At 47.6% G+C, this 121,580-nt stretch overlaps 2 protein-coding genes across 6 annotated transcripts in view; both read left to right on the top strand.

Annotated features, from left to right (window-relative positions):
* The window catches only part of LOC119450339 (fatty acyl-CoA reductase 1), a 46,637-nt gene extending 36,552 nt beyond the window's left edge, over positions 1-10,085 (top strand). For 2 of the 5 annotated variants that reach the window (XM_049665804.1, XM_049665803.1), the window contains exon 13: positions 9,068-10,084. In XM_049665804.1, the coding sequence (XP_049521761.1) occupies positions 9,068-9,218 (151 nt within the window). In that variant the 3' untranslated portion in view covers positions 9,219-10,084. Of the gene's footprint in view, positions 1-9,067 lie in introns of all 5 variants that reach the window. The other 3 variants (XM_049665806.1, XM_049665805.1, XM_037713769.2) reach the window with 2 other exon arrangements.
* Positions 10,086-25,893: 15,808 nt separating this feature from the next.
* On the top strand, positions 25,894-96,361 carry LOC119448735 (fatty acyl-CoA reductase 1). Its single transcript, XM_049666481.1, has 13 exons — positions 25,894-26,145; positions 29,870-30,016; positions 42,012-42,128; positions 47,976-48,155; positions 49,779-49,919; positions 50,099-50,205; positions 50,488-50,662; positions 55,811-55,855; positions 55,972-56,090; positions 64,520-64,759; positions 77,035-77,230; positions 79,648-79,775; positions 94,567-96,361. Exons 1-13 carry the CDS (start codon positions 25,909-25,911, stop codon positions 94,715-94,717), a joined length of 1,983 nt encoding a protein of 660 aa, XP_049522438.1. The 5' UTR covers positions 25,894-25,908; the 3' UTR covers positions 94,718-96,361.
* The last annotated feature ends 25,219 nt before the right edge of the window (positions 96,362-121,580 follow it).

The raw sequence follows: 121,580 nt of genomic DNA, 5'->3' as shown, positions 1-121,580 counted from the left end.
TACAAACGCACACCGAATTCTCACCAAACTCAAAGAATAATGCCAAAGAGAATTTATCCAAACGATTACATGGGTACCGGGATACGAAAGGATCACAGGGAATCTACATACGGATAGAGCAGCCCGAGGATACGCTCACTACCGGGCTCTCAACACATCCGCTGCAGAGGACCTAACGCCCATCGATCCCGATTACTTGACTATATTAAACTACGATAGAGGGAATCGTATGCTGTACCCACCACCCCACAGAAAAAGAAAACCCTGTACCACATAACATGGGAATGTACATCACACCACATAGAACCTCACATACCAAATCCAAATCGAGATGAGTGGGAGGCACTGCTGGCCAGCTCAGACCTAACAGAAGAGCTAACAGACTTGCGGAAGCCAGCGGAGCCCTGAAATAGGGGCCCCGACCATAGATAAGCCTCGCGTGAGGCCAGCTGAATAATTCATTTTACAATAAAGTTTATTCGCTCACTCACTCATTCACTCGCTGAGTCATTATCTGTTTTGCTCAGTCACGGTCATTACTATGACTTCGAGCAACCAATTCAGCCTTTTCCTTCACCTAGTACCCCATCCGAACCCATTTCAGTGTTTTTGAGTGCTAATGTTTTTTCGCTGAGTCATTGTCAGTTTTGCTGAGTCATGCTAATGACTATGATTTCAACGATCATCATTGAGTGCTTCCTTCACTTAGTGTGCGCATCCGAACCCATTCCAGTGGTTTTTGAGTGTTAATCTTTTTTCGCTGAGTCATTATCATTTTTGCTGAGTCATGATGATGACTATGACTTCTACCAGCATCCTGTAACGTTTCCTTCACTTAGTACCCATGTCAGAACCCATTTCATTGGGTTTTGAGTGTTAATATTTTTCCGCTGAGTACTTGGCATTTTTGCTGAGTCATGCTCATAACTATGATTTCTACCATCATCATCGAGTGTTTCCTTCACTTAGTACCCATGTGCGAACCCATTTCAGTGTCTTTGAGTATTAATGTTTTTTCGCTGACTCATTATGTTTTTTTTTTTGCTCAGTCACGGTCATGACTATGACTTCGACCAACAACTTCAGCCTTTTCCTTCAGCTAGTACCCCATCCGAACCCATTCCAGTGGTTTTTGAGTGTTAATCTTTTTTCGCTGAGTCATTGTCACATTTGCTAAGTCATGCTCATGACTATGATTTCTACCATCATCCTTTAGTGTTTCCCACGTCACATCCTTAGTGCCACGTCACAACCCATTTAAGTGGTATTTCAGTGTTAATCTTTTTTCGCTGAGTCACTGTCATTTTTGCTGAGTCATGCTCATGACTATGACTTCTACCAGCATCCTGTTGTGTTTCCTTTACTTAGTACCCATGTCCGAACCCATTTCAGTGGTTTTTGAGTGTTATTCTTTTTCGCTGGGTCATTGTCATGACCTATATGACACGCATGTCAAGACATTTATGTCAACACCTACCACTTATGTTCGTCGTACACTCCTGTCACACAATTTTGGTACCTACCAAGTCAACGAATTGATCATGAGAGCACCAAGACGTAGGCAGCTGTTTCATGACCTACATGACACAGATGTCATGATATTCATGTCATGACCTATCATTTATGTTCGTCATACAGTCTTGTCATAGTATGCCAATTTTGATAAATACCAAGTTAACGATACGACCATGAGAGCACCTAGACGTAGGCGGCTAGATAGATAGATAGGTAGATAGATAGATAGATAGACAGATAGATAGATAGATAGATAGATAGATAGATAGATAGATAGATAGATAGATAGATAGATAGATAGATAGATAGATACTGTCAAAGTAGCAAATGTTCGCCAAGAAATGCTTCACATTTGCAAGCTCACCTTCGTGCATAGCATTCGCCACCAGCGTTTCCCGGTAAACATTACGGTTGCATGAGCTGCAGTAGCTGGGAAGCATGAGAAGCCGTCAGGGATCTTTGAAAGGCGAAGCTTAAGCATCCTCCACATTTTATTTTTACATGCAAGCGTCTGTCAAATCTGCGAAATTACATTTGTCGCCGCGACGGCAGAAAGAGAGAGTGTGGTGGTGAAGAGGCGCTATTTTTTGCAGCCCTTTTAAGTACCGCAAGTGAAGCGAGCGCCGGAGGAGGACGGCGCCTGGAGGTGGAGAAGAGAATCGCCGCTTCCGCGCGCGCTTTCCGTTTGTACTTCGACGCCGCGGTGCTGGCTGTGCATGTTCTTGGCGTTTCTTTTTTGCATGTGTAGCAATATGCGCTTTCCCTGTGGCACACCAGGCGTCGCACCGTCGAGATCAATGTAGCGTCCGCGATGACATTCGTGCCCTTTCCGTTTGTGCATCGACGCCGCGGTGCTCACTGTGCATGTTCGTGGCGTCGGCAAACTTGCGCGTGACACGCGTTCACGACGTGAAACGTCGTTGTAATTTTTTACGCACATTCCCCTTTCTCTAGTTCCGATAAGCGAAATGCAGTAGCATGAAACACGCTGCTTCCAGCCTCTGTAGTTCAGGACCACTTATCTCTACACCACTTACATGTATGTGTTATTCCAGACTCTACAGCCTTCGCGCTGCAAAGCCTTCGCGACCAGATCCAAAGTCAAGGCACCGTCATCGACAAGCTCACGCAACTATGCCAAAAACGAGAAGTTATACACAAGCAGAATGACAACATCGAGAAGCTCACTCAATTATGTCAAGACCAGCTACTAGCTAAAAAACAAGCCAAGAACCTCACGAAACAAAAAGTTGAAACTGTCGTGGAGGAGAAGATTGTCCACGTCATCGAAACGAAACTCGAGGCTCTAATTGAATCGAAGCTCACGGCGATAGTTGAGTCCAAGCTCGAAGCAATCGTACAAGAGAAATTGCAACCAATCCATACCTAAATCGGCAGCAAGTTCATGACACTCAGCCACACCATGGACACACATACAGCCCAAATCAATGAGATGAAATCCCAGCTTACTAACTTCATAGCCCATGTCAAGAACAACTACATGAGTCACGCGGAACTTGAGGAAGGGCACGGAAGGAAGAAACGACGGCCACACAGCAAGACGCCTTCCCGCTCGAACTCTCTTGAACGGGAGCACGTTAACGCACCTGCGACTCCTGCGGATGGCAAACTCTAACTGCAAAACTCCCATTTCGCAATCGACTTTCCGCATCTGGCACTGGAACTGTAGATCCTACAGACCCCGCTTAGCAAATCTACAAGAATATCTAAAGACAAATCAACCAGACATCATCGCCCTCCAAGAGACCAACACCAAAAAAGTTAGCCTTCCAGGATACAACACCCTCACCATAACCACAAGAACCGCCATACTTCTCAAGAAGACAATTACGGCCCAAGAACACAGGATAGAAGACACCACGATTGAGAACACTATAGTGGAAATCATACCCGACCGCAAGTCGCACCAAAGCCTCTACGTGGCTAACGTATACAGCCCACCGCGAGACCAGCTGGCGGACTACTATCACGTCATCCGCGAACTCCGAAAACGCACAAGAGGCCACCGGCTCGTAGTCATAGGCGACTTTAACGCCCCGCACACCGCCTGGGGCTATATGCCACCACCACGAAGAAAGGTGCGAGAGTCCACGACGCCGCTCAGCAACACGGCCTCACATTCTGGAACGATTCACTCCAGCCTACGAGAGTGGGAAACAGCGTCTCAAGAGACACCAACCCCGACCTTACCTTTACGCTGGACGTGAAGAACGCGATCTCGACTTGTCTCCCCGACACTCTTGGTAGTGAGCGCCACATCGTTCAACTCGACATCAAGCACGCACGTCGACCGGCCAGGACTGGTACGGCAAGACTAACGGAATGGAATGCCTTCAGAACCGAGATCGACGATCAAACCACCGTATCGGGCATCGAAGCCTGGCTCAAACAGATCCTGGATACCGCCGAACGGTTCACAAAAATCATCCAACTTGATGACGACCACCCCGCCATAGACACCCACCTACTTCACCTCTGTGAGGCCAGAAGGGTCCTACTCAAGAGATGGAAGAAGCAGAAACTCAACTAGCAACTCAGAAAAAGAATCGCCCTATTGACAGAACAGTAGCAAGAATATGCTGAACAGCTAGCGAGACACAACTGGCGTTCCTTCTGCGATAAGTTTCAGGGCACGCTGAGTACCAAGAAAACGTGGCACCTGCTGCGCGCTCTCCTCGACGAAGGCCCCACCAAGACGCAGCAACGGCAACACATCCGTCGATTAGCCCACAACTACGACGGCTCGGAGGAAGACCTACTCCGCGAACTATGCAACAAGCTCCGCGGTCCCTCCCAACCAGCGACAACCCCACCACTCAAAGAATATGAAGGCAGGCCCAACGCTGACTTGAACCAGCCTTTCACACCAGCAGAGCTCCAAGCAGCCATCTCCAAGCTCACGAGAAACACGAACCCAGGCAAGGACAGGATAGTGAACAAGCACCTACGACAGCTGCCCCAACAGGCCTTGACGGCTCTCCTCCGGTGTTACAACGAGTGCTGGGACAAAGGAGAGCTGCCGGCCGCGTGGAAGCACTCGGAAGTGCTCATGATACCAAAGCCCAACAAGCCCCACAGCACTCGAGAACCTGAGACCAATCTCTCTCACTTCGTGCTTTGGTAAGCTGTTTGAGCATATGGCCCACGACTGGCTCACATCGCACCTCGAAGACAATGGGCACTATTGAGACACCATGTTCGGCTTCCGCCAGCTTCTTTCTACGCAAGACGTCTTTATTCTCCTAAAGGATGGCCTCATTGACCACCTCAGCAAGACTAACAAGTCATGCGTCCTTCCCACGGACGTGAAGGGCGCATTTGACAATGTAAGCCACAAAGCAATACTACAAAACCTCGAGGAGACCGCCTGCGGTTCCAAAACCTACGGCTATGGCCGTAACTTCCCCACCGGCCGGATGGCCACGGTGGGGATATACAGCTTACGCAGTAAAGAATTCAAGCTGCCGAACAGGTTAACGCCGCAAGGCTCCGTTGTATCGCCCCTCCTATTCAACGTGGTACTCCTCAAGCTCCCCCGGCTTATAGAAAACATCCCAGGCCTGCGTCACGCCTTCTACGTGGACGACATCACGCTATGGACGCGAGGCACGAGCACCGGAGAGCAAGAACGTTGCCTTCAAGAAGTGGTTGATGTTATCGAGCACTACCTTGATAGCTGCGGCCTCCACTGCGCACCTGAAAAATCGGAGCTACTCGTACTCAAGGCACACACGAGGGGAAGACCTCCCACCTGCGAAGCTCCAGACCCATGCGTCACGCTCAAAAAATCCAAATACTGAAGGTCGCCTCGCTTCGAGTACTCGGCTTGCACCTGCCCCGAGACGGATCAGGGGTCGCCACGCTCCCACGGCTCCAATGCACAATCTCCCAACTCACACACCTCGTAAGGAGGGTAGCCAATCGACGCAGTGGCCTCAAGGAGCAAGACACCCTCAGAGTCGTTCAAGCTCTACTGACCAGCAGAATAACGTACGCAACCCCGTACCTGGCTCTCAAGAATAGCGAAGTCGACAAGCTCAATGTCATCATCCGCAAAGCTACGAAGCTCGCCATGGGTCTACCACACGTGGCATCTACCACCCGACTTCTCAATATGGTTGCTCATAACACCTGGCTAGAGCTGGTGGAAGCCCAGGAGACCAACCAACTCGAGAGGCTGAAGCTCATGCCGACGGGCAGATCGGTCCTTGCGCGCCTCGGCTAGAGAGAACGCTACATCTCCGACGCGGACCGCAAGGTCAAGATACCGCCATGCATAAGAGAATCCCTGAGCATCGACAAACTACCGCGCGACATGCATCCCGACTATCATCGGAGATGCCGGCTCGCTCGAGTCGACGCCATCCGAAGACGGCACAAGCACGATCCAGATGCTCGCTACGTAGATGCGTCGAAATACCCGGGCAAAACCGCTTACGCCCTGAGTGTGGTTGACTCGAGAGGCAAAGAACTGGCATCCACCACCGTCAGGGTGCGGAACTCGGAGACCGCGGAAGAATCGGCGATCGCCCTCGCCAGCACCACAAGCACGAACGCGGTCGCAGTCTTCACGGACTCCCAATCCGCAGTACGGAATTACACGAGAGGCCGAATATGTGTGGAAGCAGTCAAAATTCTGAATAAAAGAAGCACTCGGATCCGCTCCCTTACACCTGCGTCACGTGGGTACCAGGGCACGAGGGGCTCGAGGGAAACGAAGCGGCACACGCCGCGGCCCGCGATCACGTCAACCAGGCCTCTCTCGCACCCTCGCGAGACCCCCGACCGCCTGGTGACGCAGCGGAAGCGGAAACAATATCCCCCACGTATAACGCCATCCTCCAACACCATCGACTGGGACGCTGGGTGTACCCGCCACCTCACCCGAAACTGACCAAAGAGGAAAGAACCGCATTCCGAAGACTTCAGTGCAACACGTACACCCATGGGATCCTCATGCACCGCATCCATCCGACACTACACACCTACAACTGCAGGATCTGCGTCGTGCCAGACACTCTGGCTCATTTACAACTCGAGTGCCCGTGAAGCCCCGAAGACACCGTTACCAATCATACAACGACCGCAGACGTGAACCTCCTCGCCGAGACGTATGAGGCCAAGATCTGCACCCCAGCCCTGGACGACCAACGACGTCTTGTCGCCAGAGCCTGGGATGCTATCGCGGCCAGAGGATTCCTGGAATGAGGGACCCTCCCACCTAGAGTGATCCACAGCTCAAACGCTCGGGAACACTGTCTCAAAAGTTAAAGTTTATTTCATCATCATCATTTTCCACTTTTTTTACCGAAGCGAACAGTCGCTTAACACAAAGGCTTTCCTTGCCATCTACTCGAACGCAGCTTCACAATGATCGCAATCAGCAGTGCTAGTTATACCATCCGCGCCTACCGGTATACCTTTACGCTGTAGCACTTCTAAGCTGTGCTATGTTTATGACCCAAAAAGACGAAATAAAACAAGCACTCTGCTACCTTTCATGAGAAAGTGAATAGCAACGGAAGTCACGTTTACAAATGCATCCTTAAAAAAAGCTGTCAGCCCTTCAACAGGGCTGGAGATGGAAGACCAGCGAAGCTGTACTATCATGGTAATTATGTATTTCCAATTATGTCTATTAACATGTGATGGTGTAATTTGTTATTTGAACTATTAAAGAATGAGAAATATATATGATCCGGGGGCGTTCATTTATTTAGTGACCACAGGGACCATCGCCTTATGGTCGCTACGGTACACCGCCATAGGGTGTACGGCAAAGGTTGGCACGTTCTTCATAAACACGTCACCAACGCCGCGCGCGTTCGGTGCGAATGCGGGCAAAACACCGCCGCCGTTGATAACAGTTGTGCGCGTTGTTTGTGTGACCGCACACAACCGCTGTCAAAACGCTGGCTACGTGACGAACGGCTAAACGCCGTTGTCGAGAGGCGGGCGAGAGCCCAGAGAGAGTCGGCGGCAGAGACCGCCAGGGCTGCGCGCATGCGTCGCAGTGGGAGAGCGGGCACGCACACGCACAGTCTAGGCCCTAGGGTGCCTCAATGCCCTCCTCGCCCACCACTCCCCTTCTACTGGGAAGTCGTGTTTGCTCGCCGCCGTGCGTTCGCTCCCCATGAAAACTGCGTGTCCCTCGCCCGCGCTCGCTTTCACTCGCACATACAGCACACGGCCAATGAGAGTTTTTTTTTATTGCGATAGCAATTATATGGACACTTCAACCGGATTTCTGCCGTCGGCGTCGCCGTCATCGTCGCCACCGCCGTGAGTTTCCGTATAGATACCAAGGGCGATAAAATCGTCGCCGCGCGCCGTATGCGCGAGCGAAAGCGCACGGGGTACGCGCGCTATCACGGAGGTCGAAGTCCCCCGCGCGCTATCACGGAGAGCGAACGCTCGGTGGAAAGCAAACGCGACCGTCGCGTGGGGGTATGGGAGGTAGGGAGGTGGGGCGGCGCTGTGCTCCGGCACCAAAGGCGTATCTTGCTACTCAATCTCCCACGCGAAAGCAACAAAGCAGGAAGAGGGGGGAGGGGGGGGCAGCTTCTCCTCTGCCAACTTCTCCTTTGCAGTTTGCCCGGTGGTGCCCGTCGCCCGCACCAGTCTCTTATCTCCACACGGCTCTGACCTTTGTATGCGCTGAGCATTCGCCGCTCAGTTTCCGTTGAAACGATAGACCGCGCGAACCTGCATTTGCTGCCAACGTTTTGACAGTCGTTGGCTACGGTCATTCAGTGTGATCTATTCATGTTTGCTTGTTCACGCTGACACCATGATTGTTAATTCAGTTAGTAAGCCAATGTGTCCAAGTTTATGCAGCCGATAAAACTACTATCCCTACTCCGAATAGCTCTCTACTAATTTGCTATCGCAATCGATGCTTCGCCATTCGGGCGAAACTGCGACATTTTTTTTTCTATTGCCGGACACGAAGATCGAAAGGTGAGCCCTTAACAGCTTCGCTGTAAAAACAAGATTCAAAGTACACCACATTGTTCGCTGTTGATAAATGTTTTCGCTAAGTATCGGCATGTAGTGTCATTCCAGGCATCGTGACCTCACTTCCTCTTCATAAATCACTTGGTAGCAGCGGCCTGCAGACGGCATCACACCGCCTACGAAGGCATTATGGGATTACGTTTAGCGCAGAGCGGTGAAATATGAAGCAAAGAAATGAGCGAAAATGCAGGAAGTGTGTGTATGCGTGCGTGTGTGAGTGCGTGCATGCGTTCGTGCGTATGCGTGTGTCTGTGTGTGTGATTTGAGAAAGCTTATCTATAGGGACTTCAGCATAACACACTTGAGGAAGCATCAAACATGGTTCGTCAATGGGTTTACCATTAGAGAGACAAAGTTAGGCGTCACTAATATTGTCGGAACAACTAAGCTACGCACCTCTCAAGAGGAAAGAGGTGGAAACAAGGTATGACAGGTCACAGGCAGAAAGTTGAAGCTTATATACGAATGATATGCGTGCTTTTTTGTTGCTGGAGTTCTTTTTTTTTTTTTTCAGGCTCGACGCCGTGCGCTGGTTCTGGTACTTGGCCCTCGCCGTTCTTGCGTGGCGACTTGCGCTAACACCAATGGCTTGGAACATCTACAGCTCAGCCGGTGCCTTCGCCACGGGACTCGGCGCCATTATTGGCTCCCCGTGGTCGCTGTAATTCTCGCCATCACAAAAAAAAGAAAAGAAAGAAACATGGACAGGCGTGCATTATGGGCAAAGCTGAGCGCACATAATCTACAGGCGAAGGTTTCGAAGTATATAGCGCGACGTTGGTTTGCTATGGTCGTGAATTCGCTAGCGTAGTTGCGCTTCCGCGCACCTCCTGCCAGACATTTCGCAACCACTGAGTGAGCCTCAGTGTCTCACACCAGCCACTGAGGCCCGAGCCCCTTATGACCTCGGCCGCTCTAAATTTCCCGAATTAAGGTAGACTTCGTCTCTAATTTCAAAACGGTCGCATGCGAAACTACCGCAACGCAAGGGAAACCACCTCATTATCGTAACAATGGCTTTAATATCAGAGTAGCAGTTCTGCTTAATACAAGCAGGCTTTGCCTTGTCCGTTTCTGAAAGTATATGAAAATTACTTTTGTAAAACATATGTTTGGCTTACCAGTGCTCAATGCTATGCTCATTACCATAAGCAAGGTAACTTGATAAAGATTCCGGCGCTCATGGGTCACTTTTCAAGATCAAACTTCCTGGTCGTCTGAGCCTCAGCAGTCATTAGGATCTGTAGGTCTGATTGGGAAGGAATAGAAACCCACAACGGCTATCGAAATAATGTTTAGCGCAAGTTGTAAGCAACGATATCTATCAGTGTGCTGCATTTTTTTGTCTCGCAAGGCTTCTAACAAACTCTGCCCTGTTACAACGGCTGCATCAAATCGTAATGTACAAAATGTTTTTTTATTAATTCAATCAAAACATAGAATAAAATAACTTCTTCTAGTGGAGTAGTCCATTTGCTTGTTGCTTTTTTCCCTTTTTCTTCTCCTGCGACGCCGTGACGTTTGTTTACATTTGTTTACGTTTGTTTTCAGAGTTACGAGTATGTTGGGATAAATTTATCTAGCAATCTGGTATCAACTTTTGGCAAACGGAGCATCATTTACCGAATGTGAAGCGTTATCATTGCCGCGTGATGTGATGCGAGGAACGATAACGGCCCAACGACCGATCCCTGTGGTGTACCGGACATGAAAGAAACTATTTTCGACGCCTCATGCTCGAAGAGAACAAAGTGCTTTCGATTTAACCGAAACTCTTTGATCCAGCAGGAGAGTAGTCGGCTTCCTGAGACGCCTTAGACTTTCGCAATTAACTTGTTGTGGCATACACAATCGAATGCTCTAGACAGATCTAGTAAAAGGATACCGTTTTGACAACGGAGAAGAACTGAAAGTTGGGCGAGTTGCTACCTATTTGTATTCCAACTTTGGGTTGCGCACGAAACACAGGGACGAAGGAAAGCACTTGACGAAACGAGCGCACTCTCCCAACTGATATTTTCATTGACGTACGGAACATTATTTATACATAACTTGCAGGCGCCACTTGGTGGTGAAACTAACATCATGAAAACAAGGTGTCGTCTAAACATTGCGATCATGCATCGGCTGGACTCTGCTATCAGTCGATGCCATGACACGTGCTTCAAAGATACGCGAATGCTCCTTTTGTTAACAAAATAAATGGCAGACTGGCGCAAGCCTCTCCCTTCTCTTAATGCATTAGCATTTTCGGGTACTTCACTCACGTTCCGGGGTCTATGTATGTTTGTATGTTTGTATCTGTGTTTGTATGCAACCATTTTGCCGCCTACCTTAATCGCTGGGCAGTCAGTGGTTGAATGGATAGCGCATCAGGCTGCTGTGATGAGGTAACATGACTCGAAACCAATCATCGGGCCACCTTGAGCCACTGTGGATGTGGCGATGTCAACATATGTGCCGCTCTTCAACAAACCTTACACACCGACATGGGTCACTGTACAAGCGGGACTGTCTACGCGGGAAGTCAGAGAAGTACAGATCAAAATTAGTTTTGAAGAAAGACTCAGGAACATGGATGAAGATAAATGGGCGGCTCAAGCGCACAAGTATCGGTACCCGAAAAGCGTGGACACAGAATGGAGGCAAAGGTCAAGAAAGTTGGCAACCAAGTACAGGGTAATTGACAGTGTAAATAGACAACCAGGAGTCATCACAAAGAAATTGAGCGAAACAGAGACAGTGAATTGGATGCAAAGAATGGAAACAAAAAGGACAATGGAGATTTACAAGAATGAGAAGAGAGAAATTAGAAGGGAAAATCTATACAATAACACAAAGGGCAGTGCCGTACAAGCTGTTTGAGGCTCGAGCCGGCTGCATAAGGACAAAACCATACCGGAGCAAATATTCGGAACTAGATGAGGCATGTGTATGCTGCAGTAAAGATCCAGAGACCACTCAGCACATCCTAATGGAATGCGACGGGATCCACCCAGCGAGAACCATAGGCAACGTGCAACTCCCAGAAGCGCTTGGGTTTAAAGTGGAAGGAAACATCAACAGATCAGCCGTAGAGATAAGCAAGATACGATTAGAGTACTGGTTGAAAAAAAAAGCAGGGAAAAGATAGATACGACCTGATCTCTTAAAATCGTAGGTAGCGGTACAAGGAAAATTTTGGAAAAAGAAAAAGAATAATGAGAGGTATACAAAAATTCTAGATAAAGAACATGTATAGTATACTTGATTAAATAAAGCAGGCTAGGTGACTATTTGTCGCCGCCCCGTTTCAAAGGGGATGCCAATAAATCATCATCATCATCATCATCATCATCATCATCAAGATTCGCTTACACCAATTCTGACAGCGCATACAATCTGCAACTAGGGCATCCCTTCACTAAACACTTCTCCTCGACTCAATGATGATGATGATGACGATTTATTGGCATCCCCATGGAAACGGAGTGGGCACAAATTGTCACCTAGCCTGCTATGAATGCTTTTCCTTCTAACATTCTTGTATGCATCTGTTTAATGTTCTCTATCTACCTTGTACCGCTGCCTATGCCTGTAATGGATCCGGTCGTATCAGTCTCTTCTCTGCTTTTTTTTTCCCGCCAATACTGTAAAAGTCTCTTGCTTATCTCGTCTGTTGACCGATTAATACTTTCCGTATACTTTAAATCCAAGTGCTTCTGGAAGTTGTACGTTACGTACTGGTCTTGCTGGTTGAATCCCTTCGCATTCCATTAGGATGTGCTGAGTGGTCTCCGGATATTTGCTTCAGCATACGCATGCCTCATCTAAGTCCGAATATTTGCTCCGCTATGTTCTTGTCCGTAGGCAACCAGCTCGAGTCTCAAATAGCAAGGCACTTCCCTTCGTGTTATCGTACAGATTTTCCCTTCTAATTTTTTTTCTCTCATTCTTGTCCATGGTCCTCTTCGTTTTCATTCTTTGTATCCAATTCACTGTCTCTGTTTCTCTTTTCCTTCTGATTACTCCTGGTTGTCGAACTATACTTTCAATTACCCTGTATTTGGTTGCCAACTTTCTTGACATCTTCCTCCATTCTTTGACCACGCTTTTTAGGTACAGATACTTGTGCACTTTAGCCGCCCATTTATTTTGATCCATGTTCCTGAGTCTTTTTTTGAAAACTATTTTTTCTCGGCGCTTCTCTGACTTCAAACAAGGCCCAACCCATGTGCCCTTACATTGCCTCAGTTGTGGTTTTGCTGTGGGCTCCCAAAGCCAACCGGCCCAACGACCTTTGGTTTAACTTCCAAGCTCGACAACATATGCGATTTTAGGCACAGAATGGCATTTGCAAATGTCAGAGCTGGCACCATGACTCCTTTCCAGAAGAAAGCTGATCGCAGCGCCACCCCTCGAGAGTAGTAGTCACTGCCATTCATTTACCATGGCTTCCAAGCTGCGCGCGCTGGACCGTCAACTGATCTCGGAGCGCATGCATTGGCACTCCACGGCAATTCTTGAGAAACGTAGCGCGTTCTTCAGTCGAATGGTGGCGCTTTTCTCATCTCGGTAGAGTGGAGGGAAAGGTTTGAGTCGAGGATCGCTTGAAAATACGCGGTAAGTTAGTCAGCAGTGGAAACTAGCGTCGTGTTAACTTTACAAGCAAAAGCCACAGCATGTGCACCCAACCTGCTTATCTGTTGGAGACAGTTCGTTCATCAGTTGCACGACGTTGTCTGATCGGAACAGCCAGCTGTTATTGGTGAAAAAGTGCACGGCATCCATGCCATTCACAACCTGACGATATTTGGCAACAATACTGAAATGAAGAACCAAAAAACGGAAAGGTATGTTGTGTTACTATCTTCGCAAATTTACTTCGTAGCCCACGTATTCTTAGGCTTTTTAGACAGTCATGACGTCATGTTTATCGTGTATTCCAAAATTATAGTTGGCTCATTTTAACGTTAACTCTGTGACTGCCACACAAAAAAATGCTATTCACTTCTCGCTTGCTTGCCGACACATTTTCATGACATGCCGCATGTAAAATACAAACAAATTATGGGAGCAGTACATCAGGGACAGTCTTCTGAAAATCCTTTTTGGTAGAATAAAACTTTTTTGTCTTTTTTAAACACAGAATCTTGCTTTTCGGGATGTCCACTGATTCACAGGCGCTGTTTCGGAGCAAATGCTTTATGTATGCTTTTCATAGCATCTCCGAGTCAAAATAAACACTGCCCTAAATATGCCCAGTTCTCCAAAAATGAAATGCGAGCGGTGAAGCTTGCGGTCGATTGCAGAACAGGCGTCACGAAGCGGGTAGTATCTGCAACAAAATATGAAATTTTACAAACTCACTATACCAAAATCGCAGTTAATAGAAAATTATCAGTCGAAAACAAAATAAGGAAAGCGATAACTATTCGCCACAAGTACACCTGCTTGAGAAGGTTTTTGCAGCGCTCAATCTGCAAAAAAGAACTTGATTTCTTCCTAACTGCTACATGAACTTCGAGACCCAGAAAACCTCAGACTGCAGTACTCGGCACGATTGACCTCGCAAAGCTATCAAAACCTGGTTTTCTTTTTTCGTTTTATTGCGATAGCAATTATATGGACACTTCAACGGGATTTCTGCCGTCGGCGTCGCCGTCGCCGTCGTCGTCGCCGTCGCCGTGAGGTTCCATATAGATAAAATCTTCGCCGCGCGCCGTATGCCCGAGCGGAAGCGTGCGGGGACGCACGCTATCATGGAGAGCGAACGCACTCATCTCCCACGCGCAAGCAAGGAAGCAGGAAGCCAGCGCCGGAGGGAGCGGAGGGGGGGGGGGGGCGCACTTCCTCTCTGCCAACAACCGCGCTCGTCGCTCGCTCGCACCGTCTCTTATCTCCACACGGCTCTGACCTTTATGCGCTGTGCATTCGCTGCTCAGTTTCCGTTGAAGTGATAGACCGCACGTACCTTCGCCTGCTGCGGCGTATATGCGCTTGCTGCCAGCGTTTTCACAGTCGTTGTCTGCAGTCATTCAGTGTGATCTATCCATGTTTGTTTGTGCACGCTCACACCACAGTTAGTAATAGTCGGGCCACATTTTCCAACGCACGCTACACATGCAATGCTGCCCGGATCGGCAGTGCAGCACTACAGGTGTCTCCCTTCGCACGCGCTGCCCACGGGAAGCGCTTCTCATCAACACCACCGTTTCACACGCGCCTTCTCGTGGTCATCGAGTCTCTCTTCACTGTCGGTCTACTTACGCCGCAGCACACCTGCTTACTTAATCAGCTCATGTTTACTACAATTCATATTGCTACCAAAGCCGCTCACCTTACTTCGTATGACATTGCTGTGTTGCTATCGCATTCATTGCTTCGCCCTTAGGGCGAAACTGTGACATCTTTTTTTTTGCCGCCTTGTGTGCCTCAAACACTGTCGCATGGTCAGTTGAGGCACATGTTTGACCCCCTGCATATTGGAACTACAGTGACGTAGGTGGGTAGAGCAGGTGGGGGAATGCACGGCGTGGTAGCTCTGACGTCAGGTCACGTGCAAAATTTACTATCCCATCTGACCTTCCTGAGTAGCCCATGAACTAGCTCCACACTCTCACGAATAAAGTTCTCTCTCTCTCTCTCTCTCTCTCGCTACCCCTGAAAGGTTATAAGCCCCACTAAAAGGTCAATTCGAAACTCTCCTTCCCCCCCCCCCACCCCCATACTCACCCGCCCCCCTTCCAACCGAAATTAAAGGACAACCGCAACGAATTTTTGTACCGCATAGAAAGCCTAGCTTAAGATAATGTAAGTATAGGGAAGCCTCCCTGCAAAATTTTACGTTTAAGATACAAGTGTGAGGCGTCACGAAAAGTTAGCAAAAGTAGCCAATACTTATACAACATTGAAAAAAACAAGAAAAAAAACATCGCCATTACCACTCAGAGGAAGTGACGCATGACCCAGAACGCGCTTCTCCAAGAACGACCTAGGCGGCGCCTGCGGCTCTCCGTGGCACACTCCAAAAATCTCGGAGACGACGCACTGGGATTTAATTCATAGCGCCTAGCCACCCTTCGTCTGATTAGGTGATGTTTAGAGGCATCTAACAAGAAAATTATACAATCGCAGCCCTGCGGCTTTGCGAAGGTTGCTTCAGTGTATGTACTACACCTTACACATTTTGCACCTTACCTTATATATACATTATATAATTTATTACATTAGAGCTTGCCTCATACAGTTTACCGATACAGTATGCATTTTATAACCAACTTAGCCAAAATAAAATGTTGCAGTTGGCCTTTAGGGCCAGGGTAGCACGATATGTCACTGCCTCAAGTAGGCCAAACATCAGGAAAGATTTAGAAAATGCCCAATTGATGCGACTGCTCACGTCCAAATTTGATCGCGAATCAATTATGACCTCTTAATCATAAACAGCATGTTTAACTTGCCCGTAATTTTCGGCGAAAGTAGAACGGTGTGACGAGAAGGATAACCGTAGCTAGCTGCAGGCGAAATAAAGCCTTTCAAAAAGCGCAAGTAATTACTCCCCCCGAGTGCCATTTATCGTGTGCGGCAGAGACTGATGTCCCTCGCCACGCATGCAGGGAGGAGTAACTGCGGCCACGGGATTGAACTGGGCGCGAGAAGATGCACGGGAAGTGTCGCACTTCACCCTGCTATATATTGCTCACACGGCCCACCAAATTTGCGAGGGAGCCTAAACAGCTGTCCCCTGCATCCACTCTCCTTACTGGAACAGAATGTCGCTTGCAGTTGTGTGTGGGGACATTCCGCGCTTGAATACACCTATTAACAATTTATCTTATTCTATATCAATGCCATGTTGAGGTCAACAACAAATATATATTGATGACACTAAGAACACATTGAAGTTTTCCCGAATGTCTGATAGAACCCATTCAGCCACCTCGAGGGTGTGCAGAACTAACCTAGCCTTTTTTCCAGTTAACCGCAAGGCGAGGTCTCCAAGGAATGCAGGCACGTAACACAGAAAGAACAGGTTCAGGCGATACAACACTTTGCTGGTGGTCGCCGTGGCGCTGGGTGGGCGAACTGCCTTCGGCAAAGGGAATTGTACCGTAATCCTGTTTACTTGCGCAAGCACCTCACCCCATGTGTGCGTTTGTAAGGCGCTGCTGGTACAGTTGTGCACCTTCAGCTGCGTTGGCCTGTGAAAAGAAATTGTTTATGCTCACGTGAACTTCTACAGGCACAGGAAATAAAAGCGCACACAAAAATACGCGGTTCGTGGTAGTGTATGCGATTGAAGAACGCCGGCGTGAGCCCGAGGAAGATGCGGAAAAGGTTGCTGCAGTTCACAACCGTTGGGAATGTTCCTATTTCTAAGGGTCCGTTCAACTTGGAGGACTACACACTATACTTTTCGCACCTGTACATGACTCCATACAACAGCGCGAATGGGGTTCACGAATAAATGCACTGCCATAGCTGGCAGTAACGTGTTTTATTATATCGTTTATTGAAGTACAACACACTAGCCTTTGTGATCCGTCACATTAAAAGTACAGAGGGCACATTCTTTGTAAAATAGTGGTCGCTTTAGATACAGGATGGGCAATGAGCGCTATGTAGTGCCCGCTGCAGGAGTTCGTGTTACTGCACGCGAGTTTTTATTTCAACGCTAGCGCAGGCGCGCATAATCCCTTAACTGCAGTCTCTTTGTACTCAGGAAAAACTACAAACTAGGACCATTTTAAAGATTCCTTTACAGTGAAGCTGTCTATGGCCAGGATCCCGGGATTCTGTCGTGGCGTAAAATCAACAGAAAACTATCATCATCTAAGGCTCAGATTTAATGCAATGGCTCATAGCCCCGTAAGGCAGAGGCTACAAGCACTCGGCATGCAAAGTGAAGCGAACAATGCATATATTCTTCGGAATCACCCATACAGCATACAGAACAGCATACGTCTCAATAAAGAACAAACTCAAAACAAGCATCCCAACCACATAATTGATGATAAGGCGCTCCTGCGCCTTCATGCAAAGCGAAAAACGTAGCGCTCCCCGCGTACGCTTCCCGGTAAAGATTACTGTTGCGCAACCTGCCGTGGCGACGGCCGCTTGCGACGTGGTGAGTGATTTGCCTAGCCTTTCGTATACAAGATAACCAGCCTATCAACTGATTTCAATGTTGTTGCAGCAGCGCTACGGAATCAGGCATACAACATACAGAAGAGTATACGTTTCAAAAACGAGAGACAGAAGAAAGAGGAAAGGCAGGAGGGTAAACCAGAGGCGAATGTCCGGTTTGCTACCCCACGGGGGGGGGGGGGGGGGGGGGGGGAGAAGTAAAGTGACAGAAAAGTAAAGCGAATAAAAGAATGGAGGCACAGATACATAATCATAGCCGCTCACTGTCACTGCATACTGCCACCGCACAGCACAGTACCACATGTAGCGTTATAAGCATCAGCTCAGGCTACAGCCGCTTGTCCAAGTCTGTTGTCCTTAAAAATTGCAACAGTGTCCTCGTCACCTCTCCTGTTGTGATGTCGAGATTCTAAAATTATTTCCTCAGTTTCAATAAAGAACAAGCTCAAAGCAAGCATCCAAACCACATAATTGAAGATAAGGTGCTCCTGCACCTACATGCAATGCGAAGCACCTAGCCCTACCGGCACACGTTTCCCGCTAAAGATTACAGTTGCGCAAGGTGCCGCGGCGACGGCAGCTTGCGACGTGGTGAGTGACGTCCCTAGACTTTCGAATATAAGATAACCCGCTTATCAACTGATCTATATGTTGTTGCAGCACCGCTATGGGTGGTGGAGTGCTGTAAAAATTACTATTACTTCCATTAATACCACTATTCTAAAATAGCATTACTACCAATACTCTAAACCCATAAAGCAACCCATACCCCCATCAGCAGTTTTAGTGGTAGTTTTCGACAGCTTCGCTGGACATCCACTTTCGCTGGGCTAGTACGGCTAGTCAATTTTCCCTTCACTAATACCATTCATATATTATCATCTGACCCACAGAGTGATCGATACCAGCGATAGCGGGGGCGGGAAATCATTTGAGTCTATGGAGAAAGCAAAGAAACTAAAAAATTAAAAATATCGCGGCAGATTACGGCCTCCCATTCCATCGCCTGAGCAGGAGAAACGTCCGAACTTCTTTCTCAATTGCTTAGCAAGGTTGTCACACACCCCGTGAACGAGGGGCCAACGCCGGGCCAAATTCCAAGGCCGACTTACCTGCTTCCGAAAACAACCCCACGAAAGCAAAGGCAATTAATAAAGGGCCCTCTGGTGAGCCAGCGAACGCCGTTATGGTCCAAAGACAGAGTCAGAGCCCAGAGTTGTCATAACACAACAAAATATATTCTTCAAATAAGGCAGTCACATACACACACACACACACTTCGGCTAGGCACATCACAATACACTGCAGATGGGTGTTAACAAAACTCCGGAAAATAACGACAAGTACGTACAGTACATAATGAATAGGAACACAATGTGTCCACTCGTATTCACCCGTGCTGGTCTTGAGCCGGATGATCTTGGCATAGCTGCAGGCAAATCTCGAAGAAGGAACTTCTTCCGGAACTGCAGACGCTTGAGGAACTCGTCGACTTGCTTGCCGGGGAATCCCCTTCTTCCGCAGACGGTCAGTCTTCACGTCACATCTCTTCGCCGGAGTGGTCTGAACCCCCTACTGATTCCCGCACGGCGCTCTTATTGCCTTCGCCGGTGCTTCTCGAACCTTCTGAGCGAGTCGTGATTCCGTAGCATGAACAAAGCCTGGAATCTTCTAGAAATTTTCACATTTTTGACCGCGGCTCCGAAGACTCCTCAAGAAGGGTGGTGACTCATCCGTTGGTGCGCGCTCGGGCTGCCACACTCCCCCCCTCTCTCTCTCTCTCTCGTCGGAGCCAACTTTACTGAGCGTTTTTCCAGTACGTAAATATGACAAAAATGCTAGCAAAGTTATTTAGGTTAATAGTTGTGCTTGCATTTGCGTCACTTGCCCAAGTCAGTTAAATAAATTAGAAATTGGCTATAGCAGGACTACGATTTTCAGTGCGGATTGTTAACAGTGCCATTAAGCATGCCCTGACTACTGCTATTTCGCTATGGGGCACGTCAAACTCGACGGTGGCTGCCTGAGTTAGCATTTTGGGCCTCACTAAGCTAATGATGTTTTATATTTGTTCTCTTATTCGCATTACTTGTCCGAGTCAGATAACCAAAACAAACAATGCAACCACATGAATATTCTTTGGCATGCAAGCTGCTAACAGTGGCTGTCAATGTTGTGTTCACTACTGCTATTTCACCATGGGGCCCGTCAAACTCGATGGTGGCTGCCAGAATGAGGATTTTGAGCCCGGCAACGATAATCATGGTTAACAATTGTCTTTTCATTCAGATTTGCCAGCATTTAAGCATGTGAGAGATTGGTGGGGCAGAGAAGGGTGGGGCAATCCTCTTGTCACTGTGTCGATGAATCGCTGAAAAGTTTGTGCAGCATTGCCGAGGCCGAAGGGCATGCGCACGTACTCGAAGAGTCCAAATGGCATGATGATCGCCGTCTTGGGAATATCCGCTGGTTCCACAGGGTAAGCCTTCCCCAGGTCGATCTTGGAGAATATCGAAGTGCAGGGGGACGTAGAAAAGCAAAAACATTTAATGTCGACGTTTTGGTCGAAGTAGATTTTTGGAACCGCTGTTTAATAAACTTAAAGAAGTGCAGGCAGATGTAGAAAAGCAAAAACATTTATTTCGACGTTTCGGCCGGGGTTCGACCTTCATCAAGAGTGCGATTGCAAGCACACCAAGCTCTATTGATACATTTTCTCTGTAAGAGAAAAACAAACGAAGAAAAAAAAAAACGGTACCTAGCCTTAACGACGAGCACGTGTGCATTTAGTGACATCATGAATACCAACACGTGCATTCACTCATGTCTAACTCAACGAAAAAAAAGTAAAGAGAGAGAGAGAGAAATCAACGCGACTACAAACTTGCGGCGCACCTACAGTTGCGATATAACGCGACTGCGCGTACATACGGCGGCCTGCTAGGTAAAGCAGATACCCGCCGGGGTGGCTCAGTCAGCTAAGGCGTTGCGCTGCTGAGCACGAGGTCGCGGGATCGAATCCCGGCCCCGGCGGCCGCATTTCGATGGAGGCGAAATGCAAAAACGCCCGTGTGCTTGCGTTGTAGTGCACGTTAAAGAACCCAGGTGGTCGAAATTAATCCGGAGCCCTCCACTACGCCGTGCCTCATAATCAGAACTGGTTTTGGCACGTAAAACCCCAGAAAGAAGTAGGTAAAACAGATAGGTAATTTGTGAATAACCACATGTGAACAGGTGCACATTCAGTCATGTCCACAAGGTAGGAAAGACGCACCGCCACTGGAATTTACGGGAGAGGGGTCACATGTTAACAAAGTGTATGCGAGGAATCCGCGCTGTATAGGGACCGCCGCTGCCAGGAGATTGTTTTTTTTTTGTTTGTTTGTTTGAAGTTGCTGCAACTTTTGTGTGATCACTAAGACGGTAATTACACCCACACCTGGTTATACGACACCTGTACTATGACCTCTACTGACTTCTGAGTTCCATAAACTGCGTTCCATCGGGTGCTTTGCACTAGAGGTATTATTTGTGTTTGCGGGCATGCTGTTTCTTATAAAAAGTCTATGCGTGTATGAAACATAAAAGGAAAAGATAAATGAAAAATTATATCACATGAAGAAGTAATATGCATCCCTATAACAAAAGCGCCAGATGAATGTTTAATTAATGATGCGGAAATATACATATCGCTTCATAAACATGCCATATAATGTATGCATTTATGATCGTTAGAAAATGCATAAGGCAACCAGAAAAAAAAATATTCATTGGTGCACCAAACAAGTGGTATTCTTTGTGCTTGCGGGCAAGCTGTTTTTTTATACAAAGTGTATGCGTATATGAAAAATAAAGGAAACGATAAATGAAAAATTATATGACAAGGTGAAACAATAAACATCAACATAACATAAGAGTGAGAAGAATTTCTAATTAATGATGCGGAAATATACATATCACGTTATAAACATGCCATATAACATATGCCATTTATAATCGTTAGCAAAAGGCATAAAGCAACCAGGAAAACTTCATTGGTGCACCAAACATGTCAAAAAATGCCTCTTATTAATTAGGCATACATGTAAGCCTAGCTATGCTTTAATTTGTTCCCCTTGAAAGTGAGCTGAACTTGTGTAGTAAAAAATGATTCGCAAGCTTCTCTGTCGTAGTGAGTGATATATGTGTTCCTTTCTGAGTAAAGAATTCAGTCGTCAGTCAGCGCTGGTGTGTGTCTCCCTTTTTGTCTTCTTGTCGTGTTTTTTTGCGCAGTTTCCCTCTCAAGTGGATAATCCTGGTTTCAAAATAGTAGCCTTCAATTTTTCGAAAGTATGGCCTAATGTGTTCGCATGTTTAGAGAGAAGGAGCTGCGGTATAGATTTTACACGTGATTTGTGATTATTAAAGCATAGCCTAAAAGGGGTTTCCATTTGTCCAATGTATTGTGCGTGGCAAATGGAGGAAAAGGAGGAATTCGGAACTTGGAATTCGGAAGCTGGAAACGGCCACTGGCCAGGCAAAAATTCAAACTTTTTGAAAGGGCGCTAAGCTGAGCTGCGGGAAATTGAATAGTAGACAGGTTCACAACGTTGTCATTCATTGAGTTATTATGTTGTAAGGATGCTCGCTTTGGAGGCGTATTATCTTTCGATACCAGCAAATTATCGTGAGGACCAACGTGGTCTACAGAAAATTTCGTTTCCTATTTTTTTTTTTTTTTACTGTACTGACACTTTTTCGGATTCACAGAGAACCTCATTCTAATTACTCTTCCGAAGTGAGGTTCTGTTTGAGTAATTTCTGCTGCCTGCGTATAGAACTCCGCGTTTGTTTTTTAGTCATCTATTATGATTGAAATTAGCACTAGCGACGCAATTTAAGAGTTTTCTCCCATTTGATGCTTCGCCTTTCGGGCAAAATTGCGACTTTTCTCTTAATGCTAAAGCATTATAGGCCCAATTACGCGAAAATCCGGCGTTGTAGTCAGCGGCGTGACCGAAGGTTGGTACCAAAAATACCCGACGGCAAATAGCAAAACCACATCAAAAAATACTCCAGTTGATGTCAAGTTTTCAATGAGGTTCTTGTGAACAAAGTAAATTAGTGACTTTGAAAAGAACATTAGCTAAATTTCGGTCTTGTTCAGAATCAAACCCGGGCTTCCGGAGTGCGAGACGAGCACGCTTCCCAGCCGCCACGGCGGCTTCGCGGTTCTTGTTGACTAAATGTGTGTCTCGTGCGTGTCTCTAAACGTGTCAGCCAGATGACTGCGATGACGTGGCATTGCGTGCTTCGCTGGGCACGTGACGGCGCAGCCAATGGGTGGGGGCGCCACGTGATGAGTGTATAAAATGAGTATAAAAGAAAAAAAAATGGGAGGACGCTTAAAGGGCAACTGAATCACTTTTCAAAAAAAGTGAGCTTTCAAGGAATTGTTATAGTTTTTCACCCCCTGGATACGAAAATCATAGTTTAACAGGCCAGAAGTCACCGCTAGTCGCTTTAATTTAGCAAAAACCAGCCGCAACGTCTGCGGGAGACGCCGCGGGTCGGTTAACGGGCTCTGATGGCGAATACGAGCGTGACGTCATAGGTATCGGCGAGGTGCGTGATTCGAATAGAGCGCTCAAGTGACCCCTGTATTGACGTCATCCTCGCGACCGGACTTACGCCGCTACTCCCGGCGCGTGAGCGGGGTGGAGGTTCAATGTAAATTTAAACGGCGATTACAACGCTGCTACGCTCATAATCGAGAAAATAACTGCAGGAGTTGCATTGTACTGTGTCATCCTTCCAAACCCCCGTAAATCCCCCATTTCTAAAACCTCTTCAGTTTCCCTTTAAGATTCGCTCTTAAGAGTGGAACGCGATAGCATTCAAAGATCCCTGACTGCTACTCATGGTTCCCGACGACTGCAGCTTATGCAACCGTAATGGTTACTGGCGGCGAACGCTATGCACGTAGGCGAGCTTTCTGGAGGAAACGCGGCCTCTTGCGTGGGCCGATCCCGGAGATCGTGCACAACCGCGCCAAAGAAATTGCATCATTTTCAGGTTGCCGTATTAAATGCGAAGCATTTCTTGGCGAACATTTGCCACTTTGACAGTATCTATCTATCTATCTATCTATCTATCTATCTATCTATCTATCTATCTATCTATCTATCTATATCTATCTATCTATCTATCTATCTATCTATCTATCTATCTATCTATCTATCTATCTATCTATCTATCTATCTAGCCGCCTAGGTCTAGGTGCTCTCATGGTCGTATCGTTAACTTGGTATTCACAAAAATTGGCATACTATGACAACACTGTATGACGAACATAAATGATAGGTCATGACATGAATATCATGCATGTGTGTCATGTAGGTCATGAAACAGCTGCCTACGTCTTGGTGCTCTCATGATCGTTTCGTTGACTTGTTAGGTACCAAAATTGGCATAGTATGACAACAGTGTATGACAAACATAAATGATAGGTCATGACATGAATATTATGACATGCGTGTCATGTAGGTCATAAAACAGCCGCCTAAAATGAGAATGACCCAGCGAAAAAACATTAACACTCAAAAACCACTGAAATGGGTACGGACGTGAGTACTAAGTGAAGGAAACACTAAAAGATAATGTACAAGTCATAGTCGTGAGCATGACTCACCAAAAATGACAATGACTCAGCGAAAAAAAGATTAACGCTCAAAACCACTCAAATGGGTTCTGACGTGGGTACAAAGCGAAGGAAACACTAAAAGATAGTGGTAGAAGTCATAGTCATGAGCATGATCAGCAAAAATGACAATGACTCAACAAAAAAAGATTAACATTTAAAAACACTGAAATGGGTTCTGACGTGGATACTAAGTGAAGGAAACACTAAAGGATAATGGTAGAACTAATAGTCATGAGCATGACTCAGCAAAAAAGATTAACACTCAAAAACCACCGAAATCGGTTCGGACGGGGGTACTAAGTGAAGGAAACACTAACGGATACTGGTAGAAGTCACAGTCATGGGCATGACTCAGCGAAACTGACAACGACTCAGCAGAAAAAGATAACACTCAAAAACCACTGAAATTGGTTTGGACGTGGGCACTAAGTAAGTGAAAGAAACACTAAAGGATAATGGTAGAAGTTATAGTCATGAGCATGACTCAGCAAAACTGACAATGACTCAGCAAAAAAAGATTAACGCTCAAAAACCACAGAAATGGGTTCTGACGTGGGTACTAAAGGAAGGAAGCACTAAAGGATGGTGGTAGAGGCCATAGTCATTACAATGACTGAACAAAAAAAGATTAACATTTAAAAACCAATGGAATGGGTTCGGATGTGGTTCTAAGTGAAGGAAAAGGCTAAATATTAATGGTCGAAATAGTCATGAGCACGGCTAAGGCTATCGCCTTAAGGTCTACTAGGCGTTTCGAAAGGGACTCCTGAGGACTCATGACGTGAAAGTCATGAAACCTACACCTACGTCTTGGTGCTCTCATGGTCGTTTTAACTTGGTAGGCACACTGCTTCGCACACTGCTTCGCACAACATCGGTTCCCAGAAGGAGGTGGGATCTGCCGGCTTTTTTGTTTCGGACTTTTAATATTTCAGTCTGAGAAGATTTAACATAAAAGACATACGCTGTGGGTGTTTTGTTTCATGGCATTTGTTTGTGGATTGTCATTCTCAAAATTCCGAGGAATAGCTTTGCCAAGAATGCAAGACAAGGTATGAGCAACATTAACGATAGAATGGTGTGGCAATATAATACGCATATACGGCATGTGATATAAGAAGGCGTGGCATATACATGTACTTAAATATATTCGGAGGGCCTGCGTGGTTGGGGATGATTTTCTCCGCCACCGACGCCGGTCGCCGACGCCGGAAAAAATTTAATCGACCATCCCTACTCGCTAAGACGCATGATAAGTGATTCCGGATCACACGGCGCGAGGTGAATTTCATTACTAACAATGGCGACAAACTGCCACGCCACCTTGAATGCCACGTGCAATAAGCAAGACATATCGTGTTGAATTCTCCGAACTCCGCCTCATTACCATGCACGTCACGGTAGCGGTTTGTCGTGGGCTGCTAGGAAAACAGCGCGAAACTTATTTAACAGCACTTTTTTCTATTCTATCGCAGCTTGTGACTTTAAGCAGACGCGCGCTTTAACTATAAGAAGACGAACGCTTAACCAATATAGAAACCCAGATGATTGTGCAAGAGTGCCGAGTGCTTGGCGCCTTGATAATGCATCGCGTGAAAACCAATTTTCCGCAAGCGAAGGCATTCGATTTGCGTCAGCGGCACAACCCCGGAGTCACTGCTCGGTGCAAGGACACTCACTGTCTGGCGCTCTCTCAAGAAGACGCTGTGCGTATTTGTGAACGTCAGACCTCATCAAGTGAGCAAGGCTTCGACACTTCGCTAAGACTTTGTCGCCTAACGGTGGGTTGCTTCACTTGTTGATTAGTTGTAGCATCTTAAAATTTCCCTTTCATTTTCAAAAATATGGAAGCGATATGGTAACTGTATGGCTCAGATTTCATTTTGCCGGAATCTATTAGCTCTCCGATGAGCGATTCGTCTTCAACAGCGAAGCTTTCTTTGTCGGAGGAGGAGGAGGAGGAGGAGAGAAAGAGAAGGCAGGGATGTTAACCAGAAATGCGTCGGAGTTTCTTTTGTAGCTTCGTGCTACGAGTAGTGCTCCAAAGGGGGCAATTTTCTCTTTCATGAATCCTACTCCACCTTACGGGCTTCCGCAGAATTGTTTGCCTTATTCAGTGTCCCTCCGCTTCGAACTGGCGATTGATTGGGCCTCGCGGTTTGGGATCTGCTAGCCTCCCGTCTCTCTCAGATGGTTGTGCGACCACCCCGAAAAGACGTTTGTCCCGGGTTCAATGGCGCGGGGCACGACGAATTTTTCACTACGCAGCTTCCTTTCTGAGAAACTCGAATGGGTTTTCTTCATGTGTAGTTTGGTGCTATCGTCAGCAGGATGAGAAGCTTTTTCTTCCATGACTCCCCCTAGTGTATTCCGGCAGAGCTTGTTTGCCTTACACCGGCAATATTAAGCCAATTTGCGCCAAATTTTAACATGTCTGGCGACGCACACAATATATCATATTTTAAAAACTAAGATTTAGCATCCTCGCCACTACAGCTTAATACCGCTAGTTAGGAAGCTGGAAAAATGAGCGTATACATAGGCGAGGGTGATAATTTTGATTCATGCTTGTGTTTAACCATGGATGGCATTTTTGAGCTCTGATATGCCACTTGTTTCTAAAGATTAAGTGACCGTTCTTGCAGTGTTTGTCGTGACGTAGCACAAATGAAGCCGCAATTGCACAGGACCAGAATCGTGAAAGCACGTCGTGTCCCGGTGGCCCGAGAACGTATGCCAGCTCTAGGCGATGGCACTTTGGTTCGAACACGAAGTTTGGTTCTCTACGACAACAGTGAAAGACGTGAAAATAGATAAAATAAATGCGCTATTCTGTACGAGGGCAGGGGAAAAAAGAGGGAAAGGGGGCATGAGGAGCGATGATGAGGATAAGCAGTAGGATGGGACTATGTGAGTATACACGTTTGTGTCCGAATGGCCCGTTCACAGCCTTGAATCCAGGCCTGCGGTAATAAAAAAAATTTGCAAAATTCAACGACGGTCATTGGCAATGTAAGCGAAAAGCCCGAACGAACGAACGAACCAACGAAGGAAAGCTCACGGTCGTGGCAGTTCCCCCCTCTCCCCGCAACTGGGTTGCTCGAGAGTACTCCACCCTTGCCCTCACCGCCGATGTATCGTAAGTTTGACCACCCAGCGCCAACCACTGACCGCCTATATCAACGACCTTCGCCAGCGTACGCAATTGGGCGAAAGACCAAAATAAAGCTATTCATTTTAAAATTCTAAGAAAGCTTTGATTGCTCGCTTTCTTAGTATTATGTCGAGGAAAGGGCCCTGTAACACATTCATTCATGCATCTGATAGGTTGCACTTGCAGGCAGGGCTGGGAAGTATCGAAGAAACATGTATCTCAGCCACTGTCACGTTCGGTTTTCTAAATGACACTGTCGACAACTCATTACGATGCAGAAAGTAGCAGACTGAGATCTTTGGATGTGTACAACCCGCTATGATTGACTGAATCGCTTCAAGTATTGCATAAGAATCAATCGTTTTAACTCTTTGCTGGGAATGCTGTCTTCGCATACGGCCAGTAGCCGTTGCCCGTAGATGCCGAAGTGGCCGGTGCCGATGCGCGCGAAAGTGACTGGGAATATTACTCTCGGCATTTCAGAAAGGTTCCATGTGGTCTATGTTTGGCCAGCATGCTTCTCTTTTCCAGATTTTGCTAACCTCCAAACTCCGCTTATGCCGAAATTTTACCAGGTTCTGGCATCTTCGATTTAACGCTAACGTTAATGTGTTTGCAAATATAACGTTCATGCAAGGCCTACGATACAAAGTTTCTTGTTGGCGCGGAAGTACTGTGACAACTGTAGTGCTGTAATAACGATAGAGAATATGCTGTCAGAATACCCAGCCTACAGCAATAAAAGACATTTTTTACGAAAACGACATGGACAAGATTATCCAGGCGCCAATAACACTGTGAAGTGCATCGGTTCCTATACCGTGTCTTTCTAAGCAGCGGGAGGGTTTAAGCTTGTTGTTTGCGTGTCTTCAGAATATGGGCTTGCTTGGCAGACTTTAAAAGATGCTGTATATAACCATTAGAATGACCAAATTTAATTTTCACGTAGCTTCTATTTGGAATACAACATAGCGAACATCAATCTTACATATAAATACCAAGTCCATTTTTCTGACATCCTGTTTTTTAAATGCTTACCCAACGAGGAAAACCGTCCGTCCGTAAGGTAAGACGATCGCTATCAAGATACTGCCAACAGCAGCGAGCGAATTCACCTCCTTCCGGCCTGTCACTTCGCCACAAGCTATGCGGCGAGAACACAGCGAGCGAAGCTATATATATATATATATATATATAGATAGATAGATCGAGCGGCCAGTCACGCGGCAATTCTGTATTCGAGGGCTTCTTTCACGCTCGGCAAAACACATTTATGTAGCAGGTATTGAGCAACAGCAAGCTGTATCGGGAGTTTTTCATGTTGCTCTACAATCTTCTCATTGACACTTTGATAATTAGGACAGTACTTCTCGAGTTAGATAATTCATTACAATTACCTTATTAAATCTCAGTAACCAAGAAATTACTAGCGGCTACTCAACTGTACTCGAAACAATACGCACTAGGTTTGCTTCGCGTAACGCCGTTGCTCTTTTTTTAAATCGTTCTGCGTGATAGCTGGGACATCCTGTATCAGCATACGGCGCTCCCTGCTACCATCGCAGATCGCTTTCAGGATAGGGCCCGCGCGACCGCACCATTTACGCAGCCGCCGCCGAAGTACGGTTTATCACGGTTAGCAATGGTTCGGCGCGGATGGATAAGGCGCTAAAGAGCGATAACGGCTTATAATAATCGGATCACCATCAGCGCACCTGGAGACACACCTGCAGTAGTTTTCTTGGGTCATCGATCCGCCTTACGCCGCCGTCCGCAGCAGTTTATGTTGCCACAGAACTGTCATTTATACTCGTCGGATCAAGTTTCATAACATTGATAATGACACCAGGCTGCGTGGAGACGAGCAAGTGGCACAAAGCTTACGCATAATTAGACAACTCCTAGAGGAGTTCCTGCGTGAATTTTTTTTCCATCCGCCTTGTCTCTCTCCGCCCTTTGAAAACCTCATCATCTCCTCCACGCAGAGTAGGATGTAGGCGACTTGACACAAGCCAGTAGAACTCTCTGCGTTTCAATAAAGAGCTTTCTCTCTCTTCCCTCTGTAGAGGTCACTAGAGAGTTTTGGTGTTATGATGGCGCATCAGGCTATGCTCATTGGGCCAATGCTTACACCTCGACAGGAAATAGCAAGTGAATGTCGGCCGTAAACGTGCAACCGTTTGTCATTTAGCCTCGTGCACGTTTTTATTCACTCATAATTTCTTTCATCTTTCACCAGTTTCGTCACTCTTTGAAGCACGGAGAAACCAGTATTACTGCAAATCCACAGCGTGTGGGTGTTTATATGTGTCTTCATGCTTTGCGCTTCTCTTATCGTTGACCTCTGGCAGGTTCCCGCTAAGACGGTCAAAGTACTCAAGCCGCAGCAAAGCCTAACATCAACAATGGTTGACGAGTGGAAAGATGGCTCCCAGGTTGCGGGCTTCTATCAAGGTCGAGTTGTGTTCATCACCGGTGGGACGGGCTTCATTGGAAAGGTGAGTAACCATCACTTGATTTGTATGCCACAGTTGTAACTTGTGTATACTTACGGGGAGTTTGTCGATGGTCAGAAAATAAATTGGTTATCGTCATTTAAACACTAACTAACTCTCTGCAGTTTGCATCCACGTGTACATAAAACATCCGGCGGGTATTGGGGGCTGATGGTACCACAAGCCGATGTATCTGAGGCCAGTTACAGCCTGAAATAAATACTACCTTCTGAAACTTGCAGCGGTGGCAATAAACCCAGTCATTTGGACAAAAAGGGGCTCTTCGCCTCTTTGACTAAGTCAATGTGTGCGCATTGACCTTCAATACATGCATTACGCGATGCACTTGAAAATTTTCGAAATAAGAAAACCGGGATCCTACCGCGAGCCGGCACCTCGACGAGGAAAGAAAACTGTACGAGTTGGTGTTGGTTCATGGCTAATAACAACAATGCACTGAAAACTAAGAAGAAGGCGCTTGTGTTGTGTCTAGGCCTCATATCGTCTTTGTTTTCAGTGCGCTGTTCATAGCCACGAATCTTTCCGCAGCTATTTTTTTCTGAATAGCCCGAGAATGGAATGACCTTGAGAGACACAATACGCCGATCGCGCTTCAGACCTGTCACTGAATATTCTAACTCAGCGTTTCATCATTGTCTTCATCAATCGCGCCCGTGATAGGGCCACTGAGGACGTTATTCTAGGACCAATGGGGACGTTATGTCCCTTAGAACAGAAATGAGCCAATAGTATACTGAGCTGGCTTTGCCAAAAAGCTCTATCTAAAAACAACTTGCAAGCCTAGTTGCTTCAGGCGTCACCAATGCGATGCTTCGCAATCTCAGTGACGCGGCCATTAAACAGCTTGTGCATTTGTTCAACGATCAGGTCTGGAGGAAGGGAAGTCGGGTACGAGCGTCATGGAAATCGGCCAACATCATCATGATCCCAAAACCTGGTAAGCCGCGAGAGATCGGACAGCTGCGGCCCATCTCATTAACATTGTGCATGGGCAAGCTCTTTGAAAGAGTCGTGTACACCCGGCTGGAGAATCACCTCGAGTGTAACAGCCTTTTTCCGGACTCGATGTTCAGCTTTCGCAAGGGAGTCTCTGCACAGGACGTCTTTCTCATGCTGAAAGACGAGGTCCTCCGCCCTCCCCCGGGCACCCTAGATAGAATCATGCTCGCCCTTGACGTTCAAAAGGCCTTCGACATCGTATTTCACTAGGCCATACTAGAGGGCCTTGAGGATGTCGGATGCGGAGAAAGAACATTCCATTACATTCAGGACTTTGTGCGTGATCGCACCGCAACAATTGTGCTCGGAGCGTCACGGTCACTCCTATATGAACTGCCGGGCCGCGGCACGCCTCAGGGTGCAATATTGTCTCCGCTCCTATTCAATATTGGAATACGCAAGCTCGCCCTACAGTTACAGGAAGACGAAGACCTCGGCGTGGCAATTTACGCTGACGACATTACGCTCTGGGTGACCAAAGGCTCATACGGGGACAGACAAAGCACAGTTCAGCAAGCCCTAGACACGGTCGAATCATACACAAAACATGCAGGCATGAAATACCCACATAGCAAATCAGAATACATACATATTCGACCACCAAGAACCCAAGCCAACAGAGCTGCGCCACTACAACTACTTCTAGACGGAGAACCCATCAAAAAAGTCCAGCAGCTACGAGTGCTCGGAATACATATACAGGAAACGGGCCGTGCCGGCATCGCCCTGTCCAAACTCAAGCGCACGGTTCAAAGTGTTACTAGCCTCATTAACATAATAGCACGTAGCAGAGAGGAAATGATGGAGACAGACACTGTGAAATTAGTACAGGCCTTCGTCATAAGCATAATCACTTTCGCTCTTTCTTTCCAAGCCACCCGACAAACTGACATTGACCAAGCAAATCGACTGCTCCGGATTGCCTGCAAGGCGGCACTCGGCTTGCCCGAAAACACGAGCACTGACCGTCTCAGCGAGCTGGGCATGATGAACACATACGAAGAATTCGCCGCGGCCACACTCATAGCCCAGCGCGAAAGACTAAACGCAGCACCCCAGGGGCGCTCCGTGCTAACACGACTACGATACCCCCTAACGCCACAATTCTGCGGAGACGAGACCACACTTATGCCACCTGAGCAAGAATCCATGTGAACCCCATCCCACGTCACATGAACCCTCACTACCACGTGAAACGGCGACAAGCCCGAGCAGCCATCCTGCGCAAAAGACAGGAGGACGCAGACACATACTTTACTGACGCGGGCTTGTACCCCAGAGGTGAGACAGCGACTCCTACTTATGTGGCTGTCGCGACAAACCGGGGAGACCGATCGTAGCAGCGTCTGTACGCACGACTTCAAGCGCCACGGCGGAATCCGCGGCCATAGCCCTACCCATCCGAGACGCTGAGGCCAAGAGCCAGTCGGCACAGACTCGCAAGACGCCTGCCGGCTCTTCCTTCGCGGAGTTCTACCAGCCGGGGTCCTTCGCATACTGGGACCAAGCCTCCAAATGGACCACGGGATAACCTGGTGTTCCGCGCACAATGGAGTGGATGGCAACGATCGGGCGGATCACCTGGCTCGAGGTATAACAGGCCGAACCGTGATACATACCGCTCGAACGGACGCCTCCCCGACACCCGGGAGCACACCGAAAGACACCGAAAGAACAACGAGTAGGAAGACGAACCAAAGCTGCACCTCACTCCAAACTTAACAGGCGACAGGCGAGCGACTGGCGCCGAATACAGACAAACACCTACCCAGACTTGCATAGACTGCACAAAATATTTCCCAACAAACACAGCGACAGATGTCCATGGTGCGACTCCACCCTGACACTGGAACACATCACTTAGCAATGCACGCATTGTCCGGCAGACGCCGTCTCGCCGCTACTTAACGATACACTTAGCAATTGGTCGTGGGAGGCGCGACTCTCCGAACTGGACTTGGGAAGCCAATTGGCGACCCTCGACCAGGCCCGGCGCGCCGCAATAGCCCGTGGGGCCCTGGAAGAGGGGCTCCACCCACCATAACCAAGCACGTACTTTATTCAAATAAAGTTGTTTCTCTCTCTCTCTCTCTCTCTCTCTCAGGGGTTGTATGCACATTAGTGCATGCCAATTATAGTTCATGAAGAGCTGAACGCGGACAGAAAGAATGATATTTACAATGTGTCAAAAACATTTTAACAAACTTCTGATTGGATCTGTGAAGAAACTTTGAATATTATGTGCGTAGTGTTCTTGTAGAAAAGCTGAGAGGTAGACTTATACAACTTGTTCTTGGGAAAGTTGGTGGGGCTTACTAAACATTGTTTTTGGGCGCTAGATTAGATGTACAAAGAAAAGGCCTAACACACAAATTGTCTTGCTGCTTTATGAGTGTCTCCTTACTTTGTATGTCTCATCGAGAGCCCAAAAACAATATCGGGAAGGTAGAAGCCTGGGTGTTTGCTTTCGGTATCATTATGTCATCAGCTCACTTCTTTCGTTGTTTTTTGCAATGTTTTATATCAGGCATACAGTGTTTTAAGTGGCCGGATGGGCGCTTTTCAAGTATGCTAGACATAAAATTGCTGATGTTCTCATATGTGAAGTTCTTGTATATTAGTTCCCGCATGATATGCACGTTATGTAATTGCTTGCTAAAACGCACCGATGAATTGAAATTTTCCTTCCATTCTGCAGTGGTATACGTTTTTCGAGATTCTGAAGACACGAGAACAGTGGAGAAACTTAACTTTCGATGCGCAATGTTAATTGGTGCCTGAATAGGTTACGAACGTACATTTCAAGCCAATGCTATAGTGCTAGACATACAATTGCATGATCTACCGTACCGATATGATAGCACGCCTAGGGTGTTAAAGCTAACCGGAACTAAACCGAAAACCGGAGTTTAACTGTTATTATCAGCTGAATCCAAGCCGGAATCAAGCCCGGTTTCTTTTAGGGGCGAAGCACCTTAGGGCCGAGCCTTGTCCCTCGTCGTCCTCCGATGTCCGCAGCTCTGGTTTGCATGGAGACCGCTAGGGGCGCTGCGGTGCACAAGGGCGTTCGTTCCCGACGCCCGCTCTTCGTTCTCTCTCGTCCGTAGCTAGGGGCGCTGTGGTGCACAAGGGCGTAGGGAGCCTACATGCAACGCCGTTTTAGGGTGGTGACAGCCTTTGTAAGGGCACTTCCCGCCGCCAGCTAAATTGGCGGGTTAAATCTGGGGCACAAAATGGCGAAAGACCAGCTGACTTACCACATTTTCCCCAACGGAAAATGTGACGTGAAAATCGTGACATGAAATTAATTAACTTTTATTAATAAACTTTCGCCTCAGCAGCCAGGAACAAATGGCGCGTCTGAGCGCCGTACATGGCACGTCTACGTTTTAGTTAAACAGACTAGTAAGGACAGTCTTTATCACAGCACACTTCGAAAAGCACCCTTTATATATTATGTACAACTGGAAGCAACGACAATGCTTAATGCAGTTCACATTCTTGGCGTGAGATAATCCTACCACGAGCACGCCATCGTGCCTTATAACTTGTTGCTTTATATGTGTCTCACGACGTGCAATATAGAAGTAAGTTTGATGTATTAAAATAAAAGTTGTCGCAGTTTCACCTGAAAGGCGAAGCATCAATTGCGATAGCAAATTTGTAGAGAGCTATACGGAGTAATGATAGTAGCTTTATCAGGTGTATAAACTTGGACATGCAGCAGCACCGGCAACACGCACAACTGTTGTCGACGCCGTCGGCGTTTTGCTCGCGTTCGCTCAAAATGCGTGCGGCGTTGGTGACTGTTGCCGGAGCCTCTGATATAAAAATTTGCCGCGTATCTGCGTGCTTCGCTGCAAATATCGTCGAAAGACGATAGTCTTCTGCCGGCCGTACTACATGAGTGCTGGTCTGATCCGCGGCCACCCGTGATGCTGTTCTCGTACCATTTCCGTCCTGGCATGAAGGTTTGTTTGAACAGATTTCATTTTACCGCATTATTTCATCAAGCGGCCATTTATGTTTTGCCCTGCCTCAGACAGCGCTTCCTTTATGTTGAATCGGCCGCATCTGGCTGGCATTGATAAAATTGAGGAGGCGCTGCGTGAGACATGGACGCTATCTGGCAATACATCGAGAAACATGAGCTTGTGCAGAGGGTTTTCTTCCTCCATGGCAGAGGGCGCTCGTCGGCGCGCAGTCGGGGAACGTCGTTCGTCGGCGCGCATAGCATGGCATTTTCAGCGCAGCTTAAGAAACTAGGGTCTTTAGAGTTACGTATCTATGTATGTTCTATTAAAGGAACACACCTCCTAATACTTACCTAGTGATGTTGCGCCTCAGATATGCGCAATATTTACTTTGTGATCGATAACGTTCACAAGTATGAACAGCCGTACCAGTTTAAGTAGTGTGGGCGGTAAGCAAGTGGTCCAACTTTGGCCGGGTGGGTGAATCGGGTGACAGACAGACAAACAGACAGACAGACAGACAGACCAAATTTTCAGCGTTTAAGTTCCCCAAGAAAGACTATCCTCTTTAATAGGCACTTGGTGCCGCAACTAAACCTCGCCTCCCTTCCCTCCCCCACGGCCTCTCGCGCGTTGGAAGAAGGCGCGTTTGCTCTACATATATGGTGATTGTAAAGGAGGAAAGAGACGCCTACTTCTGCAGCCCTTAAGCGAGCACGGCGCAGAACGCGCGTTTGTTCTCCGCCCCCTCACATTTGCATAGATCTCTCACAAAGAAGGAAGAAGTAATCTGGCGAAAACTGCAGACGGGTACCTTCCCAAACCCGTATATCCTACACAAATGGCATCCTGAGGTGCACTCTTCGAAATGCAAAAACTGTGAAGGCATAGCGACCCTAAATCACATGCTCTGGGCTTGCCCAGCGCTAAACGGTCTACATGGGAACCAAGAGTCATGGGAATCCTCCCTTCATAGCCAGGAAGAACATACCCAAAAACAAGCCATCTGTCAAGCCCAGGCCGCCGCCGGAAGCCAACTGATTCCGGCCGACGTCTAGGGGGGAGGTAGGCGGTGAAAGGGGGAGCTGCGTCTCACCCCGATCACCCATACTCTCTGACGGGTGCAAATAAAGTGCTTTCTCTCTCTCTCTCCGCCGTGCGTTCACTCCCCGTGAAAGCGCGCGCCCCTCGCGCCCTTTCACTCGCACATACAGCGTTCGGCGCGCGGCGACGATTTCATCTCCATTGACGTCATACGGAACCTCACGGCGACGGCGACGGCGACGGCAGAAATCTGCTTTTGAGTGTCCATATAATTGCTATCGCAATAAAAAGAAAAGGCAACTAGTATGGCAAAGGTGTATGCAGGTTTCTTGTGCGCATTGGCGAAAACTTAATTAAAGAAATCTAATAGATCGCGTGCCAACATGAGTACATCAGAGCGTGACAAAAGAGGCAGGAAGACTCGGTACCAAAATGCCTACCCACCAAACGTGGCGGTAAATAGCGGTCAAAATGTTGGCGTTGTCACCACCCTAAAACGGCGTTGCATGTAGGCTCCCTACAAGGGCGTTCGTTCCCGACACGCGCTCTCTTTCTCTCTCGTTCCCGACGCCCGCTCTCTTTCTCTCTCGTCCGTAGCTCTGGTTTGCATGGTTTGTGCTTGAGTGTCCGCGTAGCAGAATTAGGTTTTCTCGTACATTCAAATTACAATCCGACGCCGATTGGTAAACAGTCCAACGGCGAATCCGACGCCGAATGGTAAAGTCTTACTTTACCTTTTTCTTGACGGATTTCACTGAGAAATTCAGGTCGGTCGGGGTGGTTGGGGATTTTTTCCACCACCCGCATCGCACGCCGGTTGCCGACGCCGGATTTTCCGCGACACGGGGCCCTTAACGCTATCGCGTTAAAGATGAATACGGTAAAAAATGGTTGCAGAAAAAAAACTGTACTTGTATAATAGGAAAGAAAAACTGTCGCAGTTTCGCCCGAGAGGCGAAGCATCAAATGCGATAGCAAATTAGTAGAGAGCTCTAAGGAGTAGGCACAGCAGTTTTATCGGCTGCATAAATTTGACACATTCGCTTATTAACTGAATGAACAAGCGTGGTGTCAGCGCGCACAAGCAAACAGGAATAGATCACAGTCGATGACCGCAGACAACCACTGTCAACACGCTGGCGTGGGGAAGCGCGGCCGCAGCCCCGAGCGAAGGTTCGTGCGGTCTGTCGCTTCAACGGAATCTGAGCGGCGACAGCACAGCGCATACAAAGGTTAGAGCCGTGTCGAGATCGCTTTCAAGATACGGTGCGCACGACAACACCGACAGCCAGCGCCGGCGCAAAGTACAAGAACGCATTTGTTGGCAGAGTAGAAGCCCCCCTCCCGCGCTGCCTTCCCGCTTTGCTCCTTCTGCGTGGGAGATTGAGTGGCCAGTTTCGCTTGCGCCTGGTTGCAAGATACGCATTTGATGCCGCAGTACAGCGTCGCCCCCCTCCATCCCCGATTCCCTCCCTCCCTCCCATACCCTACGGCCTTTCGCGCGACGGAAGTCTTGTTTGCTCTCCGCCGTGCGTTCGCTCTCCATGATGGCACGTGTCCCCCGCGCTCTTTCACTCGCACATACGGCGCGCGGCGACGATTTTATCGCCCTTGGACATTATATGGAACCTCACGGCGACGCCGACGGCAGAAATCCGCTTGAAGTGTCCAAATAATTGCTATGTCAATAAAAAGCTGCTGGCGGAGTTGCGTGCCTAGACACATGTAAAAGAGTCCGTTGCAAAGAAAACATCGCATATTGTAGCATAAACGATAAAAACTGTTACCTGACAAGGAACACTATAATAAACCACTAAATAACTGATTAGAAACAAGAATCACAGGTTGTCATGTATGCTCTGGCGTCGAAATTAAATACAAAGCTTGCATTACCAATTTTAGGTGCGAAGCACCTTATGTGCACGGGCAGTCGGCGTAGTCACGGTAAACAAGCGGTTCGTGCTCGCGCTCGGCACGCGCTCGTGCCACTGCGCCCGCGTTCGTCGTCGTAGTCGTCTTCCACAGCTGGCTGCGTTGCCGCCAAGGAGGATTAAAAGAAATGAAATCCTCCTTGGTTGCCGCTCATCATTCCAGCGTAGAATTTCATTTCTCTTCTTTCGTCGTAATGGGGAGGCTGCGTTTACGGGGTTATGAGCCATTGCTTAAAGGTTTTTTGCGTCGGAACAAAAGTTCAAGTGTCGAAAATGACGAATACAACAAGCTGCTTTGAAAAAAAACTGTCAGCCCTTCCTCTGTGGTGGAGATGGAAGACCAGTACTATGGTGGGAATTATGTATTTCCAATTAGGACTATTAAGATGTGATGGTGCGATTGGTTATTTGAACTATTAAAGAATGAGAAATATATATGATCCGGTGGTTTTCATTTATTTAGTGACCACAGGGACCATGGCCTTATGGTCGCTACGGTATACCACCATAGGGTGTACGTCAAAGGTTGGCACGTTCTTTATAAACACGTCACCAACGCCGCGCGCGTTCGGTGTGAACGCGGGCAAAACGCCGCCGCCGTCGACAATAGTTTTGCGCGTTGTTTGTGTGACCGCACACAACCGCTGTCAAAACGCTGGCGTGAGCAAGCGCGCCAGCACAGCGGGCGAATATTCATGCGGTCTACCGCTTCAACGGAAACTGAGCGGCGAAAGCACAGCGCATACAAAGGTAGGAGCCATGTTGCAGATCGCTTTCAAGATACGCGGCACGCGACCGCCCGGCACCGCGCAAAGTACAAGTTTCTCGCATAGCAGAAGCCTCAACTCCTCCCTCCCGCGCTGCCTTCCCGAGTCGCCAGTTCCCCGACGCTCGTTGCGTTGTTCCTCCAAACGAACGCCACGCGGCCGGGCCATGGCGAGTCGTAAGCGCAACTGATAAGAGCGCTAGCGCGATGTCTACGTGACGGAACGGCCAAACGCCGTTGTCGACACTGTTATGGGAGAGGCGGGCGAGAGCCCAGAGATAGTCTGCGGCACAGGCGGCGGAGGCCGGCAGGGCTGCGCGCATGCGCCGCAGTTGGAGAGCGGGCACGCACACGCACAGTCTAGAGTGCCTCGATGCCCTCCTCGCCCACCGCTCCCCTTCCACTGGGAAGTCGCTTTTGCTCGCCCCGAAAGCGCGCGTCCCTCGCCCTGGCACGCTTTCACTCGCACATACAGCATACGACCAATGAGAGTTTTTTTCTACATCCGGATGCAACCATCGAAGAGTGAGCACTAAACAGCTTCGCTGTAAAAAAGAATGAGAAATGTCTTTTTTTTTTTTGCGATTTTCTGATGAGCCTTGCCTCCAAGCGGCCGCCGACAGAAGCTGACATTTGACGTCATAACACCCACGCGGGCGCGCGGCCAAGGTCGGCCACAGCTGTCGCAGTCTTTCCGGGGTCCTTTGCAGCATTTATCCCCGTCGGCGCTTCACCCAGGTGGTGCTGCGTCCAAGGCTGTTATAACAGCATCGTCGGTCACGACACGCGGCCTTACACGTTTCCCAGAGACGAGAGAAGGTGCGTAAACTTTGGATACGTGCCTGTCAGCCATCACGCCCAGCCTGGAGACCTCTAAAAAATGACTTCATTTGCGCGGACCACTTCGTCGACGATGATTATGTGACCAGCCCGGTTCCTCGGCGTGCCGCTCAAAAGGCAACGCCTAAAGCCTGACGCTGTGCCCTCGGTCTTCTCACGAAAACGCAAGGCAGAAAGGATCAGCGGCACATTTGAAAATAGGAGGCGAAAAGAGGTCGGTAATGTTCTCGTTCACTTGCAGCCTTCTTGTGCAGTTGCTCACGCCGACGGCATAAACAACTATTCAGTCATCCACGCAGTGCTGAAGTTCCTCGCAGCTGCCTCGCCTTCGTGCGCTCTTGAAAAAGCAAGTGTACAGTGGAAATGACAAATAATTCTTGAACAAGTGTCGACTGCAGAGCGACATCTTCGCGCTACGGTTCGAAAAAACCTGACCGGCACGTACCCGGCCGCCTGCGCTTCTTCGTCGCTTGACGCGGAAGGCTCGTAACCGTAAGCGGTTATATTTCTTGCCAAGTTGGAATGGTCCTCGTCTTCAGACGTGTACTCATCACTCGTAGAGGCACCAGAACTGGAATCCACGCTCGCGATGGCGGCGTCGGTGCGCTTCGAGTGACCGCGGCCGGCCGGCTGGCTATCCGACGAGGGTGTCGTGACGTCACGCCTTCCAACTCGCGCCGGTCGGGCGGCGTGGCGCGCGCTCACGAAAACGCCAAAAATAAAGCCATCGGCTGAAAAATGAGCTAAATCACTACTTCTTTTCGGTGTAATCGCACACAGAGGATTCATTGTCAGCATTTTCGCAAATTTTTCAGATTTTGTGTCCGTATCCCATTAAGGCAGTATGAGCCCATTAACGGTGCGTCACTGCATGATTCGCGTTTCACGTTAGTGGAGCTACACTAAGCTCAATGGGTCATTCGAGCTCCGAGTTTCTTTTCTTTTCTTTTCTTTTTTTTTTTTTTTGCTCTGGTTTTGTCGTTTTCTCAATTTTGATGATTTGAGGTATTTTGCTTAGCAGATGGAAAACAGGAAGCCGACTTTAAAATTTGCTTGTTAGTGTTTGGAAATATTAGGTTAGTTTCAAATATTGAAAACACAGAAAAGCTTTTTTTTAATTCGAATATGAATAGCTATTGTGTAATATTCACTTGGTATTCGAAAAGTCAAATATTCGCCCACTCACACTATTCATACATGGTGTTACAGTGCAACATGTTCATTCGTTCGAGCAATGCTGGAGGTCACGAAAATTGCTGCGGGCAAAAGTCAAGTCACATGGTACTTTATCAGATTTCCACAGCCTTCTATGTAACCACAAAAAAAAAAAACAAAAAAAAAACGCTACAGCAGTGTTACTTATTTAGCATGCATTCAAATTGATATTTCATAAACCAATCTCTAACTTCTTTAATAAATATTCTGCGTTTATAACAATACTTTAAAACCTAGTTATTTATTTCTTGCAAATAATCGCCCTTGTTCAGAGAAAAAAAACGTGATGCTCACAAAAGGACAGTAAAAAAATATTGCGATGGTTGCATTCGGGCATAGCGCACGCTTGATTTTTCGAAGGCGCTGTAGTTTCGAAAGTTAAGTTAGCTGAAGCACCGTGTATCCAGCAGTGTATGACGCCTTATTTCTGTGATGATTAATTTTGTTTTCAAATTAGTTCCCCCACAAACTAAAGCGATCCCTCACTGTCAAGAATGTCCAAGTTAACTTGTTGCACCAGATGCGCTGCGCATTTTCCCAGAAGCCAAAGCCATACGAATGCTTTTTTTATCTTTTTCTTTCTTTTTCCTTTTTGTGCCGAGCCCGTTTGAACCCGATTTAACCGGCTCAGGAAGGTGCAAACTAGTTCGTACCGCTATAATTATCGCTCCGGAGCTAGACCTTAACCGAACCGGAAATCGTGAACCTCGACCTGAACCGAACCCGAAAAAATATAATTTCGACACCCAGCGCGCGACGTTTCTTTCAGCCGTCATTCCTAGCATGGTCAGCTTGCCAGGAAATTTTCGTGCGTCTAAATTTGTTCTGTCAAGGTTTCAAACATGGCTGTCCTTCTGTCTACTCCGAAATTTAACATTTCGAATTGGGACAAGGACAAAGCCGAAGAGCAGACACGTACGAGCGTTTTCTTCTTCTGCTCTTCCTCTTTTGTGTTTGTCTCAAGCCACTAGGTTTTGTTTTAGAAAACTCAGAATCGATTAGCACAAACCTCTGACGTTAATAACTGCAGTGCTGTCCTTCCTAACGAGATGGGGAAGGGGGGTGGGGGCATGACGTGCATACAAAAGCTAGAACTTCTATCAAACGTTTTCAGATATGACAATTATTTAAGTTTCGGGCTCGAATATGGATGCTCGCCTGTCAACGGTAATTGCTCATGGCCAGGCCTTTCAACACACATGTTTCAGGTTCTGCTGGAGAAGCTGCTCCGATCTTGTTCTGGATTGAAGCGGGTCTACCTTCTCGTGCGCAGCAAGCGCGGGGAAAATCCACAGGCGAGGCTCGAGAAGCTGTTCGACTCTCAGGTGAATACCGCAAAGCACCAATTTAATCAGAGTCTAGTTGCCGACGCAATCCACATTTTTCGATGATAACCAAACTGGCAATGCATACCGCTATTAAGGTTTGTAGCGTTATTTTTTTTTTATTGCGATACACACTAGAGACGCGTTCACGTCATTGCCGTTGTCGTGCCGTTCCGCTAACAATGGCGCATGCGAAGCTAGCTCCCAGATAGTTGTAGGGTCTCCAGACACGCAGGGTGCGTTGGGATACAAAAAAAAAAAAAAATCAGAGCCCTCGCACTACTGTGAAGATGGAAGCCAGCGAAGCAGTGACTATGGTTAGTTTGCTGTAGTGAATATTCCTATAGTGAATTTATATATTATCATTATTGATTATATTGAGCGTCTTTGTTGTGTTCGTCAAATAGCAATGACACCGGCGCCCCCCCCCCCCCCCATCGTCATAGGCATGCGTATCCATGGGCCACAGCGTTCATAGCCATGCCACACAGCACGGCAGCGTCAGGATCCTGTGAGATCTCTCCCGCTTCTGCTCTCAGCGGCTCATACCCACATATCCAACGTGGGTATGAGCCACACGTGATTTCTTTCTTACCTTCCTTCTTTCTTCCTTTCTTTCTCTCTTTATTTTCAATTATATGGACACTCCAAAGCGGATTTCTGCCGTCGGCGTCGTCGTCGCCTTTGCCGTCGCCGTGAGGTTCCGTATGACGTCAACGGTGATGAAATCGTCGCCGCGCTCCGGACCAACGTTTATAAAAAAGTTGTCGCAGTTTCACCTGAAAGGCGAAGCATCAATTGCGATAGCAAATTTGTAGAGAGCTATACGGAGTAATGATATTAGCTTTATCAGCTGTATAAACTTGGACATGCAGCAGCACCGGCAACACGCAGAACTATTGTCGACGCCGTCGGCGTTTTGACCGCGTTCGCTCAAAATGCGTGCGGCGTTGGTGACTGTTGCCGGAGACTCTAATATAAATAGGCACTTGGTGCCGCAGCTAAACGTCGCCTCCCTTCCCTCCCCCTCCCCCACGGCCTTTCGCCGTCGGAAGAAGGTACGTTTACTCTACATATATGGTGATTGTAGAGGAAGAAAGAGACGCCTACTTCTGCAGCCCTTAAGGGAGCACAGCGCAGAACGCGCGTTTGTTCTCCGCCGTGCGTTCACTCCCCGTGAAAGCGCGCGTCCCTCGCGCCCTTTCACTCGCACATACAGCGTTCGGCGCGCGGCGACGATTTCATCTCCATTGACGTCATACGGAACCTCACGGCGACGGCAACGGCGACGGCGACGCCGACGGCAGAAATCTGCTTTTGAGTGTCCATATAATTGCTATCGCAATAAAAGTATCTATAAACGTTGCTCCGGACGTTGTATGTGCGAGTGAAAGGGTACGAGGGACGTGCGCTTTCACGGGGAGCGAACGCACGTCGGAGAGCAAACGCGCGTTCTGCGCCGTGCTCCCTGAAGAGCTGCAGAATTAAGCGTCTCTTTCCTCCTTTACAATCGCCAAATATAGAGAGCAAACGCGACTACTTCTGTCGCGCGAAAGGCCGTGGGGGGACGGGAGGGAGGGGAGGCGACGTTAAGCTGCGGCACCAAATGCGTATGTGTATAAAAACGTTGCGAGGCGAGAAGGTGGGTAAGATTTCCGATGCTGCTCGACGAGCGTCCCATTCTGATCTCGTCGAAAACCTCCGAGCCGCCCCCAGAGGCACCGGCAACAGTCACCAACGCCGCGCGCGTTCGTTGCGAACGCGGGCAAAACACCGACGGCGTCGACAACAGTTCTGCGCGTTTCTGGTGCTGCTGCATGTCCAAGTTTATACATCTGATAAAACCATCATCCTTACTCCGTATAGCTCTCTACTAATTTGCTATCGCAATTGATGCTTCGCCTTTCGGGCGAAACTGCGACATTTTTTCCTTCCTTCTTTCCTTCTTTTTTTCTTTCTTGTCCTTGGCTCATACCAGCGTATCCAATGCGGGTATGTGCCACACGCGATTTTATTATCGTTAATCGTGACGTATAACTCACGAGCAAGTGATGCTATTAAAGCGAAGCTTTCTATGTCTCACGGATTCGTCCATGAGCACCGAAAACACACTGCAGGAAAACGAACTTACACACTGGAACTATGCGCAATCTGCGCACACAATAGAACAATCCACGCATCTGCACACACAATCGGTGAAGACCATACAGTTTACATTCGCAGTTGTACCGATAATAACAATGGAAACTGCAACGCCACGCTACCCAGACGAACTGTATATATCTGCATTGTATTACGCGCGTCACTCAATGCATTCCCGGTCGTCACCATGGGTAGGCCATGGGTGCAGCGCATGGCAGAAGAGGCTGCCGTATGCGAACGTAAGCGGGAACGCGATGTTGCTCGTGAGGCCGAACCTGTGTATCGGCAATGTCATGCAGTCCGTGAAAGTGTATTCAACAGATGCATGATCTAAAATAAAGGCCATGCAACTTAGCGAAATGTGTCTTCATTAAACTTCAGCGTTCAAAAAAAAATACAATCCTAAACAAGCCATCAAATCACATATGCATCGCATCGGGTTGCTCAGCGTTTCTTGGGTTCGTTGCGTGGTCGCCGGCTTTGGACTTCACACGCAAGCCGGCGTGTAAATTCCCACTGGATTGCCAGCGGGGTATGGTGCCTTGTGATGAAATGAAAAGGCAGAAAATGAGAATGCTAATGATACTCTAACAGCGGAATATATACGGTACGTGAACACTTCGGGTTTACTGCAGAAACACAGCGCATCGACGCTGCACCGGTGCGACGCCGCTACCGGCAATACAAACACTGGTTATGCAGCTTCTATTCCAGGCAAAATGATGTCCGTTTAGTAAAGTGACGCGTAATATTCTTTATTTTATTAAAAAAACATGTCCATGATCAAACGTTTAAACGAGAGTTCCGATACAAGTCAAGTTCAGCTGCATGCAGTGCATGGCTATACCGACGATACACTGCGAACCGGCTCGGCCGTGCTCATGCTCGCATTGCATATATCAGCATTTTTTTTTCGCGTGAAATTATTACGAGGAGAGGGTAAAGCGGTAACAACGGTAACAAAACATTGCTGCTTGGGAGCGTCGGTGGTTCGTTCGTTCTGAAGCGCCGTCAGCTACAGAATGGAAGAGAACAGTAAAAGGCCTAGCGAGGATATCGGTGGCGAGCGATCAGCGGCGGCGAGGCTGCCGGCGACGCCAGAGCGTAGCCGCGACCACTCCTCAATCTGTCGCTGAATGACCACGCCGCTGTGCCGCAGGGACATCTAGCAAATAGATCCTCTGCGTCACCGTTTTCCAGCAAGACCGCCGTCGACCGGCTGTCCGCGAACTAATGGCGTGCGGCGAGTTGCCGTGTCTCTAACGTGGACACGCCTTCAGTTCCGGCGCCATGGATACCATAAGTGGCTCCAAGGAAATTAACGTCACTCTACTGACGAAGGAATTAACTGTTTCTATTTGCGTATCGAATATGCAGAAATGGAGCATGGTGATCGCTTACTTGAATTCCCACGGCCTTTATAGCTTCTTCAGTCAATTGTAACTTGTATTCGCTGAAACCCAGAACCGTCATTGTCAGTTATCGTTTTCTCAACCTAGAAAACAATTTACTGTATGAAATACTCGCCCTCCTCGAGTTATTTTGCATCAAAAGCTCTTACAGTGAGCCGACACTCTCGAAACCGTACCGCAACACGATCGGTGGTGTTCGCTTGCAGCTGCTGGTGCATGCATGGCTCTCGTGCAGTTTTCTGCGCAAGACACTTCTAGGGCGTTTTTCTCAAGGAAATTACTCCTCGATGATCGGAGCCTCTTCACTGTATTAAATATTCACGCTGAGAGAAACGACAAAGAGTAAGAGGCCAAACTTCCTAAGGTTACAGTTTCGTAAAACGTAAAAAACATGTGCCCCCCCCCCCCCCCCCCTGCGGCCCCGCGTTCGTTTGGGAGACTGAAAGTTGCGGCGCTTTCTCACCTACGGCGCTGAGGGCCATTTTTCACGAGCGCCCCCTGGGCAGCGCTGGTTTCCCATAGGTGGCGTCCGCGATTGGCATTGCAAGGCAGCGTCCCCACGTGGCGCGGTGGTTGCCTCAAATACAAAGCAATTTTAAAAAAATGCAGCAGATCCAACGATCCAACAGCGCACGCACGCGCAGGCACAGGCACGCGCGCGCGCACGTGGATAGCACACAAATTATACCGAGCCTTTCGTTAAACGGTGTTGCTGACTACTAGCGAGTACGACGGGCGCCTTGTTCAGCATGATGGTTTCAGAGGCAGCATGCGTATACGTACGTAGCGCGTTTCGAATATATTCTAACCGCAAAAAGCGTTTACTTCCTTATTACCATGCAGCGGCGGATACGCGAAGTCGAGCTTTCTGTTTCCTTTTTATTGCAATAGCAATCATATGGACACTCCAAGCGAATCCTTGCCATCAGCGTCGCCGTCGCCGTGATGTTCCCTATATATGTTTTGGTATATGTATGCTATATACCATGCCATGTTATATGGCATGCGATATATGCGGGTTATACTGGGTGTCCCATTTATCACGCAGCACGATTTAAAAAAAAGAGAAAAGGCGTTACGCGAAGCAAACCTAGTGCATATTGTTTTCGATACAGTGGAGTAGCCGCCAGTAATTTTTTCGTTACTGAGATTTAATTAGGTAATTGTAATTATTTATCTAACTCGAGAAGTACTCTCCTAATTATCAAAGTGTCAGTGAGAAGATTGTAGAGCAACATGAAAAACTCCCGATACAGCTTTCTGTTGCTCAATACCTTCAACATAAATGTGTTTCTCGAAGCGTGAAAGAAGCCCGCGAATACACGCACAACTGCCGCATGACTGGCCGTTCGAAGCATTTTTCGTGTATTCGCAGGCTTCTTTCACGCTCGGAAAAATACATTTATGTAGCACGTATTGAGCAACAGAAAGCTGTATCGGGAGTTTTTCATTATATTTTCTTTTTTATTAGTCCCTCAATCTGCAAAGTCTAGATCCGCGCATGAAAAACACGCAATGGGCTGGTCTGAGCTCCTTCGGCTGGCACTGCAGCGTTGCCCTTGAGAAATAATTTGTCGTTTAGGAAATAAGCTCTTTGAATAAGTTTGCACGAATGAAGACGTCGTAAAAATGTATTTGAGATGAGCGTCATAAGTATACAGCGAACAAACGGAAACACTGCTGAAGGCGCCCTGACACCGCCCGAACGGCAGCAGACGACAGGCGCGAGTCCGTGCCCTGACGTCACGCCAGCGGCGCTCGCAGCGCCCCTGTAGGTCGTTCTCGGGGCTAATAGCCAGCGAAGGCGGAGCTCAGCCCCGATCACTCGGCAAACGAGTTGAGGAGGAAATGCATGGCTAGGGAGGAGGGTAACTTGTAATTGTCCGTAGCTCTCTTAATATGAGACGCTTCACTTAAGTTGTGACGCGAATGTTTTACTGTAGCTGTACCCTACGCGCCTACAAAAATTATCCGAACCGATTCAGGGACCCTTTAAAGCAAAATATTCAAACGCGCAGAGTGGATGTCTTCCTTCTGCACATTTGTCATGAAGTCGGTGTGGTTGGGTGTCAGAAAATTATGTTTTACAACATTAAACGAGATCCGTGGCAAAATTAAATATCGCCCATAGGCGGTATTGCTGTACTTTTTTCTAATCAGCATTTGAATTACAGTGTTGGTGAATCATTTGAGGGAGCAAAGGAAGCCTTGGTTAGTGTTTGGTCAGGTCGTCAAAATTAAACTAAAGGGGTCCACGCGCGTAAGTTTCGGCCTAAAATATTTCTTTTCGCAGATGTTCGAACGCCTGAAGCAAGAGCAGCCAGATGCTTTTGAAAAAGTGACAGCGCTGGAAGGAGACCTGAGTGAGCCAAACTTGGGACTCAGTGTGCTTGATCAGGCCGCCTTGGTGAATAGTGTCTCCGTCGTCTTTCACTCAGGTGCCACGGTCAAGTTCGATGAACCTCTCAGGCAAGTGAAGGACTAACCCATAATTTTTTTATGCGATTAGCATTCTTTGCCTACTTGAGGTACTTTGAATCTATCTATCTATCTATCTATCTATCTATCTATCTATCTATCTATCTATCTATCTATCTATCTATCTATCTATCTATCTATCTATCTATCTATCTATCTATCTATCTATCTATCTATCTAACATATTTTCGTCTTTCACGCTGTCACTAGTGCTGTAATATTTCCAGAAATGTTGAAGCTATGAAACATGGCAGTTTTTTTTTTCTGTACGGGAAGTTTGGAAACACTAAAAAAATATCCTAACGTTTTATTTTTACCACATGAAAGTAGACATAACAGCTGATGGGAATGCATGCAAAGACGTATTTATTAAAGTATTGGCATGATTTGGAGATTCCACGAGCAGTGAATACTTTCTTAATCAATCGGAAATTCTTAGTAGTTTTCGGAACTCTTATTTATCGGCCACGAAAAATGTGCACTTTTATATATATAGGGTCATTCTGGACTCGCTCTTGGGTTTCGTCAAGGACACACAGCTTCTAGGACGACTCTAATTTCTCCTTCCCTCTCCCCTTCCTATTCCACGTAATAGGCCTTCGAGCCATCCTACAATAAATACATTTTTATCATCATCATCATTTATCGAGCCGAGGTTTGAGCCAAGGTTGGGGACTGTCTGCCCACTTCCACAACTTGAGCTTTTTACATTACGGACGGAGTATGTTTGCCACGTGGTAAATTACATAGCCCGCCGTCATAAAAACTAGGTCGAACATGTGGGCGCCTTTAGACGTACGGAATGGTGGGAAAGGAGCAGTCGTAAGTACATAGATTATTTACTGCGACCCGTTTAAAACACGATAACAATGGTAAGGTATTCTTTCAGAATTGTCTTACAGCGAAGCTGTACATTGCTAAGATCCGGCGTTTCGTGGCGTCCTGTGCGCAAAAACTCAGAGCCCGAGAAGCGTGCTCAGGTGGCCACATCAGGCTTCGGTGACGTGAATAGTCTGCTCAACGCAAACTAAGCAACGTGGAGACAGCGCACACGAAGATACCGGCCCTCAGATCACCTAGAAGCCTAGACTCTGCACGCATCGCAGATCGCTTTCAAGATATAGGTACGCACGGCCGCGCTCAGCCGCGCCATACGTAGCCGCTGCCGTGGTAGAACGCCTCCCTGCTGTGTTGCGCGCGATGGAAGACGGCGCGCTTCCTCGGCTCTTATATATACTTAACGCACAGGACAGTCCAGCCGTTGGTGTCGGAATAGAAGTCATTCATCGTGCTTGAGAAAGGGGGCACGGTATCATCTTTAAGTGGCTTCTACATTAATTTGGAATTGAAGCTAGTGACATTGCTGACAAGGCGCCCTAGTTCGCCCTACAGAAGGACATTTCGACAACTACTCTTTCCTCAGGACTTCCTGTGCAGTGGAACTTGGTCCGTTCTCTCATACAATACACAATCTATCTGCAGTTTTCGGTGTGTTTATAATTGTCGCATGTGTACTCTATACATTTCGTTCAGGTTTAAAGTGTCAACTAGCCTCTCCCGTTGCATTTCAAATCATGTACCGCATGTCGCTAGAAATGGTGTGTGCGTGAGTGTGTAGTTAACGGGGAAGAGATGTGCGTGCGTGCTTTGTTCACGTGTCAGCGATGTGAAAAGTTTTCATTTCAGGAAAGCGGCTGAGCTCAACATATTGGGCACAAGGCGTGTTCTGGATCTCTGCAAACAAATGCCAAATATTTGTGTAAGCCACATCACACTTTTGTATTTTTCGCGCTTTAGCGATGCCGCTATTGTTGACACTTCAAGCTCTTTTATGCCTTTTTCATGAAATGGTCATGATCAGCTGCTCTTCTGAACAGTCCTATATTCATGTCAAATATATTGTTTTGTTTTTATGTATTTTTATGACTTTTCTTCCAGGCGTTTGTACACGTTTCAACAGCGTACTGCAACCCTGAGAAGCAAGAGGTGCTTGAGATTATATACCCACCGCCTATAGGCGCCGACAAACTTGTTGCAGCTATTCAGTAAGTACGCATAATAACACTCTTATGAAATTCAAGCTGTTCAAAGTCTCACGTTTATGATAAGGAAGATTTGTTTTTGAAGCCGATGTGCTTCATGAAACACTTTTTTTAAAGGAGAAATGCGTTCTAATGACTTGGGCTCTTAGTCAAATGCACTACTGCTCAAAAAAACCTTTCAAAATATTGTTTACTGCTAACCTTAATACAAAAATGGAGAAAATTGTGTCTCTACTGCAATTAAGTAACATTTCTTGATTTTTGGTACATATAATTCTTCTTCAGATGCACAAACAAAGATGGGACAGGGCCTAAAGAAGACTGCTTGTTTGGGCTGCCGAATACGTACACTCTGACCAAGAGAGTAGCCGAATCACTGCTGCTGGAAGAACGGGGAGACATTCCCGTCGCCATCGTACGGCCTTCCATCGTCTCTGCATCGATCAGAGAGCCACTTCCGGTGAGACAGATGGGCATCTCTATCCCTTTAAAAAACAAAAGAAGAGAGATGTCAAGCAAAGGCAGAGAGTTAGGTTAACAAGAACTACGCCCGGTTTGCTACCCTGTGCTCGGGGAAGGGGATAAATGAACCAAAATACACTGCATTTTAGCGAACGCGTTCAAAAATTTTTAATGGTTGTTTGTGGCAGATAGCACAATTCTAGTTCATAAGCTGGTCTACTCGAAGAGGCGGACATTATTTTCAGAAAAAAAAATTGAAATGCATAATCAACTAATTAGGAAAAGTTAACTTACTAAGTTTGTAACTAATTACCTTATGGTCCATATTTAAATTTACAAATTCTAGCCGTGGAGTTCGCAAGGCGGATCCATTTGGAACGAATTCACAGGCTGACAGCAGTTTGACAACTACAAAACGTCGTTTTTCTTGCAGTCAAACTGTGAAACAACACGTCGTTTTATGCATTGAAGCACAGAAGTAACTGGAATGCCAATGATTTTCTCCGCAAAGTACGGTAATTAATAACCACCCGAAACTGGCTTCATCCCGAGCAATCTTTCCAAGTGAATCCGCCTTGCAAACTCCGCGGATAGAATTTGTAAACAGCTATATAGGCCTTAAGGTAATTAGTTGGAAACTTAATTAGTGGTTGTTTGTTAATTAGTCGATTATGCATTTCACTGTTTTGGTGCAAGTAATGTCTGCCTCTTCGAGTAGACCAGCTCATGAACTAGAATTGTGCTATCTGCCACAGGCAAGCTTTAAAAATCTTTGGAAGTGTTCGCTGAAACACCCGGTAGAGGAGGAATGGAGAGCAACAACAACAGCTGCACGCGCACGCCAAGGTAGACACCAAATCTATAACAGTCGCCGAGAGTTGTCGACTTGAGAACCTCCAGTAACGCTCTCGTTGCTTTCTGCGCCAACGACGCGCACGGCCAAGGATCGTCGCTTCTGAAAACGGTTTTGAGTTTAGTCTTGTTTAAGGCTGTCCTGAGATGCCGGCGCTGGACTTCGTAACGTGAACCAAAGGCACATTAGGTATTCAATAACCTTTCCTGTCCCAGACGTGTCACCTATTCTAATGTGGACCGATTAAGCCACTGTAAATGTCACCCCAGCCAGAGGCGCCACAACAATGTCCCACCAGACCTGGAAATTCGTGATGGCCATTTGCAGCCTTAACGAAAGATAAACTTCATATCGACGACACATTGAGATATTATTAGATACGACTAATGAGCCTGCGTCGTGGTTCATGTCAGAAGATAAAGTCAGCTGAGTAAGGTCGGTTGTGGACAGGGGGATAAACCACTCTTGGTTCTTTCGTGGTCGTACTGGACAGCCTCACCGACGACGTTGTTACCAACAATATTGGTATTTCCTGGCAGGCATTGAGATAATATGTCGTTCTTTTGCCAAGGCTGTGATGACGATCATGTCTTATCTCCTGTATCAAATTCTCACGAGTCTGGTGATGCAAGGCTAATTTCAAACTCTTAAGTAGCAAAATACGCATTTGTAAGGCCGCTTATCCAGGGCATAGTTTACAGCAGCAATCAGGGCTGCAAAGTGTGTCGGCGTGAGTGTCGTTGTGGGGGAGTTGGAATTGAATTGGGGTTAGCGTAGCCGGGCTGACTACGGTAGGAGCTGGTGGACGAGACCAACTCATTCAGTTCCGTATGTCTCATCCAGCAGATGCAGTATTGTCTGTTATAGAGCCATTCTAAACTGATCCGCTTTCACCGTCGTCCCTGGGATACTAAGACGTACCTGACCTTTCACGGCTACATGTGGCTGAGATGTGCAAAGCCACAAAAACACTGCTGTGCTTTTTAAGATTTATGGCTTGTGGCGGAATGAATGATGAATACTTCAGTGAATGTGTGTCCGTGCTCACTGTGAACTTCTCTCTTTTTCTAATCTTTCAGTCGGCTTTTTCCTGTGCAGGGTAGCTAAATAAATGGCTGAGTCTGATTACCCTCCTTGCCTTTCCCGTATCACTCCTCTCTCTCTCCCTCTTTTCTGGAGCCATTGGCGGCACCATGGACAAGGGCAATGAATGTCTTGCTGCTAGTGTAATGGTATACTCTCATGGAAAACAGCCGAGAAAGGGGACGGTCACTACTGAAAATGTGTCGAAATCGGAGGGCAAAAGGGGTGATCAGAAATGCGGGAAAGTTCACAAATGTGCACTGAGATAATCAATAGTGATTTTTGTTGAAATTGGATTATCTCCGGCAAGCACGATTGCTGCAGAAGTTAAAACTCATCGAGAAAGTTCCGAACATGTACTGTTGTGATCTGGTTATGGGGTACCTGGTTTGGACTCGGGCGTCACTGTGAGGGTCACTTGCTTACGCCGCCCGGGCGACAGAACATGGTAGCTGGCCTGCGCAATATGGGGTGTCGCACTAAGTTGGCTAAGCGGACCCATGCCGTCGTCCGTATCTATCACCGAGAATTGCTTGTTGGTGAGGAGATGAGGTCGGGAGGTTGAAGGAAGTGAGAAAGAGGTTTAATTTAGATATTTGCACAACTGGCTCCAGATATGGGAGCACACTCCATGACGGAGTGCATTACATGTTTGATCACTACATACCTGAACACACGTCAGCACACTAGCTGGTCCTTTTATGTAGTTCTTTTTCCTTAGTTCCCTACACAAGGAAATTCGATGACCTTGTATCGGCCAATCAGCGAGGTCGTACTGTTCACAGAACTCTGTCCATGGTCGCACCACCTTACTGGACTCCGATTCTGATGTTTGGCCTTCAAAGCAAGGACGAGGCAATCGGGTAACAGGGGTTCACGGTCCTTCCACGAAAGTCGTCGACACTGGTTCCTTGGTCTCGTGACGGTCAGCTTTTCAGGGTCATGAGACGGACCTTCGCGGTCGTATACCGCTTCCATGGAAGGCGGTGGTTGTTGTCGCCTTGAAGTGGTCTTCTTTGTTTGCACGTCACAGTCGCTGAAGGGCCCTGTCGCCATTTAAGCTGGCGCTGGTGAAGGAGCTTCCTCGTGGGGAGCAAGCAAAGAAGGCGCACGGCCGATTTGGGGCGCAACAGTACACAGTGTCCGGCCTGTCGTGCCTGTCGTGCCTGTCGTGCCTGTCGTGCCTTAAACTGTCGTTACTAAAACTTCCGTGAAAACAATGAGGCTCTTATTAATCTAAGTATTACTTATCACACTTCTCTGAGGGACACCACAGTACGTGTTGGGCCCGACCCGGTTTGTGCAAAAACGCACCGACGGGTTATACAGTAGCCACCTAAACGTGCTGCCACCAATTCCAATTGCCTCCAGATGTTTGAGGAGAGCTTCGATAGTAGAGTGCCTCAATAGCAGCGCTGCCAATCAGTAGGAAGATGCTAATTTACCCTGTCCGTGGCGCCTTTCGAAAGCACTGACGCCATATGGGTTCTCTCTGGCGCGGTCGTGCACTGCTGTTACTGCTTGCCGGACGCCTTTCTTCAGGGTGTTTTCGGCTAGTTTAGTGTGTGTGCGCGCGCTTCTGTGCGTATGTGTGTGCGAGTTTATGATTGTGTGTTTGTGTTCATGTGTGCGTGATCGCGTGAGTGTGCGAGTGTCTGTGCGTGTTCGTGTGTGTGTGCGCCTGTTATGTACGTGTGTGTGATCGTGCACATGTGGTGCGCGTGTTTCGTGCGTGTGTGCCTATTTAAATACGTGAATGTGTGTGCCAGCGTTAGAATTTAAATTAGATTTAGTTGTTTTACGTGCCGAAACCGCAGTATTATTATGAGGCACGCTTTAGTGGAGGACTCCAGATGAATGTTGACCACCTAGGGTTCTTTAACGTGCACCCAATGCACGATACACGGGCGTTCTTGCATTCCGCTCCCATCGAAATGCAGCCGCTGGGACCCCGATTTGATCCTGCGCTCCGGGGCACAGCAGCGCAACGCCAACACCACTACGGCACCATGGCGTGTGTGTGCGAAGATGCGTTTGGGTACATGGGTGTACAAATACGCAGTGTGTACGTTAGTGCTTGTGTATATGTTCGTGCGTATCGCGTTACGCGTTTTATTGCGATAGCAATTCTATGGACACTCCAGGCGCAATTCCGCCATCAGCGTCGGTGTCGCCGTGATGTTCTGTATAAAGTCGAAGTGGGATAATATCGTCACCACGTTTCTTTGAAGTCATAGTATTTCTCCGTTCAAGTTATTGCATTTCTTCGTTCAAGTGTAGATAGGAGCTGCTGAATAAATCTTTCTGTTAAATGCCTAATTTTCTGTTTCAGACTTTCTTGCGAATATATTGCTACACGCGTGTGGTATTTGGTTGTTTGAACGAGGCGCGCGGGCGCCATCACTCGAGAAAACAAGAGGAAGAAGGAGCTGGGCTCGCGCTGTGAATCTACCCGGTCAGCGCTGCAACCACTGTTGCAAATACAACTTGTAAATAGTTGGTAGCCTTACTGACTCGTCCTTCGCGTAACAATATTACGAAACCGAACACTTCACGAAATTCCTGCTTATGACTCAATTTTCTCGCTTAAATGTAATCTGTTTTGTCGAAATCACGAAGGCTTTTGTACGCGCTCCAAGACGACGCAGCGGCGATGAGAGCCAATATCGCGCCGGCGGAGATAGTGTCCCCGCCCTGAAAACCTTGCTTGGTATCGAGGTGCCTTACTCGATAGGTAACACTGTCATATGTTATTTTTATGTCGAGAAAGAGTGAAATGGGTACGCGCTTGGCGAATCTTCTCTTGTTCAACAAAAACAGCGTAGTCAATAACACTGTCGACAGATGAACGGCTGTGACGTCAGCATGCTACGGGGGCAGTAGTAACTGCCTTTGTTCCCACTGATGACCATTCTACTAAAGTAAAGCTAATAATAAAACAATCATAATCTGTAGTTGATTATTTTGTCAGTTAGCTAATTAGTTAGCACACGTTCCTCTCTGGTGGCGTTCGCGCTTGCTAAAGATGCCTTTGTTATCTGACCGGTTTCGGCAAATTACTATTCATTATGTGACTGATCAGTAAATGAAACCTTTGTATCTACACACATTGTTTGCAAGTAACCTGCAGTAAAGCGTTTTCAAGGCTTTTATGCACCAGATCAGAACTTAAATACTGACCTGAGTTTTGTTCCTCTTCTTTATTTCAAGGGTTGGGTAGACAATTATAACGGCTGCACCGGAATCATTGTCACGGTAAGTACTGTCCAGACGTTTCACTATTTCTCGTGGTCACCAATGTAACTGATGCTCCTGCATTTAATAGAAAAAATGAGCAACTTCAAAATCTGTTCTTTTGCAAACATTTCCAGGTAGGGTTGGGACTGCTCCAATCAGTATTGGCGAAAAAGAAGAGTGTAGTGGACTTCATTCCAGTAGATGTTGTGACTAATATGCTAATTTGCGCTGCCTGGCACATTGCCGAAACAAGGTGAGCATCGTAATGAGCTGTACTCACAGTCTATTTTCAAATTGTGACCGCTATAGCGACTCTTAAATGTTCGTGATTGTGTTGTTTTGCGCATTGGTACACCTAGCACATACTCAGATCTCCGCAAATACAAATACCGCTCGGTAAAGAAACAGACTGCTGCCGACAGATAATCACCGAGAGAATAATCCCTGAAAGACTTGAGAGTGTAATGAAGACAAGACGACGACGACGCAGTCAGCAAGGAATCCACAGTATTGGTGGTAGCCATGCGCCCCGAGCTTGCGCTTGCCTGCATTTTGGCTGCTTGTCGCCTGCCGCTTCTTGACGCTCGTTTGCGTTCCTCGCCGGTTCTTGACATTTACACGTCAATAAATCACGTGGAATTTGCTGTAGGTTGCGTGGGTCCTCCGTACCAACCTGGAACTTCGCTTCCGGACGCTCCCTTCGGTTCCTGTACACATCATGGTGAACGACACCTCGACTCAGACTGACCATTCGGCAGCTCCTGCCACCTGCAGCGTCGTGTACCGCCAGCGGGATCCGCCCATGCATCTTCAACGGCTCAGATATTGAAGACTGGTTGTCGACAGACGAACGAGTCAGCGCCAATAACAAATGGGACGATCAAGTGAAGTTGACTCACGCCATGTTTTATCTCGCGGACATCACGCAACTGTGCTATCGCAACCACGAGACCGACATTTCCACTTGGTCCGTTTTCAAGATTTCCATTACGGACGTCTTTGGTCGGACTACGGCCCGCAAGCTTCGCGCAGAGCAGCGCTTGCGTGAACGTGCGCAGCATCCAGGGGAGAATTACACGGGCTACATCGAGGATGTGCTTAATCTCTGCAACCGCGTCAACCCCACCACAACCAAGGAGGAGAAAATCAAGCACATACTGAAGGGCTACAAGAACGATGCTTTTCAGATGCTGCTCGCGAGCAATCCCACCACGATCACTGCACTCGTCTCAGTGTGACAGAGCTTTGACGAGTTGCGTAGGCAGCGCACCACCGCCCGCCAAGCCCTCATGACGCCCGACACACTACCAAGCTTGGAGCTAGCTGCCCACCCTGCCGATCAACAGCCGCTGCTATCTACAATCAAGAACTTTATCCGTGAAGAGGTAGCGCGTCAGCTTTCATTGCTACCTCTCACGCACGAGCGTTCGCAGGTTTTGGCTCCGGAACTCCAACATGTCATTCGGGCCCAGGTTGCTGAGGCCCTCCCGCATAAGACTCATCTACCGCCCGTCACTGCACCTACGCTTCCCTCGCGGCTCGGGCCCCTCAACTGCCTGCGCCGTATGCTCGACGTGCGATGCCAACCCATGCCTTGCCGACGACCACGAACACTGCGCCACTCCCAATCGCGAGACCTTCGGCTCTGTTTTTCCGCCGCCCCGACGCCTGGCGAACGCCGGACAATAGGCCCATGGGCCCCTGTGAGCTGTCCGAGGTGGTAACCAGCGCGGGGAAGTCTTCGGTGCCATAAGCTTCGCCTGTGGTGTCGCTGGACACGTCGCCACCACTATGGCCGATGTGCACTTTCGCCATTTGACGTCATGGGCAGGCCTGTTGCTTCGTCTTCCCGGTCGCCACCAAGGTACATCCCTGACGATCAACCAGCTTATGCCAACCGTCGGTTACCATCTCCGCGACGGCGCTCCCTATCACCCATGCGTCGCCGACCTCCTGAACACAACAAGGCTGAACCCAACATAATTTCTGCGTGTACGAGGCACTGGTGTTAGCTTATTACGGAGGCTGTAGCAATGAAAGGCATGTTGCGCATCCTTCGGAACATTATGCTGATTCATATAAAGAGACAGTTTATAATTATATGATTTAGCTGTTTTAAGCATATTTAACCTTATAAACAGAGTATCAGTCGGTAGCGGTTCAGTTTGCCGTTAAAATTCTGAAAAATTCCAAGCACCGCCCTCGGCAGCCGTTCAAGTTTGCTGTAGTTAGTGGCTGTTGCAACGCTCAGAGTAAACTGCCCTATGATTAGACGAGAGTAAAAATCAGCATAATATATCGCTTTTTTTAGCCTTGCTGGAATAAATTCTTACAGTTTTAAGAGGCAACCAGCTGTTTGGCCTAATTCAATCGTGATCTTAATAACGTGTGATTCAAGGCACTGTATTTTTGAGCAATACCTCTAAAAATCTTTCTGGAGGAGCAGTTAGCAACAACGCTATTTCAGCAGATTTCTCTTCCTGGAAGCGATATTGCGAATCTTTCATTACATGGTACTAAGTAAGAAAGTTTAGAAAACATATATAATAACATTCTCGAAATATTTAGGCAATATAGGCAAAACAGACATGAATCGGTGGTTTCACGTATAACTATAGCGGCTCAACTTTTGTGAACAGGAAATATAGGCGTTAGCTTAATTTCAGAGGAAAAGATACCAGTTTCTAACATTTCGTTGATTAAACAAGTGAGCGATAGAGCTATGATAGAAGCCACATGCTTAATAGGGACAGCGCTGAGGCCATCCAGTTTGAACTTCTGGTAATAAAATTCATGAGTCCTTGTGCAGTAACCGGAGAGAAAATAATTGAATTTTCCAACCTTCCGCGAATTATCTAACGATAGTACGTCAGCATAATCACTACTCAGAAGCACGTAGTCATCAACGTTGGAAAGGGGTTCGTTGATTTCACTTAGCGCGTCTACCTCCGTCTTGCCTCGAGCAAAGGCTGTAATGCTAATTGGGTTCTTAGCTTTGAAGTTATTTGGTAAATTATTGAGTTTCTGCCATAATTTGCTTGGATTGTTGTAGGTTTCAGCAAACAGGGAGTGACAGTAGCAGACCTACGCCTTCCTTAAATCGGCATTTAATTTGTTGCGGTATGATTGTTCTGTGATTTAAAAAGAAACAGTATCACGATTGATTGAATGAGCGTGCGGTACATTTTATATTATGTTTATTCTCTTATGCAAACTGGGAGTAATCCAAAGCTTGCGTGCTCTCTTGCTACGCCTAGGATTGCGTGCAAACGGAAGATATTTTTCATAGCAGGCTTTAAATTTGTTAAATGAGAAATGGTATCTTAGTTATGATCACCTTCGGTTATCAGTTGATCATTTCAACCGTATAATAAAATATCTTGAGCTGATGATTATGTCGCGATCACACCAGTTTTCAGTAATTTTGTGCTTGTTAGACTGCATTGGTACAAATGTAAAAATCAGGATATGGTCAATAATATCAAGGAAGAATACACCTCTTCAGCACTGTTCGCAAGATGCATTAGTGGTGCAGATATCAAGAAGTGCGGCGCTGTTTTCAGTAGCACAATTAGGCAAAGTAACTCGCGAAAGTATGAAGGATGGTTTCATAATGCTCGCTGGATGCGTCGCCACTGAGTATTTTCATTTTCGCAGCGCCCTTTAATAAGAAGGCTACGTGCATTGAATGAAGACTAGACAGCAACGTTTCCATGAATTCAAAGAATTCAGGCTTAAATCCTCTGTGAATCTGTGCATTGCATAAATATTTCTCTTGAAAAAAACTGGCGATGTGCTCGCATCCAATTCTCCGTTTTTATGCCCGTGGAAACCGCGTCGACAGCACAAGAGATTCCGTGTCAATATCCCGAACGTGGGACTGCGTCATTTCTTTCGTGGAATTAGCTGTAGTACAAGATTCGGTCTCGGAGACGATTCATCACACGTCAAGACCTTCGAAGCGAAACATGGAGCCTAAAAAACAATAAGGCCTTTTAACACTGCTACTGCCTTATCACCGGCGGGCTAAAGACTGATTTACACATTTACTTAAGCACTAAATTTGTATGAAGAATATTTAAGTACACCGTTAACAGACTTCCTTCTTACTTTTGTATGAAGAATATTTTAAGTACACCGTTCACAGACTTCCTTCTTACTTTTGTATAAAGAATATTTTAAGTACAACGTTAACAGACTTCCTTCTTACTTTTGTATGTAGAATATTTTAAGTACACCGTTAACAGTCTTTCTTCTTACTTTTGTAAGAAGAATATTTAAGTACACCGTTAACGGACTTCCTTCTCACTTTTGTATAAAGAACATTTTAAGTACAATAGTTAACAATAAAGTTCTTTGTTTTAAATTCCACTTCCAACCCAAATAGGTAGCGAATTGTTGACGGAGTGCTACTAAAATGTTCAAAGAAATATGTTAGTAAACTGTTATTAGAACATTTTTTTAGAGGTTTGACTGGACTAAGTGACCCTGCAGTGACGTCAGCACAGTTCGAGAAAATTAGCTTGCGCTACACCAACTGAACGGTGTGATGATAGCGGAGTATTATGCAGGCCGCACACCAGTTGCACAGCTTTAGCCCGGCATTATAGGGCCGATTAACGCTCGAGCCGCACCGCCCGCATGCCGTACGCGTGCGAGAAACTGCACATTTCGCACACTGGTGCACAAATTTCTATTTAGACTGGGGTCGTACATGCAGTGTAAACCGAAATATGTGTATCAGTCTGGCGAACTGTGGAACTTTTCGCCCGACTGCATGCGTGCGGGGTGGCGTGAGGCTCGAGCGTAAATCGGCCCTTATACCACGCACTGCTATTGGAAGGCCACTAACTAGCTTTATAGCAAGATAATCAGGTCCCTACACTCCGAGATATAAAGAGTACGCCCTAAGCTGGAACATGTCTGCACAGTAGCATCATGGTCTCTGTTAAAAAGAAGAAAAAGAGCCAGAACTAAGAGTAACACGGTGCTGGAACGCTGCCTCTCAAACATCCAAAAAGCTGCAAAATACAGCTGCTGCTTAGTGAGAGCAATTGTGTTGTTGACCTGAGAAAATGCACAGGTCGAAGACAAAAAAAAAAAAAAAATGTGAACTCTGGAAATGTCCAATTTCTACAAAATTATTCTGTGAAAAAAAAAATGAAATGATCCTTAATGTATAAAAAATGCTTCCCTATTCGCACGCTTTCGTCCCCTCATCCTACCGACGGCTCGCCCAAATTAAAAAATAATAATAAAGAAATAAGATCTAATAGGAAGTTCCATCAAAGCGAAGGCAAAGTAACTAAGGCAAATAACTTTCAACTCATCTGCTTCACGGTAATTTTTCTTGCTGTGGGAAAACTGGTCGAAAAGTGATAATTACGTACTCATAATATTCAGTCATTTCGCTTCATGACACGGCGAAAAAGTTCTGACCTCCGACAAGGTTTTGCCGTAGCCATACAACATTCGTAATTACGGCATTCGCAATTACGGCATTCCGCTGTACCAAGACCAAGAATATCTAAGGCATGCTTTTGCCGTGCTTCGAGCGCGTGAAGAATGGTAACGTCATTGCCGCCACGCTTTAAACATCTCTAACTATAAAAGTAATACTACTTGACAAGAATACCTTTCAGCATTAATTGTCTTGTGCTGGGCGCTATGAAGCAAATTTTCGTCTTTGAAAGCGGCAAGTGCTATCTGATGTTCTTGTGCAAAATGCAATAACCTTGAAATAACTGTCATAACCGTGAATGTTACCCTATGGGATATTATTTTTGTTTTAATTTTTATTGCATTTGGAGAAAAAGCCGTCTTCATAACAATAGTTCTCTCGACAAATAAAATTATACAGCCCCTAACAACATCACAAAATTAAGCCGGCTGTTTGTAAGGTTCTTTTTCGACCTCGGCCATAAGGAACGTTCCTCCCTCTAAGTGCGCTCCCCCATGAAGGGGTGCGCGCACAAAGGCCCGTCACACCTAATCACCGAGGGGAATTCCAGGTGTCATTCAACCCTCGCAAGGACGGGGGCTGCGCACGGTTCGGCGTAGTTCGGCGGTGGTCAAGGCGAACTGGTGGATGGAAAGAATGTCACACATGCGCACAAACTTGCATGTGGTCCGAGTCGAGCCAAAGATTAGTCCATCGTCATCGATACCACTTCCTTTGCCACGCTGGCGTGGTACGGTCGGTGCGATGTAGGGGTGTTTGGTCGCGTTCTGTATCAGTTTTTAGCTAATTTTGCTGCAGTTTGTGCTTATGCTGTGTTGTCGCTGATTCATCAATACAAGAGGACTTCCAGGCACACGTAGATGCGTAGTTTGTGACGGAAATAGCCAACTAGCACCGTGCTTGTGAAGGCGACGGCGTTTTCTTCGTTCCGTGATGTGAACGTTTCTGCGACTTCTTTGCCAGCTTATCAAGACAGCACTGCACCGAAGTTTTGTCTCCTTATTATAAAAAAACGTAAGTGCTTTTCCATCATTTTTCATAAACATATTTTTTAATTTCAGTTTCTTATACCACATTTTGGCAGGTTGTTACGAGCGCGAAATGCAATGACGTGAAATCTTTTAAAAATGATCTTTTTACAAACTTGAACTATTGCGCGTCATGCGGTTCGCTTGAAGTGGCTATAAACGCGAAGCGTACAAACACGAGGTTCTGACAGAGGTCGCGATGACTTAATTTGGGGTAAATAATGTATGATCATGAACTAATTCTTTGCTCTTGCCTAACTGCTACTCCCTTCCTTTTTTTCAGGATACAACGCCAAGGATCTCACAGCAACAATCTCACAAAAAGAAACATTTCCATAATAGCTAAGGTGCAACTACAACTAACGCCCAGAATGCTGAAGCTGCTTCGCATAACTACAGTCTCATTTCTGGGGTTCCCAAGTTTGACTGATTGAATATTGTAATAAATGTGTGATGCAATCTTCGCAACGCTTCCAATTTGTCAGACCTTTATTTTCAGTAGCTCCTTTCGCAACCTGTGGCTTCAGCTGCACATCGCGTCAAGAGCTTATAATAATTTATGAATACTCCAATAAGATCCCGTAAATATATACATAAGGTGACAGGCGTTAATAGCGTCCAATAAATGAAATGAATAGTTGTGGCTCTGAGCATTATAGGGTGGTATGCTGGTGTACTGGGTGATCTAAAGTTACAAATTTTCAGGTTAGCATAAATTTATAAGCAGTGTTGAACATGTTTTTATTCACATACTGTGACCAGCTGTGGACAATGTTTCTAGATTGTGTAAAGGGAAAATGTTGGTAGGAGGTTTGAAATAATTCAGTCATAATGAGGCCTAAAAAACTGTCAGTAGAAAGCTGGTAGGATGTTGACAAAGTCTACAAACATGTTTCTATTCAATGTTGGTGGCCAATTCTTAGAACAATGTTACTAGGGTGTCCAAAGAAAGCGCTAGTAAAGTGTTAATAGGACGTTTACAGAAAGCCTATGAACATGCTTCAATTTAATGAATGTTAATAGGAGGTCTAAAGAAACGTGTTTCTAGACAGTTAGTAGGAAGTTTACAGACAACCTATAAACATGTTTCTAAATAATGTTGGTGGCCAATTGCTTCTAGGGTGTTACTAGGGAGTTGTTAGGAAGCCTAAAGACCGATGGAAGGATTTCTATTGACTGTTGGTAGGTTCTAGTAACAATAGTCTAAAGACGGTCGAAAAAATGTTGATAGAAATTTTTATAAGGAATATAACCTATATATCGTTAACATATTAATAGTAATAATAGTACTGCCAATAATACTGTCAGTAACAGTAGGCATAGTAACATACGTCACTATGCCATACAGAAGGTTGCGTATATTACAAAGAAGGTAAGGTGACAATTTAACAACAATGAAAACACTTTTGTTTTACTAATATCTCAGACTAGTAGATATGTTTAAATGTAATATATTGCATTTTTCCTATTTTTAAATGTATGTTATCAATTAACATGCTATTCTGCCACCGCAGCATACCCACCGTATATATTAGCTCAGAGGCTTTGACGTCGCGCTGCGAAGCAGGAGGTCCTAGGTGCAAACCTGGCAGCACTGGCTGCATTTTGATGTGGGTGCACTGCAAGACCGTTCATGTAGCGTACATTGGTTGTACGTTAAAGTACACAAGATTGTAAAAGTTATTCCGAAATCCCCCGTAGTGGGCGAGTGCAATTAGTTTTGGAAAAAACAGGCGGAAAAATTAAGGTGGCGATATTCACTGTGGGAGAATGCCGCTACGGCAGTGAGTGAAATCGAAGCCCAATGAATCGCTTTGGGCTTCGTAAGAAATATTTTACGGAAATAAGAGACGCAGTATCAGCAACCAAGCTTTGGATATTATCGTTGGTTGAAAAGTGCGTAATTACCCATATTCATGAAGTCAACACAAGATTGGTACATTGCCAACACGATTATAACATTATGACATCCGCACACTTTCCCATAACACTACAGCAAGGTGTTATTACAAACCCACGATCTTCATCTTAGCGGCAGGGAAGGCGTATTGCAACTGCACCCAAGTAGGTATGTCACCCCTTTTATTTTTTCTTGATGGCACTATTTTCTAAGTCTGTGATATGTTTTGTTTTTGTGATTGCACTTGTGAAGGTGTCCTAGTTTTTCACTTTGACGAGAGAAATGCCTTGCAGACCGAAGCACATCGAGGTGTACCACTGCACGAGCGGCGCTCTGACACCACACACGTGGATCCATATGGCTGGCAGGATGCAGCGAGCTATGTTGCGAACCCCGTTGCCAAATGCGCTTCGTTACCCCAAGTTCCACATGACCGGCAACCAACAGTGGCACAACATCAACCTCTGGTGTTTCCATTATCTGCCAGCGTGCGTCGTAGACCTGGCCTTGCAGCTATGCGGACAGAAGCCCAGGTTGGTACCACCTACACTCATCCATGATCAGCATGGACAAAATGGAGTGGCGCGGTAATCAATACCTGTCGCATAGGAATCCTACGTCTACTTGGCTGCCATATCCGCTAAAAGGTGGCGGCGAGTTTTACTGTCATCGCCTGATAGATCACCTCATTCCTCCATAAAAATCTTTTAAGTCACAGATTCACATATTAGCAGAATACCTCTGCTTAATATTTACGAAATCACATGTAGGACAAGATAACGTACAAAATATGTGTAACGTTGAAGCGGATATTTATGAAATCATTAAAACCCCACTTCTCCCAGAGTGGAAGAGAGCTAAAGTTGTTCCCGTGTATAAATCAGAAGTCTCATGTTTCAACCTATAGGCATGCTTTTCCGAAGTATATCATATGCAAGTTTTTAGAACATATAATGTTAAAACGTATGACCACATACCTTAAAAAAACGTTGCATGGTATTTGCATGTCGAGATGGGTTTTGTAGAGTGCGGGATACAGCAGCCAAACGAGTGGAACTAGTGCATGCACAACGTGGCGATAACAACTAACAACCAGAAACGAATAGACCGCATACTAATAAATTTTTCCTCGGCAACCAAGTATGTCTAAAGAATGTTAACCAAGAAAATTATTTCTGCGCAAGGTGACAGTCTCATTGTTCAGCGGATTCAATATCACCGGTCTAACCAGTTACAGCTTGTAGAAATTAGGGACGCAGCCTATTCATTAGCATTTGTTAAACCACTAATTAAGGGGAGCGATTTGAGGCCAGTGTTATTTCTTTTGCTATGCTATGCCGCTTACTATATGAATATGTTGATGTGTTATTTTTGTCGACGATTGCATTCTGTATAGTGAAAGTAGCTCACCAATAAATTAAGAGACACTTAGTAAAGCATTAAATTCCGTTCATAAATGGTATAATGAACGGCAAATAAAAATTAATATCCGAAAATCTGCAGCACTTATGATTACTATAAAAAGGTAAAAACTTATTACTACTATACATTTAATAAGCATCAAGATTTCAAGTGTTAATGAGGACAAATATTTGAAACTGACACTTTCACGTGATGTCAGGTTTAAAACTAACGTAAATAACATGTCAACTGTATTGGAAAAAATATTTAGACTTCCGGCTCCATTCCGTGTCACCAAATACATAGAATATGCCATCATCACTAGGTTTCCTCATTAAAAGAAAAAGATTCACCAACACAACTGTTGATTAGGCCGAACCACTATGTCACACTTATAATGGCTTCTGTGTTACCTAATAAGTTTTAATGAAGGTGTTATTTTTGTTACCGGGCCATTATACAGGGTGTCCCACGTAGTTTGTGCCAGAATTTAAAGATCTGAGAGTGCCACGTAGCTGGACAGACCCAAGGTAATGTTGTTTGCCATCACTCGGAGCAGGCCAGACTATTATTTGTATTTCGCCTAGTTACATAAATTGTGATCATGAATTAACTTCTCAGATATTTTATTCAGCGCAAAATTATCGATCAGAAAATTTTAGGATATCATAAAAATTCCCAATCGATCTTTTTGTTGCTATATAAGTGCAAAATGAAACGATTTTAGAAGCCTGACAAGAAGTTAGCGAAACATACAAAGTGCCGCGTGGCATTTTTCGCGGGCTTCTTTCAGGTTTGGAAATATGTTTTATGTAGCATGCGTTGAGCAACAGAAAGATGAATCGAGGATTTTTCAGGATGGTCTACAATTTTCTCATTGTCACTTTTGCACTGAATGTTATATTTTAAAATATTTCATCAATAATAATAATACTATATAATTAGGCAAAATACAAACAAAAAGACAGTTACGTGGGGCACCCTGTATAGCCTATCTTCAAAACTAATGTTTGTGTAGGAGTGCCTGCAGTGCGTATGCCATAGTCACTTTCGTTTTTGCTTGTATTCAGAAATTGCATTCATGACTTGTACTGTGTTTATTATGGTTTAATTACTAGTTAGAGGTTATAAAATATAGCGTTTATGTATATATATATATATATATATATATATATATATTTGCCCGTGTCTGTAGTTACAATAAATATAGTTTGTAGTAACCGTTGTTAAAGAGATGTGTAGGTTTCAAAATTGTTCTGCATTTCGTTATGTTGCAGCTAATGTAATGCGTACTTTAAATTGGTTTGTTTTTCTTTCATTGCGAGAACAAAACGAGATCATCCGGGCAACCAGTCAAAAGTTAAGGAAGTGCGGTGTCTGCCCCAAACCCTTTGTACAGGACCGCATTACATACGCTAGTTACTGCCCAAACAAGTTACAAAAAATATTGCTTCCGAGTTATTATTAATGTTTGTTCACAATATCACTGAAGCTGTAATTTTTGGTACGTTGAAGTTTTATTTCTCAATTCCAATCACCATCATCATCACCAACATTAGCCCATTTTTATCTCCACTGCACGACGAAGGTCCTCTCCCTGCAAACTCCAATTACTCCTGGCTTGCGCTTGCTGATTTCAACTTGCACCTGCAAATTGCCTAAATTCATCACCCCAGCTAGTTTTCTGCCGTCCTCAGCTGCGCTTCCCCTCTCTTGGTGTCCATTCCATCACTCTAATGGTCCACCACTTATCCATCCTACGCATTGCATGGCCTGCCCAGATCCATTTCTTTCTCTTAATGTCAATTAGAATATCGACTACCCCCCTTTGCTCTTTGATCCACACCGATCTCTTCCAGTCTCTTAACGTTAGGCCTAACATTTTTCGTTCCATCGCTCTTTGTGCGGTCTTTAACTTGTTCTCGAGCTTCTTGTGTCGGCCCCACATGTTAGCATCGGTAGAAGGCCGGGCTTGCACACTTTCCTTTTCAACGACAGTTGTAAGCTCCCAGTCAGGATATGGCAATGCCTGCTGTGTGCACTCCAACCCAATTTTGTTCTGTAAATTTCCTTCGCATCATCAGAGTCCCCTGTGAGTAATTGACCTAGATAAACGTACTCCTTTACAGACTCTAGAGGCGGACGGGCGATCCAGAATTCTTGGTCCCTTGCCAGGCTATTGAACATTACCTTTGTCTTCTGCATATTAATCTTCAACCCTACTCTTTCACTTTCTCGGTTAATGTCCTTAATCATTTGTTGTAATTCGTCCCCATTGTTGCTGAATAGAACAATGTCATCTGGAAACCGAAAGTTGCTGAGATATTCGCCGTCGATCATCACTCCTAGACTTCCCAATCTAAGAATTTCAATACCTCAGTGAATAGCATTGCGGAGATTGTGTCTCCTTACCTGGGCCTTTCCTTGATAGGTAACTTCCAACTTTCCTTGTGGAAAACCAATGTAGCTCTGGAATATTTGCAGACATTTCCCCAGATATTCATGTATGCCTCGTGTACTCCTTGATTACGCAATGCCTCTATGACTGCTGGTATCTCTGCTGAATGAAATGCCTTTTCATAATCTGTGAAATCCGTATAGAGAGATTTATTGCACTCCGCAGATATCTAGATTACCTTATATAAGGACATAGATGTGATCCATGGTAGAATATTCATTCCTGAAGCCAGCCTGTTCTCTTGATTCATTGAAGTCAAGTGTTGCCCTGATTCTATCAGAAATTATTTTGGTGAATGAATACTTTATGCAGTACTGAAAGCAAGCTAATTGGACTATAATTTTTCAGCTCTCTTACGTCCCCTCTTTTATGGATTAGTATAATGTTGGCATAATGGTACCAGTTCTGTGGTACGCTTGAAGTCGTGAGCCATTGCGTATAAAGGGCCGCAAGTTTTTGAAGTATAACTTCTCCATCTTTGAATAAATCGACTGTTATTCCATCTTCTCCAACAGCTCTTCCCTGGTCATGTCTTACAAGGCCCTTCTAACTTCATCGCTAGTTGTATGAGGGGCATCTGTATCCTGTTCTTGACGACTTCGAATGAAAGTAGCTTGGCTGCTCTGGGTGCTGTACATGCCAGTATGGAATTCTTCCCCAGCTTTTACTATGTCATCGAAATTGGTGATGATATTACCCTGCTTATCTTTCAGTACATACATCTTGCTTTGTCCTATGCTAAGTTTTTTTCTCACTGATTTCATGCTGCGTCCATAGCGTTAGCGTACTGCTTCCTCAATCTTTTCCACGTTATAATTTCGAATAGTGCTTAATTTCTTCTTGTTGATCAGTTTTGAGATTTCAGCGAATTCTATTTGATCTCTTGAGTTTGACACCTTCATGATTTGTCGTTTCTTTATTAGATCCTTTGTTACTTGGGAGCGCTGACCTACTGCTTGCCTTTGTGCCTTCCCTCCCACTCACTTCAACTGCTGCTTCTGAGATCAGCCTAGTTACGGTTTCATTCATTACCTCTATGTTTTCTTCATCTTCCTGTACGTTCTAAAGCTGCGTATTTGTTTGCGAGCACCAACCTGAATTGGTCTGCCTTTTCACTTACTTTGTCTAGTTTGGCCTGTTTATTCTTGACTAATTTTATTCTTTCTCTCTTCAAATTGAGAGAAATCCTAGACCTCACTAACCTATGGTAACTGCGCTTTACCCTACCTAACACTTATACATCCTGCTCTATGCTGGGATCAGCAGAGAGTATGATTTACAATAGCGACGTTCAAAAGGTAGATACAGGGCACCATACGCGCTGAGACAGGGTTTGCCTGTGCTTTTTTCAACGCCAGTGGTCCGTGAGTTCCGCGGCGCGAGTTTTGCGCCGCCTCCTTCGAGAAATGACGCCACACAGCGTCACCAGGCCGGCAGCGTCCGGCGTGCCGCGGATGATGTTTCGCCGGGACAAGACTTGCAACGAAGTTGATTTCAAAACAGGTTCATTCCGGTTCAGTGAGGTTTCAGGCCTGCGTTGCGTCGTGGTCACATACGCTTCTGCATCGTTCATTTAATGAGGTCGCCGTGACATACGCTTCAGCCGAGCAAGGATAGTAGGAAGCGTTTTCAGGAAACCGTTCACTTAGCCAGTTATACGCCAGAGCAGAAGACTGCTAGACTGTGCCGACACGCCAGGATTACGCGGCCGTTCACGAAGGTGACAACACCGCCACAGACCACGGCCACGTACCTAAGTCCGCACATTTGCAGCCGACCACTTCGACGCGTCAAGACGCTGAGCGCGCTACACTGTTGAAGAAAAAAAAAGACAGATGTGCAAGACAAATAGAAGCTGCAGACAGCTGACTAGACAGAACCCAAGATTTATCCCAAGCAGTGACAGGAAACAATGGCGTCCATATTGACCAGTGTACAGTTTGGTGTGGTTTGGTGCGGTAGGGTGTGCCCTTGGGAACATGCACTATACCCATATTAAGGCGGTGGCTAGTATCATCTCCAACCAATCTGCTTTGCCAGTAGCCATTTCATGCTTACATCTATCTAGATTATGGGAGAGCAAGCATTTATTTTTTTCGTTTATTGTTCAGGCCATGATCGCATGCACGCTCTCTCGTTCCAAGTCAGCCAGCTCTTCGAAACAGTCGGCGTGTGCGCCTCGTGCAACTTTTTCGCATTCTTTCCTTGTGACAGCTCGCGCTTTGAGGCGCCGTGCTAGACTGTACGATCTCTGGGAGCGGCCCATTTTCCCCAGTACTTTCCTCGTAGCAGTTTGCGCTACGTAGAAACTGTGCGATGTCGTACTTCATGATCGCCCAAAAGGTTAATCATGATTTAACATTTCTTCGCCGTAGTACAAATACCGTTTTAACCTACACCCCGTGATATAGCCATAGCTACGTACGATTGCATAGCATGCGACGTGCTTGTAAACACCGATGATCACGTGAGTCCTCAGATGTGACACACTCTGGCGCACCGCATACCATGCTAGCTGTGCTGAAGTTTCGTCTGCTAATTTTGTGCTAGTTTTGGTGGCACACCGGTGCATTATTACACCATCATAGTTATTCGCTGCGCACAAGTCCATTACACAGTTTAATAGCTGTATTAGATAGATTTAGCAGTTCGCCCAAAAGTTAAAACAAAAGATTTAGCGTGTTGATAAGCTTCTTACCGTTTGCGGTTTAGTGGGTAACCGGAGAGGTGCACGGCAGGAACAACGCTGGTAGCGACATCTGACGACGCAGTGTCTAACCAGAGAGCACGCAAAACTAATACTGCAAGAACGGAAGCCTGGGCGAGTTGGTGTTGATTAATGGTAAAGGGCAGCGCAAACGACCAGGACAAAGAAAGAACCACACAGCGCTCGTCCTGTGTGGTTATTTCTTTGTCCTCGTAGTTAGCGCCGCCCGTTAGAACAATACTGTAACTTACAAATTATATATTATAACTGCTGGTGTAATGCGTTCGCAGCAACATAATCGTTAACCCAGTGTATTTTTATGATTTCCCTTCGGTATGACATTCACCTGACAAAGAAAGACAAAGAAAACTAACCTCGTATTACGTAAACGACAAGAAATTCGCACGTATGCTTCGGGTTATGCACGCTTCGTTTGCAGTCAGTGCAAGACACTCAATGCAAACAGAGCTGAAACGTCATCCGAAATGCGATACACGCCAATGTCGTCGCGCGTCACCGCAATCAATCGCCTAAACTCGTGACGTAATGTTTCAAAATAGGACCTATACGCTGATGGCATCAATGGGTGCGGCAGTTTCTGATCCTGAGCCCACACTAACTTCAAAATAAAATTTAAATGCGTTCCAAGCTGCATTTAGTATTCATACCTTACAAATGATACCTATGAGCTAGCAGCAATGCAATCTACTAGTTGTCTCAAGTTAAAGTTTTTGTGTGAGTACCCCTTTAACCCTCTAAGGTGCTGTGTGCACAATTGTGTACGCCAAGAAAGCGCGTCAGCAGCAATAGCATTGATGAAAGTAATGGTACTTAAAATGTGCCACATATATCTTGAAACTGTTCTGATTTTAATTGCGTTGCAAGCTTGAATAACGGGTTCAAAATGTTTTAGTAAAACTAGTGGGAAAGTAGACGGTTGTGTGTACTTGCTCGGTGCGAGTATGTAGTTGTATATAGTGGGTGTACTCCTTCCATAATTTTTCACAGTGTGTCGCATCAGGCATAATTTTCAAGTGCCTGGATAGGTGCTTTTCAAGATTGCTAGACATAAAATAGTTGATGTTCTTACATGTAAAGTTCTTGTAGTGAATTTTCGCATGGGGTCCATGTTCTGTACACTTGACAAAACGCACTAAAGAATTGAAAATTCTTAATTTATTCCGCAGCTGTATGCTTTCTGTGATTCTGCATATGCCAGAAATGAGGTGAAAATAAGTTTTCAGTCAACAGAATTCATTGACGTCTGAAAGTGTCAAAGCCAACTGCAATGAAGTTCCCATTTCGCTAAATTCATAATAAATGAGTAGCATACACTTGTAAAGCAATGTTGGCAAAGTTGCAAGCCGAATAATCGTATAAGGTTTTTATTACCAGCCTTTAAATAGCGCATAAACATGCGACGCATGCACCTGGTGTTTAGCGGACATGGTTTTCAGTCCCAGCACATCGTCTCCGAAATCTTTCACCACGCCGCGGGGCCAATCTCGGAGGTCATGCCGGGGAGCCCGGCGTTCGGAGCCATGCGTCCCTTCCGGCGAGCGGAAATGGCGGCGTTGTCGTTCCTTTTATCAATCATAGCAATTACACGGACACTCCAGGCGCATTTTTGCCGTCGGCGTCACCATGATGTTGCGTATAAATTCCAAGGGCGATAACATCGTCGCCGCGCGCCGTAGACTGTATGTACGAGTGAAAGCGCGTGAGGGGAGCCGACGATCGCGGCTCAATCGGGCGCGCTCAAGCGTGGAAAGCTTACAGCAAACGCGCCGTCTTCCGTCGCGCGAAAGACCGTGGGGAGATAGGAGGGAGGAGGGCGGCGTTGTTCTCCGGCAGCAACTGCGTATTTGGTGGTAAGGATCGTAAGAGCGCAAATAAGACACGGACAAAAGGAAGGAAAATCGACAACACGGCGCTGAGCTTCCTTTTGTCCGTGTCTTGTTTGCGCTGTTACGATCCTTACGCTGAATTCCAACCAACTGGCCCAACTTGCCGTCTTGTTGCGTATTTGGTGACCAGGGGAACCGACGATCGCCGCTCAATCCCGCGCGCGCGAAGGAGGAAAGCGGGAAGGCAGCAGAGGAGGCAGGAGGTTCGGCGTTCTACTCCAGCAACAACTGTCTACTTTGCGCGGCTGCGCAAAGGGTTCATAACGTTGTGCTTGCTGTGCATACGGTAGACGGGTCATATTGTGCTTGCTGTGTTCTCACCGCTCAGTTTGCGTTGAAGCGATAGACAGCACGGAGGTAGTTTCGTTCACTGCTTCTACCGCGCTTCCTCGCGCCATCGTTTTTGACAGCGAGTGTCCGCGGTCATCGAGTGTGATGTCTTCATGTTTGCCTGTGCGCGATGACACCATGCTTGCTAATTTTGTTAGTAAGAGTATGTTTCCAAGTTTATACGGTCGATAAAGCAACTACCCTTACTTCGTATAGCTGTCTACTAATTTGCTATTGCAATCGATGCTTTGCCTGTCTGCCGAAAGTACAACTTTCTTTTTCTTTCTTTTTTCTGTTAGGGTACTAGAAACGTTCATTTTATTGCGATAGCAATTATATGGACACTCAAAAGCAGATTTCTGCCGTCGGCGTCGCCGTCGGCGTAGCCGTCGCCGTAGCCGTCGCCGTCGCCGTCGCCATCGCCGTCGCCGTGAGGTTCCGTATGACGTCATTTGGAGAAGAAATCGTCGCCGCGTGCCGAACGCTGTATGTGCGAGTGAAAGGGCGCGAGGGGCGCGTCTTTCACGGGGAGTGAACGCACGGCGGAGAACAAACGCGCGTTCCGCGCCGTGCTCGCTTAAGAGCTGCAGAAGTAGGCGTCTCTTTTATTGCGATAGCAATTATATGGACACTCAAAAGCAGATTTCTGCCGTCGGCGTCGCCGTCGCCGTCGCCGTCGCCGTTGCCGTCGCCGTCGCCGTCGCCGTGAGGTTCCGTATGACGTCATTTGGAGAAGAAAAAGTTGTCGCAGTTTCACCCGAAAGGCGAAGCATCAATTGCGATAGCAACTTAGTAGAGAGCTATACGGAGTAAGGATGGTAGTTTTATCCGCTGTACAAACTTGGTCATGCAGCAGCACCGGCAACACACAGCACTGTTGTCGACGCCGTCGGCGTTTTGCCCGCGTTCGCACAAAATGCGTGCGGCGTTGGTGACTGTTGCCGGAGCCTCTGATATAAATAGGCACTTGGTGCCGCAGCTAAACGTCGCCTCCCTTCCCTGCCCCCCCCCCCCCCCCCACGGCCTTTCGTGCGTCAGAAGAAGGCGCGTTTGCTCTACATATATGGTGATTGTAAAGGAGGAAAGAGACGCCTACTTCTGCAGCCCTTAAGCGAGCACGGCACAGAACGCGCGTTTGTTCTCCGCCGTGCGTTCACTCCCCGTGAAAGCGCGCGTCCCTCGCGCCCTTTCACTCGCACATACAGCGTTCGGCGGCGCGCGGCGACGATTTCATCTCCATTGACGTCATACGGAACCTCACGGCGACGGCGACGGCGACGGCGACGGCAACGGCGACGGCGACGGCGACGCCGACGGCAGAAATCTGCTTTGGAGTGTCCATATAATTGCTATCGCAATAAAATCGTCGCCGCGCGCCGAACGCTGTAGGTAAGTGGTTCTTGAGGGAAAGGGAAAGGTTGGCGCTATCTTCTGCAGCCCTTGAGGGAGCACGGCTCAGCGCCAACGCTGTATGTGCGAGTGAAAGGGCGCGAGGGGCGCGTCTTTCACGGGGAGTGAACGCACGGCGGAGAACAAACGCGCGTTCTGCGCCGTGCTCGCTTAAGGGCTGCAGAAGTAGGCGTCTCTGTTCTCCTTCACAATCACCATGTATGTAGAGCAAACGCGCCTTCTTCCAACGAGCGAGAGGCCGTGGGGGAGGGGGAGGGAAGGGAGGCGACGTTTAGCTGCGGCACGCAGTGCCTATTTATATCAGAGGCTCCGGCAACAGTCACCAACGCCGCACGCATTTTGAGCGAACGCGGGCAAAACGCCGATGGCGTCGACAACAGTTCTGCGTGTTGTTGCTACCAAAGCCGCTCACCTTACTTCGTATGACATTGCTGTGTTGCTATCGCATTCATTGCTTCGCCCTTAGGGCGAAACTGTGACATTTTTTAACGCAACGGCACTAACAGCCCCGTGTAGCAGAAAATCCGATGTCGGCGTCCGGCGTTGGCGTCCCGTCAGCGAAAAGTGCGCAACAACTACATTCTACCAGTGCTAGCATATGGGGCATAGACTTGGAGGTTAACGAAGAAGCTCGAGAACAAGTTTAGAACCACACAAAAAGAGCGATGGAACGGAAAAAGTGGTCGCAGTTTCACCTAAAAGGCGAAGCATCAATTGCGATAGCAAACTTGTAGAGAGCTATACGGAGTAATGATATTAGCTTTATCAGCTGTATAAACTTGGACATGCAGCAGCATCGGCAACACGCAGAACTGTTGTCGACGCCATCCGCGTTTTGCCCGCGTTCGCTCAAAATGCGTGCGGCGTTGGTGACTGTTGCCGGAGCCTGTGATATAAATAGGCACTTGGTGCCGCAGCTAAACGTCGCCTCCCTTCCCTCCCCTTCCCCCACGGCTTCTCGCGCGTCAGAAGAAGGTGCGTTTGCTCTACATATATGGTGATTGTAAAGGAGAAAAGAGGCGCCTACTTCTGCAGCCCTTAAGCGAGCACGGCGCGGAACGCGCGTTTGTTCTCCGCCGTGCGTTCACTCCCCGTGAAAGACGCGCCCCTCGCGCCCTTTCACTCGCACATACAGCGTTCGGCGCGCGGCGACTGAGCCGTGCTCCCTCAAGGGCTGCAGAAGATAGCGCCAACCTTTCCCTTTCCCTCAAGAACCACTTATCATCATCGGCGACGATTTCTTCTCCAAATGACGTCATACGGAACCTCACGGCGACGGCGACGGCTACGGCGACGGCGACGCCGACGGCAGAAATCTGCTTTTGAGTGTCCATATAATTGCTATCGCAATAAAACAGAGACGCCTACTTCTGCAGCCCTTAAGCGAGCACGGCGCAGAACGCGCGTTTGTTCTCCACCGTGCGTTCACTCCCCGTGAAAGAGGCGGCCCTCGCGCCCTTTCACTCGCACATACAGCGTTCGGCGCGCGGCGACGATTTCTTCTCCAAATGACGTCATATGGAACCTCACGGCGACGGCGACGGCGACGCCGACGGCAGAAATCTGCTTTTGAGTGTCCATATAATTGCTATCGCAATAAAATGTTAGACGTAACGTTAAAAGACCGGAAGAGAGCGGCGTGAATCAGCAAACTGGGATAGCCGATATTCGAATTGACATTAAGAACAAAAAGAATGGAGCTGGGCAGGTCATGTAATGCGTAGGATGGATAACCGGTGGAGCATTAGAGTTACACAGAGAGAAAGAGACAGAGAGAAAGACGTTTATGATATAAAGAAAATGTACCTACAGAATGGGTACCAAGAGAAGCGAAGCGCAGTCGAGGGCGGCAGAAAACCAGACGGGGTGATGAAGTAAAGAAATTTGCAGGCGCAAGTTGGAATCAGCTAGCGCAAGACAGAGGTAATTGGAGATCGCAAGGAGAGGCCTTCGCCCTGCAGTGAACATGAAAAACAGGCTGATGATGATGATGATGATGATGATGATGATGATGATGATGATGATGATATGCGTGTTAGATTGCCACACCATCACTAATGTTGCTCATACCTGGTCTTACATTCTTTACAAAGTTATTCCTCGAAATTGTGAGAATGGCAGGCCACAAACAAATGTCATAAAACAAAACACCGACAGCGCATACATTTTATGTGAAATGTTCTCAGACTGAAATATTAAAATTGCGACACAATAACAGAAACCTGAAAATTAGATACGTTTTTTGGCGTGGCTGAGCGCTAGTTCCATGATCGGCCCACGCAAGAGGCCGCGAACCACAAAGCTCGCCTTCGTGCATAGCGTTCGCCGCCAACGTTTCCCGGTAAACATTACGGTTACATAAGCTGCAGTTGCGGGGTAGCGTGAGACGCAGTTAGGGATATTTGAATCCTATAGCGTTCCACTCTTCAAGGCGAAGCTTCAGCGTCCTCCAATATTTTTTTGTGAGCCTTTTGTTGTATTTCAAACCTAAATTGTTGCCCGGGGGCTGACCTTACCTACATTATTTGGAACTTGCCTTTTTACGCAGCCGAATATTTTGTTACACACAATTAAGCTGTAAATATTCTTCTACAGGTTCGTACACCTCTACCAGAAGATTTGCAAAGGGATGAATTCTTTGCAGTACTTCATGACTCACGAATGGCTGTTCAGGTCGAATAATGCCTTGGAACTTCTGCAAGAACTCTCTCCCACGGACGCTCAGGCAAGTATAATATACAAGTGGGCGTTACGATGGTGTGATGGCGCTACCGCTGCCATCAGATTCCGTGTGAGTGAGTGAAACAACTTTATTCGGTCCACAAGAGACGCGAGTAAACTCAACGTCACCTGGCTAGGCCCACTCGGGGACCATCAGGTCAAACCTGACGGCCCTGTCGCGGGCCCTCTGGACTGCTAGGGTTCGAGAGGTCTGATCCTGGGCCTTAATGAGCTTCCTCATTTCCTCTTGGATGAAAGGAGGACCGGAATAGGCGCAGCCCCACAGGACATGCTCGAAGTTCGCATAGCCACCACATAGGGGGCAGTCCAGGCTTGGGAACCGTTCGGGGTACATTGTGTGCAGTGCCGCAGGGCTCGGGTAAGTGCTTGTTTGTAGAAGTCTGAGAGTGACTGCCTGGGCCCTGCACAGCGAGGAGTGCGGCAGAGGCAGGAGTCTTCTTGAAAAATATTTCATATAATGGCGCAGGTTTATAGACTATCGTCCAGCAAGGCAGGAGTTAGAATACTAAACGTGGCAGGCATTCGGCCCAGGCAGGCTACTAAGGAGAATTACCAATAGACACAGAGGCCTGGGGGAAGACAGTGCTTTGAGGCTAGTTCATGCTTTTGCTCTCTGTCATTTCACCTATGTTGCTGGATTGTTAAAATGGACGCAGGTAGAACTTAACAAACTTAACACGATGATTAGGAAGCTCATTAAAGCTACCCTAGGAATACCGATTAACACTGCAACCGAGAGATTGGTGAGTCTAGGGGTGCACAACACAATAGAGGAAATTGCGGAGGCTCAGCAGCTTGCGCAACAGGAAAGATTGGCAAAAACACGAGCCGGCAGGAATCTATCTATCTATCTATCTATCTATCTATCTATCTATCTATCTATCTATCTATCTATCTATCTATCTATCTATCCTCTTACTCCAACCCAGTGGCCCACGTTGTCTACCTGCTTGCGCACCTAGGTCGGAATGCCTTTGTGTTCCTTTCATTGTCATCATTCCAGCTTCGTGATGTTACTCTCGTAATGCCGTTGTCGTCAAGGCTCCTTCCCCAATCCTGTAGCAAAAGTTGTATCACGCAAAGGAAGGCATCACGCAAAAGTTGTATCACGAAATCCAGTAGCAAAAGAAGGCATCACGACTTCGTGGTCGTGATGCCTTCGTGGCCGTTGCAGCACCGTCATTCCACCTTTGTCATCCAATAGACATCATGCCGTCGTCGTGACGCCATCGTCACATAGAGTCGTCATGCATTCGTTGTCAGCATCATAGTGATGAATGACGGCGTCATAGTGATGCCATCCTTCACGTTTAATCGTCGTCATTGCAGCTTCCTCAACTGACTTTCTTCATGCTGTCGTCGTAACACCTTCTACTCCGATCCAGTGATCCAAGTTATCTAATAGCTTGGGCCACTAGGTATGTGTTCGGGGTCGTGATGCGGTGATGGCAGTCTCATCATCGTCATTCCAGCTTTGTTATCCGACTCTCATCCTGCCGTCGTGATCACGCCATCGTCGTAATACAGTCATCGTCACGCTGTCGTTTCGTCATTTGTCATCACTTCTGCAACGTTATCCGACTGTCGTCATGCCATCGCCGTCATACCACCTCGTCGATCCATCGAGCTCATTTCTTGTTAGTCATTAAATCGTAATCACGCTGTCGTAATTCAATCGTGACTATGCCGCCGTTATCATGCCATTGTCGTCATTTCATCGTCGTCACACCGACGCTATCCTGCACCAGTTGTCATAACATTGCTGTCATGCCGTCTTGGTCGTGTTGTCGTCGTCATTCCCGCTTCTCCATTCGGTTGTCGTCATACCGTCGTCGTCCCGTTCTTGTCGTTATATTATGGTCATAAATTTAAGAATTGACATCTTATTGTCATCATACCGTCGTCGTTATACGCCTTTGTCGTTTCATCGATATCATTCCTCCTTCGTCATTTCATCGTCACTGCGTCGGCTCCATACAGTCGTCGCCAGGCCTACGTGCTCATGAGCGACCTTGGCGAGCGAGTGCCATAGCAAATGGGTTAATATCGGAGTATGGACATATATCCGAAGCAACAAAAGCCTCATAATTACCGCTACACGTGGTAAATAAACGTGACTTCAAGAATGTGGTCTGTCGCTACATTGATGGATTAATACTGTCGACAGTCATCATGAAATCAGGTCTGTCGTAAGTTTTTGGCCTTTGCGCGATAATTGCACTTTAAACAGATACGAGTGAGGAGATCTCCAAATTGGTGGATTTATGTGTGGCCATGTTAAGCGTAACACTATCATGTTCCAACTAATAGCGCTACACTTTGATAATTGCCCAGCCATGAAGCTATGCCATAACAGCGCATAAAAGTGGCGCCGTTGCTAAGCCATATTTGGATTTATCGTCTGCGGAACAAACCGTATCGAGGTGGATTGGCGGTGCGAGTAAACAGGGATTCTTTACTTTGTAGGTGTTCAACTTCGACGTGCGGCGCCTCGAATGGAGTCCATACTTCGAAGGCTACATGTTGGGAATTCGCAAGTACCTCCTGAAAGTTGAAGATTCCGAACTGCCACAAGCACGGAAACACTTGAGACGGTGAGCTCAGCTTTAAACAGAAACTTTTGATGTTCAATATAAGCCTCACGAACCTGTATAAAACACGGCGGCCACATTTCGATGGGGGTGAAGTGCGAAAACAGCCGTGCACTTAGATTTAGGGGCACGTTAACAAACCCCAGGTGGTACAGATTATTCCGCAGTCCCCCACTACGGCGTGCCTTGTAATCAGATCGTGGTTTTGGCACGTAAAACACCGTAATTTCATTACCTGTATAAAACCTCACTGATGACGAGTGGGAAAGAAGTGAAGTGGTTTCGACAAATAGGAAAATAGCTGTGTTTTATTCACGCAAAATGGCCTGAAACGAATAAAAGCAAGGTGAAGGGCAATCTTACCTTCAAGGCTAGGAATGGCGCCTAAATCCGACAAAGAAAATAGGATTGTCGAGAGCCAGTGCAGCTATACTAATCCAGATGCAGCCAAATTATGAAGTCCCCATCGAGCTTCACCAAAAAGACCCTATCTTGCCAAAATAAGGCTAGGACTTCCTGGTACAGTATTCGACCATCACGAATCTTGAAAATATAACATGGCCCTCGTCCCCAGCAGCACGTGACCAAGGCGACATTTACACCACCGACGCCGCAGAGGGTGCTAAGCATCTCCAAATCCGGATAGGCCGCCACTGGAAACTGAACCTGCTAAAGTTCAACACGTAAAACCTCCCAAGTGAAGTTAGCATAGGAGGGCTCTTTGAGGCATCGACTTGGGTCTCGCTGGGCTTAGTCAGGTCAAGAGAGTCGGTAAGGCTGACTAATGTGCAGACTGTTCTGACCTACGGGCACGTACTACGCGACAGAGTTTATCCATATATAAGAGAAAACATGTGGTAGGATTTCTAATTCAAACGAATAACGCGGGAACGTCGATGAATTGTACATGTCAAAGGCTAACAGTAATCGTAATAAAGGTAAAAAAGATTTGGCTTGAAGTTACTACAAACGTACACTCTAACGCCCAATAACTATATTAAATATCGTAGCAGAATAGTACTGCAAGGACATTGCACTAGCGATGAAAAAGGCTAAACCTCAGTATACGACAGTCGTGAGCTAGTTCAGTGCGACAGCGGAAAAAAAACGAAGGAGGACGGAAAGGCAATTGGGCAACTATGGCATCGACTTTTAAAGTATACTAGAGGATATACGTTGGTAAGTGTTCGCGGCAAAGAATGGATGGCGCATAACAAATACCTTCTTCCGAAAGCGCAATATTAGAAAGTATACCTGGAAAAGCTCGAAGTGTGATGCAAGAAATGAGATATATTTCATACTTTCAAACCCACCACTATGCGCGATGTAAAAGAGAGAAAGAAAGACGTGTATTAAATCATAAAAGGTACATAAAATTCTAGACCCGCCGTAGCGGCTAAGGCGTTGGGCTACTAAACTGAGGGCGCAGAATTAAATCCCAGCCGTAACGATCGCACTTCAAAAAGGATGAAATGCAAAAATGTCCGTGTACCGTGCATGGGGTGCGCATCAAAACCGGCCAGGTAGTTAAAATTAATTGGGAGTCCCTCGCTACCATGTGCCTCATCGTAAAATTGTGTTTTTTGCATGTAATACCCTAGATTCTAATTTAATGAGGTTACAAATATAACCATATAAGAGGGCCATATAAGGCATATTAAAAATTGGAGGCCGCTTAAGCTTCGCCTTTAAGAGTGGAACACGAATTTGGACAATATAAGAGGACCATATAAGGCATAATTAAACGTAGGCAGATATAGCCACATATAGCATATAAGGGGCACGTATATGGGCATATTAAAAATTGGGCAGATATGGCCATATGTGACATATAAGGGGCATATATGGCCATATCTGCCCAATATTTAACATGTCCATATATGTGCAGCTTATATGCCATATTTGGCCATATCTCCCCAAATTTTAATATTCCCATATATGGCCTTTTTCAAATCAGTCCAGATATGACATTTTCGTAAGGATAGGTAGCGTAAAGGGTAGAATCATCGGTTAGTAAAGTCCAGGATTGCTCTCTATTTGAAGAGGAAAAGAGGAAAATTAGAAAGAAAGAGGCCATCCAAGTACCAGTCCGGTGAAAATCAGGGAAGTTTAGACTACTACGCATAAAAAAAAGAAAATTGGCTTTGAAAAAGGATGAAACCTTAACTTAAAAAATCAGGCAAGCTTGCACTCGGTCGCGCAAAGCTTCGGCAGAGCGAAAATTACTGGCTGCTACTGCTAGGTATTTCTTTGGTTACTGCTAAGTCTGAACTTGGTCTAACTTAACTACGCATGTATGAAGGTATTCTCGAGCGATCATTTTCGGAGGTACTTTCCCTTTCGCGACATTTTGAGCGACTAGCACTGGACGCGTCGGCGCCTACGAGCGACAGCGCTGCTGGCATGCCACAAACGCAGGCAGGCTAACCAAGGTTGGCACAGTGCCAAGAACACTGCTGCTTGCCGACGCCGAACGCCTTGGAGGCTAGCCGCTCGATATCAATCAGCCAGCTTCGCTGTGTCTTGAACTTTGCGCGGCCTAGTGCAAGCTTTCACCTTTTTTTTTTTCTCCCGGCTCAGCGCGCCGCGGAGAGAAGATAGGCGGGGGTCGCGAAGGCAGGGACCTGGCGAGGAGGAGACCGCGTGCGCATGCACGCGGTTTCCTCCTCCTCCAGGTTGCCATGGCTACGGCGCGGCAGTTTCTTGGTACGCACCACAAATTGCGGCTGGCTTAAACAGCTTCGCTGTTAAAGAGTCGCAGTTTAACCTGAAAAGCGAAGTATCGATTCCGACAGCAAATTAGCAGAGAGCCATATGAAGTGAGGATAGTTCTTTTATCGGCCGTATCAACTTTTTAACATTCGCTTGCTAACTAAATAAACAAGCATGATGTCAGTGCGCACCACCAATGTGAACACATCACACTCGATGACCGTGGACTCTCGCTGTTAAAACGCTGGCTTGAGGAAACGCGGCAGCAGCATAGAGCAAAGTGACCTTCGTGCGGTCTATTGCTTCAACGCAAACTGCGCGCCGAGAACACACAGCATGCACAAAGCTACGAGCCAATGACGCACCTAGACACTGCCCCCAACGCAGATACGGCTGATGAGATACGGCTGACAAGATACGGCTGCACGACCGCGTGCAGCCGCCACATACGCAGTTGTAGCCATAGTAGAACGCCGCTCATCGCTCCCCCTCCCCCTGGTGCCTCGCAATGTTGGGCGCCTCCGCACGACGGCAGACGGTGTACATCCTGCCCGCTTTCCTCCCTTTCGAGCAGGCGATATTCAGCCGCGATTGTCGGCTCCCCTCGCCCGCTTTCAGTCGCACCCACAGTGTAGGGCGCGCGGCGACGGCGTTATGGCCCTTGGACTGTATTGGAACCTCACGGCGACGGCGACGGCAGAAATGCGTATGGAGGGTCTATATAATTGCTGTCGCAATAAAAATTTCAAAGGCCTCCATCGAAGTTCAAGGCAAGGTAACAAAGGACCAAACAGGCAAGCTTTCCGTAGTAGCAAAGGACGTAATAAAATGTGGCTGATATTTAACTGTTGTAAACGTACTTACCGCGAGCGAAAGTTCTGTTTGGCTTGGCTTTGCAAAGACTGTGCACACAGTGTTTCGTTAATGCATGCTTAATGTTTGGCCTGTCGCTTGCGGTGAAGAGCACGCGCAGACGGCCCAACCGGCGCGCCATCCATGGTGAGACTGAACGGCCAAGCGCCGGCGAAGCAGCCGTTAAACCCTCGCCTAGTCACGTGGTAACGCAGTGGCGAGGCTCCGAACGAGGGCAGCTGCGACGCCTCTCCACAGCGGATCACGTGGCGTGACGTTACACCTGCCACACTTGCGCCCCGTCGGCTCGTGCTCCAGCGGCTCAAGGTCATTGCGACACGATGAATGACCTTGCGACACATGGCGTAGTAGAGCTTTCGCTCTAATAAAACGACCAAACGAAGTGTTTAACTTCAGTTACCAGTTGAACAGTCACTGCTGATCAACAAAAAGAAAATAATAACATTCTTAATAATTAAATTGATAAAATTGAGGAAGCAGTACTAGTTAAAAAATTGGGCAACATAAAATAAGCAAGAAGTAAGCTTGATGTAGGAACGAACAAGATGGTTGCAGTCAAAGATAATCAGGCCAATGTCAGCAGCAATTTCCCAATATAACAAATTAAGGCAGCAAAAAATTTTCACATTGGAATGTACAATACTTGTTTATCTACAATACCCTGTGTGCAAGGCCTATGTATGGCGCCTGTATATGGGCTCGTAATTCATGTTCCTGTCAGCGGGGTTTTCCAAGTGCGCTCCTTCACCAAAGTCAAGAACAGCCACTAACCATAACTAGGTGTGATGACTAACCCGAAACCGAAGTTTTCTGTAGAACTAGCGACTGGAAGAGCAACTCAAGAGGTCATTCAATCAGTACACCTGATCAAATCAAGCAGGCTAGGTGGCTATTTGTCACCGCTCCGTTTCAAAGGGGATGCCAGTAAATCATAATAGTCATCATCAGCTGTCTTACAAAAGAAGCTGAGGTAGCCTCATCAAACCTCCAACGAACATGACCAGGGACAAAGCGGCAATAAGAATTGATTTAAACATTGTACTCGAAAATCTTGCGACCATCTATTCTGACTGCCTCATGACTTCAAATGCAGCGGAGACTTAGAAGAACGCAATCAAAAAATACATTGGAAAGGGGATGTAAAAGAATTGTACGCCAATAAGCATCTTTCATATCGTACAACATATTTATTAAGGTAATTTTCAATGGGATCAGGACAGCACTTGACTTGAATTAACTCAGAAAACAAGCTGGCTTCAGCAAAGCGTAATGTCCATAGAAACACATCCGTGTCATCAATTACGTAATTAATATGACTGCGGAGTATAACCAAGCTGTATACAGGATGTCCCAACTATCATGCATCAAGATTTTAAAATATGCAAATGCCACGTAGCTGGACAGAACTAAGGTAATGTTGTCAGCCGTCGCTTAGAGACAATCAGATTATTTTTGCATTCCGCCTAATTACATAATTATACTTAATTAATTAATCAACTTCTCAAATATTATTATTAGATAAAGAAGTCAATGAGAAAATGTTAGAGGAACGTGAAAAAGAAAGAGGCCAAACTCGCTAAGGTTACAGTTTCGTAAAACGTAAAAACCTTGCACTCGGACGCGCAACGCTTGAAACAGCGAAGCTGGGCGATCGTAGCCCATGCATTTTCCGCAAGTGCGCGCGAACTTTTCATCTTATTGCTCATGATAATGATAATTTCTTTTCGCGCGTCTCGGACTTACGGCCGTCACTGCGCGTTGCATAGCGCAGCTTGCAACACCGACACCGCGTTCCAAGGCTGACACCGCGTTCCAGGAGACCCACTCCGAATCTAACAGCGTACTTTGCGCGGTCGCGCGCTTTGTCTTCAGAGCGATCTGCAGGCACTCACACCTTTGTGCGTGCGGTGTTCTCATCACCCAGTTTGCGTCGAAGCGATAGAAAAGCACGAAAGTCACTTCGCTCGCTGCTGAAACCACGCGCGCTCACGCCAGCGTTTCGACAGCGAGTGTCCACGGTCATCGAGTGCGATGTGTTCATGTTTGCCTGTGTGTGCTCACACCATGCTTGTCAATTTAGTAAGCGATAGTTTCCAAGTTTACACGACCGATAAAACTATCGTTACTTCGTATAGCTGTTTACTAATTTGCTCTCGCAATCGATGCTTGACCTTTTGCGCGAAACTGCGTCTTTTTTCCACGCATAAAAGAAGCCCGCGAATACCAGCAAAATTGCCGCGCGTCTGTCCGCTCTAGGTATTTTGCGTATCCGCATACGCAAACAAGCCCTAGACATATTGAAAAACACAGATGATAATCTTCAAGAATTATGCGTTGCCTGTGCCATAGGACATCTGCCCCTGCCTGTTAACTTAGCGGCTCACGCCCTTGCCCAAGAACACTCTCTGGGTTATGTTGCCAGTTTCACGATTCCCCGGTCGACACACAGGAAGGCGTCCCGGAAACGTATTCTCACACCCTGAACCACTACAGACTGAGTAAGATCTACTGATCCACGCACCCTAGGCTAACCAGAGAATATGCAGTGATGTTCTGGAAGCTACAGATCACCACCTTCCCGCAAAGCATCCTGCTGCACACCCGAGGCCCTCTACCACATGATATGGGAGTGTGAAAGCAACCCATAGATACCACCCATCACCGGACCAACCGTCGAGCAGCGGGAGGCGCAGCTGACAAGCTCGAGCCGTGAAGAGAAGCATCGTTTGGTGACTACAGCCAAGCTATCGGCTCAGAGCCATAGCATCCTGGACTAGGGAGGCCACCCACCTCGGACAATTCTACAGTCGGCTCACTTTTAATGCGTTAGCATTCTTTGGGTACTTCATGCACTTTCCGGGGGCTGGCTGGCTGGCTGGCTGGCTGGCTGGCTGGCTGGCTGGCTGGCTGGCTGGCTGGCTGGCTGGCTGGCGGGCTGGCTGGCTGGCTGGCGGGCTGGCTGGCTGGCTGGCTGGCTGGCCGTCGTGTTGCCCTGCGTGCAACACGACGGCTACATCAACAGTCCAACCTGTTGTGGGACTGCCTGAAGTTCGAGACACTCAGGCGGAAGCACCGAGGCCAAGTGGCTAGGTACGAAGATTAGATCCGCCCGTCGACGGAAGCCGGCAGCGTTCTAACGCTCTACACCTTTGCAGTGGAGTCGGGCGTCCTCCGCATGGTGTAGGGCGGAGCCCCTCTCGACGGCTGGCTCACTTCATTTACCAACCCCCATATGCCTCTACCTTTTAAGATGAGACATCCTAGTAAATAAAGCTTGATCTATCTATCTATCTATCTATCTATCTATCTATCTATCTATTTATCTATCTATCTATCTATCTATCAACGGTTTTCTCGCCTACCTGGGTTACGGAGTGGTCCATGGTGGAATGCTTAAATATGTAGCACATCGGGCTGCCTTGGAGAGGTAACACGGTTCGAAAACAACCATCGAATCAACTTGGGTCACTGAGCATGTGCCAATGTGTTCATACGTGCCGCTCCTCAACGAACCTCTTTCACGCCGGCATGGGTCACTGTAGATGCGTTACTGGGTAAGCACCACTGTGCGAAGGAGTTCTTTGATGTCGACTTCGACCACTGGGTATGTGCCCGTAGGTGTGTGCTGCTCTTTAATGAACCCTTTTGACGTCAACTTGGGTAACTAGGTATGTGCCACCGGGAATGTGCCGACCTACAGGAACGAAAAATATCCGTTAAACGTTCGTAATACAACGCGCAAGACAAAGCACGTAACTGAATCGTCACCGAGTCAAATCAGCGCGTACAGCGCGTCGTAATTGCAGCCTCCGCGATCAACTTCAGAAACATTTTCAGAGCTAATTGCGGAGGCCACGCTCCGCTGTGCTGAGTACGGTGAACGCCACCTAGGTGGCGTTGGTAGTGCTTCTTGATGCCAGCGTCCCTTCGAATGCTGGCATCGAGGCGTCGTAGTGCTGAGACCACCGAAGCGTTCACTGTCGGTGCGCGTTAGTGTCATAATGCAGTACTTCTCTTTTCTGCTCGTAGGCGGCGGCACCGCCCCGAGCAAGAGCGCGGGTACACGGAGGAGTGTTAGATATACAAGGCGCGTCTGTGTAGCTCTCTGCAAATGCGTTTGTGGCGCAATGGGTTAAACGCTCGGCGATCTATCGTCGCGGACCGAGAGGTCGTGGGTTCGATTTCCAAATTTTGCATGTTTGTGGAACTTTTTCTTCTGGTTTCTTTCTTTGTATTATGTTCGTGTACATTGTAAGAAAATCCGTTAACGTTCTCTGATGACGAGAGGAATCGAATCTACGTCACAAGGGTGCCGCAAGGACAGAAACCCGACGCATTTGCAGGCTGCGCCACAAATGCACTGGGTATGTACCGCTTTTCAATGAACGTCGTTCACGCCAACGCTTTAGCGAGCTGCGCCATGAATGCACTGTGTATGTGCCACTCTTCAATGAGCGCCTTGCCAACCTGGGTCACTAAGTATGTGCCACTGAGTGTGCTGCACGCGAGAAAGCAATTATCAGCGTTCACAGGCACCGGCGCTCCATATTTCTCGTCTCGGAGGCCACGCACGGACTTGTGAGCAGTGCCACTAGATGACGCAGCGTGTCCAGAAAGAATCGCGAAAGGAGCCCGGTTGCAGCATGACGCGTTTCACTGCGTTCGCACGCACGGCCGCGCCATGCATTTCGGAGGCCACGCGCAGGTTTCGCGGCGGCGGCGCTAGATGGCGGCGAGTGTTCTTAGGGAAGCGCGAAAAGGGACTCCCGCTGCAGCAGAGGCCTCATACATAACTCGTTTCAACGGTGACAGTACGTTGAGTCACTATATTGATTCAACGCTAACACATACCCGTCGACCGTCATCGTGAGATGGGTTATGCCGCAGTTTTTTTATAATTATTGTGCACTCGTCCCTGCTCGACGGCACTCGCCTGCCCTTGACACGCATTCTGTAATCATAATGGTCCACTGGTTATCTGCCCTACGCATTACATGGCCTATTGAACCCCATTTTTTTTTCTTGTAATATCAACTAGAATATTGGCTATCCCCGTTTGCTGTCTGATCCACACCGCTCTCTTACTGTGTATTAGCGTTACACCGAACATTTTTCGTTCTGGCGCTCCTTACCCTGTCCTTAGCTTGTTGTCGAGCTCCTTAACTTCCAGGTTTCTGCCTCATATGTTAGCGCCAGTAGAATACCATGATTGTACACTTTTCTTTTCAATGACAGGGGCAAGCTCCCAGTCCGAATTTGTCAGTTCAGTCAGTCAGTCAGGGAGGAATGCCATTACGTATGCGCTCTAATCCATTTTTACTCTTCCGTAAATTTCCTTATCGTGATGAGGGTCCCCTGTGAGTAATTGACCTAGATAAACGTATTCCTGCCCAGACTCTAGAGGCTGACTGGCAATCACGAATTATTTTTTCCTTGCACGGCTATTGATAATTACCTTGTCTTCTGCATATTAATCTTCAATTCTAGTGTTACACTTTCTCGGTTAAGATCCTTATATTTTCTTCTCCAATCTATTCACTGATTTCTAAATTAATAAAAAAATTATAATGGCAGATCCAAAACATCCTTCGAAGCTACCTACAGCGAAGCTTCATTTAAATGCATAAGTAGTACTGAAACCTGTGTTTCAGCCCTCGCCCAAACATCATCATTCATTTCACCAAACGCAGCCCCTTCGCATCTGCTCGGGTGCGCGCATGTGCTGTCGCGCACGTGTGCTATACGCAATGTAACATTCGCCGTGATAATCTCAAATATCTATAGTTGTAGTTGGCAGGGTACACGTATACGTGCGCTTGTGGTCTAATGGCTAAAGTGCTTTTTACTCCGCGTCGCCAGAGCGACCACGCCCGCCCGCCGGGCCGCAAGGCTCCAGGGGGAGGGTGTTTTCGCGGTTTAGTTCGCGTTGATGCGAGCGCCGAGGAGTACAATCAACCCCTCTATATGGCTTTCATAGATTATGAAAATGCATTTGATTCAGTAGAGATACCAGCAGTCATAGAGGCGTTGCGTAATATAGGAGTACAGGGGGCATACGTGAATATCTTAGCAAACATCTCCAAGGATTCGACAGCTACCTTGGTTCTCCACAAGAAAAGTAGAAAGTTACCTATCAAGAAAGGGGTCAGGCAAGGAGACACAATCTCTCCAATGCTATTCATTGCATGCTTAGAAGAAGTATTCAAGCTCTTAGACTGGGAAGGCTTAGGAGTGAGGATCAACGGCGAATACCTCAGCAACCTTCGGTTTGCAGATGACATTGTCCTATTCAGCAACAACGGAAACGAATTAGCAGCAAATGATTGAGGACCTTAATCGAGAAAGTGTAAGAATTGGGTTGAAGATGAATATGCAGAAGACAAAGATAATGTTCGATAGCCTGGCAACGGAACAAGCATTCTGGATCGCCAGTCAGTCTCTGGAGTCTGTAAAGGAGTACGTTTATCTCGGTCAATTACTCACAGGGTACCCTGATCGCGAGAAAGAAATTTACAGAAGAATAAAATTGGGTTGGAGTGCATACGGCAGGCATTGCCAAATCCTGACTGGGAGCTTACCACTGTCGTTGAAAAGAAAAGTGTACAATCATTGCATTCTGCCGGTGCTAACATATGGGGCGGAAACTTGGAGGTTAACAAAGAAGCTCGAGAATAAGTTAAGGACCGCACAAAGAGCGATGGAACGAAAAATCTTAGGAGTAACGTTAAGAGACAGGAAGAGACCGGTGTGGATCAGAGAACAAACGGGGATAGACGACAGTTGACATTAAGCGTTGACATTAAGTGGAAGAAATGGAGCTGGGCAGGCCATGTAATGCGTAGGGTGGAATGAATGAATGAAAAACTTTATTTCATGAGCTTTTCAGCGCATGCGCCGGATGGAAGTGATTACCAATTCACGGGAATCCATACGCTGCTCTCGCCGCCTGGCCCCTGGTTACGAGCCAAAGCTGGTCTTCCAGGGCGGGGCTGGACAACAAGATCTTCCGTCGCTCTCTAAGGGGTTGGATGGGTAGGGGAATCATGTTGGGGTTAGGATTGGTGAGGAGTGGTGGGTGTTGTTGGCTAAATTTACATTCTACAATCATGTGTTGGATTGTACCTGGCTCGTGACACACGGGGCATTCTTGCCCGTACTGGCTCGGGTACATGCGGTTTAGTAATCGGGGGTGGGGAAACGACTCTGTCTGGATCTGCCTATATGTTGTCTGCTGCTCCCTCGTTAACTTGAGGTGTGGCTCGGGGAAGCTCTGTCTCCCGTTTCTGTAATATTCAACTATGTCTTTGTACGTGACCAGTGGTTGGCTCTTTGCGTCCTCCTCTTCCCTCTCCGCGGCTGCGGCTCGGTGTGATAGCGCTCGGGCCTGCTGGTGGGCAAACTCATTGCCCTCCACTGCGGAGTGGGCCGGAACCCAGATTAATTCTATCTCCTCCCCTTTCGGGGGTTCCTTGCCTTTGAGCGCCCGAAGCACCAACCGGGACACCCAGCCCGACTGGAAGCTCCTATACGCTAGTTGCGAGTCTGTGACCACTCTGGTCCTGCCTTGTGCAGTGAGGGCCAGGGCAATTGCCAGCTCTTCTGCTTCGTCGACATCGTTTGTTTTTACCGTCGCGCACGTTAGCAGCCTTTCTGTGGTTGTCACCGTTACGGTCGCCCAGCTTTTTCCTCTGTCTTGGGACGCGTCTGTGAAGATTACCCCCTTCTGCCCAGCCAGCAGCCTGTCGTAAGCTTTTCCTCTGGCCTCCCGTCTGCCGCTGTGGTGTGCTGGGCTCATGTTCTTGGGGAGTGGTTTTACCTTGACTGCTTCTAGCCAGACGTCTGGTAGTTGTCCTCGCTCCGTCTGTCTCGTCTCCTCCCAGCCGATCTTCTTCAGGACTCTTCTGCCGGCCTTCGTTTGACTTAGGCGATGCTTCTGGCTGGAGAGGTGGCCCTCGATCAGTTCGTCTACCGTGTTATGCAGGCCCAACCTCATGAGTTTGTCCGTGGAGGCACTTATCGGGACTCCGATGGCTTGCTTGATTGCTTTTCGGATTATCACGTCGATCTGGTTCCTTTCGACCGTGCTCAGCAGGAGATACGGTGCCACGTACGTAATTCGGGAAATCACGAAGGCCTGTACGAGCCTCAGGGTGTCGTTCTCTTTCATTCCTCTGCGTCTCCTCGCCACTCTGCGGAGCATGTGCAGTACTTGCTCCATCGTGTGCTTTAGCTTTCTCAAAGACGCTTCCGCCTTGTTGTTTGCTTGTATCACCAGTCCCAGGATCTTGACACTGGGGCCCGGCAAAATGTCTTCTCCGTCTAGCACCACTTTAATATCTTCCTTGAGTCTTTTCGGCGCCCGTTGTCGTACTACCACCAGTTCCGACTTCTGTGGCGAGCATCTTAGGCCGCATTCCTTGGCATATTTGTCCACCACTTCCGCCGCCGTCTGCAGCGTGTCTTGCATCCATCCGGGGGATCCAGCCTTCGTCGTCCAGAGCGAGACGTCGTCGGCGTAGAGCGCGTGCCCCAAGCCTTCAATCGCTTCGAGCGCCTTGGGCAGGTGCAGGAGTGCCATGTTGAACAACAAAGGCGAAAGGACCGAGCCTTGAGGGGTCCCCCTACTGCCCAACTCGATAAGCGGGGATACTTCCTCCCCCACTCTGATTCTTGCTTTCCGATCTGTTAGGAAACCTCCAATGTAGTTATACGCCCGTTATCGACAGCCAGTGCTCTGGAAGTTGGTCAGGATGCTAACGTGGGAGACGTTGTCAAACGCTCCCTTGAGGTCAAGCGCCAATATGGCGCGTGGCGAATGCCTCGTGGCCTGTTTCATGGCCTCTTCTTTGATCTGTATGAGCACGTCCTGCGTGCTCAGGTGCTTTCGGAAACCAAACATGGTGTCCGGCATTTGGTTGGTTCTGTCGAAGTGTCTCTGTAGTCTATTTAACACCATCCTTTCCATCACCTTGCCCACGCAGGACGTGAGGGAGATGGGTCTCAAATTGTCGATGTGCGGGGGTTTTCCCGGTTTTGGAATGAACCTAACCTCTGCCTCCTTCCAGCTTCTTGGCAGTATGCCGCTTTCCCAGGTCTCATTCATGTGCCTGATGAGCTCTGCTCTCGCTCTGTCGCTCAAGTTGTTCAGTAGTCGGTACGTGATGGCGTCCGGCCCCGCAGCGCTTTTCTGGTTGCTCTCTGCTATGGCTGTTCTTAGTTCCGGGCCCGTAAAGGGCTTGTCCAATTTCTCGTTGGGGAGGCCTCGGTACGCTCCTGGCCGATCCTCGCTCTTCTACGTCTTGATGTATTTGTTTTTCAAGTCTTCTATTAATTTCTCCACGTAGGGTCGATAACCGGTGGACCATTAGGGTTACAGAATGGATACCAAGAGAAGGGAAGCGCAGTCGAGGTCGGCAGAAAACCAGACGGGGTGATGAAGTTAGGAAATTTGCAGGCGCAACTTGGAATACGCTAGCGCAAGACAGGGGTAATTGGAGATCGCAGGGAGAGGCCTTCGTCCTGCAGTGGACATAAAATATAGGCTGATGATGATGATGATGATGATGATGCGAGCGCCGGCACGAAAGTCAGTTCGCTCGTTGCTGCAGCCGTGCTTACTCACCCCAGCGTTTTGACAGCGAGTTTTCGCGGTCATCGAGTGAGTTGCGTTCATGTTTGCTTGTCCGCGCATAACATCATGCTGCTTAATTTAGTTAGTGTGCCTATGTTTACAAGTTTATACGGCAGATAAAACTACTATACTATACCACTAATTTGCTATCGCAATCGATGCTTTCCTTTTGGGCGATACTGCGACTTTTTTTTTTAAGTATGAGCTATTCAGCCAGACAGCAGCAGCAACCCCGGCCAAGAAAGTTAGGAAGCATTCGCAAAGAAAGAAAAATGGTTGCGGCTGTTTTCAAGGTCGCAATCGCAGCCTTTGATAAAACAGCAGTTCTATTGCCTAATCTACACGTCATTCAAGTTGGTCAGTTTTTGACGAGCTCTGTCGCCATCGATAGCAGTTACTGATGTTTCCGGCATCCGTACACAGTAAATAGTAGAGATATTGCAGGAGGAAAAGTTACGTTTATAAAGCTTCCAGGTATTTTCCGAATATCAAGAAAAGAGAAGTGTTTGAAAATTGATGGTTGGTTCCTTTGGCACATCAAAACTGAGCAGTGCTGGCAGAGTATCACAGACGTTGCATATACGTGCGTCACCAGATCACAATTGCAGGTAACATGTAAAGCAATACAGCAGACCGAGTATATATAACACCATCTGCGGCGGCAATAAGTGCGTCCGCGCTTTGTTGTCTCACGTAACATCTGCAATTGCACAAGATCTGTTCAATAAAAAAATCCGGTAGGCACCATCTCAGAATGACTGGCGACGTTGAAAAGACTAGCGTTGAAGAAACGTTGTGACATACCGTACTGCCACCTCCGAAACGAGTCATGCATAAGGCGTGTACTGCAGCCGCAGTTCATCTCTCGTAAAGTTTGCTGTGGATACGCTGCGCCCTGAAGTCCGCGCGTGGTGCTTGTCTGAATGTGCACTCAGACAAGAACGTCTAGAAATGTAACGCGGGTTCAATTCCACCCATCACCGGAAATATATTAAAGCACATTGTCATTAGAAATATGTTTTTATGTGGTACGTACCTACTTTCGAAAGTTGTCAAAGAGGTTCATTGACGAGCGAGACACACCTAGTGGCACATACGGAGGGACCGAAGTTGGTATTGAAGATGCTCATTGAGCCGCTGCACATACTGAGTGACAAGTACCCAGTGTTCCAAGTCGCTATAAAGAGGTTCACATGCCCACTATAACATCCCCAGTCATACATGTCGGCGTCAAAGAGGTTTTTGGGAGAGCGGCAGGATACATGGTCCACTGTCACATACGCAGTGACCCAAGTAGGTACGACGGTTGGTTTCGATCCCTGTTTCCTCAGCACAGTAGCCCGATGATATACCCATTAGCTCATGGAGGACCCACTGACCCAAGTTGGCCAAAGGAGATTAGATACCGAAATACCGCAAACATGGTGTAGCTCCCAAAGAACGCGGATCCTATTACTACTGTAGAAGCATCGTTATCAGCTATACACTCATAAGTGAGTTGATGTCGAATTCATCATGACACGAACGAAAACTTGAGCTTGCGAGTGATATGCTAGTGCAATTTTGTCTTTTTCCCAGACTCAACGCCGTGCGCTGGTTCGGGTACTTGGCCCTGGTCGCGATTCCTTGGGGACTTGTGGCAACGCTGACGACTTGGGACGTCTGCTGCTCAGTACGTGGCTTCGCCACGGGGCTCTGCGACATGCTTGGCTTCCAGTGGCTCCTGTGATTCTCGCCATCGCCAAAACACTGAGAGTGGTGCACTGTAACGAAAATTGAGCATGTAATGTATTTTAAAGGCGCAGGCAAACGAAATGGCGACGACGCTGGTTAGCTCTGGTGGATTCGTTACTTTAGCTATGTTTCCGCACACTCTGCCAGGCTGTTCCCAGCCACTTATTGAGCAATTCACACCTCCTGTGCAGGCATTGAGGGTAATCGTCGCTCTAAGACCTATGGTGCTTCAAAGTTCGGAAGTAAAAAAGGACTTCATTCCTCAATTACAAAGTTTCGCATCAGAACCTACCACAAGAGCCAAGGAAACTACACTGATAGCCTACACAATACAGGTAGCTCGAATCGCTTAATATAAATGGATCTCCGACTCCATTTCTCAGTCTCTCGAAAGTTATTTGGTGGCACATAATACTGTTTAACCCTTTTTGACTAGTGTTGCCTAAAGACAACGAATTTTCCAGAATTTTTTTCTTGCCGAGCTTGAATATTGAGTACAAAGTTTCTTGCTAAATGTCCTCCATCAACGCTGAATGACAGGTAGGAAGCGTCATTTGTTGGTTTAAGGCAGGAACACTGGACGAGGAAGAAGAATTTTGGCACGCGACTCACTGTCATTTGAAACCAAGGTCATAGGATACAGGCCAACGCAAGCTATCCAGCTGCATTGGTGTCACACATATGATATAAAGGAAATGAAATGTACAGCCATGGTTCACATGAAGAGAGTTGTCTATACAAATTAAAAACGAAGTCTTAGGTAACTTGAGGTGAAGTGCAGTTCCAGTTTCCTGCCTGGGGGTTTCCCCTGATTGCTGAAAAAATTTCCGCGAAATATATTTTTTTTTATTTTTGATGATTATGCTTATGCTTCATTTGCTTTACACATCTAGATTGAAATTAAATATTTTTATGGTATTTATACGTCTCGTCCTTAAAAGGTTTAGGCTTAACAAGACCCATTCTTCATTTTAGTCATAAGTGTGGTACTTTTATCTGTAACCCCGCGTTCATGAATCATTTGTCATGATCCAATTTTTAGATGGCCTGAACTACACTAGTTATTTATATCCGCAGCTCTCGTGCGAAGTAAAAACAACAACCGAACGGCTATCAGAATAATGCTTAACGCAACGTTTGGAGCAAAGATAACTACAGTCAAATGCCTTTATAGTTAAGTGCTTGGTGCCTCTGAAATTATTCGTAATACAAGTCACTTCGTTGTAAAGGTCGTGCACCTCACATTTCACAATAGAACTCGGACATAGGTATTCCTTCGTCACAGAAGTCATTTAATTATAGAGCCGTTAGTTATAGAGGCGCTTGATTGTATTAGTTTGGAGCTTTTTTTTTTTCGTCGATACTGATGACAAATTTATCCATTTCCTCAAAATGTGCTTGAATACATAAAGTATACGCATGCAAAGCGTGTTCTCAAAATAAACAAAAAACTGCTTATTTTAATAAATAATTGGGGTAAATCATTTTGTGTGTTGGATTCTTTTCAAACTAGCCGCGACGTTTATTCGTGCTTGTTTTTATAGAGCGATGTGCATGTTGGTAGAAATTTTCCTAAGTCATTTCTTTGAAACGTTTGGCAAACGGAGCCCCATTTGCTAAAAGGAGGCGTAAAGGGAGGTGTGGGATAAATGGTGGAACACGGGTTCATATGATCCAACATTAGAGAATAAAGTATATATTGATTAGGTCGCGTGCTGCAGCAGCAGGAATAGTGGAATGTGACCAACTCGCAGCTCCCAGGAGGTTCCATACTTCTCTCATTGCAGTCTCATTGCGGTTTTTGTTTTTTGCCCATAATCTAGGCTTAAGAACAAGAAAGACTTATAAGTCGACTCCTGAATACCTATTTACATCAAGAAATGCGTGTGACAAGTTAATTTATATTCTCTCTCATTCAGCAAATGCAACACATTTTGACATCTTCAGTCCGCCATACACAATGCACGCATACACGAGGGCCTCTGGGCATTGGGATCAACGTAGAAGAGCACGATGACACTTTGCAACTAGTTATAAATGTTATTAACCAAGGAGTTCTCACTATTGGGTGCATCATGCTCTCTAAAGAAATTGCAGCCCGTGATGGATGTAAATAACTGCAAAAGATAAAAAGCTATATTCACCAGCGTCATATGTCTTATTGTAACCGGTCTATCATCATCATCAGCCTATATTTATGTGCACTACAGGAGGAAAGCCTCTCACTGCGATCTCCAATTACCCCTGTCTTGCGCTAGCTGATTCCACCTTGCGCGTGCAAATTTCCTAACTTCATCACCCCACTAAGTTTTCTGCCATCCTCCACTGCACTTCTCTTGATATCAATTCAGTAACTCTAATGGTCCACCAGTTATCCATCTTACGCATTACATGACCTGCCCAACTCCATTTTTTGTTCTTAATGTCAATTCGAATATCGGCTATCCCCGTTTGCTCTCTGATTCTCACCGCTGTCTTCCTGTCTCTTAACGTTAGGCCTAACATTTTTCGTTCCATCGCTCTTTGTGCAGCCCTTAACTTGTTCTCGAGCTTCTTTGTTAACCTCCAAGTTTCTGCCCCTTATGTTAGCACCGGTAGAATGCAATGATTGTACACTTTTCTTTTCAATGACAGTGGTAACCGTCCAGTCAGGATTTGGTAATGCCGGCTGCATGCACTCCAACCCCAATTTTATTATTCTGTATATTTCCTTCTCACGATCAGGGTTCCCTGTGAGTAAATGACCTAGATAAACGTGCTCCTTTACCGACTCTAGAGGCTGACCGGCGATCCGGAATACTTGTTACCTTGCCAGGCTATCGAACATTACCTTTGTCTTCTGCATATTAATCTTCAACCCTACTCTTACACTCACTCGGCTAAGGTCCTCAATCATTTGTTGTAATTCGTCCCCATTGTTGCTGAATAGGACAGTGACCGTGGCCGTGGTTCTAGGCGCTGACTGAGCGTCGCTCTCACGGTACAATCCACTCGCATGTCATGCGCTAATGTACTGCAGAGAACTGCATTCTTTTCGCGCTTTCGATAAGTGCGTTTCATGCTGTCAAACTTGCTGAGGTAAATATCACTAAGAATAGAGGCAACCTTTGAACCAATACAAATTCCTGATTTCTGCAGAAACACGCCATCTCTCCACCCAACCAGCGTCGACATTAAATACATTGAAAGAATTTCTGCAAAAGTATCCGAGGAAACGCCGCATCAGTCTATAAAAACCGACTCTTGCACTTGTTCTTTAATGCGCTATTTTACGAAATTTCATAACCCGTCATGCGGCAAGGAGTAATACAAGTGTTCGATATCCATACTAAAAGCTGTACAAGCACCATGATTTTTTTTCTGTGAAAAACTGAGCTAATGCCTGACAATTATGCAAGCTAAAGGGGTCTGAAAAAACTAGTGAAGCTAAGCAGTTCTGCAGGTAACTAGCCGCGCGTTCAATATACCCGCCGTGGTTGCTCAGTGGCTATGGTGTTGGGCTGCTGTGCACGAGGTCGCGGGTTCGAATCCCGGCCACGGCGGCCGCATTTCGCTGGGGGCGAAATGCGAAAACACCCGTGTACTTAGATTTAAGTGCACGTTAAAGAACCACAGGTGGTCCAAATTTCCGGAGTCCTCCACTACGGCGTGCCTCATAATCAGAACTGGTTTTGGCACGTAAAACCCCATGATTTAATTTACTTTTTTTTCACGCATGTAGTGGTCGAGGCTTGGCATATCAGTAATGGTGGAAGTGCGTGCGTGAGTCAGCTTTCGATTACCTTACATAAAGAAGAGATGAAATGCCTTAACAGTTATCTCTCGCGTAGACTGGCGCGTGCACCCGATTGACACGTGGTGCTACCATTTCAGAGCATGCGCAGATGAGTTTTGTGTCTTGTTTCTTTTTTCGCCTCAGTGTTTCCTTCAGTTTATAGTCGGCGTTCGTGTTGTCCACTTCTCTCCTCTTGTGTCCGTGTCTGCATACCTTACCTTTTGCATTATGAATCCTTACCAACTAGCCCAGCTCTCTATCGTTGTAATTATACTTCACCTGTGTTTGTACGTAAAAAAAGTCGCAGTTTCGCCCGAAAGGCGAAGCATTGATTGCGATAGAAAATTAGCAGACAAGCTAAACGAAGTAAGGATAGTAGTTCTATCGGCCGCATAATGTTGTAAATATTTCCTCACTAACTAAATAAACAAGCATGGTGTCACGCGCGCATAGTTAAGCATGAACACATCTCGCTCGATGATCGCGGAAAGTCGTCCAACGAAAGCGCGCCAGCGGCAGCGAGCAAACTGACCTTCGCGCTGGCTCTCTCTTCAACGCGAACTAAAGCACAGTGTATACGAAGCAACCGGCACTCGGCGCATGTACTTTCTATCAATCACAGATCGCTTTGAATATGAGACCGTCGCAGGCGCATACTTCGGCCACATCGCAGATCGCTTTCAAAATAGGGGCCAGTGCAGCATCTCCGTGACAATCAGCCGCAAGAGCAGAACGCACGTCACCGTCTCCGTCGCCTCCTCCCCGTGCCTGAGAAGCTAGTTCGGACGCGCTGACCAGACGAGCGGTGCATCGGCTCCGCCAACTTTTGGCTGGAACCGCGGATCAAGTCATCGGATCTCCGAAACTCTGGTACCGTCAGATGCGTGAAGACGAGAGGCACCTGTGGACACCGGTCTTGTGCAGGTGGACCCAATTTCGGCACTTCTAGAACAATGTGTTGCCTCCGCCACGCCGCGGTGAGCTAACCCCTCATTAGGGTTCGGCTCGACTCTGCCGGCTTCAAAAACTTTCTCTCCATGGCGGTGAGCAAGATCATCGGTTATGACCCAGCAGCCATGAGCTGGGCACAAATTGACCAAACCACCCAACATGAGGACCAGATGCTCACCGAAAATGAATGCCTTCAAGCCCTGGTGCGCCTTCGGCAACGTCGGACGCAAGGCAACAACGCGGAAACCAACGGCGGCGCCGGCACGACGCCGCTGACATCAACCAACAGAAACGCCGGCGATGCTCGCGCTGCACCGCCGCTGCAGAAAAAAACGGGCAACCAGTGGAGACCGAGACAGACACCTCGACTGCGCTATGAAGACTTGGTTGTGGTCCTAAAGCCCCGCGGGACTCTGGACCTCAAAGCATCCTTCAAACACGGCGACATCGGCTCTGCAGTGGCCCACTACGTGGGCGAAGTGGCCTGTGGGGACCTCAGCGTTTGGCCAGTGTGGGACCAAAACATAGTGGTGTGCGGCACGCAATCAACGCAAGTGGCTGACAGACTAGCACGAGACTTCGACCTCAAGGTAGGCGCATCATCCTACCCATTCAAGGGACACTTGAAACTCAATGGCGAAGTGTGTAAGGGCGTGATTAACGTCCGTGAAGAGGAAACTTCTGCCTCTTTGAAACCGAAGCTCTTCTTGAGGGAAGGCGAAATAGCCTTCGTGCGAAAATTGGGGACCACAAATGTGGCAGTGGTGTCCTTCGTCGGGCGACGGCTCCCACGATATATCCACTACAACCATGAATGCGTCCCAGTGAGGGCCTACAAAAAGACGATCCTTGCCTGCTACCGGTGCGGGACTATAGGACACAGGGTGGACAATTGCCCACACCCTGACGATGGAAGATGCGGTTTTTGTGGCCAACAGGTCGGCATTACGCCAGCGGGCCTCAACGAACACGAGTGCAAGCCCATCTGTATGATTTGCGGGAAGCCCATGTTACGGGCTCCGCGCAGTGCACCGGAAAGTTGCGGAAACTCCGCCGCCCCGTGAGCCAATCAGGAGGAGCTACCTCAAAGCAGCGTCAGCGGACGGATCAACCACATCGCGACAGAAAGCTGAGCAAGTCTGGGCAAGCTCCCCAACAACAGCCATCGAAGACAGACAAGCCTGGGCAAGTCGCCCATCAAAAGAAGACACCCAAAAATCAACAGTCCGGGACCGGGCCGAAACCGCCAGCATTCAAGGCCGGGGACTTTCCACCTTTGGGCAAAGGGCCAACAAAACAGGTGAGCAACTGGGCAGGGGTGACCTCTCAGTCCTCTCCAGCCTCCACTCTTACCCCCTCTCCCATTGAAAACGGATTGCGGACAGAACTCGATATTCTTAGAAATCATAACACGCAGCTAGCAGCCAAAATCGCGATACTCGAAAACAATAGGGCAGACACCCCCATTCTAGGAATTCACTTGGATGATACGGAGGACTCGGCATCGGTGTGCTCGGGCAGTACAGTGACGTCAGCGCACATGCCTTTCTATGCTAATATGGAAGCCAGGCAAAACACCCAAGAAAAGCAAATACAAGCCTTCGCTGAGCAAATGGTCCAGCTCCCAAACCTGATTAGTCAGGCACTACAAGGCCACAATACAGATGCAAATGCAGCAATTTATTGCCACAGTTACTCGGCAGGTGACCCAGCAGGTCAAAACATGGATTCAAAATAACCCCAAACTCCTCCGCCGCACCGGTCCCATTAGGGAGGCCGGGCGCTCTAGCAAGTACCCCCGTACAGAGGAGAACGAACATGAAGAAATTGCAGACTCACTGGACACCGTACAAGGGGCCGGAGTGGTTATAGTGATACCCCAATCAGAAATTCAAAAAACAAATCACAATAGCGATGGATCAGACAAAAAAGCATAAAAAGCGCTCTGAGCCCTTATCAATAATACAGTGGAATTGTAGGGGATTCCGGAACCCGCACAAAAGAGCCCATTTACGCCTCTACAACGAAACATTAGAATTTCCAGCGACAGTCATAGCCCTACAAGAACCCGGTGCTCAAGCCAGAATCACAGGTTTCAACACGTATCAAAGAGATCCGTCTACCTGCCTGCTTGTGCACAAATCGTACACGGCACAGCAAATCGATCTGGACTTGCAAATTGATTACTCGTATACGATGGTCACAGTGCTCCCGCTGAGGCGGACTGACCCCTCCATACACATCATAAACATATATTGCCCACCTAAGATGAAACAAGTCAATTTCGCGTACCTCTTTAGTAGGGCGCTAAGCATAGCTGGCCGGGAACCCTTACTAATAGTAGGGGATTTCAATGCTCCCAGCAAGATCTGGGGCTACAAGCGTGAGGAGGCTCGAGGACGTAAGATGGCGGAGCTTATATCCACCCTAGGTATCACTTTGCACACCGACCCGGCCAACCCTACCTACACGTATGGGTAACTCTGTTAACAGAGATACATGCCCAGACTTAACACTCACCAAGAACACCTAACATGTACAGTGGAATAACATGGGAGACACACTTGGCAGTGATCACTGCATTATCAATACATTAATCAACACCAGTCCCCTAAAACGACCCCTTACCAAGGCCCGACTCCCAGACTGGCAGGCCTTCCGCCAATCCCATTTCCCTGCCAACCTACTCACTCAGGGCGTCGCGGCTTGGGCAAACACTCTAACAACCACACTCAGGAAACATGAGAAATTGATTCAGATCACTGAGGAAAACCCTGCAGTAGATAACCACCTATTACACCTATGGGAAGCTCGCAGGGGCCTCACTAAACGATGGAAGCGACAAAAACACAACCGAACGCTCCGCAAAAGAATACAAGAGGTCACCCAACAGGCGGCCGAGTACGCTTCCCACTTAGCCGACACTAATTGGGTAGACAGATGCAATGCAGCAGCATCACAAATGTCCAACAAGAACACGTGGAGGCTCTTCAGAAGTCTGATAGATCCAACGCAGACCAGGGGGGAGACACAACGACACCTCCAAAGAGCCCTACACAACTTCCAAGGCACTACAACACAACTAGCAGAGACACTTAGAGATAAGTATCTCAGTCAACAACAAGACCCGCGGGGACCGGAATATTCCTATGCAGGCAGGCATAATCCAGAACTGGATCAACATTTCCAGCTCCATGATCTCAAAGCGGCTCTTGCCAAAATGAGACGAGGTACGGCGCCGGGAAGAGATAGGATCACAGTCAAGCTCTTGGCTAACCTCCCGGATCCGGCGTATATTCACCTCCTAGAATACATTAATGCTATTTGGAAAGGGGAAACCCCCTTAACAGTAGATTGCAAAACGGCTCTTGTCACCTTCATCTCGAAGGCTGGAAAATCCATCAACACAGACAATTTGAGACCGATCTCGCTCACATCCTGCGTGGGGAAACTCATGGAGACGATGGTGCGAGATCGGCTCTCCGAATATTTGGAGAACAAGAATACGTTTGCCGATACCATGTTCGGTTTCCGACCACAAAAGTCCGCCCAAGACATTGTTTTACAACTGCACAGAGAGGTAATACAGCCAGTTGCAATGCCCCACAACGACAGAGTCGTCCTGGCCCTGGACCTTAAAGGGGCTTTTGACAACGTTAAGCACAGTGCTATACTTGAACACCTCAGCGAAACGCACTGCGGCAAGAACACTTTCAATTATATCAAAGACTTCCTATCGGACAGAACTGCTCTGATCCGCATACAGAATGATGAATACGGACCTTACCAAATGGGTACAAGAGGGACACCACAAGGCGCAGTGCTGTCCTCCTTCTCTTCAATATCGCCATGATGCACCTCCCTGCCCGCCTGAGTGAGGTTGAAGGCGTCCAACACGCGTTGTATGCCGACGACATCACTCTGTGGCCTACTCAGGGCCAGCTAGGACACATTGAAGAAAGCCTGCAAACAGCGGCCCACATGGTAGAATCCTATGCGGGCCACTGTGGTCTTCAATGTACACCGACCAAATCAGAGTTTGTCCATATTAGGGCATCTCCTAAAGACACCACGAACATAACTATCTCTTTTCCGATTGGACCTATCCCCGAGGAAAAAGCGATAAGAATACTTGGTCTTTTCATCCACAATCAAGTGAAAGTGGATACAACATTATACAAATTACGCAAGATTGGAGAACAGGTGGGCCGGATGGTCCGCAGGGTATCCAATAAGCGAGGAGGGCTCAGAAGCAAGGATTATGTGCGGCTAGCACATGCTTTTGTCACCAGTAGAATCCTATACTCGGTACCCTACCTCTATTTGCGCAAACACGAGGAGGAGAACATAGAGGTCATCATACGCAAAATGATCAAGCGAGCTCTTGACCTTCCGGTTTCCACATCCAACGGGCGCCTCCTCGCCTTAGGAATGGTAAACACCTACAGGGAGCTCAAGGAGGCTCATCTTACAAACCAATACACAAGATTAGCACAAACACGATCCGGGCGAAACCTTTTGGCCCAACTACACATCCAACACGACGTACACATACAGGAGCGGGTAAGGATACCTGAACTATGGCGACGCGCCACCATAGTTCACCCACTTCCCACGAAAATGGGCAAAGAGGACCATAACGGACGCCGACCAGCTAGGGCACAAGCCTTAGAAAGATACTATAGCCAGAAACACGGAGTCTATTGCGTGGACATCGCCGCTCCAAATCCACGGGGGTGGTATACGGCAGCGGTGGTCCACGAACAAAGGCAGATAGACGGACTCTCTTTTAGAGCACCGGGAACAACACAGGCGGAGGAGGTAGCCATTGCATTAGCAGCATCCGACTCTCAATCTAAACATATCATAACCGACTCGCGAAGCGCATGCCGAAATTATGAGGCAGGCTGGGTCACCCCCTTGCTGAGAAAATACTGCGAACCTGTATGAGGGACACAGATCCCTCCCCTAAACATATCGTATGGACACCAGCTCACCAGGGCGTAGGGGGAATGAGGCTGCTGATGCAGCTGCCCGAGCACTCATTTCCCGGGTACCTCCTAACAGCCCCAATGACCTAGAGGAAGAACTATTGCTTCGGTTTAAGGAGATTTCACAATATTATAAGGATAAACATCGCATGTACCCAGCGCCCGCCAAGGGCCTGGGGAAGGCCAACGAACGCATTCTTTATCGGCTTTTCACAAACACGATGCTCTGCCCAGCAATCCTTAAACATTTTGACCCAATGGTCACCGGCACGTGCCACTACTGTGGGGAGGTGGCAGACACTTTCCACGTGGTCTGGACCTGCCAAAGTAATTCAGCCCTTACCCCCAACCCCAACCCTACCCGAGAGGACTGGGAGGCAGCTCTGCTTGGTTGCTCAGACCTCCAGGCCCAAGAGGCCTTGGTCCAGAGAACCAGGCTGGCGGCTTCGACTAATGGTGTCCCGGACTAAGGATCCCACCCAGCATGCAGGGCCCCACAGGGGGGCCCACACCTCTCTTCACACTCAATAAATGCTTTTTACCACCTAGCATCCCCGTGCCTCGCGCGCGAAAGAAGACCGCGCGCACTTCTTGCCGCCTTCCTCTCTCGCATGCGCGAGATTATAGGGCGCGGTTGCCGAGTCACCCTCGCACGCATTCACTCGCACACACAGCGTACGTCGCGCGGCGACAGTTTTATCGCCGTTGGACTTTATTAGGAACCTCACGGCGACGACGACCTCGACGGCAACGTGAGTTGATTTCATCAATGCTAAGGTAACTACTGCTGTTTATTTTTTAAGTCCTTCTTTAAAGTGCGCAAATTAAAAAAAAGTCGCAGTTTCACCTGAAAGGCGAAACATCAATTGCGATAGCAAATTTGTAGAGAGCTATACGGAGTAATGATAGTAGCTTTATCAGGTGTATAACCTTGGACATGCAGCAGCACCGACAACAAGCAGAACTGTTGTCGACGCCGTCTGCGTTTTGCCCGCGTTCGCACAAAATGCGTACGGCGTTGGTGACTGTTGCCGGAGCCTCTGAAATAAATAGGCACTTGATGCCGCAGCTAAACGTCGCCTCCTTTCCCTCTCCCTCCCCCCCTCCCCGCCACGGCCTTTCGCGCGTCGGAAGAAGGCGCGTTTGTTCTACATATACGGTGATTGTAGAGGAGAAAAGAGACGCCTACTTCTGCAGTCCTTAAGGGAGCACGGCGCAGAACGCGCGTTTTTTCTTCGCCGTGCGTTCACTCCCCGTGAAAGCGCGCGTCCCTCGCGCCCTTTCACTCGCACATACAACGTTCGGCGCGCGGCAACGATTTCATCTCCACTGACGTCATACGGAACCTCACGGCAACGGCGACGGCGACGACGACGGCGACGCCGACGGCAGAAATCTGCTTGGGAGTGTCCATATAATTGCTATCGCAATAAAATATACCACGTGACTGCCGGCTATCGCGCCACGCTTTTAGAGCCCTCAAATCTAAGTTGAACGAATTAGCAAAGGCTACTCCGCGCACAGAGGTCGATTGAACAGGCTGTCGGTGACTGCGATCATGGTTTCTCTTCCCGTCCTTGATCACACATTCACCTTCTCCCCCTCCATCGTGTTTCTTCATTGGTCTGAAAAGAAAACAAAAATAATCAGTGCCATTCCACTCTGTGAAGGTGGATGACTAGCGAAACTGTGTACGTGGTGATTGACTGCTGATCTGGTGAAACCTTCTAAGTTTGTGGGATCGGGGCCACATGGACGGTTCGCATTTCTTTCCACCTCGTGGTCCTAGCAGGCCGCACGCTTACGCATGGCGTCCGCGGCCCGCTAATCGTCGGTTGTCTCCTTCCGCCGCCGCCGCGCCCATTCCGTTTTCTGTGCGAAACCCCGGAAATTTCACTAGGCGCCAGAAGGTGCGCTACACTTTGGAGTGATGTACGTTTCAGCCGATCCCTCAGGGTGGCGCTATGCTCTGGAGCGATGTGCAACGGCGCTCAACGCAAACTTCACATACAAATTCACACACATGATTGTAGAAGAGAGACGAAGTTTTATTTTATTTTAGAGTCCGGCTGCCCAATCGCGGTGCGTGTACTATAGCGCGACACGCGCGTGGTCGCTGGGGGAGAAGCTAGGTCACGTTATACGAAACCCCTGCAGACTTCAGTGGGCGCCACAAGGTGGCACTACGCTTCGGAGCGACACAACTTTCCGCCGGCGCCGCAAGGGGGCGCGACGCTCCAGAGCGATGTGCGCTAACGTACAAAGAACCTATAGCGGGGCAGGACGAATTTTTCAACTGCGAAGTTTTCTTTCTGAAAAACCCGAATGGGTTTCTTTCATTTGTAGTTTGGTGCTGTTGTCCGGTAGGTTTACAAACCATTTCTTCCATGGGTCCACGTAGTGGATTTCCGCAGAGCTAGTTTTCTATGAAGGCGAAATGCAAAAACGCCCGTGTGCTTGCGTTGTAGTGCACGTTAAAGAACCCCAGGTGGTCAAAATTAATCCGGAGCCCTCCACTACGGCGTGCCTCATAATCATGCAGAACTGGTTTTGACACGTAAAACCCCAGAAAGAAGAAGTAGTTTGCCATACACCACAAATATTAAGCCTATTTCCGTCAAATTCCCACATGTCTGGCGACGAACACGATTATTTCCAAAACAAGGATTTAGCATCCTCGCCACCACAGCTTGATACCGCCAGTTCGGGAGCTGGAGAAATGCGTATACCTGGGTGAGGGCGATTATTTTTATTCATGCTTGGGTTTGATCGTGGACGTCATTGTTGAGTGCTGATATGCTAGCTGTTTCTAAATATTAAGTGACCGTTCTTGTAGAGTTTATTGTTACGTAGCACTAATGGAGCCGCAATTCCACAAGACCAGAATCGTGAACGCACGTCGTCTCCCGGTGGCCCGAGGACGTATGCAAGCTTTAGACGATGGCACTTTGATTGGAACACGAAGTTTCTTTCTCTGCAATAACAGTCAAAGAAATTAAGATAGATAGAGAAAGTGTGCATTTTTCCTCCAAACGTGCCAAGTACACCGAGCATAAGCATATTGAACAAAAAAATACCTTGTAGAAACCTTTTCAACAATAACTGCGCAACACCAGGCAAAACACTGCAATCGAGCATCACTGCACGTTATCTATGGCTTCGCGTGAAACTTGTACAGAGAGTTCTCGTCAGATGTGAAACAGAGGTGGACATTGCATATGCCGTATATTTCCGGTGTGATACCACTGTAGCTGGAGACCTTGCGTCAGACTTTCTCTTATGACCATGCTTTGAAATTTTCGAAAGCGATACACGCGCCAAATATTTTGTCCTGTGTTGCTGCTCTTATCAAACAAATGGCGCTCGCTACCTGTATTTCGACCCATTTAGCCAGAAAATCCGTACTGACAGCCGAAGCTCAGCAAGAATATTTTTTCACCTTGAACACTCATCCATAAAAGGTTAGAAGCTTGAATATATGGGCTTGCTGTTTCCATCCATACTACTACGCTGTTGTTGTTAATGTGTCATCGTCAGAACACCTCTTCATTCTCAGGTTCACCTACGTCCCATATGGGCCCCAAGAAACTCTTACACCACCGGGGATACTGTGGCAATGTGAAATTGGGAATCGGTCGTGCGCTAACCACTGCATTGTGATGCAGGTTGGGTGGTTTGGCAATATTGCGCGGCACATGTACATCGGTGGCCTCATCGGAGAGTATTGAAGCGGGCAAAGACGATGCTTGCTTAGTTTTGCTTACTTGCCTTTCCTAACTTATGTGCGTTTACCTATGGCCTTTCTGGTGGCAAAGAATGCTTATGCTTTAGTACGCAATTGTACGATTTTCTCACCGCATCCTGCCCCTTAAATGCAATCATAAAAAACACCGTGCGGCCAAGCCGTCACTAGTATTATTTTAGGACAAGCTTTATGATGTTTTTTACCATAAAGTATTAGCGAAACCGTCTTTTCTTTAAATCCCTCAGCAATTTGGCCAATATGGACGCCTTTCTTACTGTTTTAGTTTTACAGCGAAATCAGTATATGGCTAGACGAAACGAAAAACCGTTCGCCACATGTTTCGATAAACGTCTGCATTGGCTGCGCCGTCAGTTACGTCGTTCTCTACGTCGCACCCAAGCGCGCGCGCCATTGGCAGTGCCGTTAGAGACGTCGTTAGCGAGCGCGTTCCTGCCATGGCCACGTTGACGCTGCTGTCCCCGCAACGCCGCCTCCTCGGCCCACCATTGTCGCATGCGTTCAATATATCCAGTTAGCTTGGCGTCGTGGTTAGCAGCATCCACCCGCCATTAGCGCTTGCGTTCCACTTCCCGATTTCAACTTGGACGTTTCGTCGCAGCCGAAGCCAAAGTGCCGCTCGAGAAACTCGGGCGTTGGCCCCGGCGAACGCGTTCCCGCCATTTCCACGTTGACGCTGCTCTGCCCGCAACGCCGCCTCCTCGGCTTGCCGTTGTCGCATGCGTTCGATATATCGAGTTAGCTCGGCGTCATGGTTAGCAGCATCCGCCCGCCATTGGCGCTTGCGTTCGACTAGAAACACAAACATGTAACCAATAATTGAAAAACGCTTCAACACAGGGTCGGAATTAACCCACTGCTAAACACCGGGGCCGCACGTTTCAGCTTCGCTGCTTAACCATCTGTAGGGAGCGCTTGGGCGGTGATTTTGTTAATAGGTAGATTATGTATTTCGTTTTCCGGTGCTAGTAATGTTTATTAGTTATTACAGTTAGCACGAGTTAAGTGGTAAGCTCGGTTTGAGTGGTGAATTAAATTTTATGCGTGAGTGTCAAATGACTCATTGAGCGAAGTGCAGCTCCACTAACGTGAAACTTGGGGAGGTGCGAAGCATGCAGTGATGCACCGCTAATGGGCTCATACGGCCTGGAGCAGTGCCTCATAACCCCGTAAACGCGGCCTCCCCATTACGACGACAGAAGCGAAGTTAAATTATACGCTGGAATGATTAGTGGCAACGCAACCAGCTGTGGAAGACGACGACGACGGCAAACGGGAGCGCTCGCACAGGCACGCGCTCCCCGAAGACGACAGGAGACCCAGGCGTGCCTTAACGGAGCAGAGCAGTCGAAAGGGAACACCAGCCGTAGTGACGCGTGAGGCGTTGCGTGAGGGGAGAGTACAACGCCGCGATGCCATGTCACCCTCGCTGTCGCTCTGACAAGCCTGTGTTATGCGCGCGTTTCTTGTCCACGCAAGCTCTCGCCTGCATTCTGACTGTGCCTCGGTAAGGCCTAATGAAGACGTGCCAAACGTGTCAATGTGCTCGCTTGCCCGCGAGGTGATCATAGCTCGAAGAACGCCCACGCTATTGGGCAGCGCCTCCTATATTTTCGAAAAAATAGAGGAGGTGCTTCATTGGGCCGCCCAAAAATCTCCACCCGAGAATTCCCATCTGACCCACCCCCCAATCTAAGTTGGCCCACCTCTAGATTTCAATTTGACCCACCCCCAAGTTTAGGTTGGCCCACCCCCAAACTTAAGTTGGTCTGCCCTCAAATTTCAAGATGGCCAACCCCCAATTTTAATTTGGACCACCTTGAGATTTGAAGTTGGGCCACCCCCAGATTTCAATTGACCTACGTTCAAATTTTTTAGTTGCCCCACCCCAAGTTTCATTTGGTCCATCTCAAAATTTTATGTTGGCCCACCCCCATAATTTAAGTTGGCCCACTCGCAAATTTCGAGTGCGCTCACTCCCAAACTTAAGTTGGCTCCACACAAATTTCAGTTGGCCCACGTCCAAATTTCAAGTTGACCCAACCCAGAATTTCAAGTTTACCTGCCCCCAAATTTCAGTTGGCCCGCATCTGCTGTAAGCTTCCCCATGTGTTTTCTAAGGAACTCTATGTATCTCTATGTGTATCCTCATTTTATTTTAGTTTTTGCTTTAAATTGTTCCTTATCGCTTAAAAGCTCCCAGTCATCTGCATTTACACTATCATAACTAGTAAATACCTTAACTTTGCAAATTACGCATTTTTGTGCAGATACAAGGCATTACACGTTTCGCGTGACGGGGCTAGGCAGCTCGCCAAAGAATGTTTGTGCATTAAAAACTAAGCTTCAATGTTATCGACCTCCACTATCCAGTAGTTTGGAGTGTTTAATTTGGCTACCAGTTATGCAAGAGCTAGAAAGGAGAAATTATTCAGGAAATGCAGAGAGGTTGGCCTGAGCTTGCTATTCTGCTACGAGGGTAGGGGAAGAAAAAAGATAGACAGGAGTATGAGGAGCGATGACGAGGATAGGCTGCAAGATGCGATTATACATGTTTGTGATTGTGATACATGATTATACAGGCTGTAACATACGAGTATACATGTTTGTGTCCAAAAGGGCCCATTCACAGCCTTGAATGTAGGCCTGCAGTAATTAAAAATTTGTACAGAAACTATCGACGATGATTGTCACTGTAAGCGAACAGACCGAACGAACAACGAAGGAGAGCCTCACGGCCGTGGCAATTCACATTTCACACAGTTCACAACCACTCACATTTTGACCTCAACCTGCTTTCGAATTTCATAGCTCCCTTCTGAGAACTAGGCTTAAACAACATCCTACCACTGCAGAAGCAACGCAAGCACGAAGTATTGCGCACTGCCAGGTGACAATGCTGAATCACAATTGTTGAATGATGTCGCATCAGCCTCAGAAGAGTCTTCTGAGAAGGCTGTCGTGCTGCTTTTAACAAGTCTACTAAAAGTATGCAGTGTACCAGCTACCCACCTATCACCAAGTCAATTTGTGAAACCAAAAAAAAAAAACAAAGTTGAACTCTGATGGCAGCGTTACCACATCAACTCTTACAGCAGATCTAGATGTAGATTCTTGAGAAATACTGGCACTCACATCAGAAAGATTGTCCTCTCCATAAACAACTTCATCCACCAAGACGACGACGAAGAACGTCGCCGAAAGCGGACTTGCGGCAACAAGAAAGACGAGAACACACAAGCCAACTAAACCCAAGGCCAACTGAAGTTTCCTAGAAAGGAACGTTACCGAGGAGCTATTAACGCCACCAATCAAGACTGCACCTATCGCGAACACATCTTCGAAGTGACCGATCAAGACTGCTCTTACCTGACCGACTTCTGCGGCAACGCACTGCACAACATTATAGAAGAGGACAGGAACACACTCCAGCCATACGAGAACAGAGATGTCAGCTCAAATACTCAGTCCACCGAACATTCGAGCAGGAAACGCCACTTGTCTACAAGTCGCGACTACTAACCCTACGCCTAATACATTCGAGTTTCCACAGCAGCAATGTCTCCAAACTTTCCGTCATCTGAGCATGTGCATGTCGTTCGCAGTGCAACAGCCAGCCACGGGTTCCTGAGCTTTTCTGAACGTCACCAGATGGCCGCACATTTCTTTAAATTTGTAATGATACCAGAGCTAGATGGAACATTTCACTGACTGATTTTCATTTATCATCCTCTCCTTGCTCCCTCTCATGTTACTTGTTATATACGTGCTATCTTGGGGGTAGGGGGAATGTGTAACGGGGGATAGATGACCCATTCCTGAAAGGACAGCAATACGCAGAATAAATTCAGTGTTCAGGAGACCATGTTTGCGTTCGCAACCTCCTGCTCCTGTCACACACACATACATAACTATATGTATATATATATAGTTTTTATTACGACAGCAATTATATAGACACTCAAGGCGTATTTCTACTGTTGGCGTGCCGTGACGTTCCGTATAAAGTCCAAGGGTAGGCGATAAAGTCGTCGCCGTGCGCCGTTTGCTCTATGTGCGATTGAAAGCGTGCGAGGGTCAGCCGGCGATCGCGGCTCAATCTCGCACACGCAAGGAAGGAAAGCGGGAAGGAAGCGCCCCGTCTTCCGTCTCGCGCTAGGCTCCGGGGGGAGGGTAAGACGGGGGAAGGAGGGCGCGTTCTGCTCCAGGCAGCCGAGGTGGCCACGCGCGCCCGCCCGGGCCGCAACGCACCGCAAGGCTCCGGGCCTGTGGCAACGCACTGCAATACTCGAGACTTCTGGCGGGGTCACTACTTCGTTATTTGCTTGTTTAAGAAAAAAAAGTCACAGTTTCACCCGAAAGGCGAAGCATCAATTGCGATAACAAATTAGTAGAGAGCTATACGGAGTAAGGATGCTAGTTTGATCGGCTGTATAAACTTGGACACATTTCCCTACTAACTGAATTAACAAGCATGGTGTCAGTGCGAGCAAGGAAACATGAATAGATCAGACTCGACGACCGCAGACAAGTTCTGTCAAAATGCTGGCGTTAGCAACCGCGGCCGCAGCAGCGAGCGAAGGTTAGTGCGGTCGATCGCTTCAACAGAAACTGAGCGGCGAAAGCACAGCACATACAAAGGTAAGAGCCATGTGGAGATCGCTTTCAAGATACGGTGCGTGCGACAGCCAGGAGCCGCGCAAAGTACAACTATGCAGTTGCTGGCGGAGTAGAAGCACCACTGAGAAGCACCATCTGCATCCCGCGCTGCCTTCCCGCTTTCCTCCTTTCGCGTGGGAGATTGAGTCGCCAGTTCCCCTTGAGCCCGGTGGCAAGACACGCATTTAGTATGGTTTGACATGGTATGGTATGGTAAAACTTTATTAAGGTTCTTCGGAACGCGCGTCAGCACGTAGCTGGCAGCTCCCACGTCGGTACAGAAAGGCCAAGCTTCTCTGCTGCGTCGCGGGCACGATGGACAGCCCATTGCTGCGCTTCAGGATCGGGGCTGCTTAGGGCAGCCTCCCATTTGGGAGACGTAACGCGGGGCACCGGCAGAGCATGTGTTCCAAGTCAGCTAGGCCTGAGCATAGCTCGCAAACATTGGTCGGTTGAATCTCTCGATAGATTCTGTGTAACACTGCGGGGCCAGGGTATGCCCCGATCTGGAGTAACCTGAATGTTAACGCCTGTGGTCTGCCTAGTCTCCTGTGTGGCGGAGGATATCGTCTCCGTCCCAAGTAAAAATGTTTGGTAGGTTCTTTATATAAGAAGGGAGGGTCCCAATTGTCCATAACCTCAGCGCCGCGCCACCCGGTTTCTACGTGGTCAACGACTCCGCGCGCAGCTCTGTGGGCCGACTCGTTGAGGCTGGGTGGGGCACCCTCGATCTGCCTCATGTGTGCGGGGAACCAGATGATCGTGTGCGACTTGATGTCTTTTTTCCGCAGAAGGCACAGGACCTAGCTGCTCTGAAACGGTGCCCTTGGCGAAAGCTCGGACAGCCATCTGCGAGTCGCTGTAGATCGTGGTCCTTCTGTCGTCCAGCAGGGTAAGGGCTATGGCCACCTGCTCCACCACCTCAGCCGACTTCGTTCGAACCGTCGCAGAGTTCGTGATTTTCCCATCGTGCTATGAACACCGTCCCGTCGGGGTACCGGGCAGCATCAACAAAACAGCAATTCCAAGCCTGTTCCCTAGCCTTGTCCAGGAGAGCCTTGGCCCTAGCTCGTCTCCGACTCACGTTGTGTTCGGGATGAACCTTACCTGGAATTGGGGAGACAACAATGCGTTCCCGCTGTTCCTGAGGGAGACCACAGAAGCGGGACTTGATTTCCGCTGGAGGAACCCCTAGCTCCCGCAGGATGGCTCCTACCCGCTTGGGTGGTGGACAGCCTGGCGTACTGCGCCCTCTCCTGCACTTCCGCAATCTCTGCCAGCGTGTTGTGCATGCCGAGACGCATCAGTCTCTCCGAGTTTCTGTACATAGGGAGGCTGAGGGCCCTCTTGATAGTCTTCCTGATCAACGTGTTGAGCTTGTGCCTCTCAGACCTTTGCCAATTATGCATAGCCACCACCTAGGTAAAATGACACATCACAAAGGCGTGCACCAGTTTTACAAGATTGTCATTTCCAAGACGCTGCTACCGGTTGGCAACTCTCCATATGAGTCTGATGGTATTGTCGGTTTTCTTGGATAGTTTAGACGTCGTCAGGTTATTGGAGCCTTTCGATTCGATCGTCATACCCAGGACCCGGAGGCAGTCCACCCTGGGGATGACACCGTCCTCATTTGTCCGTAGAGTGATGTCGACGTCCTCTACCAGCTTCCAACCCTTCGGTTTGGGCCCGCTTTGTCTGGGCCTGTAAAGGAGCAGTTTTGATTTCCGAGGGGAACACCGAAGGCCGGACAGCTTAAGGTATTCTTGCGTGATGTCTATGGCTTCCTGCAACGCAGCCTCCACCCGTCCGTCTCTGCCTCCAGTACACCAAATGGTGACATCGTCTGCATAGAATGTGTGATTAATACCCTCGACTTCGGAGAGTCTCCTCGACAGACCGATCATGGTAAGGTTAAAGAGGGTCGGGGATGCGACAAACTGTGGCGTCCCTCTGAAACACAGCTTACCGAGTCCGAAACGAGGTCTCCCGCCCTGAGAGTGGCATCTCTGTCCGCAAGGAACGATCGCGTGTAGTCGTGGAACTGCTTGCCCAGACTAAGGCTAGATATCTGGCTCAAGACAAAGGAGTGGAAGACGTTATCAAATGCATTCTCCAGGTCTAATCCAAGTATGGCTCTCGTGTTACGGTGAATGACTTGATAATTGATCAGCTTCATGGCATCCTGCATTGGTGCCGCAGTTAAATGTCGCATGCCCTCCTTCCCTCCCATCCTCCCACGGCCTTTCGCGCGACGGAAGTCGCGTTTGGTTTCCGCCATGCGTTCGCTCTGCGTGAAAGCGCGCGTCCTCGTGCGCTTTCACTCGCACATACAACATACGGTGCACGGCGACGATTTTATCGCCCTTGGACTTTGTACGGAACCTCACGGCGACGACGACGACGACGCCGATGGCAGAAATTTGCTTGGAGTGTCCATATAATTGCTATTGCAGTAAAACTTGCTGAATGGTGTATGCTCTATTTACACACGCTACAGATGGAGATAGGCAAGCTCTTTAAAACGACGCTTTCTATGTCTCACTGATACGTCCGTGAGAGCCGAAAACGCACTACCGGAAAGGCAACTTACACAATGGAACTGTCTGCGCTTCTGCGCACAGAATAGAACAATCTGCGCATCGGCGCACACAATCGTAGAACACAATAGTGTCACGTAGTAGTGACGGTAAAGAAAACAGTCGCAAAACTGTATGACGAAACTGGTTGTTTATTGGGCGAACCTGTGCCCACAAAAGCAAGCTACACTCAAACCACAACGATAGCGGCGAACACAGTCGGCGATCGTCGAAAATCTGATCAGCGGCGAAACGCGTCGGCTTTTATACCTGAGTCTTCGAAGGTTCCAGATTAATCCCTGATGCCCGCGTGTATTCCAGAAAGTTCTAGACAATTCGCGTCGCTCATACAATCAGATTACACGAGCGTCGCTGACCTCAGACGAAGGATAGAAGCATCGATAACGTTCGAGAAGCTTCCGATGCAGGCGCGTCCTGCGCCGAGCGATAACGTTTAACACTTGTTAGCCGGTGGAAAGCGGTCACCGCTGAAAGATAAACATGTATACGTGTCAATACCCTCCCCTAAAAAGCATCGTCCCGATGCTACAAACACATGTGAAAGCGAAAACAAAACCACGCGTAATAAAGAAAAAAAAATAAAGTAACAAAGTACCTAAGTTCGTCAGCGGGCGTAGAAAGGCTTAAGACGCACCACGTGGATGACTTCGGGGCGTGCGCGGCGCCGCTGTGATTGCGAAATGCCGTCTGGCACGACCTCATAGTCCAGTGCGCCAATCAGTCGGACAATCTTGTAGGGTCCGAAATAGCGTCGTAGCAGTTTCTCGCCAAGTCCTCGCCGGCGTATCGGAGTCCAGACCCGAACACGGTCGCCGGGCTACTCGACGTAGCGTCGTCGAAGATTGTAGTGTCGGCTGTCGGTCCTCTGCTGGCTCTTGATGCGCAGGCGGGCGAGCTGTCGACCTTCTTCGGCACGCTGCAAATAGGTGGCAACGTCGAGATTTTCTTCATCGGAGACATCCGGTAGCATGGCGTCAAGAGTCGTTGCCGGTTTCCTTCCGTAGACCAGGTTGAACGGCGCCATGTGCTTCGTTTCTTGCATGGCCGTGTTGTATGCGAAGGTCACGTACGGAAGGATGGCATCCCACGTCTTGTGTTCGACGTCGACGTACATTGCCAGCATGTCGGCGATGGTCTTATTTAGGCGCTCGGTGAGGCCATTCGTCTGCGGGTGGTAGGCGGTGGTCCGGCGATGGCTTGTCTGGCTGTAGCGCAGGATGGCTTGAGTTAGTTCAGCCGTGAAGGCCGTACCTCTGTCGGTGACGAGGACTTCTGGGGCACCGTGACGCAGGAGAATGTTCTCAACGAAGAATCGGGCTACCTCGGCAGCACTGCCTTTGGGCAAGGCTTTTGTTTCGGCGTAGCGGGTGAGGTAGTCCGTAGCTACGACGATCCATTTATTCCCGGACGTCGACGTCGGAAAAGGCCCCAGTAAGTCCATCCCGATCTGCTGGAATGGTCGGCGAGGTGGCTCGATCGGTTGTAGAAGTCCGGCTGGCCTTGTCGGCGGTGTTTTGCGTCGCTGACAGTCTCGGCATGTCCTTACGTAATGGGCGACGTCGGCAGAGAGGCGAGGCCAGTAATATTTTTCTTGTATCCTCGCGAGCGTGCGGGAAAAACCGAGGTGTCCAGCCGTTGGGTCGTCATGGAGAGCTTGCAGAACCTCTGGACGCAATGCTGAGGGTACCACGAGGAGGTAGTTGGACTCGGAGAGGCGAGAAGTTCTTCTTTAGGAGAATATCGTTTTGCAAGAAAAACGACGCCAATCCTCGCCTGAACACCTTCGGCCCAATGACGGTCTTGCCTTCCAGGTAGTCTACAAGGCTCCTTAGGTCCGGGTCCGCTCGCTGTTGTTCGGCGAATTCGTCGGCACTGATCGGTCCCAAGAAAGTGTCGTCATCCTGGTCGTCCTGTGGCGGCGGTTCGACGGGGGGCTGCGAGACAAGCAGTCGGCGCCAGAGTGCTTTCGCCCGGACTTGTAAACGACGGTGATGTCAAATGCTTGAAGTCTCAGACTCCATCGTGCGAGGCGACCTGAAGGATCCTTCAAGTTAGCTAGCGAACACAAGGCGTGGTGGTCGCTCACAACTTTAAAGGGCCTGCCATAGAGGTAGGGGCGAAACTTTGATGTAGCCCAGATGATGGCGAGGCACTCCTTTTCTGTTGTGGAATAATTTGCTTCCGCCTTCGATAGCGACCGGCTAGCGTAACTTACAACCCTTTCTAGTCCGTCACTCCTCTGCACAAGCATGGCGCCGAGTCCTACGCTGCTTGCGTCGGTGTAGACTTCGGTATCGGTGTTTTCGTCGAAATGCGCAAGTATTGGTGGCGATTGCAGGCATCAATCCGGTGAATAGATGCTCTTTGACGACCCGCATCAAGAACCGAACTTTCTTTTCCTCAGGCATATCGGGGTCGGCGTGGCGGAAGAGGCGAGTCATCTCCTCCGTGAAGATCGCGATGTTCTCGTTCGGCAATTGCACTCTGGTTTCTAATAAAACTTCGGCCCTTTCTTTTCGCACGACATTCGTGAAAGTCCTCACGAAGTTCTCACGAAATAGGTCCCACGTCACCAGGGTGGTCTCTCTGTTCTCAAACCAGGTCCGAGCAGCATCATCCAATGAAAAACAAACATGGCGCAGCTTGTCGTCGTCGCTCCATTTGTTTACGTCGCGGTCCTCTCGTATGTCTCGAGCCAGGTTTCAGGGTCTTCAGCGGATGATCCACGAAAAGTCGGTGGCTCCCGAGGTTGCTGCAGCAGGATTGGGGACGCTGGTGCTGCCATTTTGGTCGTTGACTTGGCCTTGATTGCAGTGGTCTTTTCGGCAAGAAGTCCGAACTCCGGCACAAGTCCTTGCTGCCTACGGCTAGCTCGCTGGTCCTTGGCGACGTTGGTCTCGTCCTCCGGTTTCGGGCTTGGGTCGCGGCTTTGCGGGGGCGTTCGGTGCATGAACGAACTAGCACCTCCACCAGATGTCACGTAGTAGTGACGGTAAAGAAAACAGTCGCAAAACTGTATGACGAAACTGGTTGTTTATTGGGCGAACCTGTGCCCACAAAAGCAAGCTACACTCAAAGCTCAACGATAGCGGCGAACACAGTCGGCGATCGTCGAAAATCTGATCAGTGGCGAAACGCGTCGGCTTTTATACCTGAGTCATCGAAGGTTCCAGATTAATCCCTGATGCCCGCGTGTCTTCCAGAAAGTTCTAGACAATTCGCGTCGCTCATACAATCAGATTACACGAGCATCGCTGACCTCAGACGAAGGATAGAAGCATCGATAACGTTCGAGAAGCTTCCGATGCAGGCGCGTCCTGCGCCGAGGGATAACAATTAACACTTGTTAGCCGGTGGAAAGCGATCACAGCTGACAGATAAACATGTATATGTGTCAATAGTTTAAATTCGCAGTCCTACAGATAAGAACAATGGTAACTGCAACACCACGCTACCCAAACGAACTGTATGTATCTGGATTGCATTACGCGCATCACGCAATCCCATCCCGGCCGTCACCATGGGTAGGCCGCGGGTGCAGCGCACGGCAGAAGAGGCTGCCGTTTGCGAACGTAAGCGCGAGTGCGATCGTGCCCGTATACGGCCGATCCCGTGTATCGGCAACGCCCTGCTGTCTGTGAAAGTGTGAGTGTGTCCGTGTATTTAACGGCTACATGATATAAAATAAAGGCTATGCAACTTAACGAAACGTGTCTTCGTTCAACTTCAACGTTCAAAAAATAGAATCCTAAACAAGCAATCAAATCACATATGCATCGCATCGGGTCGCTGAGCATTTCTTGGGTTCGTTGCGTGGTCGTTGGCTTTGGACTTTGAATTTGATTCAGTTTGCATGGGCGAATGCTTCGCGTTCAACCATCTTTCTTTAAGAAAGTGGCTTTGATTTCTTGTTTTTGTTTCTTTTTTTAATTAGCATCACGTTGTCTAAATCGAATATCCACCTCATATTATCTACAGCAGTAGTATATGGCGCTTTTATTATTGTGAAACGTCTCTTTTTTCATTTCTCTGATTTCTGTTAGTTATAGTATTAACGTGGTGGGCCACCTTCAAAAGCCAATTTTCTTGCACAAGATTGTTTTTTTTACGTTTTGTCTATGCCCAAACATTCAGAAACATGTTGCAAAAGAAATTATCTTCCCGTCCCCATTAGTTTGAGAGATACAGTGAGTTTGCGAAACCGAAAATCAGCACTAGTTCTTTTATACGAATATTATTCAAAATATTTTATTTCATTTTATATTGTCGTCGAGCAGCCACATGAACAAAAGGAGACTCTAGTGCATCTCATGGCGGCTCCAGCTATGAAACTTGTGCATGTTAGTCCTCTGGGTTACTTTTGACGCCTTCACGTGGTTCGAAGGTTTGTTAGTTTTTATCAAATCAAGGTTTTGCTTCACCTGATGCTACGCAAACTTTGATAACTTTGTTTTGAATTAATCTGTTTATATATGCAATTTTGCACCACATTCTTCACAAAGAGATGTGGGCAATGAACTAGAACAAAAGGAATCGATTCAATATTTTTCATTTACGGCGCATTTTGCTAATAAATTTCATCCAAATTGGCAATTTTTTCTCTTTGGTTTTTCGAACATTACTTCCCTAATATTTATCACATTGCATTTATCCTAGTTCATTACGCAAATCCTATACTTCATTACATAAATGCCAAAGCTTTACTGAATTCAGCAATTCAATACTTACTTATCACTGCTAGAGCGACTAGGACTTTTGCCACATTTTATGACAAAAATTACCTGCAAAAATAAAATGAATGCTTTTTTGCGCTTAGGATAGTTGATTAAGTTAAATGAGAGATGCTTATTAAGTAACAAATTAAGCCAGTTCCACGCTTGTGAAATGTGATGAAACAGCGGAGCTCTGCAAGCGTGGTTGTCTTGGGTGACTTTAATTGCGCGTGTAGTGCACAGGGTCAGTCGTCTGCAAGGCAACGCCATGATACCTATGTTGACGTTTTGAATGCCATCACATATGACTGCCATCTTGTTGATGTAGGGGAGCACGAGAAAGTCCCATTTCACTACACACACTTTCAAAGTAGATCGTGTGCAAGGTTTGATGGGATTGATGTATCATTACCTATCCTCCCTAGACTAAACGGCTACAATGTGGACCCTGTGCTCTTCAGTGATCATTATTTGGTATCGGTTTGTTTAGAAAACCGGCAGTTTCAAAGTGCGCGGATGAGCAGGGATTTATGGCAAATTAATAATCTGTTACTTTCACATAAGCCTTTTCTCAAGCGCATCCCAGAAACTCTTATTGAAGTATCAAGTCGCACTTCTTTATCTCTTTTTGCGCAGTGAGGGATATTCAAGCAACAAGTTAAAATGATAGCCATTGAAGAAGCTTCCATATTGTCTTTTGATAAAGAAGTAAAATATAAAGAGTTGTGCAAGATGCTAGACCAGCTGAACGAACTTGAATGCCAGCATCCTGGTAAGTACATTGAGTACATCTACAATGTTAAGGCACAAATGCAGACAATGGACATTGTGAAATACAGAGGTGCACTAGTCTGAGAACGTACTGGTCGGTATTTGGAGCAACAGTCTTGTAGTCGTTCGCTTGGGGATGAACATCGGCATGCCCTGTCGAAGCAAGTTCTCGAGATAGAGTATACCGGAGCGATTGTTAATGACCAGGATATAATAATAACAGCGTGCAAGGATCATTATGAGAATATCTTTCTGTGTCATAAAGGTAATTCATAGTAAAGCTGTAACGAAAATGTTTGTTTCGTTGCTGCCACAGCTGAGTCAAGAAGAATGCGATGACGTTGATAGAGACATATGTATCAAAGAAGTTGAAGCAACTATTGCTTCGCTAGCTAAAGGCCAAACTCCTGGCCCTGATGGCTTGAGTGTGGAATTTTATCAGTGATTTTGCTCAATATTGGCTCCTGTTCTGCTCAAAGTATATGAAGGAGCTTGCAGGATTGGATACCTACCTGCCACGCTCTATCAAGGGCATACAGTGCTTATCCCAAAAAGCAGTGATGCAACAAAATTGCAGAAAATTGAGGGATATCGCCCCTTATCACTTTGCAACGTGGATTATAAAATATTTGCGAA

This window comes from Dermacentor silvarum, chromosome 4, assembly GCF_013339745.2.
Source record: "Dermacentor silvarum isolate Dsil-2018 chromosome 4, BIME_Dsil_1.4, whole genome shotgun sequence".
Classification (NCBI taxonomy): domain Eukaryota; kingdom Metazoa; phylum Arthropoda; class Arachnida; order Ixodida; family Ixodidae; genus Dermacentor; species Dermacentor silvarum.
The sequence above is the reverse complement of the archived record's forward strand: the minus strand, read 5'-3'. Positions and strand labels throughout refer to the sequence as shown.

Coding starts and splice junctions, on each gene's coding strand:
- LOC119448735 (XM_049666481.1), top strand. CDS start 25,909: ATGATTGTGCAAGAGTGCCGAGTGCTTGGCGCCTTGATAATGCATCGC. Junction 26,146..29,869: donor TAAGACTTTGTCGCCTAACG/GTGGGTTGCTTC, acceptor GACCTCTGGCAG/GTTCCCGCTAAGACGGTCAA. Junction 50,206..50,487: donor AAACTTGTTGCAGCTATTCA/GTAAGTACGCAT, acceptor ATTCTTCTTCAG/ATGCACAAACAAAGATGGGA.